Source organism: Chroicocephalus ridibundus, chromosome Z, assembly GCF_963924245.1.
Source record: "Chroicocephalus ridibundus chromosome Z, bChrRid1.1, whole genome shotgun sequence".
NCBI classification, from domain to species: domain Eukaryota; kingdom Metazoa; phylum Chordata; class Aves; order Charadriiformes; family Laridae; genus Chroicocephalus; species Chroicocephalus ridibundus.
The window spans coordinates 70006090-70150268 of record NC_086316.1 but is presented as its reverse complement, the minus strand read 5'-3'; the positions used below and the strand labels follow the sequence as shown (position 1 = coordinate 70150268).

The following is a 144179-nucleotide window of genomic DNA, read 5'->3' as shown; positions in this document are numbered from 1 at the left end:
TGGTTTGACTGCTTTAATTGAAACCGTCTGTGAAGCAACAGCCTTTGCGTGATAGGCCCAGGCACAAATTAATAAGATGACAGTGTGTTGACCTACTAAGCAAAACGCACAACAGCCCAATAACTACAAACAGACGCAGTTATTTTACTGCTTCATTAAAAACTCCCCTTCTCCTGCCTGAATTGTGCAGTGGCTTCTTTTGGCTGTATGTAAATTCCCCTGTGAAAACCTACACCTCTCCCGACAATCCCACCTGTGAATGATTGCATCCTTTAACCCTGAGGTTACATTTTCTCCTAGTAGTTCACCAAAAGGGGAGGTTTTTTTCTGTTTCGTTTTGTTTTTAAACAGCTCTGTGGTTACATTATATAAACCAAACTGGATGCAAGGGAGCTTGATCCCAAGAGCCAGAACTTTAGAGGGTATACACCAGTTCTCTTTCCTTGAAGGCTGCTGATTGCTATTATTTTCTGCATGAGAATTGTGTTATGTAACGAGTCGGCATTAACACATGGGTCCTGTAACTTGAATAAAATTACCAAGATATTGTAAGGACCTTGTACTCTCAAGCAGTTAAATGAAATACACTTTTTATGTGACTAACACAAAATCTTTTATAGCATCAGAGTAGCTGTTAATCTGTTTCTGGTGTGCCTATGACAGAGGAACCTAATATTGCCTTTGTCTCTGCATGAGATGTTACAAGCCTGCAGCCGGCGATATGGACACTCTGGCACTCTGGACGTCACGTGTTTGGCAATTTATTCCATTGAACTTGAACAATGTTTTTTTCATTATCCCTGTGTTTTACTAAAGTTTTGTATAACACGGCCTAATCTGTCTCCTAATGACATTTACAGCAGACAGGGTATATCTCAAATGCCTTTGTCAAAGATAGCTGAACACCTGGATAGTATCAATCTTTTAATACAAATTCAGTTTTTTAACCCTTTTGTTACTAGCTGTTATTTGAAAAACTAATTGTCAATATCAGAATCAGAATAAACACATAAAGAGCCATGAGAGCTTCCAAGATGTGTTTTCATTAGTTATATACTCACAGTACAGGAACTAAATCCAATTGTTTCAGGATTTCAAGTATTAATCTCATTGTCAAATAGTCTATTCAATTTTTGACTTTTTTTTTTTTTATTTCTAAATTCCAAATTTGATTGGACTAATAGTTTCCATATTGAAGATAGTTTCACAATATAAATAAAGTAGGCATTTTTCCATGAAAAGAACACAAAAAACTGAACACCACCCATCAGGCACAATGGAAATGGGAAGATGCAGTTGTTCTCCAAACGTGGAGGTCTTGAAACCATGTGCCTGTTCCACATGGGACAGTATGTGCCAAACTGGTTGGTTTTGGTCAACAACAAGACTCAAGGTGCCAGTAAATATTAGCCTAAAATTGTCCAGTTGTCTGAGTCCTGTGAGAGATATATGGGTGAGTAGAGTATCTTTTCTGTTCTATTTAAAAATCTTCACCATATTTTAAATACTATATGAGACTCTAGTAAGACACTATGATTTGAGATACCTGCCTCCTGCAAATACATTTGGGAAGACTGTGTTGAAGAGAGTAGGCTTTAATGTACTATTAGAGAATTATGCAGTCAGGGTTTCAATTATATTCTTATTTTGTATAGGAAAAAATGTAATGGAAAAATGAGAACTTTTAAATGTATTGTATAATTCAGTAATTTCTATGTCTTGATGAGATGTATTTGATCAATTCTAATTAAAAAATACCCCAACATTACAGGAGAGTAAAAAAAGCAAGAACAAAAATAATTCTTTTTCAATATTTTTAAGCTGTTTTTTCAGTTTGACACTTAGAGTAAATCCCAGAAGTGTTTTCATTCCAGCAAAAAGATTTCAGTTAATGATTAGCATGTACTATATGTTGGAAAATATGTTGCTACGCAAATTGAAGATAGTGTTCCTGCTGTCACTGCAGCAGTAGCCCATGAGATAGAGCTACACTAACTGATGTATCACACTCACCCATGATATCGTTGATATGCATTCAAATCTTTTCTCTGTCTTGGAAGACAGGTTTTGGTCCTGGACCTCCTGTATTTTAAGACACGGTCTGCATGTTTAAATTGAAACACAGCGTTTAGTCTCCCATGGTGAAAATGTTTTATTTCTCTGATATTACATAAGAATGAGTTGAGCCAGAAGGAGCATGGTGGTGACTGCGTTTATGGTGGTGGTGCAGAGACCCAACACTGAAATATCTTTCCAAGTGGAGCAGCGAGAGGGTTTGGAGAGCACTGTCCTGCATCTCAGATGCCCCTGGGTCTAAGTGGAGAATTAGCAACTTTTTAGGGTAATGCCTGATCTGATTTAAACTGCCTAACACCAGGAAGCAGTTAATTTCTGAGAACATGTAGGCAGGTTTTGAGGTTAAATGTGTAGCCTCTTGATGAAGATGAAGCCGAGAAATGCATTTCTTTGCATTTCTTAACTTAGCTCCTTCTTCAGTGCAGGCGTTTTGGTTCAACTCTCACCACTCCTGCTTTCACTGGCTGATGCTGTGATGCAAATCTGAAAGCCAACTTGGCAACTGGATCTCACTGACAGATTTTGAAATGTCTTTCATTTCACAGAAATTAAATTTTGACAAGCTCCAGTAATAGGCACAGCAGAGCTCTCAGCAGCATCTGCCCATTCATCCAGTCTTTCCTTTATGTCACTTGTGATTGAAAACTTTCACAGGCCACAAGTACTGTGAAATACCAATGGTTTTCATTTATAGCTGACAAGCCTTACCTCTGGCTTCAGTGGGATTTCAGCACTGGATCATAGGATCATAGGATCATAGGATCATAGGATCATTCAAGTTGGAAGGCTTAAAGTTAACTGGAAGCTTAAATTCTCTGTTGACTGTAAGCCTTTAGCATATATATGTTGGGGTCTAAACAGTCTTCTGCGGTACCAAGTGAGTCACAAACACATATTAAAAATCTCATCTTCCCACATGACCACCACATTACAGACAGAAAAGCAAGGTCTGGAGAATTTATGAGAGTGACTCGGATAACACAGGAAGCCATAACTAGAACGTAGCTCCTGACTTTTAATAATATTGACTCTTGACTCCGCTTTTGTCACAGTAATATCCATCACCGTGGGAATGAGAACATGGATTTACTGATCACCACACACACCAAACATCTTTGATCATGTAGCAATGTTAAGAATATTTGCTTCTAGTTTAGGTTAAAGAATCACAAATAAAGGGATGTTTTAAGGGTCATTTGCTTTCAATTTCTTGGAGGCACATATGCTTTTTAAATTGGTATACAGATAATTTTAATAAAAAAAAATCCAAATTAAATTCAAACAAATAAGAAGATTCGGGGAGATCTTTTAGCTAGGCAAAATGTGTTTATCTCTGCAGAGAGTCTGACCAACATAGCAGGACTAATATATGTTTTAAGTTAGAATGATGGTGTGACATTTTCATGACACAAATAAGTATTATGTACGCATTATATGACAATTGAAATATCGTGCTTCCTGCATTACGGTATTGCTACTTCCAGCAATAGGTTGACATTAGCCAAGAGAGGAAAATACATCTTCCTGTAACTCCCAGGCTCTCTTATCTAAACTTTAATTTGGCTTTAGTTCAGGACTTAGTTTATGACCTCTGATTAACTCACACTACGAAGTAGAAAACACACAAATTTCATACACAGTCTTACTCATTCCCCTTCTGTTATATTATTTCTCACTGTTTCTGTAACTTTCCATGCTTGTATGAACATTGCACAATTTATTGGCAATGTCATTTAATTACTTGTTTTTATTAACAATTAATTGATATTGGAAATGCATGCTCTGGGGACAGTTATACATGGAAATTTTAGTTTTAATAGCTAGGAAAAAATAACAGTGTGTAAGTTGAACTCTTTTTATGTGGCATATTTTGTAGGGAGTTTTCCTTTCACGTCTCATCAGCTGCTAGTCAAAAAGTATTTTATAACATTAATAAAACATAAGTTGAGAACATCTGATGACAGGAATATTATTTTCCTAAATGATAAGCTAAACTTAGTGTTTTAATATCATCACCTATGGTGGGTACATTAAGATACCTTACGCCTTTTTCTTTAGCCTGCCAAACTTTATTCTTTCTATTCCCTCTTATTATTAGAACAAGATTCTTATTTAGTTTAATCCAAAGCAGAATGTTTTTTAAATTACCTGAGAGACCTATTAATCCACAGTAGTAGAGTTTATCTGAGTTAGCTGAGAGACATACTCTAAATCAGCATTTTTCAACAGTGAGGTGGTAACTTCTCTGGGGCGAATTAAGTCTTGCAAGAGAGACCTAGGAAAATTAAAAAAAATATATTTTTTTTTCTTTTTTATTAGGTTTTTTTTCTTCTGGGACCTACTAAAGGCTGAACTATTTCTTGAATATCCTGTAAGCATTTTGCTTTCTGTGTCCCAAGTGCAAGAGAACAGATGGCTAGCTGCTGTGCACTTCCTGAGGTGAGTGAAGAGCAGTCTTGGTCAGTGGTGGAACTGCTCTTTCAGGTCTTACTGGGATGGCCATGTCCTCCACTGTGCATGGTGGAGGGAGACCTGGAGATGGGAGCAGAACTGTACAAAGGCCTAGGGACTGGCAGGGGCTTTGGGGTTTTGATAGTATGTTGAAGACATCAGCGCCGTGCTGTGATCAGCCAAGCAGGATCACCCAAGCACAGCCACCGTGGCACATGAATCTCATTCACTGCACTGGAGATGGGGATAATTTTCAGTCTATGCCCTATCCATCTGCTGGCATAAATAAGAACTGTAAAGATGCTTCAAAATATTGACAGATGCCACTTCAATACCTTCTCAGTTCCTGTCTGTCTCCTCTCTGTCATACAACCTAGCATTTGGTAGGGTCTTTTATCTTGCTGCTGTGAAAGTGGAAAATTTTTTGGACATGGCCAACCCATACCATTTCCCTGTCAGTTTACCAGTAACCTTAAGATCTATTTGTGTATAAATTCATGTCATTTCTTCCAGTGGTGTTGCTGGGCAAATATCTCTTTGAATTTGATATGTATATACTGTGCTACAAATATATTGGGGGTTGGTTGGTTCCTCACGGGCTTCCCTAAGCAAACAGAGCTTATTTTTTTGTTGGAAACTTGGATGTTGGGGTTGTTCAGTCGAGAAAAGAAGGCTCCAAGGAGACCTTATAGTGGCCTACCAGTATCTTAAGGGGGCCTACAAGAAAGCTGGTGAGGGACTTTTTAGGATGTTGGGTAATTGTAGGACTAGAGGGAATGGATTAAAACTAGAGATGGGATGATTCAGACTGGACATTAGGAAGAAGTTCTTCACCATGAGGGTGGTGAGGCACTGGAACAGGTTGCCCAGAGAGGTGGTGGAAGCCCATCCCTGGAAGTGTTCAAGGCCAGGCTGGATGGGGCCCTGAGCAACCTGATCTAGTGGGAGATGTCCCTGCCTATGGAAGAGGGGTTGGAACTAGGTCATCTTTAAGGTCCCTTCCAACCCTAACAATTCTATGATTCTACGATTCTATGATGACTTGCAAGAAACTTTTCTGACTCCTAAGGAATGGAATATCTCTGATATATACCAGGTTTGTATCTGTTCTGCAAGCCCCGCTGCATCTTCCATGACACTAATTATGAAACAAACAAACAATCTCTGGGTCCATATATTTTCCTGAATGTTTGCTTAGATAAATTACATTCCTAATTTATGCAGTATGAGGAATATTTATAAGCTCTTTATCAGTTGATACTACTGCCACAAATTTAAAAAGGAGTTATTTGCTCATGGTAGTGTTCAAGAAATGAATGTATTTTATGCTGAAAATCTTTCTTTTTTTAGTAACTTCTGGGTTATTCGCTGGGTAAGACAGTGAAGGTCAGAGGCTGTTTTACACTGTGGTCAAACAGTGAAAGTAAAGGGTCCTTGCCCTTGACATTCCCAAGCTAGAGGCAAGCAAGGGCAGAAGTACTTATTTAAGCACTGGTAGTGGCATGCTTAACAATGCAAGAGGAAAAATGGGTGCATCAATGTAATTAAAATAGATTAAACAGACATGGAATGTATTAGTCATGGAAAAATACCAGCTTCCAGCTCTCGAGGAGACAGTTTCTGGAAGGCTATTTTTGTGATATGATTGACTTTAAAATGGAATCCACAATGCTTTAAGAATTATCTGGAGGCAAGACCAGCAAATGCATTCAAACTACCATAGATCCGTGTTGGGAATAGGGACAATTTGTAAATAGCACTTCTGACATTTTCTGAAATGCCCCACTACTTGGGATCTGCTATGGTTGCCTTCCCTTCTGCAGGCTGAGAAAAAAGGCAGTGCCCAGCTATCTTTTGCCCCTGGCATGGGAGTAGAGGCGATGTGCGGAGAGACTGTGGTAAGGTGTAGAGGAAGAAAATGGAATAGGCCAGATGGGACTAGAAGAGTGGCAAGAAATCTAAAATTGCAAGTACAGCTGATCAAGACAAGCACAGATCTACCCTAATACCTATGAGGTGATTCAAGCTTGGTGACTGTGTGGGTTCCTCGCTCCCTGCCATATAGTCAGAGTTGCATCTATTCCTACCTGAGCTCTGAAGTCAGGTTGCTCCCTGCAAGTGAGCTCTTCCATCCACCATAGCACCTGTTTACTTGGGACTTTGGGGAGCAGTGGAAGATTTGATGTTAACGATTTTTTCCACTGGGAAATGGTTTCCTCTTTCATGGATACAAGTGCATTCAAGTAGTAATAATAATACACTAAAGCTTGGCTTTTCTCTGATTAGAGAGTCTTATGCTCATCAGAGCTTTGAGGAATTTTATAACCTGTTGTCTCTGTGGTGCTTCATAAATAGAGTTTATGTTCATTGATTGCACGATGCAAGGAAACAGATGTGTTTTATAAACAGTTTTAACACTTCTGAAGGGAGCAAAATACTTTGAACAACACAATGAGAATATCAGGCATTACAAGTCCAAGCCAATGCACTAAATTAATATCATATTGTTCTCTGTGTGAAAAATAAGAAGTCTGATTCTGAAGCGACTCACTTAAATATTTCACTACTGCTACTCTCTTGACCTTAAGAGAATTGCATGAAATTCATACATGAGCAAAATAGGCTCAAAGTTGAATGATATTTTTGCTTGTGTGATGAGAAAGACTAGGGGAGACGTAACCCTTTATGAATCTGATACATTTTTCAGGCATCTTAGAACAAGCTGAAAAATTTAAAAGCAGAAATGTTTATTATAATGTTTCCAATCTTAAGTTGCAGGGTCCTACCAAAAGGCTTTGAAACTGTCAACATGGCCCCTTGTAAGTTTATTACTTGCCTATGAACTGGCATGTGTTTTAGATTTGTTAGAGGAAGTTTTCTAATGTACACTTTCAGTGTTTCTCTACTGTAAACAACTCTTAAATACAGAAAGTTGTACTGTGAGCCAACCTGGACTTTTACTGGTCACCAGGGTCAACTGCAGAACCAAGTCTGACCTCCAATCTCTGACTCCAATTAGTCACAGAACTAATTTATTTTTCATTTTCCAGGCCATTTGTCTTCTTGGAAACCACAGTGACTTATATGATTCCAAGAATTGCACTTGGAAAAAATTGTAGTGTGTTTGTCTGTATTTAGCCCTAATGTGTTCATACCAGTGATTTACACATTACAAAAGGTGTTAGTTTATTTGAATTAGAAGACTTGGTGGCTCTGTTAGTGTTTGTGTCTGGAATACGTTCTTTTCAGGATGAATGTGGTTTGATTTTGATCTTTTTATGGTTTTCTAAGCATAGGTACATAGATATACTGAAGCACATGCCAGGTTGTCAGGTTTTAGCTATTTGGCCAAATTTTCTACTGCTCTATATTGTGAACAGCACTGCAGGAATTTTTTAAGAATGCAGTTTCTATGAGTTTGTGCTAAATTTAAATGCGTCTAACTGTTCAGTTAAAAGTTTTGTTTGTGCCTATTGAAGTTACAATAGTCATATGATTTCCAGAATTCAGCAAATCATAGGCAGTGGTATACCAGCACTATTTTTTCACCACTGAAGAAGAATTACATTTCCTTTGTGGTGCAGTACTGTGTACACACAATTACCATGAACAATAACTAGAATTATGCACATTGCTCATCATAAAGTAGGGTAAATAATCTCTAAATCTCTTTCTCAATCCATATATTCTAGATAATATAGCTAATATAAATATACATACATGAAAGGCAAAAGTCAAAGTTAGTGGTGCAAGTTTATACGAGAACAAAGAAGGAAAAAATCTTCAGAAAGAGATAGCTTCTAGAACATGCTCAGTAGCACTTCAAATTTCAGGATGTCTCGGGGACTGGAATCTTGTCTCCATACTGTTTCTTCTACATAACTTGTACTTAGCTGGAGGCCCCGGCAGGTGTATTTCTCTTCTGTTCTGGATTTCACAGGACAAAAACCCAGACAGACAGGTCAGGGGGAACCACAGCATTTCCCTTTAATCTAGACATAGCCTCACTTTTCTTCAGCCTGAAACAGCTGTGCCACTACAGCCTGGCCTTAGGTTAAGCTACTGGCCATATTTTTGCAAGAAAAGGCTAGTTTGGGAATCATGCATCTCCATGAAAACATTCTGTCCTTGGGTCCTTCCTACAGCTATGATGTCCTGGCCTTTTTGAAGGTCAAATTTGCAAGTGCACAATTTCACCGTTCCTAGTTACAAATCCATTGCTCTAGTATGAAAGCATACGCAATACGACCTTGTGATTTTCATAAATCTATGAAAAAATATGATTTGAAAAAAATATCTTCTTGAAAGGTTACGATTTATATATTAATTCTATTTGTGTCAAGCTATTTAAGGTTTGGGTTTTTTGTTTTCTGGTGCTAATCTTGGAACACAATGTCCAGGGAGACAGACAACGGAAGAATTTTGAGGTTGATTTCCAAAAGCCTCACAATTTCCCTGTTGGTAGTGGCTGTGGGATTTTTTGGAAGCCATGTGGAATGCACTTTTTACAGTTTTCCAGTGAAAAGTCCAGTATGGGCATTCTCAGAGCCCTTACATTCCGTCTAGATTAGCAGCCAAACCTTCTCCCACTTTCATATTTTAAGCTCACTAGAGGTTCAGCTGGTAGATGCAGATGACATACTGCATCATATCACTTTAAGTGACTAGAAGTCATTGTATGATAAACACAGTACTGCTTATGTTTTCTTGAGAAAAACGAAAGTAAAAAAAAAAGGTTATTTGTACACAGTAGCAAGTCAGTGGGAAGATGAGACCTTGGAGATTTTCACATGAGTGGTAGAAACAGGCTAATTATAAGCTGCCGGTGGAAAAATAAATTATATGACTTAATGCTTTAGATATTTTGCAGAAAGCAGTGGCTCAAAATATGACTAGTGATCTAGCTGCTTTATAGGCACCTTTGAGAATCTTATTTCCCATCACGCAGTGTTAGTGGGATGGGAAAGTGGGTGGTGGTAGTCTGCTGTAAATATGTTTTTGAGGATCCCTTTGCAAGTCCTGTTGCAAGAGGCATGCTGGGATGGAGCTGAGACCCAGGAGCCTGCTGTGGTATGACTGCACCTTGCAGCACTGGAGAGTCTGGGAGACTCTGAGGCCAATAGGGAAATCCAGGTGCCTGATACACTTGTCTTGAAGTGTAGTAAAAAGTAATGTCTCAGAGTAGGTCTCTTGAGACATCAGAGTAGGTCTGGAGGAGCTTGGTCATCTCACTTATATCCTGACAAACTTTGCTATAGGTCTACCCGTGCAATGTATATGCATATGACTCATAACCATCTACATCCATTGAGAATACATCTTAGTATACGGGATTTAGAAAATAAACTAACAACCCTAAGGCTAATATATAAACTCTACTGGAAGTGTAAATAGGCAGGGAACGTGTGAGTGGATGCTATATAAAACAAAACATCATAGAGCACTTTGACAGATAACGAGAAGAAAAAATAATGAGATGTTGTTATTATCATTGACCCCAAGAGGCAATTTGGGAAGAAAAAGCTCACGGATGGCTCATGATGTTTAAAATTCCATATTCATTGTACTAGAAAATTGGTAATTTATGCAAATATCAACGTGAGAAAATGAAATCTCACACGGGTTTCCTTTTCAAAGTAGAGCCACACCTGAGCATTCCATTAAGGAGTAAAGACTTCATATGAAAGGTCTGGAAAATTCTCTTTTTCTGTAATACAGCACTGAAATTTCTGTAAAACAGCTTCTGGATAATAAGATAATGGTCAATGTCTTTTCCTAGAATATACTCCTGAAAATGTAATGAAAAGGTTTTGCTGTTTCCACCTTTAGATCTGTATCTGTGGAAGAGATAAAGAATCCCATTTCTTATTTCTAATCCCTTTGACATATGGCCCTGCACTCCATAAATGCCTGTGTCCATAAGCTGAGCTTCAGTGTTCAAGGTGTGGAGCCTTCTTTCTTTGCCTTGAGTTTCACCCAGAATTGTTTGTGTGCCTTTTCCATTCTTGCTGTCATTATTAGCGCACTTTGTGAGGTCAGTGGAGTCCAGGATATAGAGGGGAGAAATCTCTGGATGATTTTTAAAGATGCTGACCACCTGTTTTGCCATGAATATAAAAGGAAAGGAAGGGATTCTTCATGTTTCCAATAATAAGGACTCACTCATTTTATGCCATTTTCTAGATTGCTGAATATTTCCAGTCATTTCCCACACAGTCATAGTCAGTCAATCAATGTAAAGGAAAATTAAATTAGTAAAAAGGAAAAAAAAGAATGAGCAATAAAGAGATTGTAAAGAAAAGTACAAATTAAAGTGCAGAGCAGGGAAAAGAAAAACCACAACAAAAAAATAGGAGAAAAATAAAAAACAATTCCAGGACAAAGAAGAAGAAGAAGAAAAGAATTAGAAGCTGGGGGTGGTGGGGCAGAGGGAGGTTTTCAGAACAAACAATATCTGGAGGAGAGAGGACCATTATGTACAGAATTTGGAAATGCATACTAGGCAGACGTACAGCTTTGGCTAATAGCAAGAGAGCCTGAGGCCTGACTCAGTGTTGGATTCATATACCTCCCATATTGCTCAAAACTCAGACCCTGAACTTACTAGCTCAATCTGCATTTAATATTTAAGTTATCGAGACTGCAACAATGAATCCTCTTATTCTCAAACCAGACACAGGGCTGTGGCACAGCTCTGTTCCCACTTAGCAAGGCAGTGCAGTCATGGACCTAGTTTCAGTCCACATTGGGATGAGATCAAGTCACTAAGTTTGGAATGATATTTTAGCTCATCTGTTCCTCAGTTCTGGATCATTTATATCCAGGGTTTTAGCTTGTGTTCTGTCGTCTTTTTTTCTGTTCATTGCCCCTCTGATTATTGCTATTAAGTCTGGAGACTGGGCTGGGTTGGATTTGGGTTGGGTTGTATCCATACTAACTTCCATTGTTGGCAAATCTTTAATCATTTCTCTCCCCAAACAGATGGAAATATTTGTTTACTACGATCTTATGACAGGAATCTTACAGAAAATAAGTTAATTTTACTTTAGAGTGAAAGCATCACAAAAGCTTGTGCCAGTAGGAAGGAGAGTAGACATAAATGAAAAACCTTCACGTTACTTCCAAATAATGGTGTCATATTAAAACTCCACAGGGGAATGGACTGCTTGTAATAGTGTGTTTTTTCCACCTTGAAAAAAAATGTACCTTTTTCCACAGTTTCCAGTCATAACTTCATTTTTTCCATCTCCTATGGCTGATTTTCCCATTCCTGTGCACCAAATTGAGGGTCTCGGATTGAAGGAGGGTTCAAATCTTACTTTAAAACCTGTTTTGCAACAGTTTCATTGACTGATCATCAGCCACAAAAAAAGTACATCAGCAGCTAAGCCTTACTGCTTATTCTACCGTGCAGGAAAGGCTGTGATTAAAGACGTTCTTGTTATAAAATGGTGCTGTTTTCATGAAATAAACTATTTTGCTCAAATTCAGTAGAACTGCTAACTTAGTCCTTCTATGTAATGTACATTTTTTTCTCTAGGCTGCTGAAGCAGTTCTGAATAGCAGACCTAAGGTAGTATCCCTGAAGATAGTAACTGAGCTAGGGAGAAATATGTAGCAGAAAGATCCTTCTGAGACATGTATGTGGGTTGCTGTTTAACCGGAAACCGTATTTGTTACTTAGAGGGCAAGCTACCAGTTATTCTGTTTTCTGTTAACTCCCAGGGTTGTTGTTTTCTGAGCAAAGAAGTCTTTATTTGCATTTGCCATTAGTCTCTGAAATAAAACAATTCCAGTTACTTACTACTGTTGTAGCTGCTGGCAAGAAAACTACTTTTACAAGCCATACAAGTAAGTATAATAGTAATGTCTTCCTGAGGCTTGCTGTTCAACACACCTTTACCTTATTTAACACTGGGGCAAAGCCAATTGGGACCACCCATTCCTGGAAATACAAAGGACCAGCACAAATTGGAAAAATGTTGACTGTTGAATCATCATGTGGTGCCAGTTCCTCAAGGCAACACTTACAGCAACCCACACGAGAAGCCGGATCGCAGGGAGAAGGTCTGAGCCTGTCTACGGTCCTGATTAAGAAAACATTTTTATTCAGAAATGGTTCTTAAGTGTATTCTGGTAGTTAGCACGTGTTTTAAAGCCCTTTGACTACAGTGGCTTTTGGACACTTTCACAAGGCCTTGTGGGCTAAGGTCTAAGCCAGTAGACACCATCTTTCTGTGAAGAATTTTATGAAGCCTATATGACCCTTTGACAGCCTTTCCAAGATGCTTATTTTAAGTTACTTTTTCTTACTGACACTTCTGCAGTGACATAAAAGTTACTACTGTGGCTTCAATTATGCAGATGTAAAAGCGTTACAACTGATTTATACCCTGTAGGAAGGCAAATCAGCTTATTGAAATAAAAGGATCCCTATTAGCAGGATATCAATACGGCTTTTGCTTTAAATAATCCCATTCATCTGAAAAGCTATCTCAGGACAAAATGTGTGTGTAGACCAATAAGGCCTTGGTTTCAAGCAGAAATTATGAGGTCACTTAATTGGATTCATAGACTTTTCACTCCTGCTGGGAATTTAATAGAAAGCACCCCTCTCTGGTTTAGCTTTCTGTTATTTTTAATAGGTTCCAGCTCCAGAATAATTATCAACTCTCATATTACTTAATATGTTATCAGGATATGAAGCTACTGACAATTCTGACAATGTACATTAGTGAATCTAACATTTGGGTATTTTAATTGGTCTGTTAGATGTAATATATGGATAAAACAAAATATTGGGCAGGAAGAAATCAGTGGATTAATGTCCTGGTGCCACATTTAATAAACTAAGGTAATTTGAAGGGAATTTATTGTTTACATAGAGTAATCCGTGACTATGTTTGTGCTGGCTGTAAGATTTGTGAAATGAAAAATCTGGGACTTCTGTAAATATTTCTTGGTATAGCTCAATAAGGGCTGTAAACAAAAAAACCCAACACAGTAATATACTCTAGTAAGCCCTTCCAGACATCAGCAATAACCAGGAAGTCTACCGAAACATCCATGCAGCACTTTTCCAGAGAAAGTCAACGAGATGAAGCACTCAGCAAAGTCTGGAAAAGTCATGGACATTTACACAAGGTTTAAGAACTTCAGACTTACACCTGCTAAAGCTAACACATTTTGAAAGGACACAGTGTCATGTTTGATACATAAACCATTGTCAAAGATTAGGATTCAAGATGAAAGCTAACATGACAGACGATTATCCCACACCTGCCTATGCTGAAATTCTCACACCTTTCTTTGATATTTACATCTGGTATTTACAACAATTACAAATAAGGCATTGACCTCTAAGTCTGAATGGCAGAACAACTGAATGGCAGATGTTGAGATTGCTTTGAGATAGTTTACAATCATTATGCTTTGAAAAGTATTTCTCGTGCTAGGAGGTGTGAATATATGTGAATGTACAGGAAGGGAAAAGAGTGTGTTGGCTATTCTTTTTATTTTTGAGATTGTTCTAAAACTCTTTATTATAGGTATTTATTGTGGGTATTGGGTTTTTGTATTTGACTGAGATAATGCCATAAAGAATAACATTTGGCATGGAATCATGCCACATAGCTTGGTTTTGATTTTGAGGGAAAAATATCTGTTCTGCAAGTTAGTGTGGTTTCCTTTTGCATTCTCTTCTTGGTGCAAGTGTAGAATTTTATGTATCTGTCTGACTGATATGTATGTATTCTTGACTTATTTATGAAAAGTGGTGAAAAGACAGTAAAACAAATATAGAAAAAACACCCAGCCAAACAAGCCATTAATTCGTACTGAATTCCAAGTTGTGACTTCTAAAAATGGAGTCATTTAAACATAGTCTTCTTCCTGAATGGGTGATGATCTTCATGCATGTGATAACACTGCTGGAATCACTCCAAGAGGAAAGGAACTCTATGTTCTTGGTGATATTTTTAATATTTCTCTGACTAAAGAGACCATAGTGTTGGGTAGAAATACCATGTAGCTAGAGAGCTCCAGGTAATGGTGAAGGGGTGTTAATGCTGTGGCTGGGTGGAAAACTCAGGAAATGGACTGCAATTCATATCATTTTCTAAGTCATTTTACGTTGGTGGCAAAGACTCAAGCACATATATGCTTTCCACATCACATCTAAAGGAAACATTGCAGGTTTTGCTTATCTCTCTTTGCATTGGTTCTGCAAATCTTATTTTGACCATGAATAAAAGGCTCTTTTGTTGAAGAATAAAAGGCAGCAGGAGACAATGAGGTATTTTATTATTCTCTCAGCACCTTATTTCTCTCCCTGTATTTCCAAGGGAACAATTCATGTGGAACAAACATGTGCAAAGAACACAAGATCCACATAAAAGGGCACCAAGCATCCTGTTTGTGAATAGTTGTCATGTAGTTGCAGCCAGCTGCCAGCATGTAATGATGATTTATGCTTTGGCTACCATTTGCTTGGCTTACTTGTGATTGGCTTTTAATCCTGCCTAGATGGAACGATTGGGCTGCTTTCAAAAGACATGGCACTTGAAATGGAGCAGTTGTTAATGCTTTTCCTAATCCGTCTGTCAGCTGAAGAGCTCTAATCAATCCAGTTTGAACACTGATGAACACAACGCACAGATAACACAGGCAGGCAGGAGGAGGCAGCTCCAAGGTGCATATTTGGTCTGAGGGAGCAGCAGCCATGCCAGGTAGTCACGCTGTTTTCACTGTGATGCTTACAGCAGCTTTGATTAAGAAAGAATTTGAGAGAGACACTTTACCTTGCCAAAGAGTATAATAGAAAGTACCGAGAAGAAGGAAAATTCTGGTGAAGAGGATGTGTCATTGGTAATCATCTAGGCTGAGTAACAATGAAATTCTGTTTGTGTGAGGCCTCTGCTTAAATGGCCAAAAATAGTTACATGTAATTACCAAGTTTTCAGCTGAATGATTTGGCAGGGTTTTGAAACATGTGCAGAGGCTTTCCATCGCCTCATGTGGTCTTTGTGCTTGTGAAGGGTGAGAAACACTTAAACTGAAACAGTCCTGATGTATGGGGTTCTCTGCTGGACCAGCATTTTTAACTTAAGTTTCCAAAGGTCAATTACTTTTGAGTTGGGAAGTTTTGCTAATTAATTCCTAGCCAACATGGCTTCTCAGCTTACAAAAGCAAGCAAACATAACAGGAACAACAAAAACCTTCCTAAGGGGAGTGTTACAAATTAAAAAAAAAACCACACCAAAACAAAATACAAAAACCCAACAACCCTTTCAAATGTCTTACAAAATTCAAGTGCTGTTTCTGTGAGTGAAGGGCATTGGGAAAGGCACATTCTATCCATGCAGCAGAGAAACAGTGTGTGTCTACGACTGAACTGTCTGTGACCTATACATAAAGTACCTAGAATACAGTACCAGGCAATCTGACCTAAAAGTATCACCTACAGTATGTATAATACATTTTAATTATGGTCTGAAAATGTATGGAGAAAAAGGACCTATGCTTCTTTTTACTTTATTTTATTAATTTTTATTTTTCTTTTAGCATGGATAATATAAGAATTCCTGAGTTGAAAATTACAATTTTAAAGGCTTCAAGATGTTTAGCTAGATTTTTTCTCCTGGACTTAAGCCAAACAACATGAGTGGTTCTGTTTTTTAAGTGTATATAACCTCCACTTCCTTAGGCTTTTTAATTCCCTCCTTTCCCATCATTTTTAAATAAAAAGTGCAAAATCACCCTCTCCCTTCTCCCAAAAATAATTATAAAAAAACCACAGTTCCAAATCTTCCAGCTCAGCTTCCTTTTACATTTAAATGGAAAGTTATATATATATATATATATAAATCAACATAGCATCATTATTTGGAGACAAGATTCTAGGTTGAATACAGCAAATTTGTAGAATTTCATTTACACATATATGCCTTCGGTGAATAATTTTAGTGGGTAGAAGTGTCTGCTGTATAAGTAATTAATATGACCTTTCAATTCTCTTTCCATAAACCATTGTCTGACCACATAATAGGGAACGTCTAAGTCACCATTTCTTGGGCTAGGATTTCAGTTCTCATTCTGTTTTAAGCAAAGCATGGAAAGAGCCAGTTCAGTTTGCCGTTCAGGAAGAAATTCCATGAAAAATTAACTTATATAAAATTATATGAATAGGAATTACTGAGAGACTGAAGAACTAGTGAAAGACTATATTAAGTTTCCTTTTTTTCTGTATGGGAAAACCCCAAGCGTGAGGTGTAATTAAGCCCCCACAGGAAAAACATGTACAATTTTCTCAATTGGGAATATGCAAGAATTTTAATGATTTGGGGAGGATTTTTTTTTCCAGTTGCAAGTGAAATTATTTCTTCAAGGAACTGAGAAAACTTGTGTCGTTTGCAGTAATTTTGAAGTCAGCTGCCTTCACCAGCATCTACTTAACTATGGGAAATTATTAAGAAAAAAGTAGAATAAAATATGCAAGCACTGCTGTACTTTGGAAATGGTTTATATGAAGCATCTTAGACTTGCCAATCAAGATTCTCTCCCGGGTGCTGCCTTGCAATGTGTAAGAAAAAGTGAACCATTTTAAGAAGTCAAGGTAGAAACCACATATAATATTTACTTACTAGACTAATTTAGTATAGTCATAATCCTTTTATATTGCAACAATAAACTAGAGAAAGAATAAGATATCCATGTTAATAAGCTTACAGTTGAATACCTAAAGAAATACTGCTCACAGGAAGGGTGAAATAAAAACAGCAAGCAACAACAGAGTGAAAAATCAGTATTAAAGCTAAGCAAAACTATCACATATACAAGAGTGGCATGATAGAATAAGACATAGATATGTCTGATTTGCTTTTATCTTTTTTTAAATTTATTAAGAATTGGCTAAAAATAGTTTTTGGTACTGTGCTCAATTGTTGCAATTCCAAAGACCACTATGAAAAGCTTAAAAAGCTCTCATCCCCTTTTCCAGATGAAAACCAGAACAATATTTTTTCCACTTTTTCCTTACTTTAAAAAAAATTCTATTCTGAAAAGAATTCTTTAAAAAACATGAGGAAATATCCTGTCTCAGTTTTTTATAAGCATAATTAGAAAGTCAGAGAATGATTTTAATATAGTATCATTGTTTTCTGATCAACTTCTAGAACGTCTGTATCAGATAAGACATAATTTGAAAATTTAAAACAGAATCTTTTGTTGGAAATAATAGGAAAAAATTCAGATAAAATAAATATTTTATTTGTATTTCGAAAACATTTAAGTGTTGAAGTGTTTAACAACACTCTATATAACCTCTATAATCTTCAGCTTTGCTAGGATTTGGATTTAAAGACAGGAGGAATAGAAGGTAATAGTTGGAGAAGAATATGTTTTATTGAAGTAAGTGGCAGAAATCATGACTTCACTTGTACTGGAAAATAATTGTTTGATTTCTCGACAGCTGAAGAGAAAAAAATAATTTCAGATCATACAAAATAAATTACTCTTTCCAGTAAGCCAAAGTTATATAAGGGTATTTTCAATTAAAATAAAAATCAAATGTCAATGCATCATAATTCAGATAATACAATAAATTCATAAATAGAAATATGTCACCTATTTCAGATTTTTTTTTGTTTTTGATGGAGGATGGAGATTAACCAAAATACGCAAGAAACTTAGCATACAGTTCATGGAAGTTTGTTTTTTTCTTCCTTTTTATTTAATAGCAGATATTTCAAGACTTTTTTTTCCTCGAACTTCATGTTCAAAAGATTTTTTTTTTCCTTCTGTTTTTAGTTTGATTTCTGGACAAAGAGCTGTTTGAATTTCCTGATGGCTTGGTGATAGGATGTTCCAGGGTTTTATAAGGCTGGTTTGTTTTCTTGAGACATAACAAGTCTTTTCAGGCTTGCAACCATGAGCAGCTTGGATGGCCAAAAGGCAATTAATTACCTCAAAATGAGACTGTCTTTTTCACTAGCATTTAAAATTTTAGCAAATAGAGCTAACTAACTTTCATCTTGCTGTCATCCACTTGAACCTAGGAACTAATTTAGGCTCTTAAACTAAATAATTGTTTCTGTTGATTGCTTCTGACTAGACGTACAAGAGGAGTAAATTTGTCCTGGGAGTAATTACTCTTACAATCAGTAAATTAAGAGTAATTCACTTGCATTCAGTAGGTACTTACTCTTGGTGTAGTCCTGGGGAAATTAGAATCTACTAATGGCCAACACTGCTCAAAGTGAGCAAGTGTGATACAATATGTGGCAGGATGTTGTGAAGCTGTGGAGCTCATATGACTTTGTGTAAGTTCCCCAAGCGCACCTCCCTTGCTTTGGGTAAAACACCTATAACAGACTGGCACAGAGGATTAGTAGCCAATGTCTGCATGGGAGATACTTAACAGCAGATCTAAAAATAAGAGAAAGAATATAAACGACTGAGTTTTTCAAAAAGGCATCTTTAATTTTAACGATGGTTATGTCCTACCAATCCTTATTGACCTGAATTAGAGGGTAAAACTAATGAAAGATAAATACATTTTAATGTGAAAAAATTGATGCCAAAATTATCTAAGTTGAGAAATGAGACTGCTCTAAGCTGATAAATTTTTAGACTAAAACAAATATTTATCATTACATTGCTGAGATCAGTGAGGTTCTTCTTCACCTCATTTCCATGTGTTACACTTGCTGTAATACACCAAAAATAAGGGCCTGATTCTGCAAGCTGGAGAAAATCCTACTGTGAAGGCAGACATTGCCATCGAGTACGTGACATTGTGTGGGGAACGAAGAGCCCTACTTTTCCTACTGAGCTTTTCCTTTGATCGTTAGATATCCTTGGGTAAAGTCCTTTAGTCCTTCAAACCATTATTTCTCTTTCCACACTTTGGTAATATGTTCAGTTCCTTCTTAGGTGTTTAAACTGTTAATAGGGCAATGAGGTGTATGAGGCACGAGGATTCCCCATGCCTTACATGATTTAAGCACAAACATATAGAGCCTTGCAACAGCAGCAACATTGACAGATGTGATGAGCGCTATTCATTACCCTTGGTGGTATACATAACAAACTGGACAATCCAGTCCTTTGAATAGTTCTGTTCAGTCTATCAGGAATACTCACACATGTGAGTTTGCAGTATTGTAGTTCAAGTCTGGAGAGCCAGTAAGTCTGATTGCAAAATATAAAACAAACATGTGGTCAGAATCCCCTATCCACTTTGCCTATGCAGTAAGTTACTTAAAGGTTTTCAACAATTATTTGTGTTAGAGATGGCTTTTAAAATACATTGTTCTCCTTTTAATGTTCAAGTGCTTCAGATATCCCGTGGACAAGTGCAGATAATTAATTAAAGCAAAGATTTCCCAGAGTCTCATGAAAACACACTTGTCAGGCCATCTTTACTATTATTTTAATCTCCATTGTTTCACAGATTGTTTATGTTAATCTTCCCTTGCCCTTTTTACTGTTCCAGGCAATTTTGTGGCAGAATTGAAAGTGGAGGAGTCTGTGACAGACAGCATGAGGCATGACAGCCACTTGAGCTCTCCTAGCCTGTGTATGGTTTTATGTGCTTCTAATTATCAATGTGTGGGAGTTTTGTCAAAAAAGCTGGGCGTGTGGTTCCTTTTGTTCTTTTGTGTCTGTTGTGGTTTATATTTTAAATGGGACACAAATGTGATTTATAGTGTGTGGCATGATGCAGTTAGGGCAAATTGGTCTTTTCCAGGCAACACAAACACGAGCAGGAGAGAGTGCACGTGAACAGCATATTCCTCTCAGTGGAGAAGAAACATTCCGCTAAAGCTCACAGAGATGGAGAAGAGAAAACCTGTGAGAATTCCTCTTCAAAAAAAGGAGAAAAATATCAATGGCTTACTTCCACCGCATGCAAAAATACATACTATGGAAAGGCAGCGCTGAGAGAGATCAAAGATAACAGTCTTTCAGCAGAATCACACTGAAGTGTGAAAAGCACCATGACGGCGTGGCAAGTGCTGTATACTCACCAGCAGGGCATGCACCATAACACCAGGTCTTGCCTTCTGACGAGCCCAGCATCAGGCAGCACAGCTCAAAGAAATCCTGCAAGAAGATTCACATGGGGTCCTGTCCTGCCTGCCAGTAATGTCAAAAAATTTTTTCCAGGCTTGCAGTCACTTGTCAGTCCATAAGACAGGAGGGGACAGTACTGTGGGCAGTATGAAAAAGTCATGGATAAATGGTGTGACCTGGGAAAACATACCTGTTCCGTTTAAAAAAAATCACCTCATAATCTGACAGAGATTCTTATGATTTATTCCTCCTCATGATGGGCTACTAATGAAGTACGCTTCACATTTGATTTAATGAAATTAAAGTATTCAGAAATATATTATGGGACATGTTCTTTATATAACTGCTGTTTACTGATGCACACTTTCAGAACAACTGAAAGAAATTACAAGGAAAGCTAATGGAATGCAGTGATTTTTTCTTCTCTAATTAAATAGGAGATTATTTTGCACTAAGGCACAGCATCTGAAGTGCAAGATTTTGGTGCAAAGGTGATCAACCCAAGCAAGCCTTCTCGTACTTCGAAGGATGGTATAATGTGTAGTAACTTTAACCTCCCTCAAAAAGACATAACTCAAGCTGCTTATTTTACTACTGGTAATTAGAGTAATAGACAATGTATGAACCTGAAATGAAACACAGAGATGATTTGTGAAAAGAACGAACACATAGATATGTAATCCAAAAGACAAAGATAGAAAGTAAAGACTTAATTAAAAGCAGCTCTTCTGAAGATAACATTTTGTAGCAAATGCCTGAACTCTGCAAAGCTCAGTCAGTGGGTGGCAGGTTGTTTACAGAAGCATTTTAGTCTGATGTTGCAATGGGTTAAAAAAATCTCCAGGGTGTTTAGATTCTCACTGAACTATGTGTTTGGGAAGGACAAGACAAGACCTATGGATAACTCCCAGACCTAGAACACTACAGCCTCCAGTTGCTAAATTCTTTAGCTCATACGTAAGGAAAAAGAGAATAAAGAAAAGTGTAAAAAAGTAAAAAATAAACAAGCAATGCTAGAAGTACACATTATCTGCAATCTGCATTATATTTGCATACAGGAAAAGGCAGGGGAATATTTTTGTGGTTATAACAGAGAGGAAAGTGAAAACCCATGTGAGGGAAGGTGGAACTTTGAATTTAAGGGCACTTTGGCGTATGGTTTGTGACCCCAAACAGAGATCTGCACTTTAGCACCAGAAATATCTGCAAAGACCTTCTAGAATTTTGCTCAGCTCCTTGTTTCGAGCGTCCCCTACTTCATTCCACAAACACACAACAAAATGCTGTGCTATGACAAGAAAAGTAAAAACACTTCTGCCTCAGGGTATGCATGCTTTACTTTACTGGATTATATTGCTTCATTCCTGACGTTTCATTCACTTACTTAAATCGTTCACAAAACATTTGATTTGTGTACATTAATGCAAAACACACTCTACTGGAAGTTTCATGCATTCTTACTCTCCCCATTTCAGGTATTTACTGTTTACAGCTGTGGAAATTCCATATTTTGGCACCTTTCAGTTCTCAGGTATAACAATACTTAGATTTTAAGCTGACTGATTTAAATGAACAGGCCTGTTATACATATAAATTTTTAGGGTAGCTTTGTCTTGAAAACTTACAGTCTCTTTTGTTTAATATGGTAGCCAATGTACGTGGAAAATACAGCTTCTAGACTGAAAATTTTAAAAAAGCCTGTAATGGCAGAAGGAATACTGTACTAATTTGCTTATCCTTTTAAAAATCCACTAATGCTACTAAAATCCTTTAATCTGAATGGAAGTAGAAAGATACTCTGTGTAATATGCAGTGACCTTGTCTTGGTCTTCTATTCACTTGCATAATTTGATTTTCAAATCAGCACAGGGATCTGCAGTTGTATATCTTAATTCAGAGTATTTAAGTGTGCTCAAGTCAGTTATTTTGTGGGATAATAAATTCCCCCAACTCTGCAGATGTCCTACTTACGTTATCGAACATTTAAAGTGGGAAAGGAGATAATTTGCCTTTGCAGAGATGACACAGAACACAGTAAATTTACCTGTAGTTGCACTGGGAGTGAGCTTAGCCCATGCTCTTTATGCCTTTTCTGAATGATATAGGCATAGTATTTATGAGTAAATTTAAGGGTAATACATTCCCAGTTTATTGCAATAGTGGTATTGCCATGCAATTCCTCCTCTCTTCCCTGGTGAAATCCCAGGCGAGCAGAGCTCTGAGGTAGCTCATGTCATTTCCCTGAAAGCGAGCAAACACCAATGGAGCCTTTGAAACTCCAAAGCTGCATTTTAAACAAAACCCACGCAATTTAAAAAATGCGGAACAACAAACTTTAAAAAAGCACAGCTGCGCTGGGGGAGAACAAGATAACGCTTCCCCACAGGCACTGTGGCTGCACAGTGGGGAGAAGAGGGAAGGATGGACGGCTTGCCGCCATCTTGTTCCCTGTTCAGGCATCTGCAGTGGCTCCCTGGGTGACAGCAGCTGCCACCTTGCCTCTCCTGTGCCCCTGGGAAAGGCTTTTCTCTGCTAAGGGCTGGTTTTGTGCTGGCTCCTGGCTCCTGAGGGCCTCCCCATGGCGCGGCCCTCCCTGTTGTCCCAGGGTGTTGCCCGATGGGGCCGCCTGGCAGCTCTGACATGGCTCCTCCTTCTGGAAGGTTCCAGGGGGCCTGAAGCTGCTGCCACAAGGACAAGGCCATCAGGCCATGGCTACCAAGGCGTTTTCTGCTCCTTTTCTCAGATGTGTGCTGGTCTGCACACTGCCACTGAAACCTGACCCTGTCACCACAGTGTGGCTCCAGAGCTCCTGCATCCTCCTGTCCTTCACCTCCATTTCTGGCTTGTTCCGTCTGCCAAGCAGCACCCTCACCTTGCATTTTGCTGCATTCCTGTGAGAAATGTGACTCTCTGACCCCTCTGTCTCTGGCTAAGCATCTATCCATCCTTGTACCATTTGGAGACTGCAGTCCAGGGAAAGCCTCACAGCGGGGCTGGCTGAGGCGGAGGCTGCCCAGCGGACTCTGAATTCAGGTGTGCAGTGGCAGCCCCACAGGTCCCTGGGAAGGCTGGTTTCAGGGAGCTCTGAGAAAGAGCCATCAGTATGATTTTGGGCTTTCCCTTCACCCTTGCTGCTCCTCTGACCTCCCATATGCTCTGATTCCCTTGGGGCCTGCATCCTGTTCGGGAAGGGAAGCCAGCTCCCTGGCACAGCATGGAGGACAAGGAGGAGCTGTGCGGAGAGTCTGCCCTACCTTAATCTGATATAGGAGTCCAATCCTCAAAGTGTCTGGTGAAGGAAGGTTAATGCTGTATGCCCCTGGAGGCAAAAGAGACTTTCCGCCTTTATGGGAGCCTGTGCAGTCTGGAAACACAGCCTCACTGTCTCCATCGGTCTTGGAGCTGCTCATTTTGATGTTCAAGGTACCTTGCCAACAGGAGAGCAGAAGGTCCTTGGAGTCTGCAAAGGTAATAAAAGTTTATTTTATTGAGTCACGATGACATTGCATGAAACTTCGAACGTTAACTCTGTATTATGAGGCTGAATAATAATTTCTCAAACAGTTGAAATGGATGGACGATCCAGATGAGGGTCTTCAGGAACGTGCTTATTAGAGCTGAATCTGAGAAGTGCGTTGGGACTCACAGGCTCTGGGGTTTCAGGCTGCAAAGGAATGGCCTGTCTGCCTGACCTCTTGCACTCCACAAGCCTTTCAGATTTCCTACATATGCCTGTAGGGTGCCCAGCAATTTGTGGCTGAGCTAAAGCATAACTTGTGCTTCATTTGCTTCACTGGTGTGTATTAATAAGCATGGCGCAAAAGTTTTAACTGAATACAATGTGTGAAACTGCTGTCTAGTGTATTGTGATAATTCAGATTGCAGACACACTAGCTACTGCTGCTTTTACTATTTTCCTTTGATGCCAATCTTTTTCTCTCTCTTTTTTTTTTCCCATTTTTTTTCTTCTTTTTTTTTTTTGGCACACACTGGGAGCGTTTATTTTGTTCTCGGTCAGCCATCTGGTGCCTATCCATTATCACCTTTTGGGAAAGTGCCTGATTTCCACCGGGCCAGAGTCTGTTTAGTTTGAGCTCTCTGTAGGCTGAATTCCTGGAGCTTGAACTATCTCAGAAGTTCTGATTGCAGGGAACTGAGCAGTTATTTTGAGACCAGTACTGCAACATGGAAGGCAATGTAATTACACAGAAATGGGAGAGATCATGCACTTAAATCCATCCTTGAGACATTTAACTTCTGCTGGAGTAAATATATGGTGTTTTTTAAAGGATATATAAAATACAGCTGAAAACTAATATGCAAGGAAGAGAAAATCAGCGAGGCAAGAAGCTGAGGATGATTGCATAACAAATACGAAGCTAACATGCTGCTTTTTGGAAACACTCATCATGCTTTGATCCACCATTATGTTTATCTTGAAAACATATTGTTTACGCAGCAGATTATGCTGTTGGCTTCTGAGGTCACTGTCATATGGTGAAAAGTCCAGTTTGCTGTGAGTAGAAACATTAGGGAAAACCTTGTAGGTCAGCCAGTATAAAGTGGAGAGTCAAACTATTGCACACTTTCCTTGGAATAAATAACTAGTTACAGGTCAACATGTGTGTGAGGATTCCTGGCAGTTAGAGAAGGTCACCATCTGTTAAATGAAAAAAAAAAGAAGTCCAAAATTAAGTAAATGAGGTTAATCACCTTTTCTCAGAGGAGCCCAGTTTCCCTCAGAGCATTAGATTTAAAATTGCAGAAGATTGCACAGTAGGGAGGATCTTGCACTTGCATGAAGTAAGCAAGTAGCATGAAACCCAGGTTTTAAGAGCCCTAGTTTAAATAAAATTGTGCATAAACCATATAAATATTTAACAGGCTTTTAAGTATTAGTGGGATTTAGGCAATAGAGGGATGGATTAATTTGTCCAGTTTGGGTATCTAACAGATAGACATCCCAAGGCTTCTTTCAGAGTCAGTGAAGTAGCATGGCTTTTTCCAGGGAAGGTGATTTTTGGGCACCCTCTCTCAGGAGGATATGAATTGCACTGAAGTAGTCGAGTGCAACTCAACCTCACATCTCTATTAATGCACATTACTCTTCATTGAACAGAGAAGGAGCCTAACTGTTGATTCTCTATGATTTTCGAAGTTAATAATTATACATCTAAATAGAGATGAGATGAGTCTGACCCCTGGTAGAAGCCTGGAGATGTACTTGTCTACATACTATACGTCTAGAGACCCTAGAAAAAAGATGAGTAATTTTCAATGGGTATTGTTGTTTGTAATGCTATACAATTCCTTACAGAGCTGAATTTTCCTTTTCTAAACTTTTACTGATTTTGCTTGTCTTTTATTTGCAGCTGATGATTTCAGATAAAGTGACCCTCTTTGGTTCCTTTCCCCAGAAATTAGAATTAATGTATGCTTTACAGAGACTGTTTTCATTTGTGATGTGTATAATGAGTAACCGTAATCATAACATTACTGCATATTACCTTCGTGGTTGCATCTCAGAAGGCAAAAATTATGAGCACGCTACTTTGTCTGGGTAGTTCAGCTGCACTTTTGAATAGAGATTTCTGCTTTGTTAAGAGATTTATCTGCACATAGGTAGATTTTTCATGGAAATTGATTGAATGGAAGTTCTTCATAGCCTTTGAGGGTATAGACAGTGTTGAGTGTCCAAACACAATCATCTGATTTGAAGAGGATTGCTCTTATATATATAGATCACTAAATTAATCTTTTTTGGAAAAATTAAGCAAAATTGAAAGAGGGTACCTGATGAGAACTCCACAATGCATCTGTCTTACACTGGCATAACAAAAGCTCCAAATCAGAACTTTATGTTTGCCTCTTGGAAAAATAAACACCTATTTAGGATAGAAACCACAACGTATAATTAATTAATATCCTCAGAATTCCCATAGTGATTTATTAATTCTGTTCAGAATTTTTGATTCTTAGTTCAGTACCTTCCCAACCAAGCCATTTGTCTCGGTTGCTAATGTTGATATCTTTTTCATAAGTGATGAAGGATGGCTTAATCTGTGACCAGCCTCCAGAGCACTCCTCTGGCTCTGTCTGAAAGATACTCTGTCTGTTAGCGTATTGCCTGAGGGAGGGCAGAAAAGGGAGAGAAGAGTAAGATCACCACCAGGCTAGCATATGGCAGAAAAAAACAAGTTACCGCTAACAAAACAGTCTATAAAAGTCAGTGATCATTGACCAGTGACCTGGATGTCTATGTGTAATATCCATGTTCTCAGCAAAAGAAAGAAGTTTAAAGTGGATACTGCCAGTGTTCCTGTTCAGTTCATTGCTCAATACTAATAATGAGTTGTTCATCACTTAGTGGTACCAAAGCGATTTTTCATAGTTCTCCTGGCTTTTGGTTTGAATCTTCCCTTGAACACACAAAGTTCTTTCACTTTTTTTTTTTTCCAATTTCTGAATAGAGCTGTTGTGTCATCTGGTGAGTGCTACTGACTGTACTGTTTGCACTGTATTAGGCTTCATTTTCAGTAGGAGGACTGAAAGACTTATTTGAGGGATAATTAACTAGTGTCCCCTTTTGGTGATTCACAATCACAAAGTGTGTTTGCAGTATTAGTTGTAGATCCATTAATATGGTCTTCTTTAGTGATTCCCTATTGACGCAACATCTGACTGTGGATTCTTTGGGCCAGCTCTTATTGGTACTAGAGTGACATACCTCATTTGACTACTTGGATATCATGCTGTAGTCCAGGAGCTTCTTGTGAACAGTTTTATTTTTCTCCTAGAACTCTTTTTGCCTTCTTCCTTCTACCAGTGCCTCCCAGTGTTCATATCTTTTATTTTTTTGTCACAAGTCTGGAAAAATAGAAAAAACCTCTATGGGAATTAGCATTTGTTCAGGTTCAGCCTTTCATTCCACAGTTCTCTTGTAGTGCAAAATCTGGAGTAAAGGTCATGTCCACTTTAATTTGCCTTGTTTACTGTATGATTTTCTCAGCTAGCCTTCTGGACTGCAAGCAATAAGGACTTTAGTTACGGGTATGAAATAGCATTAATTTACAAATCTAAAAAATCCCTCAGAGGCCAGTTGTACTCTATTATCTCAAATTATTTCTTTCCAACTAATAGTCTGTGTGAAAAGAAACCCTGAAGCTGCAGTAGTTCCAGCAGCTATTTTCCTGCCCTGATTTTGATGATGGGTATTATACATAACCCTGTGACTTGATGCCTGGCCCTCCACAAACTCTGTCCATAAGTCCTAATTTCTGTGTCCTGATGTCAGTATCCTGGTGCCCATAACCCCCTGCTCCCATGAAATGAATTTACATCACTTCCAGTGCTGTCAGGGAGATTTCACAGTGTCAGAAGCAAGATTTGTTCCAGTAAAAGTATTATGAGTTTCTGAAACTAATTTTTTCTTTTCCCTATGTATATACAGAAAACGTATATAAAGAAAATGTTTCCCTATGTATATAAAGAAAAACTTTAAGTACATCAGGGGTAAAGGCAAGACTAGGGAAGATCTGGGCCCTCTCAGGAAGGAGACAGGCGACCTGGTCACCCAGGATATTGAGAAGGCTGAGGTACTGAATGACTTTTTCGCCTGTGTCTTCACCGACAAGGGCTCAAACCACACCACCCAAGTTGCAGAATGCAAAGGCAGGGTCTATCAGACTGAAGAACTGCCCACTGTAGGAGAAGATCAGGTTTGGGACCATCTGAGGAACCTGAAGGTGCATAAGTCCATGGGACCAGATGAAGTCCATCCACGGGTCCTGAGGGAGCTGGCAGACGAAGTTGCCAAACCGCTTTCCATTATATTTGAAAAGTCATGGCAGTCTGGTGAAATTCCTGCTGACTGGAAAAGGAGAAACATAACCCCCATTTTCAAAAGGAAAAAAGTAAGACCCAGGGAACTACAGACCGGTCAGTCCCACCTCTGTGCCTGGCAGGATCATGGAGCAGATCCTCCTGGAATCTCTGCTAGGGCACATGGAAAATAAGGAGGTGATTGGTGACAGCCAGCATGGCTTCACCAAAGGCAAATCATGCCTGACAAATTTGGTGGCCTTCTGTGATGTTGCCACAGCATTGGTAGATAAGGGGAGAGCAACTGATGTCATCTACCTGGACTTACGCAAACTGTTTGACACTGTGACACACGACATCCTGGTCTCTAAATTGGAAAGGCATGGATCTGATGGATGGATGACTTGGTGGATAAGGAACTGGCTAGATGGCCACACTCAAAGGGTTGCAGCCAATGGCTCAATGTCCACATGGAAACCGGTGATGAGTGGCGTTCCTCAGGGGTCAGTACTGGGCCCAGTGCTGTTTAACATCTTTGTCGGTGACATGCACAGTGGGATTGAGTGCACTCTCAACAAGTTTGCCAATGACACCAAGCTGTGTGGAACGGTCGACACACTGAAGGGAAGGAATGCCATCCAGAGGGACTTTGACAGGCTTGAGAGGTGGGCTTGTGTGAACCTCATGAAGTTCAACCAGGCTAAGTGCAAGGTCCTGCACCTGGGTCATGGCAATCCCAGGCACAAATACAGGTTGGGTGGAGAATGGCTTGAGAGCAGCCCTGAGGAGAAGGACTTGGGAGTGCTGGTGGACGAGAAGCTCAACATGAGCCAGCAATGCACACTTGCAGGCCAGAAAGCCAACCGCATCCTGGGCTGCATCAAAAGAAGCGTGGCCAGCAGGTCGAGGGAGGTGATTCTGCCCCTCTACTCTGCTCTGGTGAGACCCCACCTAGAGTAGTGTGTGCAGCTCTGGAGTCCTCACCATAAGAAGGACATGGAGACCTGTTGGAACGGGTCCAGCAGAGGGCCATGAAGATGATCAGAGGGCTGGAGCACCTCTGCTATGAAGACAGGCTGAGAGAGTTGGGGTTGTTCAGCCTGGAGAAGAGAAGGCTCCAAGGAGACCTTATAGCCTTATAGCGGCCTTTCAGTACCTAAAGGGGGCCTACAGGAAGGATGGGGAGGGACTCTTTATCACGGAGCGTAACGATAGTACATAACGGCCTCAAACTGAAAGAGGGTAGATTTAGATTGGATATTAGGAAGAAATTCCTTACTGTAAGAGTGGTGAGGCACTGGAACAGGTTGCCCAGGGAAGCTGTGGATGCCCTGTCCCTGGAAGTGTTCAAGGCCAGGCTGGATGGGGCTTTGAGCAGCCTGGTCTAGTGGGAGGTGTCCCTGCCCACGGCAGGGACGTTGGAACTAGATGATCTTTAAGGTCCCTTCCAACCTGAACCATTCTGTGATTCTGTGTGATTCTGTGATAAACTAAGACCTATTTTGAGGAACTGTAACTGCTGCTACCACTAGGAACATAATCAATATCCAAAGTAATAGAAACAACTTGGGAATTCAGCTCCTTTGTGTTGTCTTTGGTATTTGAGTCACAATGTCTGAATTCCTGCAGTGGAATAGATACGTGTTTTCAGCTGCGTGTAGAGAGAAGCCTAAGAATTAATAGAAAATGATACATCCTCATAAATTGTATCAATTACAAATTCTTAGTTGTGACGCATGTTGCTGGAACATTTTGTTTAGGAGTCAGTTGCTATAATCCCAAGAAGCTGAACTGTGGAAATAGCACTCCCCACCCTTGAATACCTTGTTCATATTAATGAAATCCATTGTTTGGTTACTACAAGAACCATGCAATGGTTTTGAGGCACACCCTGTTCTTTAGGAACCAACAGATCCTTTGCAAGCTTTGGCAGGATTTCAGGTAATTTTGTGTCTCCCATCACTTCCTGCACCGCAAGATTGAAATGTGGTCAAATGTTTGTTTTTTTAATTTCCAACCTCCAGTTTTTTCTCAGTATTGGAGTCATTTTTATTAGCGTGAAGTTAGGCTCCACTCCAGCAAATGATAGCTATTTTGCCCACAATAAACTTTCAGATGACATGCTTATTTAAAGCAGTTTTGTCTATATTCCAGAATGCTTGATTCTCTTCAACAACTGAACTTAGTAAATGGGAACATAATTTTTCCCCCCTTTTTATGTCTGTTTATTCAAGTTCTTGAAGTTCATAGGAGGTAACTTCTTGTCACAGGTACTCAGTGAATTAATTAGGAAAAATGCCCTCCTAGACTTGCTATTTGTTAATAGAGAATGACTTGCAGGGGATGTGATGGTAAATGGTTGTTTTGGCCATAGTGATCATGAAATGGTTGAGTTTAAAATTTTCAGTGTCATGAGAAAAAAGGAGAGCAGAGTTGCTACCTTGGACTTCAGGAGAGCAAACTTTAAGCTATTCAGGGAGCTATTTATCAGAGAACCTTGGGAATCTGCTTTTGAGGACTTAGGAGTCCATGAGTGCTGGCCAGTCATTAAGAACCTCCTTTTAAAAGCACAGGAGCAGGCAATTCCACTGTGTCATAAATCAAGCAAGCGGAGCAGAAGACCACCTTGGCTGAACAGGGAACTTCTTGTGGAGCTCAAGAGGAAAAGGAAATTGTATGATCTCTGGAAACAATCTCAGGCTTTGCAGGAAGCTTACAGAGCTGTGGTCTGTATATACATGGAGCAGACACGAAAGGCCTAAAGCTCAATTAGAGCTGAAACTGGCCAGTGTTGTGACAGATAACAAGGACTTTTTAAAGTACGTTAATAGCAAGAGGAGGTCTAAAGAAAACATTGGACCAATACTTATTGAAGATGGTCATCTGACTAAAAGGGATGAAGAAACAGTTGAGGTGGTCTAAAGAAAACATTGGACCAATACTTATTGAAGATGGTCATCTGACTAAAAGGGATGAAGAAACAGTTGAGGTTTTTTTGCCTCAGTCTTTAATAATACTCACAGACCTTAGCCCTGATGGGATTCATTTTGATGTACTGAAGGAGCTAGCAGGTGTTATGGCAGAACCCTTGCCCATCATCTACCAAAGGTCTTGGGAGCCTTGCAGACAAGAGGCCTTGCAGAGGGATCTAAATAATTTGGAGCATTGGGCTTTGATTAATGGGATGAAATTTAACAAGTTCAGATGCCAGATTCTGCACCTGGGATGGAGTAATGCTGGGCACAAGTATAAATTGTGAGAGGAGTGACTGGAGAACAGCCCTGCAGAAAGGGATCTGGGGGTGCTGGTCAGCAGCAGGCTCAATATGAGTCAGCAGTGAGCCCTGATGTCCTGGTTTTGTCTGGGAAAGAGTTAATTTTCTTTCTAGTGGTTCCTGTGAAAGGAATACTAATAATGCATATTGTTTTAGTTCTTGATAGGTGATGGTACTTTTCAAGGACTCTTTTCCACTTCCCATAGAAACTGAGTAGGAGCACAGACAGAACAATGGAATAGCCAAGGGAATATTCCTTAACATAGACATCATGCTCAGTATATAAATGGGGGCTGGCTGAGGTGTGGGGAATCTGCAATTACTCCTCAGGAAAGTGTAAATTCACGGTGGTGAGTGTGACTTGTGTTGTTATTACTTCTATTACCATTACTAGTACTAGTATTTTCATTTTCATTTTCATTTTCTGCTATTGTTCTATTAAACTGTCTTTATCTCAACTGACAAGTTTTTTTCCTTTCCCTTTCCCCTCTTTTTCTCCTTCTGCTGGGGGAAAGGAGGAGAACTGCACAAGTGACTCTGTGGTCCTAGTTGCTGGCCGGGGTTAAATCACGACACCTGGCAGCCAAGAGGACAAACCACATCCTGGGGTGGATAAAACACAGTATACCCAGCCGGTCAAAAGAGGTGATTATCCCACTGTACACAGCATTGGTGCAACCTCATGTTAAATACTGTGTGAAGTTCTGGGCCCTCAGTTTAAGGATGTGAAGGTCCTTGAACACATCCAGAGGAGGTCAACAAAGCTGGTGAAAGGGCTGGAAGGAATGCCCTATAAGAAGCAGCTAAAGGCTTTGAGCTTGTCTTGCATGGAGAAAAGGAGACTGAGGGCCGATCTCACTGACTACAGCTTCTTGAGGAGGAGATGTGGTGAGGGAGGCACTGAGTTCTCCCTGGAATCTGGTGACAGAACATGTAGAAATGGTTCAAAGCTGCACCAGGGGAGGGTTAGACTGGACATTAGGAAGCACTTCTTTACCAAGAGGGTGGTCAAACACTATAACAGGCTTCCCAGCGAGGTGGTCAATGCCTTAAGTCTGTCAGTGTTTCAGAGGCATTTGAACAATGCCCTTAATAACATGCTTTAACCTTTTGTCAGCTCTGACTTGGTCAGGCAGTGCGACTAGATGATCGTTGCAGGTCCCTTCCAACTGAAATAGTCTATTCTATTCTAGCCAATTCTAAATTACTTTGAGATTTTGCTCGTAAGTATATGGAAGTTGCAGTATTTCAGATCCTTTCAGTCATTAGGCTGGTTTTCGTGAGGAAGTTGTGGGGAAGAGCAGTCAGCTTTGTGAATCAGGAGTAATTCCACCGAAGCCAATGACTTTACCTTGGTTCTATTCATTTCTAGAGAAGGAGAAATAGATCAGTCTTAAATATTTACTAGAGAAGGCATTTTAACAAATATGTAAGACATTCTCACAAATAGATTTAAGTTAGACATAACACCTGCTGTGAACACTGAAAATGGAAATGCAGAATCCAGGTGCAGTTTCTGTATTATAACTACTGGTTCTGCAATACTGATAGTCTGATCCTGTTTTATATCCTTTAGCAAGACACAAATTATCCAGGAGAAGTCACAGGAAGACTCAGAAAAGATAACAGGAGTTAGAGATGGACCCCTGGTACAGGTGGCATGCTACTATCACTTCCGAATATAAAAGTTGTCCCATGTCTTCAGTAATTCCCATCATCATAAGAGAAATTGGCTATTATTCGGATCATACCAAGCCTTTTTACACAGAAGAATCTATGACATCTGTTGCCAGAGGCTGGTTTTTGGCAACCTTGTGGATTCACACATAGTTACAGATTTAGCGCAATGTTTAGGAATAACTCATTTAGCGGTTGTACCTATTATGATTAATTGTCTACTGGAAATTTTGCACATTAGTCAAGAATGTCTAATTGTTAGAAAAGAGACTAGAGCTGCAGATTAAGGTGATTTTATTTCCTTGACCACAGGCTGTTCCAATGTCATAAACTCAAGCCACAGAAAAAAATCTAGCAGATCCAGTCCCTGGTTCTGATTCAGCTCGTATTTGCAGTCAGTGTTACATATGCATGTGACAATGTAGTGCTCTGCAGCAATATGTAAGACTGCTTGACCAGGGAGCACCTTCTTAATGTTGGAAATTAATATAAGCAGTAAACTTTGCCAGTATTGTAAATGTCACTACAATTATACAGGTAGCAGTTTGCTGACTTTAATAGAAGACATGGACATAATGCATCTCCAGGCAAATTAAAGTTGGGTCTTCAGACCTTTAATGTGGAATACATCTTGCAGATAGAGACATCTACATTTAGATGTCTGCGTGTAAATCATGTACTTACACTTGTATCAGAGGCAATGGGACTCTAGATAACCTAGAGCATACCCTAGCTGACCCTCAGAAATTCAAGAAAAAGTATAACTCTTACTCTTCAAATATCTTCTTAACAGATTCCTCAGTTCCATTGCAATTTCAGTTCACATTCCAAACATTTTCCTAAGGCTTTTCTCAGGCCATGAACCTGGATAGAATCTATATGCTATGGAAATAAAGGAATATATATATAGGTTTTGATTTCTTAATGATTAGCAGTTCTCTTTCAGGCTTGCTTTCTCATTTCTTGCTCCTTCAAACAAATTTTTGATGGAATCCTAGTTTAAATCATGTAAATTTTAAACGACTAGATAAATAACTAGAACCACAACCATTTGGGAGTGCATCTTATTTTTCATATATATTATCCGTATTATTTTTTCAGAGGTTGAATTTGCTTTTAAGTAATGGAAAAAGCTTTGCAGTACCATTGAGAATGATTAGGAGCAGCAGGTTAGTAAGCAGCTAGAGCTTTCACAGAAACTGCTATAGTATCCCCTCTTACTTGATTAAATACAAAGTGAAATGTGCTTGACTGGAGCATATATGCTTTGACTATAGTGCTTGAACCACATCGCAAAGGCAGAATTGAAACCATACGTTAATGGAATGCGGATATTGATGACAGGAAGGATGTTCTCATAAACAAAGCATTGGAAGCCATATCTCCCTCCTTCTTCTTGTTTCCATATGCTGGCCAAGTACATCCCATGACTCAGTTTGTATTAGTTACCGGAAATAAGCCTAAGAGTACAGTGGACCACAAGGAAGGTAACTGCTTAAACACAGCAGCAGCAGTGGCAGCAGTGGTTGTGAAATTATTAGCACAAATGTGAATCTGAACAAAATGGGTCTCCTGTGTATGAGTGTAACCCTCTGTTGTCAAGGTAAGAAATGTAGTGCAAATAGACACATTTTTCTGCTGTGACATTTAGTCACTGGCAAAAAGCACACAAGAAAACATTCAGTGTTGAGCAGTTAACCTGTCTTCATATAAATGGAGGAATATCTATATAATGTATATTTGATTGGTTCAAGACAAGTCTCATCTGGAACTAAGAAAATGGCTGCTGTGAGATGAACTCTGAGAAAAAAGTTGTACTCCTGACAGTGCAAACAGATGCTGTTGCAAAATGTACTTACCTCCTCATAATATACACAAATGAAACTAGTATCTATTTTGCTGAAGCTCTGACATTACAAGTAATGTAATTATTTTGCATCAGATCTCTTATTTGTTAGAAAAGACAAAAGAGGCCTGGTAGTGAATACATTAAATGTTATATAAGACTCTCCACCATTTTAGAAAACTTCCATGAAAGATTTTTCAGCTCCGTGGCCCATAACTGCCGGTTGGCTCTCACTGTGAAATTGGCAGTGCTTTAGATTCTTGGGGAAGAAACCTTGGGAGGAGCTTTAGCATAAAGGAATAACATTCATGTTAAAGCAGAGTCAATCAATGAAATTTCCCCATGATAGTGAGAGAAGCTTTATCTTCAATTTGTTCATGTGGGGGTCCTGACCTTGGAGATATGTAATGGTTGGGCAGTGATGTGAGTTAGTGTGCATCTCTTAGGTTGCATATAGAATCTGTTAATAATAAGTCTATTATCATAGAATGATGGGACTGGGAGGACTGTAGGGAAAAAGGGCTGTTGTACAGCTTAAGCACTGGGATGTTGCCCTGGAGAACTGGTCCTGCTTCTACCTCAGTTTGTTTTTGTACAAACAAGTGCTGTAAAATGTGAGCGTTTGTTAGACTTTCCATTCATGGATGATATGCTTGGATTCCTCAGTCTCTGGGTACCCAATTGACTACCAGTCAGTCTTGGCATTTCCATCTGCAGGTAAAGTCAAAGAGCAATATACGGCTAACTATTCTAAAAAATAGGTGAGAGTCAGATTCAGTTTTTCCAACTCAGTAGATGTGTTTAACATTCACAGTTGGTGTATTCTATTTATTAATCTCTTGGGAATGGGATGTCATAAAAAATAAAAGTCCAATACAAACACTCATCCAAAATATGATGATTAGGTAGTAGTTATTTCTAAAGAATGACTTTAAATATTTAATATAAGAATGTTCTGACTAATGCCTAAGCTGTGTGTCTTTCTGAATAGATTAACAAAATTTATCTGTGGGACATTATTATTTGATTCTACTTTTGCTTTAATGCAAGTGTATTCTACTTTTCTCCAGGCAATTCTACATTCTCTCCAGGCAATTCTTAACAGAATTAAATTTTTTTTATGTAAAAAAACCAGATGGTTCCAGTAAGAACACTTGATGAAAAAAAAAGGTTTGATAGATGAAGTCTTCTACGTTTAATGAGCAAAGTTCTTTGTGGAAAAGGTGGACATGCTAGTCAGATATGGCAGGATAGGGGCACTTTTTAGGTAACTCTTTAGAGAGAAGAGAAAGAGTAATTTTGCTAAGAAATGCAATTGACAATGAGCTGGATTTGGCTAGAACTTTCCTCCTTTATATCGTGCCCATTTTACCTACTTTCATATGCTGCCTGTTCTGCATTCAGTAAGCTGAAGAAATTCCTACAGGTAGAATTTTTATTCACTTCTCTGAAAGTAAGCAAAAGCAAGCAGTTATATTGACTGACAGTCTCAACAGTTGCCCGGATAGCTGGAAGTTCTGCCCAGAAATAGCTGTTGCATTAAGACAAAAAAAAGTCATTATACTTGCATCTTTCTTTCTATGAACAAACATAACCGCTCAGTGCTACCACGTCAGGCAAAAACTACATCAAATAACTCAAGCATTTCCTTCACTGAAAATAGCTGAGATTCCTGCCTGGGTACTTTACATATAATGGATCGAGGATGTGTCATGCGTGTCCACCCCTCAACCTGCCCCTCCACCCTCTCGCTGCTGCCTCGGCTCCCCCCCAGAAATAAAGATACTGAAAACCCCATGAAAACTTAGCAGTAGCAAAACAGCAGGCAAACAGTAAATCGGTGAAGTTTGCTTGCATGGGGGAACCAAAACCTACGTTTGCAGAGTTGAACAGTAGATACTCCTCTAATATCTTCAGTTCCTCCTCAAACTACAAACAAGATTTTAGCTGATTCGTAAACACGAATGCAGAAGATGCAGCTGTGGGAGGAAATGACTAATAAGGAATGCATGACAACTTGACTTACTGTTGTCTTCTGGAGTGACCAGTTCAAATAGCCAGAGGATGTGTTAACTTAACCAACAACCAGATTCCAGTGGGTGGAGGTTATGACAACATTTGTCTTTCCAATCTCATGCCGGCCGACAGAGACACAGGGCAGATTTCTGCTGTTTCTGAAGAGTCTCTGATACATGGAGCAGCCTCAAAGTTTGCATAGCTCATTTTGATTGTAAGAAGATAGAGAATACGAGCAAAGCAGAGGAGGTGACCTAAACAAGTCAATAGCAAATAACTCTAAACCCATGCTGCTTTTACCTATTTAATTTTGATTCTGAATAGGTTGTACTTTTTGGCACTTGCCTAGCAGGTTAGAAAGACAAGGCTTTATTTGTACTAAGTCATTAAGTCAAGCTATTCTGGACAAGTTGGTGCAAAGCACTAAAAGGAAGATTTATGATCCTTCTCTGAGCTTTTGAATAAGACCAGCGCTTTCTTACTGGAGTACTGTTAAGGCTCCTAATTTGCAGGTTTAGGGGATTCTGGCTCTAAGGACTTGTGCTGTGCTCAAACAAGATCATACTTCTTACGGATATTTTTTTATGGTAGAAGGCATAAGAATCACTTCAGAGACTCCTGTTTTAGTAATTTATCTCTTTTTTTAGAAGACTAATTAAAAAAATGGCCTGTCATCATGACATGCCAGTGTGCAATTGATACAAAGCCACCGTTTCAGCCTCTCGCAAATAAAGGACCTTTGCATCCTTTCACTGTAACGGCAAACAAGGTACATATCCTTCAGTTATGTAGTGTCAGAACATTTCATGTGAATGACTTTTGTCCTCAGAAAGCTTCTGTGAAATTTGGAGGTATTGCCTCATATTTTTGGCGAAAACTGGGGCAGAGAGTGTTGTGTGATAATTGCCTTTGGTTACATAGAAACTCTAAATTGTAAATTACGTTCAGTGCAACCAAGTGCCAGGATGCAAGGAAATCATCATTCCTGTTGTGTTATCCTTTGTCAGTTTTGTCATTTGCTGAATGCACAGATTGTATGTGATCATGACATTAAGGAAAAGTGCTTTTAAATATCTTCTGAAGCAGATTAATTTCTTTCTGTCTTCAGTCACATATCATCAAAACCTATCATTTCACTTTTAAAAGTATAAGGAAATGGCTTTTGGCTGGGACTTAGTTCTCCATTTTCTCGCGTATTCTTGTTATTGCTTTTCCTTTAAACAAGCACTTGGAATACAGAACAGTTACATGGATGCCTGGAATTCTAGCACTGACTCTGAAGTTTCATTTCAACATGGCACCTTCAGTTGCATTAGCAAGAGTTTGAGTCACTTCAGAAAGAAAAAATATAGCTGCTGTTACACTTGGACTTCTGTTTCATTACCCCAGACACAATTCATGCAGCAAGTGGATATACACTGTTCTTTCAGAAACTCAAAACTCCTAAATTCTGTCTCACTAAAATATATGATTGTTTTGAAAATCATACAACGTAATAAAATGCCTTCTGGGGTTTTACATCTTCTGCTGCTTGAGTCTTCTGAGTTCAGGTGTTCAAGGTTTTTTTGTGAAGGTACAAATACTAAAATAAATTTGATTCTAATATCAACTAAATATCAACTTAATATAATAATAATAATAATAACTTAATAATATCAACTAAAAAGTGCCAGCAAATTTAATGTCATGATATTTGTACTTTTAAAAAGGGATATTATCTTAGTGTTTTCCAACACAAAGATTCACATTAGTATTTACTGGCCTGTTATCCATTGATGAAATTTATGTTTTTCTCTTTTGGTAGGTTTCATGTAAATTTACACATTGCTCATAAAATTTGTGCATCTTTTCCATAAAACCTGACAATGCATCAGAGCTGCCCTTGTCTGCAAAGTTCATTGTTGTTAGTTGACTGGTGAGTTAATGATATTTTTTATAGAACTAGAATCAAGACCACGTAAACCTAACTTTAATCCCTCCCTTTTCAATGCTTTTTCTCGTTAGTGCCATATCTTGCTTCTGAACTAAAGTAGGCAGACAAACCCTGGGAACGTGTTCGACAATTATTTCTTTTTTTCTACTTCATTGTGTAGTTTAAAAATTGCCATTTTTTAAAGCTTTTGCAAATAGCTATGTGTGTTTCTCTTAGCTTGCTGCATGCCCAGCAGTGGATATCATGACAGAAGTGTTTTCACCTGTCTCAGCAAAAAAGACCTTTCTGTACAAACTCTAATATAGTATAATTTCCTTAAAAAATGTCAAAAACTTACATAGTTATAGTCCATAATCACTTCAGTGGTTTTCTGCTATTGGAAGTCCAGACAACGGACGTATACCCGATCTGTTCTGGGGCAGCCCAGAAGCAATTGGCTTCGTCTTCCACTATCTTTATGCACAACCACAGGGAGAAAATTATAAGTAATACTCCGAGGTGACTACTAATTGCCTCATTTACTGAAGGGAAAAAAGACAAAGGCTTGGGCCTATCCCATAAGTTGTCACTGTCCATTACAACTCCTTTCATCTTTTCTTTTTGTTATGTTGGCTTTTCTTAAGTGGATTAATACTGATTCCTGCTTGGGCCTCACAGGAAAACTCCCTTTTCAAATTCCTAGCTAAGTAAGAAAACTATCCATCAATAGAGAGAACACAGGAAAGAAGAAATTAAAGCTAGAATCTGACCTCCTACATAAGTTACACAAGGCATGAATCTCTTAGACAATGTAAGGAGCAGTTTGCAAATAGGGCAAAGCATCTAACTATAGAACTCTACTGTATTTATTAAGAATCCACATAAGTCATGGTGGTTTTATTAAGGACTGTAATTGTGTTTAGGAGAATAGAAATTACTGTTAAGTTCATTGATGGAATATAGCACTGATATAAAATAAGCTGCTTTGAATATAGAGTGCCTTTTACAAGCATTTAGAGTAGACTCTGGACAGTGTAAATCAATGAAATTCTGATTTAGAGATATGCTGATTTACCCTAGTTGAGGACTATGGTCGTTAAAATGTAAATCCCGTAACATTTTTCCCAAACCATTACTTTTTAGTATCTGATAAGTGAGCTACAATTGGCATATCAATGGCTTTTGAGATGGATTTGTATGTTATAACCATCACATATATACATATATGTACATATTCTCTGAGAGTAAGCTGTTACAAGCATGATTATAGCACTGGGCTAAGAGTCGGGACATCTCAGAATATTGGCCACATTTATGACAAAATGAGACCAAAAGCTAGAATATTGCAGGTATTGCAGGACTCTCTTGACAAAGAACAAAACCACTATGTTCACTTGCATTTTGCCTTACCTCTTATGAAGTGTATCCACTTCTGTCTGTTTTTTTCCTGGTAAAGGGCGAAAGACAGAGAATCTTATGTTTAGAATACCCAACGGATATATTTAGTGTTAAAAGCACCTGGGGTACCATATTGATTAGCAGGGAATGGATACATAAAATAACAAAAGGGCTTGTGTGTTCTAAAATCTTTGTATTTTCTGATTTAAGCTAAAACCGAACTCGAAAAATATTAAAATCAGATGTGCTAATAGATCACAAGGAAAGAAGTTATTTTTGTCTGTCTGTCCAGAATCAAAGACATGCAAAACCTTTGGAGAATGTCTGTCTTCATGTGATTTTTAGAATGAGACCTAAGAAGGAAATGAATTTTAGAAATATACAACAATAAAAAACAGATTAACAAGCCTGTCATCTGAACCTCTTAAGGTTTGAAAAAGTTCATATTTTAGGTGGCAGTTTGGATTCACTGCTGCTTTATCTGATCTGAGCTGCTATTTTCAGAGGAGTGAGTGCATCTATATATATATTTATACTTTTTCTGTTTCTGTAATATTTTGCAGAACTATGCAACAAAAATCGGCAAGGAACAAAATTGTGTAAATGGGGTCAAAAAATACCCTCTGTTTGTTTTTTTGGTTGGCAGTCCCAAGTCACATATCACCTAGAGCAATGAGTTTGTGTTCCTTTTCTTTCTTTTTTATCTCTGCTCTCTATTTTTTGTATTTGATGACTTTTGCTTTAGTTTGCCTTATGGGCATCAAATAAAATTGGTCAGTTATCATCAATTCATATCTCATCCTGATGATGTGCTTATACTCAATTTATGTATAAGATGTGTGAAAGTCAATAAAAATCACTAAGGATTTTCTAATGTGTAAATCAGGCATTGTAAAATATTACTGTTTCTACAGTCATTCTCATGAGCTGGTTTTGCAGAGGTGTGGTGCCAAAGGCAGCTGCTGTACATGGCAAATTAATTACATCTCTGTTTTTCAGTAGTGGAACTTCTTTTTCTTCATTTACAGTTGAAAATAAAATGCTTTTTAAGGGGAAAAAAAAAGTTGGTTTTTTTTTCAGATGATGAGTGCATCAGTTGTAAGTGCTGTATTTCTTGAGCTTGAAATACTAATTTCTCTCAGATACCTTTTTTCCAGTGACGGGTGAACTTACAGCAAGGGTATTTTGCAGAATGGCATGACAGCCCAATGCCTGTGATTCCACTTTACGATTTCCAGATCCCTGTACATCTCCCTTCATCCCCTGCCATTTAGTAGTATGTTTCCAGGCACTGAGAGTGTCCCCAACCTGCATGGTGTGACCCCTGCCTATACTAGCCAATTCTCTTAACCCTAAAAAGAGAGCAGTGACCTGTGAGGTGCCTTTGGGGAGTGGTCTCTGTGCTTCTTTACCTATCACATTATACTTGTCTGGGCTAGGGTAGTTGATGACCTCCAAAATCTCCAGGACGAAGAAAGTCATTATAAGAAATTCCTTTGTGCCAGTTCTCTTTTGTGCAGGAAACTTGTCTGTAAGATCAAAAATGTGGTGTGATCTAACAACCATCAAAAAACTCACTGCCATGTAATTAAATGTAAGACATCTTTTTTTGACCTTGACTTTTCCAGCACTGACCAATATGCATATGCCTATGTAATATATGGTAACACACAAACAATTCCAAACTTAAATGATCCGTAGCTCAGCTAGGAGAAGCAGGAGAATAGACATGTTTCTTAATGCATGGCTAAAAGATGCTCACATACAGCAGTGACACATTTGAGCAGACAAGCTTCTTGTATCCATCAGGTGTACTATGGCCTGTTTTCTAGTCAGTGTAGATTTTTGGCAACTCATTCCTTTAAGACCCTGTCAGTAAGACAGATCATTTAAAACTGAGCAATTTGCTTTTGGAAAATTTCTGTGTATTAACTTATCATCTGTACTAGCACACACAGTTTTGAATCATAATTTATGACATATTTTGGAACTTGGTGTAGTTCTGCACTGTGACTCTGAAATCACACTTTCCCTTTTTAGAAAACTCCAAACAGTGGGAAGCAGGTGGCTCAGGCACAGCCTTACCTCAGTCTCTGTAACTTCAGCTTCTTGATCTTATACCAAAACCAAGAAAAGATTTCCAAATTAAGCTACAAAGTGACTTCAGTTGCATGGACCCACTGTTCAAATGTATAAAGCTTTGGCAAAGAAAGAGGTACACTTGTTCCACTTGTATCTTAGAGCAGTTGAGATGGTAAGCACTGAAAACTTAGGCTCTTTAGAAAGTGCATAATAAACTAATTGCTAAAAATATGTGATCATTTTTTAGCTAAAATAAAAATAACCCTGGGCTTTTTATAGGGTGTGTGACACCCCAGGGATAGCAAAAGCAGGTGCTTCCTCGTGTCATTTTTCTTCCACCTATTTGCTTTCCATTTGAATTTTCTTTGTTCTTTCTTTGCTCTCTGTCTTTTTATATTTGTTTTCTTGTTCTGCCTATTTTCTGTGAGTCATATTTAATTCACTTTTATAGCAGAATTGCCTCCCTCTGTCATTCTCCTAGAAAGAAAACAAACATGATAACCACAATGTTTGAGTAGGCTCACAATTAAATAAAGAGTCCTTCTATCCTTTCACAAAACACAAAGTACTGGACTCACTGATCTTGTTTCTGTCTGTAACATCAAGACTTGCCAGTGAGTACTGAACACTGCCTGACTGCAGATGCAATAATGGTTACCAACTTAATTTTTTTGTGTCTTAACCTTTTGCATTCCCACCCAGGCTCTGTTATTTTGGGTTGCAAGTTGGTTCTTTTTTTCCATTCTCAGTCTGTGTTTTTCTCCTTCTACAGTGGGAGGTAGGATACACAGTGATAGAAGTAAGTACTTCATTAGAAATTCATGGAAATGATGGGTTTGTCCTTTCATATATTATTAAGCTAGTAGATTTTATTAGCTAAAATGTTGGATAATAAGGTGTGTTGAAACTGAAATAAATTTCTTGCTTTAATGTTAAATTTCTATGCAACTGGAAGACCCCTTAAAGCCACTTCATGATATTTAGCTTTTAATTTAGCCAAACCTAAGCAATTAAATTATTACATGTGATACTACATGTGATACATTATTACATGTGATAGAAATGTGAAAGACTGAGGAGCATTCGGGAGTGTGAAAGGGAGATTGATTGGTGGAGCCACACCCTGCCATCCTTAGGGAAAAGGCACCAGGAGGAGGCTCCACGAGAGATAGAGGATCCCCTGCCCTCTTGTCACCAGGCAGAAGGAGGGGAACTAGGAGAGGATGGGGGGGAATGGAAGCAGGTACCTGCTTGCGGCAGCAGGATAGCCCCCTCCAGACCCCCCATGCCCCCCCAGGTGCCCGTACAGAACAGATATGGGCCTCTGGAGGTAGATGATAAGGGAACTAAGGATGCTGATAAAGCCCCATCCAGGGATTCACCAAAGCAGCCAGCTCCACGCATTAAGACTGCTTCTGTGAAGAGCAGGAGGAGGGCAATAGTCATAGGGGGATCCATTCTGAGGGAAACTGAGGGTCCCAAATGCAGGCTGGACCCTTCCCACAGGGAGGTCTGCTGCCTCCCTGGGGCCCGTGTTAAGGATATAGCCAGGAAGCTTCCTGGCCTGATACAGCCCTCAGATTATTACCCTCTTTTGATCTTACAGGCAGACAGCGAGGAGCTGGAGAGTAGAAGTCTGAGGATGATGAAGAAAGGTTTCAGGGCCTTGGTACAGCTTGTCAAGGGTTTGGGAGCACAAATTGTGTTCTCCTCTGCCCTTCCAGCTTTGGGGACTGACTAATGGATAAACAAGAAAATTGGACAGATCAACACCTGGCTCCAAAACTGGTGCTACGAGCAGGGCTTTGGGTTCAGTGATCATAGTTTGATCTACAGGACACCGGGCCTGCTTGCAAAGAATGGGAAAACCCTATCCCAAATGGGGAAAAGGGTACTAAGCCAAGAGTTAGCAAGGCTCATGGAATTTTAACTGTATGAGGTTTAATAAGGCCAAGTGCCGGGTCCTGCATTTCGGTCACAACAACCCCAAGCAACACTACGGGCTTGGGGAAGGGTGGCTGGAAAGCTGCCCGGCAGAAAAGGACCTGGGGGTGCTGGTGGACGGCCAGGTTAACATGAGCCAGCAGTGTGCCCAGGTGGCCAAGAAGGCCAACAGCATTCTGGCTTGTATCAGGAATAGCGTGGCCAGCAGGAGTAGGGAAGTGATTGTGCTTCTGTACTCGGCACTGGTGAGGCCTCACCTCGAGTATTGTGTTCAGTTCTGGGCCCCTCTGTACAAGAGGGACATTGAAGTGCTGGAGCGTGTCCAGAGGAGAGCTGCCAGGCTAGTGAGGGGTCTGGAGACCAGGTCATATGAGGAGAGGCTGAGGGAGCTGGGCATGTTTAGTTTGGAGAAGAGGAGGCTGAGGGGAGACCTCATTGCCCTCTACAACTACCTGAAAGGAGGTTGGAGAGAGGTGGGTGTTGGCCTCTTCTCCCAAGTGAATAATGACAGGACCAGAGGAAATGGTGTGAAGTTGTGGCAGGGGAGGTCTAGATTAGATATTAGGAAGAATTACTTTACTGAAAGAGTGGTCAGGCAGTGGAACAGCCTGCCCAGGGAGGTGGTTGAGTCACCATCCCTAGAGGTGTTTAAGAAATGTCTAGATGTGGCGCTTCAGGGCATGCTCTAGTGGCAGAGATTGTAGGGTGTTTGGTTGGACTCGATGATCTTAAGGGTCCTTTCCAACCATGAAGATTCTGTGATTCTGTGATAAGCCCAGCAGTGAATCATCCAGCAATTTAATTTAGGCAAAAAACTGCCTTGTCATTCCAAAAGCAGTATAATACCCTTTGCTTCAATAGCTTCAGTCTTAGGTAGACATTTCGCAGACCGTCTGCTGTGCAGTTTTGGTGGACCCGCATCATCCCAGCCTGCAAGGTTTTTCTCTTTGCAATGTAGTATATACCCCCCCACCATATTTTTTTATATTTTTTTTTCAATAAAGGCAATAATTTTTATCATTATGTTTGAGATTGTCATCAAATCATTTTCAGGGACTTGTATGGAGTGTCTCTGTCATATTCTATCCGGAAAGTATGAGTTTTGCCAATATATTTTGCTGTTTAACAATGATACAAGCAACTGAATTTACCAAAGCAATTTTAAGAGACAAGAGAAGGCAGAAATACATGATTACGTTCTTTAAAAATGTGAAAGGTTACTAAAAGCAAGAAAATAAAATTATTTTCTTAAGTTGATATGTTTGTGCAACAGTATGCAAAAAGAAATCCTGCAGTTTCTAAAGATAGATAAATTCTAAAGCAGATTTTTTGGAGATAATTCTGGGATCTACATTACTGAAAGCTTTAAAAATTGTGTCCAAAAGGCATCATTCAGGAATATGAAAGGGAAGAATGGATTCTGATTTAGTCAGGGGCATAGACTACAAATCCTTACCAGGCCTTTCGGACTGTACCTGTAGGTTTCTGTAACAATGGTGACAATTTTGCCCCAAGGTGTGTATCTTGAATCATAAACACTGTATGTAAATATATTTGCATGTACAGACCTGAACACTGTTCATGTCTTTTCATTTTCTGAATATTTTTCTTCTTGAAGATGGTCAGTTTCAGGAAATTACTTGGGATGTTCTCCTGGTATGTGGAGATCTGATTTTGGGTTACATTGTTAATTGCTTGACCAATGTTCGTAGAATGATGCCTGCCTTTTAGTATTGACCCATTTTTTAAGACAACAGGCAGATTTTGTAGTTCTAATAGGTCAGAATAGAATGAAAGTACTATAGTGCTTTGTTTAAAACATTTAGCCATGACTAAGCTATTAATTCTACAAGTAAAAGCCTTTTCTATTCCTATGTCTCTTTGTTTATATTTTCAGGCAAATTAAGTGCAACTTTAAATAATTTTTTTAGAAATTTAATGTTGCACTGCTTTTTTATTGCACAAAAATCACTTACTTTTTCCAGTCCTATGTGGACTGGAGAAATCCTGCAGAAGTGTGAATCATCCAACATACACTGAACTGAGTGGTGCTCTTTTAAGTTTTTATGGACTGAGAAATGGCCATAGATATACTGATTATAATCTTCTTTCATATATGTCTCTTGTGGGTCAGCTGTCACTTCTACAGGGAGAAGATATGAAGACCATACCTAGGTAAGCAGAAGGAAAAAGGATACTCCATTTTTAAAGCAAAGGATAGCCTGGTTATGGGTTGTGTTTTGGTGCATGCATTTTTTAGCGGTAAACAATTGCTATGGTCTGGATCCACAATAGTTCAGCAATGTTCTCAACTGATAATACTGCAACTTCATTGGGATGACTATGAGGCATGTCCATCTGACAGCGTAACTACTGCTTTGCAAGCAACTCCATCAAGTGGGGTGGGTGAGGAAGTAAGCAGTCCAAATGTAATTTGGTTGCAGCAAGGACTGAAAGTAAGTTTAAAGGGGAGGAAACTGGAGCCTTTGCACGTAAGTAAAGAAATGTTGAAAAATGAGAGTAAGAATTGGCTGGAATTAAACAACCTCAAGTGAAATGGCAGTAAGGAAGAAGGTTAAGGATAGAAGGGAGAAATAGATCCAGAGACATTTTATAGGGATTATTGTTGACTGTCAGTTCTTCTTCATTTCTAATAGAAAGAGAGTCTTTGAATAGGAATGACCTAAATGGGTGAAAAAATTGGAAAAGGTGAGAAAATAAGATGAAAAACATGAAGACAAACAAACAAATCAAATGTTCCCTTGTCAAAGTGCTGAACAAAGCTGCCTTAGAACATGATAGGACTATAAAAGAAAGTTGCCCAAAAGTCAAAGGTTCTTTTCCATTCAGATCACCAGGGCTCCACAAGCTATGTGGAACTAATATATTTGCCCTTGTGTGCACTGAAAGAGTGCTGAAGCTCTAGGCATGGATGCAACAATGCAAAGCAGAATAGAATTGCTTTAAAACCTGAGTTATTCCCCACTCAATAATAAGACATTTGATATCTTTCAGGGAATTATAATGTGGTTGTAAAAATGTTTTCCCAGTCTGACACTTAGATATTCAATCCTGCAGCACATTTGTTTTCATAATATTTGAGAAACCCCTTTAGTGCTCTTTCAAATTACGGTAGTGCAAGTGAAAAAACACAAATAAAACTTAAAAAAAATAAAAAGGAACTTACTGCTTTCAGGTGTTCTTCCACACTTTTCTAACTTAAACATTTCATTGGTTTTTGAAATGCAATTTTGTAAGCCCTCTGAATCCACCGTGTAGTGGTTGTGGACCAGTACTTTTGGCTACTCAGGGAAATAAACACTTTAAAATAACTAAATGCATCATTTTGGAAAAACTGCTCCTGCACATGTTTAGCCACAACGCACTCAACCAAAAATGTCAGACAGTTTTAAAATGGGAACATGTGGAAGCAGCATATAATAATAAGCCACAGACATATAATAATAAGCCACAACAAGGGTGTGCATTAGCAGATTGCTGGTATACTTCTTGGATGTGATGGGAGCCTGGAGACCAAAGGCTGAGACACTTCAGTATCTTCAGAAGTGGGTTAATAGCACACTGCTGTACATCTTGACATGATTAATTTGTCTTAAATGCAGCTTGCTGCTAACATATTTCTTTCAACTCTTTAGAGTTTCATATACCGTATCTTTTCACTATGAACAATAAAGACAAGTGGAAGAACAAGAGGAAAACATAGCTATGATTTTCAACATACTCTCTCATTTTTAACAATTTTTCTTTTCAGAATTCTTGTCTTATTCAGCCCCTTTTTCTGCTCCATGAAGCTGTCCTGTCGTCTCAGTAGTGCTTTAAGATGCAATAGCTATTATAAAAAAAATCAACAGACAATTTGGAATATTGAAGAGATTGACTTCAGCTTTTTCTTGCGTAAAAGTAACTATTAATGCTCACTCTTATTATAGGCTCACTGTTATATTTCACTGTAATTTCCACATGGTAGAGATTGAAAACTGCCTTACACTTAAGGTTCTGCAAAAGCTTCAGGTAGATTTAACTTGCTGAAGATGCAGAGTCTATTCAAATGACATGTGTCTCGTCATGTGCCAAGAACTTCTCTTGGCTCTCCAGTTCTTGAGAGTGTATGTAAGTCTCATGTACATAGTAGGAGGAAGATTTTCATTTTCAGAGTAGATATATGCTTAAAAGTGGCTTCCACAGAGGTATCCAAAGTGTAGACATATCAGAAGTATTTTGTAATCTCCCTTACTCATTCTGTTAACTCATTAACACTCAGTTAAAGAACTGCAAATTTTGTGAGAAAGTTGTCTATATTGTCTCTACAAAATACTTCCTACAGAAACTGTAGAGTGGTGAAATTATGCACACTTGATTTTAATGATTTTTTTGTTCATGGTCACAGAAGTGGCCCATGTCCAAAGAATATCTGACAGTAAGCCCGAAAGTACATGTTTCATTTTTCTGGAAGACTAAGGGTGAGGTTTTTCTCACCTGTTCTCTTAGTCTGAATGACTCCCTGTTGTGGTTTAACCTCAGCTGGCACCTAGAACCATGCAGCCACTCGCTCACTCCCCCAGTTTGGATGGGGAGTAAATGGGAGAATCAGGAGAGTAGAAGCGAGAAAAAAACTTATGGGCTGAGATAAAGACAGCGTAGTATGTAAAGCAAAAGCTGTGCACACAAGCAAAACAAAACAAGGAATTCATTCACCACTTCCCATTGGCAGGCAGGTGTTTAGCCATCTCCAGGAAAGCAGGGCTCCGTCACATGTACCGGTTACTTGGGTAGACAAATGCCATAGCTTTGAACATCCCCCTCTTCCTTCTTCTTCCCCCGTATTTATATATTAAGCATGACGTCATATGGCATGGAATAGCCCTTTGGTCAGTTGGGGTCAGCTGTCCCAGCTGTGTCTCCTCCCAACTTCTTGTGCCCTACCAGCCTGCTCACTGGCAGGGCAGTGTGAGGGGCCAAGCTTAGCAAAAACTGAAAACACCAGTGCACTATCAAAAGTATTTCTCATCCCAAATCAAAAACACAGCACTATACCAGCTGCTAATGAAAAAGTTAACTCTATCCCAACTGAGACCATGACACTCCCTCTGATGATCAATGGAAGGAGGTGGTCACCTCTGGAGAGTGACTCATACCATCCTAAAATATAACTTTGTACATTGAATAAAGAGAGGTCCTAGTTGCCATTTAGATGTCTAAAGATAAATCAGATGAACCTGTATCTATAAATCTATTCATATCATCTGAAGTAGCAGGTTTAAAAATGTACTTCAGGAAAGAGTTTCCTATGTAGCCTATTTCAAATTTAATTAAAATGTAGGAAAACCAAAGATATATCATCTATGAAAAGGAAGTGGAAACTGCAAATGTATCTGCTTAATGAGATAGAACCATGTCAAAGGATCAAAGTGAAGTTTAAGTATTTACATCTTTGAGGTTTGACAGACTGTCCATTATAATTAAAGCAAGAAAAAACCACAGGATTACAGTATCAATCCTACAAAGGAGGATACCATTCTTCCAGATGTCATAAGCAAATGCTAGACTGGCTAATATCAGTTCATATAGTAAGGATCAATATTTGCATCCTGCTTTTCCAGTAGTGTGAAATTACACTAACTGGTTATATCGCAATGGTTCTCCTAAAAGGCTGAAGAAAAGCATGTATGTGTTCTCAAATTGCAATTAATTTTTAGCTGAGTATAAACAAAATAAAGAATCAATTTTAATGTCCCATGATCTGCTAAATTAATGTCTGGAAAATAAGGATTGATCTTCTGGGCTGCCTTCATAACTGCAAAGTCTTTGTAAAATACGTGGCTCAGCATATACTGTTTACTTTATGAGGGCAGGAAATGCCCAGTGGTATTTTTTTTCCCCTTTTAATGTGAAGGAGACTGAGAATGTAAGAAGTTGATTTTTCCTTGAGCCATATACTTCTGTGAGTGCAGGTATACACCAGGAGGTTCCTAGCAGACTGATAAACGGCTGAATTCCTTTTTTTTCCTCCAACTTTTTAGTGCAAGCTTATTACAAAAACTTTTCATTACTTTTTCTGGATGAAGAATCAAAATATTTTAAAAGTTCTTTGGTTTATGTAATTTAAATCTGTACTGTCTTCATATTCTGTGAATTGCATTTTGACCTTTGAAAGCACCTTCTTGTGTGCAAAGACAACAGCCATTTTAATTTGAGTGAGGCTAGAAGACAAAACACATACCAGTTTCTCACATGGCGATGTCTTTTTCATTACGCTCATTTTGCAGCTTTTATTGTCCAGGAGAACTCAACACAGACTCAGATTCTGACTTGGAGTTAACACAGACACCCTGAAACAGATCCTAAGTAGGTATAAATCAACGTAGATGCCACTAAAGCGAGTGGAACAGTATCTCATGTCTGAGAAGGGTCTTGTCAAAGGCTTCTCTGTTGTTTCTTTTAGAACTGAAACCAAATGTAAGTTTACTAAAAAACATTCAAACACAAAAAAAATCCCAACACTTTTTATTCTGCCAGTCAGGATGGATTCAGCAGGAGGGGCTAACAGAACTGTAGACCCATGAACACGGCCTTGTCTCATGCACACCCCACGTCTCCAGATGGCAGGAGAAGATGTGCTTCTAAATTGCGAGCAGCAATTTTGTGTCTATGCGCAGTCCTGGTAGTAACAAGAAAATAAGAAAGTGAATGGCAGGAATGGCTGTTTTTCTAAAGTTTTCACAATGAGACAAATGTCAGTATTTTTTAATCAATCTGGCAAAACTAAAACGTTGTCAATAAAGTCAAACTGTGGGGCTGGTAAGAAAAAATCTTGGCCTCTTCCTCCACATGCGACTCAAAAGTTAGCAGTATTGAGTCTAATAATAACTTTTTCCAGAGTAGTAACAAAAATGGTTGTTCATTAAACACAGTGTTTGAGCTGTAATGCTGTGTGTAGCACTCAGTGAAAGTAAAGGCGGTATTTGTTAAAATATGTTCATACTATTGAAATTACATCATTATGAAGTTTTGAAGAATCCATGTGGGATTATCATATTACGTATTTACTTTCCTAATAAAATTCAATCATAAAACTAAGAAAATTGTCAGCCTACAATATACAAAAAAGTAAGTCTAGTCCTCTAGATGATTTTTTGTAGATGGCAAATATTTTAAAAAATGAGAATAAACTATTTTACAGCTATCCATTTTTACCTTTTTTACTTTTAGTTGAAAATGTCAGATCAAATATTTTCCAGAATTTCCTTTAGTACCTCCAGGGACCTTTGAATCAGACCCTGAACTAGTCTTTTTCAGACAGTGAGGGAGTACACTGTACACTGGCATGCTACAGTGTAGGTAGTAGTTACAATTTTTAGAAGGCGTTTACTGTCCCAAATATTTTTCTTTATGTTGATATATAAAGTTATTCTTGCACAAACTACTGAAGCAGCAGATTACTGTCAGCTGGTAACTTTTTCCTCTCATGTCATTTAGTTAGAGGTTGGACTATGCTAAGCTAATTTCATTTCTTGGTAGAACATTTTATCAGGATGTGAAATAAATTGGATACGGTTTCTGCATACGTTTGGTCAACATTAGCTAGATGGGGCTAAATCATTGGAATCTGAGTGCATCCTTAAGTAGAAAAGGGGAAGGTTTGACTATCAGATCATTTCTTAATTTCTTTTTCTGAAGAACTTTCATCCCAGCATTTCCAGCAGTTTCATGTTAGGATGTAGTCTTAACGGACCACAAAATTAAATGTCCTACTGATGTTTTTTCTGTACCCTGCCTTTCTTTTTAGAAGGGTCTTTACATCACTGATCCTATTTCCAGATCTAGGCATTGTGCAGTGGAACAGAAAATCCTCTAACTTTGGTGTTGTTTGAAACTTACAGACTTAGAGTCAACATGGTAAAAAAATTGGAATTAGATCTGTCTGGATTTATTTCTCAGATGTCTCAAATGAAACCACTTTTGATACAATTATTAACTAGTAATCATTTTAAAGGAAAGAAAGAATGCAAACAAGACAGAAGAATTGTACTAGCAAAATTAGAACATCTTGAAATTTTATTCTAAGATTCAAAGCCTGTGCATCTTAAAAGCCATTCCTAAAAGTACCTACAGTAAATAAGAGCTTTGTGTTCTTATGCTATGTTGTAAGAATCCAGGGGTACCATAATTAAGTGTCACTTGCCAATATTTTCCAGCACTGTGTAAAGTTAACTGCACATATAAAACATATTGTCTCCTGCTGCTGACTTTTTATTGTCCTGTGTCTGTATTAAATGCTGGACTGGTATGCTTAAGGATATAATTTTCTGCAGGAAACCACAATAAGGTCTGGGAATAATTGCAACACATGATCAAGATTACAGGATAGAATTTTGCAAAAACAATTTCAAATTTTTATCAAAAGTGTTTCCCTAAATACAGTAATTCTAATGATCATTTTGCATATGAAGATAAATGTTAGTAAGAGTAGCTGACATTTAATGTTGCTACTTGCCACAACAGTTATATAAGGCTTGATCAAGCCATGACATTACCTTGTTCTCTGGTTCAACACTCATCTTGAAAACCATTTTGTTATAACATTTTGCAATCCTTCTTGCCACAAACAGTTTGGCTTTAAAGAGTATGTGTTAGATATATAGTTTAGCTCAGTATTCCACTGATGCTGGTAAAGCTGCTCTTGAGGACAATTGCAGCCCTGGAGATCTATACAAGACATGGTTGAATACAGTCTGCCTTCCATTATAGTTTGTTTCAATGGAGATTTTCTTTCTGATGTATGAGGTCAGGAGAAAAAAGTTGCTTTATTCACGGGGCTTCCTCTTCTTCGTTTTATTCAGAAGGCCTCCTCTCCTTGATACGAAGTGGAAGGTGACCCTAGCCTCCCTGACCCTTGCCATTTTGCACAAAATTCTCTTTGAAATATTTTTTCTTTTCTTTGAGAGGGAGAAGAATTGATTTATGGTTCCAATGTTTCACAGACAATTCAAACCAAGTCCACAGCAACAGAACAAGCAACACTGTAATCTATACAGCATGTGCCATCTGTAGAGGATGTAATTGCAATAGTGTTATAACCTCTTCTCTGTGGGCCAAACATGTGGAACATTCTCTAGACGTTATGTTCGGCTGAAAATGTTTAATGTCGTGGTATTTTGAATTGGGACGAACATCCAGTAACAATGTACTGTTCCTAAGCATTGAACAACTGTATCAAACACAGCGTTGGAAGAAGGGCTTGTAAAACACCAGAGCTTATAAACCCCATACAGACCTCCTTGGGGTCAGGATGGAGAAGCTGCACTTTAGAGCTTTGCTATGAGATTCGTGAGTTACACTTAACTGTGTTTAGTCAAACTAATTCATCTTGATCTGAGGACTTAATGCTTACCAGTGGATCCAGTTGGACTAAAGAAATAAAAAATGAGCCGTTACTTTCTGTAATGCGCCGAGAGCAGAAAATACTGTTTGCTATTAAAATGCATTACTTAAAATAATGGACAAACTTAGAGAAGTAATAATTTTTAATAACAACACCTTAATTTCTATTTGATGCCACAGAAGCTCCTATCATGATTATGGACGTTTTCTGGAAGGAAGTGGCACATGATTAAAACAGTACTTCTCCTGAAGAGATTGAAGTCTTAAAATGGCCCGGTCCACCTTTAGCCTTGTGAAAGCTAGGATCTTGTCCAGGCTGGATACTTAGGCTTCTCTTGTAGCTAATGGGGCGACAGCTGAATTCTCAGGGCACACATTTCAGGCTGAGAGAATGTGCTGCAGAGCTTGTGTTAACCTGTATAGAGGTAACCTCCTGGAATTTTATTCTTGGGGGCCCTGAAAACATCCCTGCCACACATGTTTCTGTCTGTGGCAGGAGGAAAAGGCTGCAATATGGGAAGAACAAATTAATGGGAAGACTTCTTAGACAGAACTGTGCCCAAGTCTGCAGTTTCAAGAGAAATATTCACAATTCAGCATTTGATTCTGTAAGAAATGTCAGAACTTTTGATGGGCAGGACAATAAAACAGAACAGACTTGAACATAGATTTTTTACTGTCTTGGTAGATGATCTAACCTGTAGTTTAGTCTAAGCAGTAAGTTAATCACCAGATGGGCCATAGTTGGGTCAAGGGCATTGTAGAATTTTCATACTAGCCAGGGGCAACTAACTACTGTGAACTACCAGAAACAAAAATATACAACTAATTGTTACTCTTTTAATTTAACCAGTTAAATTAAAAGTATTTAGTTGTTTCCTTAGTAATTGCAACAGTGATGTGATGGACAGAGAAAGGGGGAATGTTCCACAAGGGTGGATGAATCCCTGAAAAGGTCATACTTACCAAGGTTCTGAAAACAGTGTTCTGAGGGATAGATAAACAAACAACACAGCCAGTCACTGTGTTGTGGAAGACAGCAGCCATTCTTTTTGTTGATTTGGTTTTGCTGATGTAAGATCAGCTGCCCGAATCCTCAGCTCATGTGAGTACCTCACACAGAAGAAAAACATGTTTAGGAGGGAGCTTGAAACCAAGATGGTGGATCACAACAAGAGTCTCACAGTGTAGGGAATCTTGACCAAAAAGAGAAAAGCACCTATGAAATTTAAGCAGCAACTAAATGAAGTTTGTCAGATTACAAATTTTGATGCATGCAACTATCATCTGCCACAGATGTATTTTTGAATCTTTATTTTAGGCATTTTTATTTATATCTGGCTCCGCACATCTTGCAAAGGTCATATATAGCCACTCTGGCAGCTGAGATTTGAGGTCAGAATTCCAGTCCGGTGCCTTACCCACAAGATTATCTTTATGCTTAGATGCTAGAGACATCTTTTGAAAAGTTTGGTCTGTGGTTAAGATTGCAAACAGATTTCCTGTCTTCTACAGTAAACATTTCAAAGAGGGATAGCTTTTGGTTTGAGGTGACATGAGGATCTAGCACTCAACAGTTGCCCTTCAGAAGTGCAGCATAAGGCTGTAATAATACATTTAATATGGGTTTTCTCCTGTGCTCTTCAGCTTAGGCTGGAAAGAGAATTTCATTCTGTCAAAGCCAAATAAAATAGAAGTTTCATATTATTTAATCTGCTTTCCTCATCTGAGGTTCCTTAATGCTCCGGTGCTCATATGACTCTAAGAACATGCTGAAAACTGCTTGAAAAACATGCATGTTTGAGCCCCTAAATTCAGCTTTAAATAATTGCAAAACTAACTAGTCATTTTGTAATTAAAGACATGCTTTTAAATCACATCAGGACACCAGCCTCAGCATCTTCATTTCAGCATCAAGCAGGTTTCAGTAAGGCACTGTTTATATTCAGCAACCTGCTCTTAGCATGCACTCTAATATCAGAACCTCTGTAGATTTCTAGTCTGAAAGATAAGCTAATCTTCATAATGCTTGTTTATCACCCAAACAAAATCCAATGTGTTTTAAAGATCTGTCTCACTTCCAACCCCTGCTGAACCCCTGTGTCAAGAGTATCTTAACGTTTTATTTTATTGGAACAGTGGCACAGAAAACACCCCAGACAGTGTGTAGTGGAAATTTTAGCAGATATATTTACAATGATTTCTAAAACACATCTTACAAAATTGGTGGCTGCTTTCTTTTTATCTATAAATTTTACAAAAAGTTACAGAGCTTGCAGCTGATGACTTGCTGATTTTATTCAATAGGTTAACTGGATGTCCCAAGTATCTTTTTAGAGTAAAAAAGTATAGCCTATCTCTAAACAACAGAAAATGATTTTATTTTTTTTGATCAGAAATAGTATTTCTTTTGTTTGTTTCTGTGAATAATGTGAACAGACAATGATGCTCTGCTATGCATATGGGGGATTGACATTGCAGGGTGCAGATGTAGAAGTGTATGGGAACTGACCTTAAAGAAAAGAAAGCTGAGTAATACATTACTTATAAAACTTACCTAATAACCACATATTGACCAGTTCTGAAGAACAGGTAAACAAGACAGTTTCTTAGTAGTTGGCCTTGCAAGTAGAATTCAAAACATGAATGAAGGCTATGAGTTTCCTAGAAGTTAATGGGAAGAATTTGGGGTGCACTGTGATTCTTGATGGCCTGCATATCAGTGTAGTGGAGCCCAAGCTGACTCAAGGAAGAAGTATCATGGATCTTCTGGCCGTACATACATCTCCTCTGCTTTCAATGTGTGTGTGAGAGTAGGGTTCACGGAGCAGAACAAGTCTCTTACAGAAAGAGGCTTTATACCTCAAATGCCATTGACTTTGTGTCTACTTTTTCTTTTAAAACATGTCTGGGGAAGAAAATAGTCTCACCAGTCACCTTTCAAATAATAATTTGTGGGTACTTACCCTCTGGCTCCTAAAAAAAGTGATATAACCATCAGTTTAATAGGTGGCCATTGTTCCACCCCTCACTATGAGGATTTCTACTGTAGAGCCAAGGGACCAAATTGGTGTGGCTAGAGAGGAAAGAAGAAAGGAGAACCTACACCCATCTCATGGAGGAGGATGTGATCAGGGACAGAAAGAATCCTAGATTCTGCTCCTTGGTTCCAGGACATTCTTTACATCAAAAAGCAGCTTGATATAGGCATAATAGCCACTATAAATTGGCTAGAATTGGACATATCATCACAAGGAGAACGACAGAATGAAATTCAAACTTCTTGCTAACCTTCAAATCCCTTCTTCAAAGCATAGCAGTGCTAGAGTAGCTCAGACTAAGCTGATGTAATGTCTTTTTTAAGATAGCTTGATTTTAATGAGGAATGTTGTTTCAACAATGTTCTTTTTCACTTCTGACTTTTGGGTGGCATGCAATGATGAAAACTCTTTGCATTTGTCTCCTCTGTCAAGTTCAAGATTAGTATCCTGAAATGCGACACTAATTTTCTATAAAAAGCTTCCAGAATCATAGAATCATAGAAACTTTAGGTTGGAAAAGACCTTTGAGATCATCAAGTCCAACCATAAACCAGATATTTAAAATGCGATACCTGGGGTCTCTCGGAATCCTTAAGACTATTATATGTGGAGTTACCGGTCTGTTAGACACTTAGGCTTGGCAAGTGTTAAAGAAAGTAAACACATTACACATGCTACATATTAGGGTAAACTAACTAAAGTAAACACTTACCTATAGGAAGTTTATATGAAAAACCAGCCAAGTTAGCTTGACTCTTACTTTATGGATCTCAAGAATCAAAACTGTTAACTAAATTTTTAGAGCAGCACTATGTAGTACGTAGATAGGATTCTGTAGAGCATATGTTTGGAGGGCAGAGAGATAGAATTCTGAGTGTACAGGAATTTTGGTTCTGGATAGAAATTATCAGCGTCTCGGTTAATATTTATCTGCACTGATTCGATGCTTTCCTTGCGGTCGTCTGTTCCACAATCAAGCAAACTAGGGACAAACGGTGAAACTAACTCAGTTAAACTAATATAAAATGAGGTCACAGATGGTTGAAAACCATCTTACCTATTGTTCACTGACTAAATGAATGCATACAGGAAATGGGCAAGGACTAGCTTGGCAAACACAAGAAACAAGTTGGACACACCGATGCAAGTGAATGTTTATTCATAAAAGAGGCAAATGTCATTCCAGAAAGTTATTAAAAGCATGTCACTTGTTAGATTTAGGATGTGTTTATTTCATGCTACCTGGTATTGGTGAGCACTTTTTGGGGAAAGACATAGAAATTGGAGATAGTTTATCATAAATAGTATGGATGATAAGCAGTTTAGAAAACATGACCTCCAAAGCAAGTATGTAAGAATTTCATTTGTTTAGTCTGGAAAAGAGAAGAATGAAGAAGCAATATGTAACAGGCTTCAAATGCATAAAAGGTTATTGCAAAGAAGATGGTGATCAACTGTCCTGCCAAAGACAGAACATGAATTAACTTATAAAATAATTTGTAACAAAGACCATTTATATTAGATATTAAGAAAAACTTTAACATCTAAAGGTCCATTCAACAGCCATGCAGGATACTTAAAGAAGCAGCAGAATATCCATAAATAGATATGTTGAAACTGTTAGATGAACTTCTGTCAGGGATGGTCTGGGTAATGGATTATAGCTTAGAAAAAAGGTCTGGAATAGAAAATTATCAGTTTTATATCTCCAGCTCACTGGTAAAAGTAATAAGTACTGAGCAAATAGAAAATTAACTGTAAATTTTCAGAGAGATTCGGTAATTCATTGCATGGTTTTTTTACTGGATAAGCTGCCAAATTTAGTATGTGACTCATTATTAATGATTTGTAAGCAACAAAACCAGCATGGATTTTTCTTATTTGTTAAGTTCCTACAGCAAGCCATTGTCTTAATGACTACATGAATAATTTTCAGCCCATTTGCAGACTCAATGGAAATGGAGATGTGAACTTCTGTTCAGCAAATTAGGCATATAGATTATAGGTTTGTTTTTCTTAATCCTTTGGACTCTTTGGGAACTATCTACACAGAGTACATTCAAAATTATTAAATTAAATCAGATTCCTTATATGCGTAGCATACAAAATTGTAATTATGAAAGGCATGTGGTATAACTCAGGGGTATATAAGCCAGCCAGCATTATATAATTCCTGCTAGAGGATTTATGAACCAGAGAATGAAAGCATAGTAATAGCTAATAGGCCTCAAAGGAAATTTGGACCTTATGAAGTAAATTAAATTTTCTTTAATAAGATAACAAATTCAATAGATAAAAGTAACTGTGTAGATATACTACATTTTATAAACTTCCCATTTAGCATCATATTGTATTGCAGTTACAAAAATCAGCATTATGAAATAGCAGTAAAACACATGTTAAATGATATACCAATTGGCAAAAAGTAGCAATCAGAGAAAAAACAACCAAATAGAGGGTTTAGACAGGAGTTACAGAAGTGAGCATATTTGGCCTGAAGATATTCAGGATTTTAATCAATGACCTGAACGTATGCATAAACTTCTTACATATCTGTACAAACTAATTTCATAAAAAAACATTCTGTGGCAAAAGGGGAACTAGCCTCATCCTCAGACTTACAAGTAGGGGTGATAAAACTGGAAAGTTTTGCTTCTATATGGTAGGATACTGTAGACACTATAGGTGTTGCCACATAATGTCTTAAGCAGTATCAGAGGAGGAGCGATGTGCCTGATGATGAGCAACTGAAAGATTTCCGTCTATTTAGAAACATTGAGAGTGGCTTGATTCTTTTCCTTCACAGAGAGTAAAACACTGGGTATCACTGCCTTTTAGCTCCAGTGGAAAAAGTTAGAATTGAAACTAAGGTTCACATCTCTGGACTCACTCCAACAGGTCCATGTCCTTATTATGTTGGGGGTCCTATAGCTGGAAGCAGTACTCCAGGTGGGGTCTCACCAGAGTGTAGTAGAGGGGCAGAATCACCTCCCTCGACCTGCTGACCACACTTCTTTTGATGTAGACCTGGATACAGTCGGCCTTCTGGGTTGCAAGCACATATTGTTTGCTCACGTCCAGCTTTTCATCCACCAGTACCCTCAACTCCTTCTCCTCAAGGCTGCTCTCAATCCTTTCATCCCTCAGCCTGTCTTGATATTGGGGGTTGCCGAGACCCAGGTGCAGGACCTTGCACTTGGCCTTGTTGAACGTCATGACGTTCACATGGGTCCACTTCTGGAGCTTGTCCAGGTCCCTCTGGATGGCATCCCGACCCTCAGGCATGTAATCGCATCACTCAGTGTTGCCTGCACACTTGCTGAGGGGGTACTTGATCCCACTGTCTATGGCATTGATGAAGATACTGAACAGTACTGGTCCCAACATGGGCCCCTGAGGGAAACCACTTGTCACCGACTGCTGTCTGCACATTGAGCCATTGACCATTACCCTCTGCATGTGACCATCCATCCAATTCCTTGTCCACTCAACAGTCCACCCATCAAATCCCTATCTCTCCAGTTTAGGGAGAAGGATGCTGCGAGGGACCATGTCAAAGGCCTTCCAGAAGTCCAGTAGACAACACGTGTAGCTCTTCCCTTACCCACTGATGTAAGCACTCCATCATAGAAGTCCATGACATTGGTCAGGCAGGACGTGCCCGTGGTGAAGCCATGCCAGCTGTCTTGAATCACTTCTGTGTCCTCCATGTGCCTTAGCATAGCTTCTAGGAGGATCTGTTCCATGATCTTCCCAGGCACAGAGGTGAGGCTGACAGGTCAGCAGTTCCCAGGGTCCTCCTTTCTACCCTTTTTAAAAAAATATGGGTGCAATGTTTCCCTTTTTCCAGTCCCTGGGGACTTGACCTGACTGCCACGACTTCTCAACTGTCATGGAGAATGGCTTTGGCAGCTACATCAGCCAATTCACTCAGGACTGTGGGACGCATCTCATCAGGTCCCCTAGACTTCTGTATGTTCAGGTTCCTCAAGGGGTCTCAAACCTGATCTTCTCTTACAGTGGGAGGGACTTTACTTCCCCAGTCCCTGCTTTGCGGTCCATCCACTGGAGAGGTGTCGGGAGAGAGGTTACCAGTGGAGACTGAGGCAAAAAAGCTTTGAGTACCTCAGCCTTCTCCTTGTCCACTGTTATCAGTTTGACACCAGTCTTGCACATCAGGGGCCGTATCCTTTCTTTGACCTTCCTTTTCTGGCTGACATACCTGTAGAAGCCCCTATTATTATTTGTGTCCCTTGCCAAGTTCAGCTCCAGTTGTGCCTTGGCCTTCCTGACCCCCTCCCTAGACAACCGGGCAATGTCCTGATAGTCTTCCCAGGATACCTGTCCCTGCTTCCACTGCCTGGGCATTTCCTTCTTTTCCTTTAGTTTGAATACCAGATCTCGACTCAGCCATGCCAATCTCTTGCCTTCCTTTCCTGATTTCTTACTCCTGGGGAATGAGAGCTCTTGTGCTTTATGGAAAATGTCCTTAAAGATCTGTCAGGTCTGTTCTGTTCCCTTGTTGCTTAGGGCAGTTTCCCAGGGGGTCCTATTGACTGAGTCCTTCAACAGCTGGAATTTTGCTTTCCTAAAATTCAGGGTCCTGACTTTACTCTTTGGCTGACCCATATCCCTCAGGACTGTGAACTCCAACAGTGCATGATCGCTGAAGCCCAAGCTGCCTCCAATCTTGACATCACTGATGAAGTCACTTGCATTGGTGACCAAAGGGTCCAGTATTGCATCCCCTCTGGGAAATGCTCCCTGCATTTTCTACTTCAGCCTTTTTCCTCGTGTGTCTTGACTTCATTATTTTTTTCTGATCTTTTCTCTTGTTTATATTGGTCTTTGTAGGAAGCAATACATAGAGCACAGGGGTGTCCTTAGCTGAACATGTAATATAGAACACTGACTATCAATCAACCCTATTTGCCCTTTTTGCGCTGTGTAAATTACTTTCATTCTTGCTTTATGCTGCCATTCTTCCAAAGAGTGAAGTCTGATGTTGTGTGGCAACTGAGAACAGCTGCTAAAGTGAAGAACTTCTTCCCTAATGGATTTTCTAAAGCATGTTCAATGATAGAGATGATGCATGCTAAACTGTCTCAGTGTCCTCTGTAGAAGTGCCTAGGTTGGCAAGGGCTCCATATCATGTGCCTGGGTGAACATAGACTACTGGATAGTGCCACAGTCAATGCTGTGGGTTTGTACAGTACTGGCTATATGCATTTCCAGGAAAGAGTAAGAGTGAGAGTGTGTCTTATTCAGATCTACCTAGGTGGCAAGAAATCTGTTGTGGATTTCATGCTCAATAAAAAAAGACAGGAAACAGCACAAGATTTCTATGTATTGCAATAGTACTGCCAGCTGTCCTCTGTTTAATTAGGGCTGTTCTTTTTACATGGTGCTTGTTTTAAATGTGATCTGGCTCAAGTTAAGAAAATTCTCCATATTTACATAAAACACAATAATGTTACCAGTAAAATGTTTACAACACGGACAATCTGGGAGGGACTGAAACAAACAAAAATCACATTTAATTTAATAATTAGAACCAAATAGCAACTTGCTTCTAGGACTGGATTTGAAGAAAATTTGGACTTCTCCCTCAGGCTTAGGCACTGTCCAAAACTTAAATTGAACCTTTTCTGTGAGGTTCTGCAAAGTTAATTTAACTCATTCTTCCCAAGACTCCTTATTTACACTGCTGTGTTTCCTGGTCTAGCCACTTTTAAATTCTTCTGTTGCTTTTGTGATATGACACCTGTCCTTGCCCAGCAGCTTCTTGCAGTGATCCCCTATGCATAAAACTCCTTATATCACCTTGCTGCACCTAGGACATAACTTCTAAGTAAAGATTAAGGCTCTAATTTTCTCTAGATTGCAGATATGATCCCTTTTATTCTCGGGTAATATAGCTCTGAGCTAACTACTTTTTTAAAGAAGAAGTAACTTGGGATAAAACATTTTCAATAAAAGTTTCCTGTATGGCTCTAGATCTAGCCACTCTCCCCTTCTTGCAGCTGTTGGGTGGCACAGTTAATCATGTCACTTCTGAACAGCACTGAGCATTTACGTTGGTCATTCCAGTGCATTGGCAAGGTTCATCTTATGTTCTTCTGAAATAACATGTAGCAACAGCAGATAACATTGGTGCTCATATGGGTGAAAAAAAGAAAACAACATAATGAGTTTGGCAGGAAACCACCAGTGGTATAAGTCTGTGTGTATGTGTGTGGTATTTATGACTACTGGGTCTAAATACTGTTACATGTTAAATACATTAACATAGAATTAATTTAAGAAAAAAGAGTTTAGGACTTGTATCATACTATATATTTTATGACATATCTGTATCTTGTTCATGCTACAATTAACTGGAACAATAATTTTACCCTCTTCCCCATGTATTTTAGTTATGCTGAGTCCTTGTCATGCTTGCAGAGCCTAAGTAGTAACAGAACAGTCATGAACACTGTATAGTTTCCCTCTTCCCTAGAACAGCCCTTCTTTTCAGGGCTTGTATCAAAAGATGATACAGAGTGTGAGAAGAAGGTACTGTGAGTGTCTGAGCTGTCCCCATTAGAAATAGAGGGCTCTATGTAATGCAGGGTCAGTCTGCCATTTGATTAACTACCACATTTTAAAAAACAACAAAAGAAAATAAACATAAATTGAACACTACAAGTTATTAAGCTGCCACCAGGTCAAAAACTTGCATTAAATAGAACAAATTGATTTCCTGGTTAAATTATAGTGCTGTTAGTGAAAGCTGAAATAAGTAAAGATTCTTGATTGGTACCCGTAAGTCAACTAATACTAGGACAGCATGTTTCAAGGACCAGTGGATTAATGGAGAGGTTTATTCACTGTGACGTTATTCTTGCAAGGACCACTGAAAAATATAGCAATTATCTATGAAAATTATCTGTTGCTTTTTGTTCAAGTTACTAAATGTCAAATGGAGGTGGATATTGACCTTTGCATATTGTAACTGCCCAGGTCAGTCTCATTTCCTGTAATCAGTGTGCAATGGAAGCTTGAGTCAGACCCAGATTTCATCTCTCTGTAACGGTTAGTAAAAACGGATGAAATACCATCATGCTGACATTTCCTGGAAGAGTTTGTGCTCTGCTGAAAAAACTCACAGTTGGGCTGCTTTTGGTCACTCTGATTTCTTTTAGTTAGAAAGATTTTTGCTACTTATGTTCTTTCCTGTTCAGCACACACTTGTGTAAAGTAGTTGGGTCAGGGAGAAGGGGGAAACTGGATGGCTCTGGGTGTTTTTTTACATGATATCTACATGTTATGGGCTTGAATTTGAGCCTGTTGGTAATAATTAAAAGTTTTGACTGCAGCTGACTGCCTAGGTTTTTTAATAGGTTTAGTTGATGGTTCATAGAAGCATAGAAAATATTGCTATAAGGGATCCTGGAAGAGAGCTAGTCCATCCTCCTGTCTGTAGCAGAATCAACAAAGTAAGCCATTCCTGTTAGGTCTTACATGCTTAAAACTCATAAAGGAAGTTATACAACCATCCTAATCAATTTACTTCAGAGCCCTCAGTATTAAGAAGGTATTTCCAAATATTTAAACTTAAATTTCCTTTACTTCAGTTCGATAATTTTATTCTTAAGCTATCTGTGGTGAAAATAGGGATACTTTATTTGTTGACATAATAGTATAGCCCAACTGGACATGTATCAAAAATCAACACAACCAGTTTTGACTGGTCCCAACATATTTGACGAATTTATCTAATCTAATCTAATCTGATCTATCTGCAGAGGGACTCTTTACAGGGGCATGTAGTGATAGGACAAGGGGTAATGGCTTCAAACTGGAAGAAGGTAGATTTAGATTAGATATCAGGAAGAAATTCTTCACTATGAGGATGTGAGGCCCTGGAAGAGGTTGCCCAGAGAAGTTATGGATTGGAAGTGTTCAAGACCAAGTCGGATGGGGCTTTGACCAGCCTGGTCTAGTGGAAGGTGTCCCTGCCCATGGCAGCGGAGTTGGAACTAGATGATCTTTAAGGTCCCTTCCAACCCGAAACATTCTGTGATTCTAATGGTTCTAGTAATAGAGCAGCTTCCCCAGTAGAAGCAGTTCTACCTCAAAGTCACATGAGGCTAAACGTGCAGGGTGGTACAGAAATGCTGTCCTATGATGGTCACAAGCATTACGGCTTTTGAGAAGAGCTCAGTCTCTAGGATTATCAATCCAGGATTATTTTGCAGAATTCGTTACTGGATACCTCTTTCATTGCAATTTCATTTAGTAATCTAATATAAATATTTTGGCCCGAAGGGTTTAAGTATTTCTTATGTAGTGCCATAGTACCTTCACTTTCTTGGACACAGATATTACATGTAGAGTAGAAGCTGAGGGTCTGGCTTTCTCAAATATGTTGTATGTTGTGTCTATGTCTCACAAATGACTTCAGTACATGCACTCAGTCTGAGTGGAGTTGGGAGTGCCCAGCTACTGCAGCACTACTTATGTGTTGATCTGCATAAAAGCAGTGGCTAGATGGGCGTTTTTTGGAAGTCTAGAAGCCAAAATGGAGTTCTTAACATGCAAATAAAGGATGAGAACAGCCATATTGTGCCAGTTAAAAACTATCTTCTAAAGTGTTCTGCTTTCAACAGTGATCATAAAAGTGTGGCAAGAGGGATGAGCAGAAGAATGAAGTGGTTTTATAGTATTTCCTTAAAAGCACACTTCCAAAGTCTGGCACTACGAAGGTCAAGTACTTCCTGGGACAAAGCCTAGTGTCTTGTATTAACAGCCCTCAGTAGACAAGTGTAGACAACCGTCCAAAGCTCACTGAAGTCCCTTATGGCAAAATAAATGGGATGGGGCTTTGAGCAACCTGGTCTAGTGGAACGTGTCCTTCGCCATGGCAGGGGGGTTGGAAGTAGATGATCTTTGAGGTCCCTTCCAACTCTAACCATTCTATGATTCTATGAAAATAAGTTACAAATTTGGGGAAAATCTAATATATGTAAGCCTTAAGTCCAAGCAGAATACCTGTCACAAAAGTGCTGAGAAATAGTCTGCTCTTATATTTGGTCCTGTGTCTCACAGGCAATTTTCAGTAATGGTTGTGTTTGCAAGGTGCCACCTGACAGTTTTCACCTGATTTTTTTCACAAGTCGATTTTCATCCTTAGTGTTTGATAGACATCGGACATGGTGCTAGAAACCTCATGCTATATTGCATTTAAAGTGCAATGATGAAAAACTGTCTTTGTGTCAGGAGTCAGACAAGAAGTCCAGGGAAAGTCTTACAAGAGTGAAGGGGAAGGAACACATGATCGCCACAGGTGACTTAAACTTGCTTGCTATCACTTTCTGACTCTGAACAGAATTTGCCTCACATTCTACATCTGTACATGTAATCAGAGTCAAATTTGTTGTTGCTTTAGTGTGGAGAATGGTTAAGGCACTAGAGCAGTCAGGGGAGCAAAGGGCCTACCATTGCTTCTGGATAACTGACTTCCTCAATCTAGAGGCCCAGACATTCATTTACAACTCGATGGTGGCTTTCAGTATGAATATAGGCTGAACCTTGCTGCAGGATTTTTTACCGAGGTACTTTAATTGCCCTGACACTGCACCTTCCCACTGCTCCTCCCAATTACCACAAAAATGTAATAATTATGGCTATCAGCTAGACTTTTCTCTCACACTATATTGTTCACCACAGAACATTTAAGAAGCAATCAGTTAAATAAATTAATGAATTAAATTTTATCCGTCTCTGTCAGGCAAAGGATACAGTACTCATTTAATAGGATAAGCAGAGACATATCTCTTGTTCCAAAGCTGGAATCTTTTAGCTTAATCTATATTTAAGCGAGCGTAAACTGTATGCTATATCAGTAGCACTCAGTAAGTCAAATTGGCTGACCATGAGGAAGAGAAAGAGGCTGACCCTTCTTTTACAAGACTGCTGATATCTGTATTCTGTTTCATCGCTGAAATAAGATCCAGTCAAAGACCAACATAGGTCATGTATTGGCTACCAATTAAGAAAAGCAACAAAGACTGTAAATAATGATAATAATATAATATTCTTTCCTCCTGTTTCCCTTTCCTTGAGTGAACAATGGAAAGGGAAAGAAGGAGAAAAATATATTTTCATTTGCAACATATTTTGTGCATGGTCGTTATTATAATAGTCAATTATTATACCCTCACAATGCATATTTAACTTTTGAACCTAATTTGCATGTTTCCTAGTAAGTATATGGGTAGTTTCAGGGGAGCCAAGGGTTATCAAAACACTACTATCAAAAAACTGCTATCAAAACACTACAAAACACTATCAAAAAAATCAAAATGAATCTCTGTGTCATATCCTACATGGAACCAGAAATGAGTCTTACGTTTGTGGTATTAATGACACAGTACAGAAGACATCATTTGTGCAAGCTCCCTCAGTGAACCCTTTATGAATCTTGTTGTTTGGGGGGATCACAATATGTAAAAGAAGGAAGAAATCATAGGAAGTTACATAACTGGATAAGAATTATAAAGCACATACTTAGCAGTATAAAAGTAAAGAGAAAACTATAATTTTCAAAAAGATTAAATGTGAATGTGTTTTTGGAGCTCACATTTTTAGTGCAAATTTTAAAATTTAAAAAACCTCACATGAATACTTATGCTGTGATTTCTATTTACACCCAATACCCTCATTTTATATTGTGATTTGTTAGAAATATTGCCTGAAAGGTCCCAGCCTATTGACCCTAGCACCTAGAAGGTGTTTATTGAGTTTTTTTCCAGATCTGCTGTTCATGGTCTTTCTACAGTTGAATATAAATAAATATAAATAAAATAGTTTTTACAAGTAGTTAATTGTATCTGAAGCCTACTGATATGGATACTAGAAGAGCAGGCTCAAAACATTTTGATTGTCCTAAAGGGATTATTTCAGTAAAATTTGGAAAGAATGTTAAACTGTGTAAGTAGGGTCCTGATAAGGCAGTTCCTTTTCTGAGTGCTGGCTGTCTCAACTTGTTAAGAAAAAAAAAAAAGAGAGAAAAGAGAAAGCTAAAGTGCTCATACAATTTTGTGATGTACATTTTAGAAACATGGGGAAACGAGACTTCAGGAGTATTTCTAATGCAAGAAAGCATACAGATTAGATGGCCATCATTCAAATAATGGATCGGAGAGATTAATTTTTCATTGCACTCAGACACACCTCATTGAATAAGGCAAGATCCTGCATGTAGAACACTGAATATAACCTGTTTTTTCAGCTTTCATAACTAAAAAAAGGTGTAGATTTAGTTGTAGACCAGTGTTCAGCCTTTTCCCAGAATTTTGTGAAGGCTGTTAGCAAATTAAAGGGTTAAAAGTTCATTGAGCAATTAGTGAAATAGCTTCGTAATCAAAAAATCATATAGCATAATTTAAACCAAGCCACAGAATAGATCGGATGGTAAAATATTAGATCTGACACTTGCATGAATGGCTACACCAAAGGTACACACACTTTACATTTCAGTAGTAACAAAGAAACTGTAATATCTTGATTCTTCATTTACTACTTTATAGCAAGATAAATATAGCATCTGAGCTTTGATGTAAGAGTCTGGGTTTTCTACTGTGGTACATTATCTATATACTATCAGATTGCTAAATATTTTGCACAGAACTATACAGTGGGGTACTTCCTGCGTTTTTTTTTTCAGACATTGCGATTCTCATAGCCTCATATTTGGACAATGTTATGATAGCACATGTATTTTTGATGTCACCACCAGCTTATCTGCTTATTCAATCGCATGAGTTAGTATTTTGCATTAACGAAATAGTATACAGTAGCAACACTAAAGGTCCTGGTGAGGAATTTCAGGAGTGCAAATTCTCCTCATTTATACTTCAGTGCTCCCCTATCAGTTACTTGAGGCTTAGTCATGGTTCCTTTATTTCGCCTTTCACAGGACCATATTTTCTTTACATTGTTGAGGCAGACAAAGGACATACTACTTTTTCTTTTTTTTTGGTGGCATTAGTGATTGAAAATACATCAATCAAGTATCTGAGATTCATCGTGCTTCTTTAGAAAATCCCAAAACTTATTCTGAGAAAGCTCCCATATAGTTAAACATGAGGTTCAAATATTTGAGCAGGTAAGCATAACTATAAACCATTATCTGATAGGTCCAAAGCCAATTAATTTTTCATATTCTATTTCTTGCTTATAATGTGATGGGAAATAAATTTTTGGCATATGTTTATTATTTGCAGTTGCACTGAAATTGTTTCCGTCAATGAGCTTTTTCTGAAAAATACCATCAATAATCACACGTTAACTAGCTGCAGCAGAAAATGTCTTTGTATATATATTGTACTTTTCATTCTCCAATTTAATAGGAAATTAGGAGGATGAATTCTGCCCCACAATCTAACTTAACAGAGTAAATAATGATACTTGATACTTCAAAAGAGGGCTGTCTGTGTGCATTAGTTTCAAGATCAATCTTTGAAGCAGTTGCAACTGATTGTGTTAATAGAGACAATCAGTCTCAGCATGAATTACACAGTTGTGCTCATATGCTGGTATTCTTGTATTACTAAAGCTTACTAACCTTTAGTGAACTTCATAACCTGAAATGTCTTGAATGAAGTCTTATATAAAATGTAACTCTTTTTCCGTATCTAAAGTTTACTCTAAAAATGTGAGTACATGTTCTTTTTCCTAAATCTCTTCATTCTTTCATCAAACATGCTTGCTTTAAATTCATTGCATTTTCCACTGTATAAACTAGTTGGTTTTGAATACTTACAGGAAGAATCTAAAGCATTTGGTTGTTATTAGTATGGCGATAGCCGAGTCCCCCCCACAAAATTTAAGAAACTACAAACGTTCAAGTGATTTTTGCGTTGTTTTGGACCCATACAGCACCAAAGCACACCCTGGAGTACAATGGATCTTTTCGCTTTTAATTTTTATTGTGCAGTATCATTTAAGGTTAATAAGACACACAAGGACAATACTCTTATTCTCTACTCCTCACATTTTATTATTTTTATTTAAATATACTATACATTTTTGCTCAGCAATTTGTGTTTCTCTTTTCTTTTTTAAATTCATCCCCATATTTTTCTTTTGTTCAGGAGTCTGTTACGCTACGGGTGACAGAAAACGAGCTTCTGGTTGAGGATTTGAGATCCTCTAGATAGAACGTCTGCAGTTTACTCCCCACTACAGTGGGTATTACAGTATACCGAACATACAGGAATCATTGATTCCTTTAAGGTTGGGGTTTTTTTAAATGTTTTTCAATTTTCAGAAACCATTATTCATGTCACAAAGCACTCATGACTCACTTTGGAAAAGTGCTATTTCCCAAGTTTGGCCTCTGAGTAATCTGGTGTTTTCAGTACTATGATAATATTTATGGATAATCACTCCCCTGATCAAGTCATCTAGGTAATTTTGTCAAAAGAGAATTTCATTTGTACCCTCAATGTTCTTTAGTAGTCATCCAATACTGCATTTGCCCAAGCTCACTCAGAATGTTCACTGTGGGTGGTTCATTATGTCTTGTCAGTTTTAATTACTGATTACAAATTTTAAACAGAAACTCACTTTTATCATTGTAGTTAAGTTTTGCTGCGACCTGCAGTTACATTTAAAACCTCAAATACTTATTTTCCTTTCTAGAAAAATGTCATTTGTGAAGAAGAAAGCTGGAGATAAAATAGCATGAAATACAATGCCAGTTATCAGCTAAAATGTTGTCTCTCAATGAATTCCTGGTTTTAAAACAGTTGACTTTATTTAAGGACAGGAAATACAATCTGACCATTTTGTATTTTATGGGAAAGCTATTATTTTTAGCTTTTTTTTTAAAAAAAACAGCTAAAATTTAAATAACAGATTACGATTGAAGTGCTGGTTAAACATTGACTTAAATAAGTTATAGAAGATTCCAACAACACCAGCCTTTATAGAGGTTAAACATTCTCAAAAAGACACGTTAAGCAAGGCTCTCGTTTGTACCAAAATACAGTTTCCAAACAATAAAAATAAAACCAACATTTTCACAACAAGAAATATTGAAGATAAAACTGCAGCATCAATATAATCTCATAGTTATCACTTAAAGTATTTAGAACAAAATAATATTATACTACTTTTGTTTCTTACTAAAGACACTGCAAAGGCTTATTTATTTATTTAGTGGAATACAATGTGAAGACAGTGGTACAAATTGTTTGATGTACTGTTTTCTATTTATCTGCTCTAACAAAATGAATCTCAATATGGTTATATTGGTGAGCTATCCAGAGCTCTCTAAAATTACAGAGTAAAACAAAACATAAAACAAACCTTATGTACCTTTAATTCAACAGACTTCATATTATGCTAAACTTTGTTATACTGCAGTTGCTCAAGTTAAGCCATGGGACTAGTAACACTTCATAAAAATGTGCTGGATATTATGTATTTTGAGTCTTCAGTTACTATGATGGATATGAAAGGCATGCTAAAGCTGGATACCAGCACAGCTTTTTGGTTGGCTCTCATATATAATATACATGTGAGTAATAATCTCTGATAAATGCACGAGCATGATTTTGGATCCCCCGTTCCTCAGTCCTTGGGTATCACTCTCACTATGTGCCCGTGATTCTAAAAGCTGGTAACAAGGACAAATGTGCTGAATGGGCATGTTAACTGAATAGGGAGTGCAGGAAGGACTGTGTTGCCTTCTTACTTACCTTTCAGAGGCCAAATTTTACACTTGGGAATTACACACTGTTCAATTTTAAGATTTGCAATCTCCGTGACATTAACAGAGCTGTCCCCATCTAGGTTTAAGACCAATGCTTGCTGCAGAATATTGCACTGATTGCAATGCATTAGATCTTAGTTCCAAATTGAAATCAGTCAGATCAACATACACACAGCTGCATTGACACCCAAGTACAGATGTGGCCCCTTCTCTCAATTTCAAAACAGCAGAAAGACCCTTTGAAAAAAGTATTTCTTGAAGCTTGTTCTTGAGTGCTGATAAGTAAAAAAAAATCAACCAGCTAAAAGACACACAATACCATAAATCCAAGCACTGCTTGTTTGGTCTTTTTGCTTAAGTGCAAGACAGTTTAGGAAAAAAATGGATTATACACATTAAATTCTGCCTTTAAAGCCTTGTCTAATACCTATTCTCAGAGTACTTCTGAGGTTTTGACATTTTAACCTATCAACCTCTGCATGAAGTATTGAGAAAAAGGGAAAATAACAAAGAAGCAAATGAGGAAAACATTTCAAATCAAAAAGATATTTAACATCCTATTAAATAAATAACTTAGAGAGAAATAAAAAGAAATGAAATAAGAACATACAAGCAAATCGTACTATTCGTTTTGTTAGAACAGTTTTACACTACTTTGCTTATATTCCTTAATTCTATCCCATTCTTCCACAAGGCTTCGCCAGAAATGTCATTATTTGTGCATATGATCCAAGTGCTTCCAGTAAATACTTATGTGTCTAACTGTTCATTGGATCATCAGGCTTGAACAAGCAATTAAGGTCTTTGATATGAGTTAGTATTCCATAAATAGCTTTCCCCATGAAGATCATGCAACAGACTGCCTCATGGCATGTACTGTTGCAGAAAAAAAAAAAAAAAAAAGTGTTCACACTGGCAATAACTTCCATCCCATTTGATGCAGCTGGTATCTTGATTATAAGATATGACACCGAACTAATTAAAGGTATTTCATGTGTCAGCAATGAGTACAAAACCTTCAAAGGCTTCCCCTGCTCTCTTTTCAAACAAGCAAATGTCTGCACTATTTCTTTGCATTTACTCTTCAAGAGGATTACCAAATATTCTTGACATAAGAGCCTTTGGTTCAACTGCATCAATAAAATAGTTCCTTCATCTATGACATTACTACCATTGGAAGAAAGTGAGCTGAAGTGTTTTTCCTTCTTGTTTTCTGTCCTCTCTTTGTGGCTCCCCTTCCATTCAGGGCCACAAACATTTGCCTTCCATTGTGCTTCCAATTTAAGGACGCATATGTGTTATATCCATTTTCTTCTATTCTTTCCTTCAGCTTGCAATCACTGTTGAACTCCTTCTGTTAAAAGAGGAAAACAAATACACAATTAATAACAAACATAATCTTTCAGAGTTGCAGCGTACTGAAGGCAAATAATTTCTAATAATGTTTTGGAAGATTTCAGTGTTTTGTATGTGGCGCCCTTTTAGGGCTCCACAGTGTATTTAAAGAAAGGTTTCACTGTGTCCACAGCCTTTAAAGCAACATCAGTTAGACTGCAAGAAATGAAGCAACAAAAGTCATAAACTATTATTCAATACATAATTACAGCAGTGAAATGGTATAATTCACTCACAGCTGAAATTATGCTCCTCTGTGTTGGAATATAGCAATATTAAATCAAATTCTCAGTCATAAACTCAAAGTATGAGGTAACAATCTTGGAATCATTCATCATATTTCAGTTCTAACAAATACAACCCCTAAATATCTTGAAACAGATTATTGATACCATGTGTTACACAAATATGCATGACATAGGCCTACTTCTTATTGAAAGTAAGACCCTTTACGCCACACTTGCCATGAAGAAGGGCTTTTTTTGGATGGGTGGAAATCACTGTTATGCTGCTGTTACAATGGATGTGAAGCTTGTTTACTTTGCTGACCTGAAGGGGGGCTTAGCATAAAAAAGAATCATGTATGATCCTGTATCTTATTCACTAAATAAACTCGAAAGCAATTTTGTGCATGGTACCAGGGATTAAAGTTTTCTATTTTTAAAGGAGAACCAGTTGCCAGTTTTTTTAGAGAGAATAAAAAATACAAGCATGTGGAAGCATGTAGGGGAAGACTGTTTTTTTCTATAACGTTAAACGCACTTTTATGCAGATCCACTCTTTCTGGAGACAAAAAAGCTTTGTTTTCACAAAGAGGTAATTCCTACATATAAAACCCCCCAGTTTTATGAAGTTACTTATATTCCATTTAGAAGGCTTTTGAAAGTGGAACATTTACAACATACTTAAATTACAACCAAAAATTAGCATTTTGTTGTTTCTGCATTTTAGAAAATAAGATATTATTTCACAGCTCAGGCAGAAGCGTGTCAGAATCTCAGAGTATGATATACTAATTACATGTTTTATTTTCAACGTGTCTATGAACAAGACAAGAAATATGTCTGAATAATAAAACAATTTTCATGGTACAGATCAGATGTTTTCAGGGATGTTTTATTACGACCAAAATCCATAGATATTCAATTAGTAAAAATATAGAAAGGATCCACATTAAATACAAAAGGACATAAGAATATTAAAAAAATATATTTTCCACTCCTATTAATTTAAATTAGAATTTTTAAACTAGTTGATGTTCAGTACTTTGATACAGTAAGAGTTTTTGAGTCTATAATTAATGTTTTATTTAGTTACTGCTGAGACCACAGAACCCACATTTATGTTTTCCTAACTGAATTGCCCATATTCAAACTCAGTTTATCTCCCAAAATGCTCTTTGACTTTGGGACTAGTAGTTGAACAACGACTGTTGGGGAAGACACTATCAAAAGAAGACTCTACAGAAAGACCCTTGATACAGCCTGTATTCACTAAGCTGCATATAGATAATTTAACATTCATTTGCTGTAATATGCCACCTCTGGCGTCAAGGTATTAAGAAGGCAGGTGGCCGTCAATCACAATTCTAAACTGCAGTAACTTCTCTCTGCCAGCAGATTATTTTGTTAAAGAAACCAAATAGTGAGTCTTCCTTTGCTCCCTAATTCTAATCAAAGTCAGTCAAGTGGAAATGTATTTGATAAACATAGAAACAGTGTTACTTGAATTGTTTTCCCAGATGCAGAATTGTACTCGAATCCAAACTTTTATCTCTGTTCTTAGATAATACAGAGAGCACAGATGATGTTGTGATGTGGTTAAGAAGTCTTATTGGCAGGGGTCTGAGTGTTAGCCCAAGACTGCTTTGCTCATTTTAAACAAATTTCAGCATAACCCCGCACCAATGTCTATTGTGCACATGCTTAAGAGTGTTTTTAGAATTTCTATTGGTTCTGTTTTTCATATCCATCTGCAAGCTGCCACACTGTAGTAATACAAGTCTAACTGCAAGTCTTGGGAGGATGGGAAAAATAATAACAGAAGCATTCTTTAAATCTCTGAAGTATTATGGAATAGGTTTTGATAAGTCATTATGTTGTGATTTTATGATGTGAATACTGAAAAATTATCTCAGCTGGAATTTAAAAAAAGGCTTTCCACATTCGTATCCTCCTGTCAACACTATTTCTAATACACTATGAATTACGGAATCCTATGGCAGCAGTTTCCACCTATGATACATGAAAGCTGCTTTGACTTCTTTTGTGTGTATATAGGGTTGGGATGGACCCTCAGAAAACCAGCCATGGTTAACAACTTGGGTAGGAAAATTTACCTCAGGCTTTGGGACAGACCATCAAAAACGACTAAATTAAACGCTGTAAACTGAGATGTGTGAATTGAAGATGGTGATGTATGCTAATGCCTTCACATACGTACAGAAGTATACCCATGATCAATGAGTGAGGCTTAACTGACAAATAGTAACTTTGTCAGCAACTCAGTGTATCTTTACTCATGCTGCAGGACTGAGCGCTGCTTATCCTGTACTTCTGACCAATATAATTCTAGAAATTAAAATCCACATTTACAGGAGTTTAAGAAACATTTATCTGTTCTGGTCTTTCCTCAATGTGATTCCTTGACACTGCCCATCAGTTTAGAAAGTCAGAAGTTACCTTTTGAATGAGGAGTGACTAGCCACAGTGCAGATGAGGGAGGACAGTTTGAATTAAACCCACTCCATAGAAATGCTTCCTTAAAAAAGAGGGCTAAATGACTTCAAGTCCCTTGAGTCTCAGTTGAGACTGGCATTACTTCATTACTTTCAGCAGAGGTAGTAGTCTTAGCTACATTGCCCAAGGAAAAACCCAGCCTCAAACCTGCTCTCTGTAAAGTCTATGGGTGTTCTGAATACTGAGCAGACTGAAGATCAGCTTATAACCTTTGCAGATGACTTGAATAAGTTTACATGTATGTAGGCTCAAACTCACCAGAACTGGGAAAAATTTGCAAAATTACAAACTAAACGGGACATAATACCAGAAGAATCTGGTGTTTGTGTAACCATGTGGATGTATGAGGGTACACTTGAGTTTAGTAGTCAGATTTATAGATCATATTGCTTCCTATTAAAAGTATTCGGACAGTTACTGGGTTTTGTTGGGTTGTTTGTTTGGGTTTTTTGATTGTTTTACTGTTTGTTTGCTTGTTTGTTTCTTTTCCCCCTGAAAGTACCAGTAACCCCAAACTCACAGACACAAATTTTCAAATGATACCCAAATTCTGCTCAGTCAAAGCTTATTTATCTGCTAATATATTAGTCTATATTTCTCTGCACTGCCCATAATCTTGTGTATTAATTAATACAGCCAATTTAAATCTGGCTACTCTAGAAATCTTTTTGGAAGTCATAGTTTGATAATTTGGTGTGTCTGCTTCATGAGCTGGACTTTCCAAGACTTCAGGCACACTTAATCTTCCTCAGATTAACTGCTTAATGTAACTGTACTGCAGAAAACCAGGAAAAAACAGCGTTAAGGATTACATTTTGTAAGACCCTTTCCATTGGCCACTACTTAATATGAAACCTGACTGAAGCAGTAAACATGATGAAATCCAGCAGCTGCTTTCGTATGACAAAAGTTTAACAAAAAACAGGGAGCTGTGGAGAAGGGGGCTGCTGGTTTACCAAAGGATGAAATTTTGATGAACAGCTCATTTCAGCTCTAATTAGTAGTAATACACAAACAAGTGGGGTTTTCAGTAGGCAAGAGAGGGAACTACACTGACTACTGCAATCTATTTGGAAGGTAAAAAATACTTACAGAGCCGTAGACTTTTCCTTTCTTGTTCATGGCTAAATAATAGTTGCTTTTAATGGATTTAACTGCCACAACTCCAATTTCTACAGATGTTATCTCCAATATGCCTAAAAAAAAAAAAAAATTGAGTTATTTAGTCACTTCATTAGAGGATTTTCTCACTATAGAAAAGACAATAAACCTGAAAAATACTAAAAAACTGAACAAACAGACACACTTTAGCAAAATTCTCTAAATCTTTGCAAGAACATACCTAAACATTGTTTCGATTAATGTTTCCTTTGCTAACCTTGCGTTTAAACCCCATAAATACTGAAACGGCTCTATTCTTCTTAGCATAGATTTTACTAAAATTTATCAGAAGAGACATCTGAACCACAACATTAAATTAAATCTATAGCATATGTCAATAGAATGTTAGATATACCCCAATCTTCCAAACCAGTGGTAAACTATTTATTCCGTGTAGGACATTTAGATAAACTAAATCTCTTGGCTGCACTGAGCTGATAAATTCACTTTTGGCAAGTGTGTTGACATTTTGGGATATAGTAAGACTAACCCTAACGGCCACATTATCTTTGTCTTTCAGATATCAGAAACATTTTGCTTTGTTTGTAATAAATATGATTCATTCTTTTTCTTTAAAACAAACTCCATCTGCAATACTGGATGGCTCAAGGGGCCAATAATAGGAGACAGAGCTTTTCATCTCTACATTTTCTGCCCAAGAGCATACTGATTGTAGAAGTTACTACAACTTACATAGTGACTTTAGAGATTCCTTTTCAGCTATTACTACAGTAACTGGATGGCTATGTTGTTTGGGCATTTTGTCTTAATACAGGATAAATATGGCTCCAAACGAATAACTTCTAAATGTTTTATCCAGGTAGTATGCCTAGCTCCAACATTTCTCCTGATATTAAAATAGATATTAAAGTAGTGAGAACAATAGCCCATCTAATTCAGTGGTCAGTAATGGGGCAATTACAGGAGGGGCAGAAGTGTCGAGAAACTGTAAAGAACATCCTAGATCCAGCCAACAAATAATGTGATGAATAGATCATCTAGAAAAACACTGATGAGTTGCCAACTGCTTTAAAAAAAAGAATCTGCAATAATTTCTTCCTAAATACATTCTATGCTTTTTGTCTGAGCTGGGCAGTACTGGAAAATCTGTATGCTTTTTCATTTACTTAAAAATTCCTTTTGATAACCACACACCAACAGAAGGCAACAGTGTAACTCGGTATTCAGTGCTTTTTCTGGAAATGCTGGTTTTCTGTCCCTGAAAACTGAATGCAGTCTGTTCAGTCTGTGGAACTGTGTGGACTTTAGTGTGCAGAGGAGGTGAGGAGGAAGTTCTTTCACTGCAAATTTTTTTTTTATTTTTTTTTTTCCATAAGATGCAAAAGCCATTCTGTATGGCCATTGAACCGGTCTATGCAACTCAGGAGTGAGGGTGTTACCTGTTCTGTGACTAGAAGTAGAGGCTTTGATGTTATCTGGGCAGTGGCTGTGAATCAAGCATGAAAAAGTAAAGCTGATTTTTATTGGGAAGTAAACTGATGACATAGTTTATGCAGTGAAGAAGAGAGAGAACAACAAACCAGGCAATTCAACATAAAAGGCCGCCTTTTATTGACAAGAAAGGAGACGTGGCCTTTCCTGGATGCATTTTTAAATATATATAAAATTCTATGCTTATATAAAGTACATAAATTTTGATATAAGCATGTATAAATTCTAGTGAAATTACCAAAGGTTTTGTGTTTACTTAGCAAGAAGAAGCATTAAGTTGGCCACAGCTACAAGACCCTTGCATATGAGAAAGACTTCAGTGAGAACTGCAAGACAAACAACAGTAGGTCTAGGATCTAGTAAAACCCTTCAGAAAATCATAGAATCATAGAATGGTTTGGTTTGAGTTGGAAGGGACCTTAAAGATCATGTAGTTCCAAGCCCCCCTGCCATGGGCAGGGACACCTCCCACTAGACCAGGCTGCTCAAAGTCCCATCCAACTTGGCCTTCAACACTTCCAGGGATGGGGCATCCACAACTTCTCTGGGCAACAATGGACCACATTAAACCAGAAATAACAATATTAAAAAAAAGTTTCTTATCCGAACCTATAAAGAGATGAAGAAATATTTTCAATAAATATTGATATCAAAATGTAAATATAAATGTTGATAGACACAAATGATCATGTATTATTAAAATAAACCCAATTGATAAAGCCTTCTGCAGTAAGATTTTTATGGTAAGATTCTTAACTGCAGCGTGAAAAATCAGTAGTGCTAAGGATGGAGTTGCACATATAAACTAAGAAAACTTCACCTATGCTGTGGAAGATCTGAATATCCACTGAGCTCCTTGCAGCCATGTGAGAAGAATTCTGCACTAATCACATCCCAGGCTTGAAACCCAGAATTGAACAAACAGAGTGAATGTGCAGTTACATACAGCATTGCAAGTCTGCTACCTGTGAGGGGATAAAACCAAAGGTTCCCAAAATCTGCTCACTCCATAATCAGTGGTATCCAATTTAGTAGCAGCAAAGGCCTCTCTAATATCTGGAGCTGCCTAACTACTGCCAAGCAACAAAGATATGGCCAGTTATTTATATGAAAACTCTTAAACACAACTTCCATTAGTTACTAATATGAGATGTTAGTTTGAGAATTAGCACAAGGTGCTTAGGTGGAAATAAGAGGAGCTATAACTTAGGGGAACTCTGTAATCTAGGAAAACAGAAAAATGTGAGGGAAGACTCAGTTAAGACCCATGGCCTACTTTTAAGGCTAACTTGTTTACTGTTACAAAGAAGCCATATATCATTTTCCATATGTAAGATAAAGAGAATTATACTCTCTAATCTCAAGAAAAGTTGTGAGGACTCCTTTATTAAGTCTTGACAGTCAGCTCATATATACCAATGTCATGCCATTGATACAAGCAGATCACTGAGTCCATACCAGCCAAGGCTTATTCTGCTTCTGTTACTCCTAAAGTGTTCCTCATTTTCACAGAAAAAAAAGCCAAAGTTGTTTTCTTGATCTTCTGAATTAATACAGAGCAGTGTTCTTTAATATTTCTCTCCTGTGAGACATCTCCTATAAGTATTTGTGCTCAAAATCAAACAGACTTGAGTGGAGTGCCTTAAGTTATGTGGATGACAAGCTATTAGAGGGTAAGAATGTGGTGCAAACACTGCTACAATGACCGCTTCTTTTTACATGAGTGACATGGGGTTTTTTGCATTTTCCACACCAAAAAGTGATGAGAAGAATTTAGTTAATTCTTTCTACAGAAATTAAATGCTGTAAGCCAAACTGTGGCACCAGTAATACTAGGCTGGGTCCATTTCTAACAGCAGCGGTAACAACAACAACAACAAAAAGATACTGGCATAATACATGCCATTATTAATTTTTATGTTGAAATGGATTAAACTGAGTTATGTTTTGTCATATTATCCTTGTAACAATAACACCATATTAGACCATTTCAATTGATTATTACACTTGTAGCTGAAGGAGAACAGTGCTTAAATAAGAAACTTGCACTGAATTAACCCATTTGAAGTGCTTTGCACTTGAATGCTGGAGATACACTGCTTTTCTGTACAATACCTAAGTTAAAGTAACAGAAATTTTCATATAATTAATGAAAATATAGTATTTTTTCTGGTAAAGTTTGTTTGCAATCTCACACTCCATTATATTCCTCAGTGAGGCAGCTGAAAGGAGGTCATGAGGAGAATTATTACTACATTGACATTATATCCACAGCAACTAGCTTGATTATACCTAGTTATGCTATTTTACTGGAGCCGAATGCAGCTGAATTATTCGGAACTATTAGCAGTTTGATCTCATCACCACCAATCCTCGATTTATTCTGAGTGTGTTTTGTGTATTTGGAAGTTGAAAAGTGTCTAATTTGCAGTGACAATTTTTCATGTTCTAACCTCTGCAGTATTTTGCTGGGAGAAGGAGACAGTATTTCACCACCCTTATTTTCAGAAGAGTCAGTGATGTAGACACAAATTTCGTGGGTCAGCATGAGCACATCAACTCATCTGACATAGATCTACAAGCAGAAGTCATAAGGACTTTTCAGAACTTTCAAAAAGACTGAATTTAAATCAAATGCCTTTGATGTAAGGGTGAAAATATGTATTTTATTATTCTTGAGTCATTATTAAATTCAGCAGGAATGTATAAAAAAGAGGAAATCTGAGACATACAGTATGAAGCTTAAAACTGTAGCATTTTTACCATCTAATGAAACTGCCTTCTTCGGGGACACAAAAAATTTTCCTCAAGGTCTATGCAGTGGAGTCATGGGTTGTGATTGGACTTCTATACTACTGCAACAAAAAATATAATTTCCATGGGCTCTCAAGATTAAATCTGTAAAATTTCATATTCTTCAAGGGCTGCAGGCTTGGAGGTAAGAGCCTATGTGTAGTTATAGACAATATGGCTGAAAGGATGCAAGACCACTGTGGGTACTCCACTGGCCTTAGGAAAGTTATTCTTGACAGATGATTGTGCTCTGATATCTTCAAAAAATTATATTCTATGACCTCCTGGGTAATTTATTCCACTATCAACACTAGAAAATTCTAGTATCCAGTTTAAATGGCCTTGCTGTAATTTGAGCCCATTAATTATTGTTTAACCTGTAAACTAACATGAAAAAGAGATTATTTTTTTTCTTTGCAGAAACCTTTTACATATTCAGGAATTATTACCACACCTACCTACCTACCAACTTTTTGAATCTCTAAACAAGCCCAGTTTTTCAATGTTTTCCTTAAAGCTTTCAATATTTTGAGATCAGTGAACATTCCTGTTGCTTGTGCCCACAGCATGGCCACAACACTCTTACTGAAATCTTACCAATGTTGATACATGAAGGAACATTTAATATTTCCTGCAAAGGATATATGCATACTCATACATTTATTCATACTTCCTTTTTTTTTTTTTTACAGTAATATGGTAGTACTGATTCGCGTTTGATTTGTCATCCACCACCCCTGGATACATGGAAGAAATGTAAGCAATCATTCCTCATTCTATAGTTGTGAATTTGATTACTCCTAATTAAATATCATACCTCACACATGCCCCAGTTAAGTGGTCTCCTGTTTATTTTATAATTTCTCTAATTTGTCAATGGTGTTTTGAGCTCTTATTCAGTTCTCCAAAATACTTGCAACTAGTCCAAATTTCATATTGCCTGCAACTTTTACAACCATATTTTCAATTCCTCCATTCAAGTTATTAGAATTTTTGCTTAGGAGATACCTTGAAGAGACTTTGGTGGAACTTGACACCACTGTTCAGATTGGCAGTGAAAAACTGCTAATTCCTGAGTACGGCTTTCCATACTGTAAGACTTTCACTTAGATTTTGCTTACTGATCTTGGTTAAGAGAATATCATTAGAGATATTAGTTTCAAAAATCTTTCCCGAATTTATGGCATCTACTGCTTCTCTCCTAAATATGAAGATTTTTATCTCATCACAATTGAATGTTTGTTTGGTTTGGTTTTACTTCTCTTTGATTAATTCTTTGATTAATTCTTTTTGCTTGATAATTCCTTTGGTGTTTACAAACATATATTTAAAAATTACTTTTCAGATTTTTTTTCTCAGGATATGCTGACTTGCCTCTAGGTCTTTGTTTTGTCCCTTTTTGAAGACAGTATATTTATTACTTCCTCAGTTATGTGGGAAGTCGTTATTCTCCTCAAGTTTTCAGAAGGAATCTCTAGAGGCTTGGCCAGCCTACTCAGTAGGACGAGTAAATTTTATCAAGCAAAAAACAGATAAATCATCCGAGTCATTTTAATTTTGTTCTTTTTCTATTCCAACCAATGTTAGCTTCTCTTTGGAGCTCATGTTTCTTTTCTGTGAAGACTGAAACAAAAAAGGCATTTCACTACACTTCCTTGTACCTGATTTATACCATTGCTTGGCCTCAGTCATTTCCATGCCTTAAAAATTTTCACTTTAAGAAATGTGTAAAGCAAATAATTTCCATGATATAATGTGACTTATAATTAGGGTTGATAATAAGCACTACAAGAAATTAATATTCTTGGGGAGAAAATTCTTATTAGTAGTTACTCATTTCTGGTCCCATGCTTTTTAGGAACTTGGCAAGGAAAATAAAATAATTAAAAAAAAAAATGCTGTGGCTTCCATTATGGTTTTAAAATGATAGCACGCTATTATTTTACAGTCATAACTCTGTAAACTTCAGCAATTACAACTAATCCCCTTTGACCACATCCACTGTAAAAGCCTAAAAGTTTTCAATACCCAAACAATTTCCAACTCATTATAGTTAGAAGCATTTTAAATATCAGCTTGAGATGTGCCCTGTAGCTATGCATGTGCTCTCTTTACAGGTCCCAAAGGCTAGAAACATATTCCCAATAGAAACCAAATATATTTAACTTAAATAAACTGTATTTGTATAGTTTATAAAAGTGATCATTATATAAATGAGAAGGCAAGAGAAAGCTGACTGGCTGTCTTGCTCTGCACAAAGGAGCTGTAAAAAATACGAGTGAAAAATTGCACTTACATAATTCTGTACGCAAATTCCAAATGTCCTATGCTTTTATAAAAATTCTGGTAATATGAAGCAAAAAATTTACAGTTGAGTGAAATTATTAGTAACAGGTCTATTATCAAGGCAGTACTGCAATGGATCCAAATATATGCTGCAATGAGAACCACTTGAATCTGGGACCAAAGTCAACTTCTTTGCAGTGTGAGGCAGTGACTATTTTTCCGTAGCTGCATCATTTGTGTAATAAGTTCTTAAAACACACTTTAAATGTCTGCAGCCCTAGTTGCAGTCCTCTTACTGCAGAGGAACTGGACTACCTTGCATCTTCCTTCCACTTTCAGATATTATCCCATATATGTGGCAACCCACAGGCAGTCCTTCCCTCCCTTGTCTTTTCTACTGTCTGCAGAAATATCACGGAGTGGTTCAGCTGGATGGAATGTGATGATGACTGAGAGGTTCCGAAAGGCCACAGGAGAGGGCAGAACTTAGTAACATTGCTCAAAACTGACTTTCTGAACTTTGGTTTGTGCACCCTCCAGGAAGATTCTCTGAAGGGGCACATTTGACTGGCATTGGCTTAGGTCAAACAAAGTTGGTGATAAAGTATAACGTTAAAAATTTGATAGTTCAAAAACCTGCTCTTAGTAAGTGGCTTGAAAAAGGGTGGTTTGAAGAAATTAGAAGGCTTGTTGGATGTGGTCATAAAAGAGTGAAGTGCTAAGGGATATGAAGCCACTGACTTGGTTTCCACTCTGTTTCACCATTTACACCTGTGCAAAGCAAGTTGAAAACATCCCCAATTGAGAAGTTATGGTGTTATTCCTATATTTTATTTGTTTTGCATAAGAATTACTGATAACGGAAAGAGGAAGATGATGTAGTAGAAGATAAGACGAACCTAGGAAACTGAAGATCAGCTAAGCAAGACTTGGTTTTGGAAGCTTTTTCAATGAAGCAAAGTAGTTCCACTGAAATGTAATCTTACAGACATTGCAGTTGTCTTTGGAAGGCAGCTCGCAACACATGATGCCACAGTTATGGACAAAAATCTCAAATAATCAATGTGAACCATAACAAGCTTTCGCTTAAAACTAAAAGTTAAAATCAGTTTGGTGCTTTTTATTATTATTTAACATTTTCTGAGACCTCCACCTTTCCTGCTCTAAATCAGAAGTGAAAGTACTGAAAGACCACAAAGCAAGCTGCTAATGTGTCATATTTAGAGCAACTATAATCAAAATGTGAATGTGCCATGAGCCTTCCAGTCCAATTCCCACATCTGATGCATTTGGATAAGCCTAAGATATGTATCCAAACTTCTTGAAGGCTGTAGGAACAGCCTTCCTGCACAATATCAGCATAAGATGTGAAATCTCCATGGTGCATAAAGACCATGTAAAACTAATTTCTCAGACCCACAAAGGGATTAAAGGAAAATAAACTGCTTCTTCTTTCCTTATCTACTGCTTTTATGGCTGTAATTTCAGAGCAGAGCAAGGATTACTCAAATAATGATCGTCTGTAGACCAGGTAAATGGAAGGATGGCAGCAGTAGGGTACATGGGAGGAGAGAACCTCATTAGTGATGCAATACTGGGAGTTGTTGGTTAGCAAAGGAGGAGCTTAAGTTTAGCTACAAGAATGTCAGGAATCAATTTAGCCCATATACATCCTGACATGTAACGGAAACAATTCAGGAGCAGAGTTAGCCTACATTTTTCCCTCTTGTCAGTGAATAGGGGCAACTCCAAAGAACAGATCTAAACATTATCACTCCTTGTGTTAAATGTCCAAAGTTAGATGGGTTAAACTTAAGCAAAGGAAATGCAGGAAGTGACTTTGAGGACACATCTGTGCTTTCAGTTAAAATGAGTTCACATCTGCTCTCAAGGACACCTTGTCTGTCACTTTTATCACTAACGTGCAAGTAGGTCATCAGATTAAACTAAGTGTGGGAACGGTCTCGCAGGAGGGTGGATAAACGCATTTGCTTTCTTCACATGGATTTAATTCATGCTGTGGAGATTGGGTGGCTGCAGGTAGAGCCAACTGTACCTCGCTCTGTTAATCAGAGCCCAGATTTCTTGAGATCCATGCTTTGAGCCAAGACAAGAAGACATATAGCCAACTACATGAATGTTCAGGGAAAATATAAGGGTCTGAATAACTCAGTTTGCTTGATCCCAAATTGCAAGATTTGATAACTTGTAGATTAGACACAGACAGTGTCATAATTCATTATCTGATCTCTTTCTGGGATGGAGTTATAACTCGCAACTCATATTGATCATGGAATAGTAGCAATTTGTATGCCAAGGGAAAAAAAGGAAACAAATCACCCTGACCCAGTATATATGGTTAGATGCAGGGTTGTAGTTGTCCAGTTTGTTAGATCTCTTGACAAAGATGGCTTAAGGACCTTCATCCCACCCTTCCCCCAGATAGTTTTTCCTGCCTCTGTGCTGAAGTTCACCAACCCTTCAAATATAACTGTTTGTGGAGCAGCACTATAAACAAAATCGTTGGAATGACCTGGCTTGGAAATAACTCTCAATAGAAAACAAATCAACCTAAACCCCCAAGGACTAAACAATCCAAGTTTTTGCAGTCATTTCTGGTAGTATATTTTTTCTAGACCTCCTATTTCTCTCTTTCTGGTCTCCTTCCAATTGGCTAATTTTTTTGAAATGAGGTGCCCAAGTCTGCACTGATGTTCTAACTAAGGCCTGATGGGTACTGAACTGAGCAGAAAGATTACTTCATGTGTTTATAAGGAAACTTGGATCCCATTCCAAATCCTAATCGAAACTTGGCAGTCCATATATGTTTCCATTTAGTAGACAGGACCAAGCACTTAGGATTTCTGCCAACTCTTAGATTTCTAGATCTCCACAGAAATACAGAGGAGAATGGAAAGCTTATAAGAGACTAGTAAATCTCAGTACATTTTCTCAGGGGGGTGCGGAGCTGCATATTTCAACCTGGTTGGAATCCCGAGTTATCTTTCACATTCACATTACCTTCACCTCGTGCATTTTACCATTTGTATAAGTTTCAATGTGAATAATTGCAAATTGAAAGAAACTGGATGGAGTTAAGTCTTTTCCATTCATTACCCGTCCTAACACACAAGAAAGGGATAATACATAGGCAGTGGCACTGCAGAAGAAACAGTCAGAATGCGTGGTGACTGCCTGGAGAAGTAGCTGTCCATCACCTGCAATCTCAGGAAAGGCAGGTCTTCACTGCTCAGGCAGCCAGCTGTTGCTCAGTCATGAGCTTCTAGCAAATACAGTACATATATACACAAATGGAGCACAAATTATAATTAAATCGAGCCAATCACTACTTAGGCTGTGATAGGTATGAGCAGATGGAAGTGAGCTTGGGTGCTAAAGTGGTCAGAGTATGTACAAACAGATGAAAAGAGGTATCCCTATGAGACATTGTATGGAAGTTGTGATACTTATGAATCTCAGTGTGCTGCAGATGGTCTCTGCTACTTGTCTGTCAACAATCTTTATGCAAATGCCAGGTTTGTTGCCTCCTACTGAGACTGACACATACTGTAGCTGTTGTTCCAGCTAAGTCTCCTCAGCTGCACATCAAAATGAGACAACAGTTTCTTTCAACAGTCATGTTTAACTTTGGGCCTCATTTGTTCTTATGATGGATCCCCACTGTGCAAGACAACGGGACTGGAAAAATATGGTCTCTCATTTGATAGTCTTAAATCCCTATGTTCTTGTGGAAGGTAGGAGACAGAAGGAAACGCAGTGCACAGCTGTACCACAAAGCCTGGCAATGTGCATTGCGCTGCCTGTAGTAGGTAGGATCCTCTCCTAAATCTGTATGGGCATAGTGTCCTAGTAATGGGGTAAAACAGAAAAATCACAAAGTTCTACAGGTTATGCTTTAAGGGACCATGACTAGGCACAGTTCCTAGCAGTATTCTGCTACTGCTACATTTCTCTGAAATATAAGGGATCTTTTAGTGTTTTCTCTGCAAATCAGAAAGTAGCCAAACACACTAATCCACCACATCAATTAGTTGTTGGTTCTAATGGTTTATGTCTGTCTTTGCCTCACACAGGAAAAAGGAATCCATGGTATTTTAAAATGCGGGATACACATGTTTATAATGAAAGACTACCCCTGGACAGCTATAATGATCACTCTTTTTCACATAATTATCTTTCGTGGCAGTTACTTATCAACACTTCCAGCATTTTTCTTCTACAATGCCACAAATATTCCTAGTGTTGCTTGGTCACAATAACCACTTTTTAAAAGAAATCTTTACAATGACTGTGGCAACAGAATGAACATCTGAGAAGTGTAGATTATGGTATGGGTGATCAGTATTAATAAAATGACTGCAAACAGTATTTCAATATATCTTAAAATTCCTAACTGCTCTTTGTCCCTTGTAGCTCTTCTTCTTCAAAAATTCTTTTCCTAACTGACCTAGATGTGGTCAAATAGAAGGTAGGTCTCTCACCCTAATATTCATATTTACATAGTTTGGGTCAATGTTGTATATGATTTAAGATGACCAGTGATAGATTGTGAGTATCTCATAACCCCAGTGGTTACTTTGCAAACAAACCACTGTCTAAACTTTTTCAGACAAAATATTTATTGAAAGACACAATAATTATAACAATTGTTATTGGGCAGTTTTGGAGTAAATAAAGAAACTAATTGCAAGTTGTTACCGTATGAGAAGATGTTAAGGCCAACAATTTAGCAGTTGAAAAGAACTGAATGACCTCTAATCACAATTCATTGCTTTGTCCATTTATTTTTTGTTTTCTGTGTGCTACATTCATCCTAAATTACAACAAATCAAAAAGACACCATTCAGTAACTATATTGTTCTTTTTATAATGTTATGTGATCAGCTTCTCATTTTTAATGCTAGATTTCTATTTTCTCTTACTTATTCTGTACACTTCTTTCATCATCAAAGGTATGCTGAAACACTAAAGCAAGTAACAAGGTCTGTACTCTTGCACGCAGATGTAAACTATTGCCTGCTACAGTGCAAGCACCTGATATATGTCTTTCACAGTGTTTTCATCTTTAATACTTGAATGTCTCCTAACCTGGCTGGACCTGGTATCTTCAGTCTTCTAGTACAAACAGGTTTTTTTAAACTCTGATGAGCAGTGATAAGTGCTGTCTTCTTAAACATTCATTCAACACCTCATCAAAAAGCAGGATGACAGAATCATCAATCTTGCACAGAAACATAAAAGGCTGATCTGCAGAGCACAATCACTTCACACTTTTCTGCTTTCATTATCTTCAAGTCTCCTTCTATCCTGTTCCCTTGCTGACATCCTCAGATAGCAGCTAACAAGCATGATTTGCACATCGGATTATGTGATCTAATTGCACATGCTTTTGCCTCAAGTCTTGTCCTTTTATACAAACTGTGATTTCCTAGCTTGGGTTGATGAAGTCTTTTTTGGTTTTTGCCTTCTTTGAACTATGTAAGTCTCTTGCACAAATACAAAACTATGCTTGAGACAGTTAACAGACAATATGATTCAGAAGGTTTGAAACATTCTTTCCAGCTTTTCTACTCAACCTTCTTTATTTAAATTGGAGTTTTTGCTCACTGGAGTCTAACAGAACAAAATCCCAATCAGCCGACCAACCCCAATCAACCACTCAGCTGACAGCGAGTGTGATTTCTGCTGTGATCCCAGCAGAATCCTTGTCAGGGGATGTCTAGAGGGCAGGCAAAGAACCTCCCATCTTCTCTATGTACTTTTATGTCAGGCTCAGAGAGACCTTTGCTTACACTACTGTCTAACATCGCAAAGAGCACCCGGCCCCTAGGCCATTTGGTGCAAACCAGCCGACAATCATATTTGCACCTTCTAGGGTGGTCTGCTGTGTCTCTGAGAGTGCTTGGTTCAATTTTCCTCAGACTAATACTTCTAGATACTTTACCCACAGCCCTCAGACACGTTTGTGGTCTTTCTGTTCTGAGCATCTGACATGTTGTGAAGACTGTAGCAGCCGACCAGTGTGCTGTTTGCATAATCCGATACCAAGGACATGCAGACATCCTCTTGCAGAACCTGGCATGAGAGTGTATTAAACAAAAGCAACAAAGCCTGGCTTGGTCTTGTCCATATTCCCTCTTAGGAGCCATCCCTGCAGTGAACTATCCTGAGAATTTTGTGGAGGTTCATCTCGGGAGGAAACAGTTGATGCCAAAAAAAGCTAAGTGTGAACTAACACGTGCAATGTGAAGGCTCAGGAGTGCTGGATCCAAAAGCCACCCGGGGAGATAAGTTAGTTGACAGTGTAGACCTAGTCTTAGACAGCTATGGTGACGAGCATCAGAAGAACAGAGCTGTCATATTTCTGTCTGGGATTTTGCATGTGGAGACAGACACTTCTGAGCAATGTCAGAGCTATGGTGCATGTGGTGCTTGTACAGACTGGGCCTAGACAATAAAAATAAAATTGTCTATGTAAAATGTTGTATTGCTTGTGCATGAACCAACTCCGCAGTTATATTCCAGGATACACATGTTGTGTAGCTGATGTACAGATAACAATAAATACATAAGCAATGGGTTAAAAATAGGGAACAAAAGTAATTAGTTTTGTCAGGAAAGTAATTAGGAAAGTCCTGGTGTTGTCTGTACTCAACATATTCATTAATGATCCACAGTAACACCATGACAAATCCTGCTGATTATACTAAACTATTCAGGCTAGTAAACATGGAGGAACTGGGAGTAACCACAGACGAATCTCAGGATCCAAGCTGACAAGGCAATAAAATACCAGATAAAATGCAATGCAGGTGAATACTGTAAAAAGTAGTGCACACAGGGAAAGTAATGTTAAGTTTATAAACATGGAATGTGTTACAGAATGGCTTATGGCCCAGCTATCACTTTTTAGTCTTATGATAGATAGCAAAACAAAATTAGGAATGTATAGGACAGGTGTAGGGAATGTTTAGGAAATGGAAAATATAGCAACAAAGTTTAAATCCATCTGTGCTTGCATTTGAGCACAGGCTACCCTAGTGTCCCATCTCATAAAATATGGAGTAGAACGGTAAAAACTACAGGAAAGGGCAACATGCATGATCAGAAATAAGGATTAACTATTGTTTGAGGAATAACTAAAACCTAGAGCTTTGCAGGGTGGAACAGAAATGGCTTGGGGAGGGGGAATCTATAGTATTGCAGGAAACCTTGAGAAAGTGAAGAAGGAACAACTGTGCATTAAATCAAATGAAATTATTGGCCAGATGTTTAAAACAAAAGAAGGTATATTTTCACACTTGTTAGACTATAGCAGTCATTCGAGGGATTTCAGTTTACATGAACTGAAAATCAATCAGAACAATTAATTCTGAAAATGCGTTCCTAAGACAAGTAAATAGTCATCATTAGTCTCTGAATTGCATACTGATGGACACTAGGAAAGTATAATAGCCAGTTATCACTATGTGCTTGTTCTTCTCTTCAGGCTTCTGTTACTGCTACTGTCAAGAGACAGTAAATCAGACTGACCTTTAGTCTGAAGCAGTGAAATTGCCCTTTTTAATTCTTACATACACATCACTTCATATAGAGAAAGGGAAGAAAGCAGATAAACAGCCAACAAGAATTTGTCAAGAGCAAATTCTGTTAAATCTAATTCCATTTTATGACAACAAGGTCATATAATGAAAAAAGCTACATAGTTAGGCTTTTGACACTATCAAATTACATTATCATAAACACACTAGTTTCATATAAAATTGTATTTTAAGTAGGATGAAAAACAGGCTAGAAAACCATACTTAGAGAATCATTCTCAATGATTCACTGCCAAAATGGAATGAAGTATTGAGGAAACACCAATACGGGATGAAAAAGAATGAGATAACCATTTTGCAGAAAAGTGTCTGGGTGGCCAGTGGTCCACAACCTCAGCTTGAGTGAAAAACATGAAAAGCAAACATCTTCCTAACATGTCTAAACATGAATATAGTGTGTGAAATGCAAAAGAAAATCTTTCCACATCATCCAGCACTTGAAAGGCTTCATCTGGGCTCTATGCTCATTTCAAGATATGTCAAGGGAGGGCAACCAGCATGGCCACAGGTCTAGAAAACATGATTTGCAATGAAAAATTAAATAAATTCATTCTGTTTATCTTAAGAAGAGGAGAATTGGGAAGTGAAAGCATAACCGTAACTTTCAAATATTTTAAAAATATCTGGAAAGAGGAGGGGAACATTCCATGCAAGAGGCAACAGAAATAATTAGCTCAACAGCACAGAAGAGTAAGAGAGGATATTAAGAATGATAAGATTTTAATAAGGGTGGTAAAAACCTCTCTGTATTCATTAAAGATGCTTTGGAGTGTGTGCAGTCCATAAGAGCAGGTTATAAAAGTGTCCAGCAGAACTGATAATTGCTATCATCCACATATGTACATTGTGGTACAAGGAGATCCACCACATGACCTCTTGAGATTTCTTCCAAGCCTATAAAGCTGGACTCCCAGCTCTAGGTCCTACAAGACGTACAGATTTGTGGGACTCCTTTTACAAATCAGACTTGTAGACAGCAAGTATTCTACAGAGCAAAACATGAAGATAACAGAACCACTTCTGAAAATCTGATTCTTGATGTCCATGTCCATGTTCCTCTGTACACCTCTAGTGAATTATTTTGTTCCTATTCGTCATTTTCCTGGTGCCTCTTTTTCCCCTCAAGCCCACACTGTGATATCCTCCTCTATCCTTGGGGTCAACTATAACAGAACAACTTGATAGAAAAAGTGTAAGTTGAAACATATGACTAAGAATCACAGTGGCTGCCTTTTAACTGTCAGTCTATTTATTTACTTTATTTATTTTGCTGTTTTGAAATCCATGTGTGCCAAGACCACGCTCTGGGAGCTCCTTGCTGTGTATAAACTAACACAATAATCAACAGTTACAAGACACTGCTAAATCTATTGTCATGCATCTGCACAATCATAATTCACTTCCATGCCACTACAGAGCAATTGGACTGCCTGACCCCACTCAGTCCAACCAGTTGCATTGTCATCTGCCTATGAAAAAATGAAAGCCCTCAGAGAAAGCAGAACATAATAAACCAGTCTTTAGTATGAAAGACTGAAGAAATTTTTGTATCGGGATATAAACTGTATGGCAAATATTTCCTTTGTTATGACAACAGAGCAACATCAATATATTATTGACACTATTTGGCGGTGATATTTAATTTCCACGTCCCATATGTTTCATGCACATACTGAGCAACAGCTAGGACTCTGTAAAATCTTTAATAAGACAGAGATGATGAAATCCCAGTTGGCAAACTACCTTCTCAATTCTCTAGTATCAAAGTGGAACAGTTCTGGCGCAAGGAGTTCTAGCATGTTGCCTGAAGGATCTCAAAGCTGTCATTGCCACTGCTGCAAATGTCAGCTGACAAGACCCAGTGCTCACTGACCTCAGCAATCACACAGACCTTTCTAATTGATCTTAACTCTTTGAATATCAATCTCTAATTTCCAGTGTAACAATTCCAGTGCTTTTTTTGCACATAAAAGGGAGATCTCTGGCCACATTCCCAAATCGAGGCAGACTACGTACAGTAAGGAAGACTGGAAGTTTCCACAGGCTGACCTAAGTTTATGACAGGTCTATCCTTCCTCCTTAAATCTCATTTCAACAGGAGATGTCAGATGAATCGATAAGTGATGAGACTGGCAGAATTCTCACGTGGTTCATCATTATTTGCTCAAAAACATAAGTCCAGTGCTCAGAAATAGAAAGATTTTAATGAGCAGTATGCTCTAATTTATGAAGCCTTATCTCCTTTTCTTAGTTAAGGTGTAACACGTAGAGTCAGTGATCAGTACTGTCCCAAAATATAGTGTAATAATCAGCCGATACTTCAGCAATTACTTATTTCTATGTTGCTTCTGACAAAATACATAACTATGAAAACTAGCAAAAAACGTTCTTGCAGATCTCTGGCCTGTGGTTGATTAAATCTACCATTTTTCTTAGCATAGAACTAATAATTTTTTACTTCTCTGATTGCTTGCCTGTTATCTCATAAGAGCTGTATCTTTGTTTACATGAAAACTCCAAGCTTTTCATTAACCTGAATGAAAATTTCCAGCAGATGCAAAAGTTATTAGAAGACTGACTTCTTCAAGAAACCTGGCTTACCTCTTAGTAACAAGTGGGCTAAGGTAAATCATTGATGGATTTGTTACAGAACCACTCTATAATGTCTTCCCACTCTGCCTTCATAAAATATTTTTCATCATGTACATTAAAAATAGGCTATTATCTGTCGACTGTTAATAGATATGGCCCTGAATGCCATTTCTCCTTTATGTACGTATTAGTATACATATTACCCGTAATCAGTGTGACCCTCACTGCAGGATCATTAGGTATCAGAGCCAGTGAGATCAGTTTGAGAAGCCAGTAAACACTGTTGATTCAGGAAACACTGCTTTTACTGCAATGACCTGGCAAAATAATAGCAAAGCTTGAAACAGGACTCCGCTATCTAAGTTCTATTTCAGTGTTTTATCCAGTGAGGCTACAATATTTAATAAGAACAAACTTTCCTAATTATCATAAATGATTTGAATATCAATCTCTGACTTCCAGCTTAACAATTCCAGTGTTGTGGGATACAGAAAAGATTTCTAAAATGCCTTTTCAATTGATAAAATAATTTAGGTTGGAAAAGGCCTTTGGAGGTAATCTGGTCCAAACCTCAGGGGCCAAATTCAAAGTTTTGTTAAGTTGTTCTACGTCTTCTTTTTGGTATCTATGTTATCTCTGATGTGGCTGTCCTGGAAAAGAGTTAAGTGACTTCCATGACTGAGGAGCCTTAGAATCCATCTCTACGAACCATCTTTTCTAAAACTGGATCTGCCATATGCAACCCAAAACCCCAGTGGAAGTCACTGGGGTAGAACTGGCAACAGATTCAGAATCTGGTCCTGATTCCACTGGAAATGAATTAGAAACATTAAGTTTGGAGAAGATCACCAACTTTTGAGAAGAAGGTGGCTAGTGGGGCACTGTAAAACATATGCAAGAAGACAGTTACAGCTGATTCTGATTTCTCTTCCAACATGTGGATTATGTTACATCCACCCAAGCACTAAGCTTTCATCTCAAACAGTTGTGAAGGTGAACGCTTCTGAGGGTCTCATTCTCTAATTATGCCTGACTTAGAATTCACTTAACTTAGAGTAACACGGATAGGAAGTCAAGTTCTGTTAGCTGTTCCACCTTTCACCTTACCACACATCTGGGAAATATTCAGATCAAGATCATAACCTTGCATTTTGGCATTAGCTACCTAAAAAAACATTAAGATATCACCAACAATTTGCCTTTGACTGGGAAAATTAGAAGCATATTTGAGATGTAAACACTGTTGTGGCACTAATATTGCTGGTAATGATTAAAGGCTGCTACTTTAACTATAATGGAATAAACCAAAACTGACAGTCTTAGTCCATGCCCATTTTCAGTTTAAACAAGATAAGGAAATCCCAGTGGTATATCATATTCTGAATGAGGCAGAAAGCTGGGAATATTTAGAGATGACTATTTTCTATGAGGTCTACAAATGGAAAGCAGTATGTGTAAAGTACTGTAACAAATTTGTGGTTACAAAGCAGAAGCAGGGATAGGACCCAGCTCTTCCTGCTGTAACAGGCCTCTCAGACACTTGAATTTAGGAAGAATTGTCTTTAATTGTTAACAGGCTAGACCTATGCATACCCAGAGTCAATGCAGTAGAGGGCAGCATTCATTAGCCAATTTATTTAATATTCATTAGCCAATTTATTAGATTATAAACACCATCATTACTGTTTTACTTCAAGAAAAAATATCAGAAATCAGAAGCTGGGAATGTAAGAGTTCGAGGGGAATAGCATCTGGGCCTATCCCCATGCAGGAACAAGGAGTTCCAAACTCCCTTTCCCCTGCTGTTTCCAATTCAAACTTCAGAACTCAGGTCTAAAGTTGGGCCCAAATTAGGAAGGATTTGCTGTTACAATCATACTGGCAAACCTTTCTCACCTGTGGCATTATTTTTGTGTTGAGGTTTCTGCTCATTTGAAAAAAATCCAAAAAACAATGACTGCCTAATGTAGGATACTCAAGAGACTTAGCAGAGATCAAATTGTAGAAGCTGAAGCCAGGAAAATTCATTAAGAATAAATGCACAACATTTTAAGAAAAAATTTAGATTAGGCTTTGGTACCAGCTATCAAATAAAAAATGAATGTTCTATACATATTGATGTGCCTAAACCAAGACAAATGCCTGTCTGGGATATATGATTATCCAAATATTAGTTATGCTCAAAGTGGAAGTTACCATTTTCTTTGCAGTGTTAACTGTAGGAAATGCAATAGGCTGTGATATATAAGCAGTCAGACTAGATGCTATGGATCTTTCCATACAATTAAGAACTCTAAGAATTGCTGTATATTAGCAATTTTCTATCTACTTTTTTTCTTTTTGTTTAAGGTTGTATTTTTAGGTTAGAATCGTTGTAAAAAATGTGATTTCCCTCCAGAAACAAGTGTTTCCTACTGTATCAAATTTTCACATCAATAAGCAGCAAAATAGTAATTCTGTCAAATCACGAAGCTGTATATGCTGCTAAAGATGGTGAAATGAGATACAGCACACGTTTACAAAAGCATCTGTCTCACATGTTTAGTTTCTTAAGCCTTTGATGTGTTTCATATATCAGTAGAGCCTTGTCCTCATCTTCCCCATTGCAGTGCAACTTCAAAGAAAACATATTATAAAAAAGGTTGAATTGTAACAAAAGCTTCCTAGCATCTTTGAACTGCCACATACAGTTTTAGTGTTTATAAGAAATACTGTAATATCTGAGCTAACAATTTTTGTTAATTGGTAACCATTTATCTACCATGAGAAAAATAAATGAGGGTGGTGGAAATAAACTATAGATGTCTGGGGACATACAAAGTATGCAAGCTCTATACTGGCTATAAGGTTTATTTTGAAAAATTCCATTCCATAAATTAAATATAACAAACAAGTTTAGACAGAAGGAAGTAGAAAACCCTACGCATGCAAAAACATGGTTCAAGATAAACAATTATTTTACCTACAACCAGATTTGAATATCATTGCTCCTCACAAAAGCAATATACGTAACTCATGTATGAAAGAACTACTAAATGTAGGTAACACTCTAGGAAAGATAGAAATAGACACAAAAATTTGAAGCATCTGTTGAATATCACCCTACAAAAGGAGGTGGAGGCACATAGAGAGAACATAATTTGCAAAATCCAAGAGGAAAGCTGTTTTCACAGTCTCCTTCCCCAAGTGTACATATTTTTAAGTTAAGTAAGTTAATCAGTAACTTGTTAGATTTGTCTATCTAATATTATTTATCTAGTCACTATATGCTTTAATTTTAATTTAATATGTTTGCTCCTTTGAAATAAATAGAAAGTGCGCCTAATTCTGCCATTTTTACACTTTAAGATTCTCCTCCATTTTCCCTCTGTTGCTTTGCCTGAAACCACAGGATAGGTCAGTATTGTAAACAAAGCAGCACATATACAATTACTTCCAGGTACACAAGGCTAAAATAGTGAACACTTTGGCATTCATTTCCTTCAAACAAGCATTATTTTCAAATATAGTTTTTTGAATGCCTGTGACAACAAAATTCTTAGTAATACACATGTATGATGTGCAGAAACAACATGTATATAATTGCACATATAATTGTTGGAGGGAGGAGTTTGCCTGCTAGAGACAAATAGAAATACTACAGTGTAAACTGAAAACAGCTCTTCTGAAAACCTTGGAATTCATTAGTGTTTGTGACTGGAGAAAGTTGGGTAATGTCACTTAACAGAACAATTAAAACAAAACTACAGAGTTGCAACAGTTGAGGCAGTACAGAGAATTTTTTAAAAGGAAACGTGATTTGTCTGCTTGCTAAGACATCTCAACATCTGAGAGAACAGCCCTGCCTGTGTGACAGACTCCTATGCAGGCTAGGAGCCTGCACTGATTTATCGAAATCATTTGATTTGAATGTAATGCCTCTAGAGGTGTTACACTATATCTGACAAAAAATAAAACCCAAGCAAATAATATGTTTAATGCCATCACATTTTCAGAGGAACTGTCTCCTGTTTTGTACTTGTACTGTGTTCAGCATAAGAGGATTAGTGCCATGGATTTCTAGATGCTTAGCATGCATTGTGGTAGCTCTGCAGAGTGATTCAACCCAGTGGCTTGACTGCTGCTGATACGCAGGATAGCTAGTTAAAAGCTCATTTGAACAGCTCTGTATTACAGAAGAAATACATTGTCTCATCTCCTGAATTAACCTCACCCTTTCTCTTTGACTTGTTCTGATTGTTTGTGCTTAGCCATTCTCCTGCATTAGATGCTATCTTTTTGTGATCATTGGTCCAGTTGACCAGTGATGTTTTCACTTTTGTTCCTATCTTACCATATCTTCAGATAGTATTTATAAACTGGCATCTGGTTGTAAAGGCTAAATTGCCGTGAACAGTTTTACACAACCCTTTGCATAAAAGACACCAGAAAAACAAATGACTTTCAAGTTCAGCAACAAAACTGAACTGACAGAGATCATATCTTTATTGATGCACCGGAAAGTATCTACATTAATCTTGTTTGTGACATTAAACTGCATGTAGGAAAAGGTTTTTTTCACACGTAAATTTTTGCATATGTACTAAACATATATTGTGTATACATGTACCTCATTATATGTCTGATGTAAAAATATAGATCCAACTATATGAATGTTAACTACTGAAATACTGTTTATGCAGACTTATATATAATTGGCCATTCCACACACAATTTAGAAATGTACTGCTAAACTCTGCAGTACACCATTAGGTGAAATCCCTGGTATATTTCACATCAGAAGCCAAGTTGCTACATAGCTATCAAATTGTTTATACTTTCAAATTATACTTAACATGTGTAAAGCACACTAGGTAGTAATGAATATTTCTGATACGGAAAATTATGTAGAAAAAGAAAAGTTACAGGATTCCACGTGCAGGCAAAATGACAGCAACCTCTTGTAAAGGCTTCATGTAATCCAAGGCCACAGGGTGAATTTGCCTCTCTTAAAATTTGATATATATCTGCACAGGCAATAGACACCATTCATCTTCCCTTCTCATATTTCTACCCATAAGACAGATGCCAATGTTGTCTAATGGGTAGATCTCATCTAAGCTATTTCCCATCTGGAGGCAGGCAAAACAAAAGAAATGGCAGCTAGAACTAGAGAAGGATGTCTTTCAGAAAGTATTCCAAGCTTTTCAGTAATTATGGGTACCTTTTCAGCTCAGCTGTGTTTCAACAACTTTTAGCAAGCATATATAAAAATTATTATTTGTTTTTGGTGACATCAGATTAACACGTATGTTTACATTAATATATCCCTAAAGATAATAATATCTACTAATAATAATCTAGTTGATGAATATTAATCTTATTAATGGAGGTGTTTGCGTCTCTCTCCAGACCACAGAAATTATCTGTCAGATGCCCTAATCTGGCATGATTTTTCAGTATATTATAAGTAAGCAGAAAAATAGTCAAGTGACGTAAAAGAGAATAAATAATGAAAACTAAAATTGATGGACTACATTGCAACGTGTGCTTCAACACAGGGCTGAAGTGTATTCACACAGCGTGCTCATACACTCACCACAAATACATCATGAGTGCATCATCAAAAAATTCGTCTGTACAGGGACACTTCATTAATAAAGAAGAGATTGCAATGAAACATTTGGCTGGCCTTGCTGAAAAGGGATTGTGAAATGTAATTATGAAATGCAGTGTCTGAAAATGGGCGCACAGAATGGCTGGAGTTCATAGTTTTTCTTCCTGTGAGCCGTGAGCAGGGCTGGCAAATACAGTGGTGACAGCAGTTTTAGTAGAGATGTGTCAGCTATAGTTAAATCTCAAGTTTGCTCTCTGACTTCTCCACATAAAATACTTTCACTGTACAGCCTGTAAGCCTTGCCAACACTGGAAACAATCTACTGCTTGAAAAAAGGCTCAGGTCCCTGAAGACATCATGAATAATAAAAATCAGAGTTTACTGAATATTGCAGAATTAGATATTATAGTACATAAGAAAATTTACAGTTCATCACACAATGTCCATGGCAACATTATTTTGCCTCGTTTATTGCAGTAATATTTTATTTGTGCCAGTAGAGTGGGCAAACAAGACAAGCACACAGTGACATTTAAGACTGGCCTAAACCTGAACAGTTAATTCTTGCGCTAAATCTGCTTCCACTAAAATTAATGCTGAATTTCTTTCAACCGTGCATCCCCCTATCCCTTTATAATATTGTGCCTCCTCAGTATCTACTGATTGAGCATTTGACTCTTAGATACATAAACAGATATTACTTTGACTGTAGTGAGGTGTACAAAATCTGAATGCAATACTGGGGGGTTGTACTGGTGTTGTCTGGCATAGAGTTAAATTTCTTTACAGTAGTTTGCATGGTGCTGTGTTTTGGATACGTGATGGAAAGCAGTGTTGATAACACAGGATGCTTTAGTTACTGCAGTGCAATGCTTACACAGCATGAAGGCCTTTTCTGCTTCTCACACCGCCCCACCAGCGAGTGGGCTGGGGGGTGCACAACAAGTTTGGAGGTCACACAGCTGAGACAGCTGACCACAACTGACCAGAGGGATATTCCATACCAATAAATCTGGGCTGGGGAGGGTGTTTGGCAAGGGCTGCCATTGCTCGGGGACTGTCTGTGCATCAGTTGGTTAGTGGTGATCAACTAGTTTTCTGTTGTTTGTGTTTTTTCATCACTTGTTTTTCCAGGTTTTGTTTCTTTTACACTGTATGGTTTTTCTTTTATTTTTTCTTTTTAAAAAAATTATTAAATAGTCTTTATGTCAACCCATGAGTTTTGTCACTTTTACCCTTCCCATTCTCTTGCCCATCCCACTAGGTACAGGAGTGAGCAAGTGGCCATGTGGATCTTAGGTGCCTACTGGGGTTAAACCATGATAGTTTTGAATTATGGAAGTTGCTCAAGTAATTATTATAGGCAATGTTAAAGCACTTGCCATTATTAAACTACCCACCACGTCTCTCTTTTGCAGTATTGGAAAATACAAAGACGTAGTATTAGATTTGTTTATTTTTAACATGATATTTACTTATCTGGTTTATTTTTCATTTAATAAATATTATTTAATGAGAAAGTTCACCTGTATGACAACATATTAAGACTGAAACTAAAATCATGATAGTAAACTTGCTAATGAAGTTAGGTGTCAAACACTTGAGCAGTAAAGGACATGGATGAAACACTTTACATCCAAGTTTTAGCAGAGGAAATAACTTCTTCATTATGATTTATTCAATTTATTCATGTCAGTAAAGTGTCCATTCAAAGTTAATAAGTGATTGTGATTTTGAAAGACAGTGAAATTTGTAACAGGAAAGAAATCAATGATTAAAATTAAGGTGTCAGAAGATGAGTTCTACTACTTTTAAAAACCCAAAGGAAACAATAACCAGAAACAGCCAGTTTAGTACTCTAACTGCATACACTTCTTTTGCTTAATAAATTAGTTCATACTAAATGCAAAGCATGTTTTGACAAATGACTCTTTATGTTCCCAACATAATGTCATTTAATGTAATTTAACTAACTAAACAATGTTAAATTGTTGTTTTTTAATTTTTTTAGTTACACGCTAATTTCTTTACAAATGTGGCTTGACAAAAGACATATGTAAATAATTATCTTGTAAATAACTAACTTATCGTCCACCATTTTCAAGCAAAACCAAAACCGAAAAATTATAAATCTGAGTAACTGTTCATTAAGCCATGTAATGATGTACATACAAATCTGCAGATACTTTGTGGTTACCAAAGAGGAGTGTTAAACAGTACCAAGCAGCAAGAATTAACAAAATGACTAAAACCAACAAATGCAAAATGATTATTGTTAAATTAAATATTGCTGTTGGATGCTTTAAATCATGGTATTATAAAGCGGAGTAGTAAAGCTGGGTTAAGTTGCTTGTTATGTGAAGTAACTGCACCATATAATAATTTCATAAACTGGTAAACCTTAATTTCTGCTTAGGTTTTTGTTGAAAACACATTTAAAAAATATCCTCTCTATATATATCAAAAATATAAATTCCTGCAAAATTTTTAAAGGGTCAGTTTTTACCCATTTTCTTCTGTATCATTAGTCCCTCTTACTGTAAGCAGTCATCTTATCTCTTTCCATATATGTAGGGTTACTCCTTTTTATCTTATTGCTTAGATACATTAACAGAATTCTTACATCTTATTTTAGCCTTTCTTTTGCTTGGTTAAACAAGTTAGTTTTTTTTCAGACTCCCTGGTAAAACTGTGCTTCTCTATTGCAGAGCTATCTCCAGATTTGTGTCTGCCTCAGCTTCCATTTCCATTTTTTTCTTAACAAGAATCATGCATTTTATTTATTATTTATTGCATTTCTCATTTTATTTCAGATGAGTTCTTAACAGTGCCAGAATGGAACCAAAACTACTCCGCCTGTACAGAAACTCTCTAATACTGAACACTACAGGCTTGTGTTTATATTTTTCATGGCTGCATCACATTAGAAATTCTTATTCCTTCTGTGATGAAGCTGTATGTGGAAATCCTACTTTCAGATTAATCAACAGTTGCCTATAATATATATTCTGGTTACTAGCTGATAATGGTATGTCTTGCTCTTTAAGCTATCAAATTTTCTTCCACCTCTTTACTCACCAATTTAATCAAATTCTTCCTATATGCTACTACTGCTTTATATTTTTGAAATTTCTCATTGTCACACCACCAAATTTAATCTGCTTTTTTGTCCAAGTTACTAGTGAAAGCACTGAAAAAGTATCTACTCTACCAAAGTCCAGCCAGATAAATAAGATCTCATTTATTTTCCTTGTCCAGAAAAGAGCAATCATCAAAGAAAAATATGAGATTACCCTGACATTATGCCCTTTTGGAAAATCTATGTTAAATTTTATCCCATTTTCTATTTATTTTCATGCACTTACAGTGAATGTTGAAGAAGAGAATAATTTTATCCCATGAGTTTTAGACTACCTTATTTTTTGTTGTTTGTGAGTCAAAATGGAAAAAAATTGGATAAAATGAGCAGAAGAATCTGAGCAGTCAGAATTACTAAGAGCAGCCTTCCTTCACCTGAATCAGCAGTAGATACTAGTACTGCAGAATGTTTTTTCACTGAATCACAAAATGGAAGGGTTTGGAAGGGACCTTTGGAGATCATCTAGTCCATCCCCCCAGGCAAGGCAGATTCACCTAGAGCAGGTTGCACAGGATTGCATCATCCAGGTGGGTTTTGAATATCTCCAGAGAGAGAGACTCCACAACCTCTCTGGGCAGCCTTTTTGCCTGATAATAGCCAGTGGCAAAGCATCCCATATCTTTTTTGATGCCACTCAGTAAAGAATATATAATGGACTGGTGTGGCCATCTATCATAGGACAGAAGTCTCAATATACCAGTTTTTTGCTAAGACTTGCCTTTAAGACCCTATGTCCTTTGAAAAACAGCTCACCAAATGGCATTTTTCTGAAAAAACTTGTGGGAAAAAAAGGTTATGTTCTACATAAGCAGAAAGGCACTGTAAAGAATCACAGTCTGTCCTTGTTTATCAACAGATGGAAGTGAAATTACAACCTTGCTGCCTTCATGCAATTGAAAGGGTGAATGCACATGCAAATAGGGGATGAAGATACTAATGGAAAAAAAACACAAAGTGATTCCTCTTGTCTTGTAAATGTGCTTAAGCTGAACTTCATGTACACAAGGCTTGGTGCATAGGAGTGAATTACACCAGATCTTTGTCCATAACCATATCTCTACATGGTCCTGCACAAAGCATCTAAAGTATATGCCTTGGTTCTTTACAATGACAGGAAGAGTTTTCCTAACATGGAAAGTTTGGGCTACGTATGTGTGTGCATGCATAAAAGGTATTGCTGTTTAACTGCGATGGTGTTTGGACATCTCATGCAGGATCTAACACCATATTTTACAGAGTTCTGTATTCACACTCATTCTTGAAATGACCCTGGTCCCAAGAGTTTTCACCCTAAATAAATATTGACAAGATGCAACAAATAGGATAAGTGAGTACAAGTTAACATTGTGACAATGTGGTGAGGTCAATTAGCAGCAGTGTTCTGGGTATGTTGTGATACTTATGAACTGGAAGCAGAAACTGGAAAGGACAGGATAATGTTTTTTACAGATTTTTTGAAAGTGTGAGAAAGGTGAGAAGGAACAGACAAGAAACAGCAACATTATTTTCAAAAGCTGGAGTAAATGGTCAATAAAGACTAACATGGCTAGCAGAAGCCAAACAAAGCTATCTGAACGTAACAGTTTTCAGAATTCATGCTGACAGACTTTTTTCAATGAGTCATAGCTTTGTACTATTACCATTTCTTTGTGCAGATAAAAATACTCCAAAGATGAATTCTGGGCATAATAATGCCTGCATGAGAAAAATAAGTTGGAAGTTGTTTAAGGGAAGATTGGTGGGAGATGAGAGAGAGTGATCACAGTGAGATCATCTCCAGATGTCAGAGACCTGAATCTTTGAGGGCAGCCATGTGTCCAGTAGGGCCCTTTGAGACTAAACTGTATTCAGAAGAAGATGCAATGAGTTCAAAGTCATGTTGAAATTGCTATCCAGATCATTTTTCAGGAGGATGCATGCTTGTCTCTAAGGCAAAGCAAGAAATTTGATACTTTGTCATCCATCGCAAGCATACAATAATTGTTATGGATCATTAAAGCTTGGAAACATAGAATGGGAATATTCTGGGGTATTCTGAGAAACAATGATATAACAATCTCTGGGCTTTTCAACCTTTTTATCTAAGCTAAAACACATTTTAATTCTTAGCTCTACTTAAAACAAATATTCTGCCAAGACAGCCATGTTAGAAGTTGATTTATCTGGAACTGCATTTAAAGTTGATTTAAAAACTCTTATTTAAAAGTTAAGGTAAAGAGTAGCTCTTGAAGATAAGAGGCTTAAGAATAAAACAAAATAAAAGGCAACTGTATGTTGGAAAGATTTTCTTTCTCCTCACCTCAAAGAAGCACCTGCTTTTTTCTTCCCTGCACCTCAAAGAAGTACCTGCTTTTGAAAACTACATTTTAACAATGTAGGGACCAACCTCTCTTATATAAAATAATGATTTACACAAGAGAACTGAAATTCTTGTATTGAAACTGGTTGCTGTTATCATCCAGTTGTGAACCAAAAGTGCAGGGCAGTATGTTTGAGCAATCTAAGAAAATAAGGCATCTTTAATTTGACATTCATTAGGGACCAGATTTAAAGTTCACTGGAGTTAGTGGAAACACTTCCATGAACTTCAGTCTGGACCCTTTAATGGCACATATCTCAGTGAAGTCCATTTCCTCGCAACTCAAACTCAACTCTCAATCAGAATAAATATTACTTTATCACAATCTAAAAATATACACACAACATCGAAGATGTCTGCAAAATAAACCATACCAAAATTATGTATTAATGTATGTTGATGATCAGCTATGTCTATGCCAGATACAGTCAACAGTTGTTTTTTATCAATCTACAATGAAGGACATATTTTTCTTCAAAAAACAATAATTATAATCACTTTATCAACAACTCTCAGCAAACATATACAAGGGAGCATTTCCTATGTGACCTCTTAAAGGAAATAGTTGAATAACAAAACCAAGATAACAAAAATACTATCAAGCCTTTCCCACTCACAAAGACAAACAAAAACTTGTGTAACTCAATAAAATAAAAGAATCAAACCCTAATCTACCTGATATCAAAGCTAATCCCCTGGAATCAATAGAGTATCCTCTTTTACACCCAGTGAGGTCTTACTCTGTTTATTAATATTATTTGGGTAGAATAAAAAAATCTTTAAATTCTTTTCTTGGATATAAGGTTGTTTGGACTTTGTGAGTGGGATGATATGTAAAGCCACTGGTGGTACATAACAGCCTAATGAAGTTTTTGGTTTCTGGAATTTCAGTGATTTAGTAACTTTCAAATGGGGATGCCCAGAGCTTTTGTCACCCGCTGAACATTGCTAGTATTCCACAAAGAACTAATGCCCAGAAAATGTTTTTCTTCTTTATTTCTATCTGTGACACCAAATTAAGGGGATACTTAAAAACACAAAAAAGACCTCAGCAATTTCAACAGAGATAAATAAGCCTGGAGCTAAAGCACCCAAGAATCTGTCTCAAATTGTCAGTTTGCACACTGTTATGGTATTGCTATAACTGCATAAAATAAAATGCCACAGAAAGACAAAAATGTGATGTTTTTTCTTGCTGCTAATGAAGTAGTTTCTCTACTAAGATCTGCTATGCACCAAGAAGACCCTTGGGGATGCCTCTGTCAGTGACTTCTATCTAGGACAGTATGCTTTCAATGGATTATTTTGTATGAGATAAAATCTGTATGATACACTTAAGACTTGAAGATTGTGAAAAGTAGTTCAAGGGTTGCTTTAGAAGTACTATTCTTCTTCAGAAACAGTAGTTTACACTTTAGTGAAATGTAAACTGGCCCTACTCCCACTGAATTCAATGGCAAAACTACTGTTGGTTTGAAGAACACCACCAGGTCCTGCAATTCCAGCTGCTGCTTTCCTAGTATGGTGAACTACAACGAACAGATGATCTAGCTGAGGATATCCCTGCTCATTGCAGGGAGTTGGACTAGGTCCCTTCCAACCCAAACTACTAGGATTCCATGATTCTGTAAAATCCACTGAGAATATGATACTGACTTTTTCAGAAAACTAAATTTAGGGAAGAAAATGAAAGCAGTACATTTTGGTACTCTATCACAGATAAGAGATGGCACCACAGTGTCATGGGATGATAACTTTGATTTACATTATGAAGAAAACATTTGCCTTGGACTTAAGAAAGAGTTCTTTAGTGCTTTCCACCAAAGAAACAAAAGGGTAAATTAGACCTATGGAAATTACTTGCAGTAAAAAAAAAAAAAAAAAGTTCTCTTTTAAGGTTTATTCTAAGAGTTTTTCTTCTAAAGAAGAGGCACGAACACACATTAACTACTGAACTTTCTGCTTCCCTTTTAGTCAGTTGTGGTTTGTAATATACGGCCACTAAGTTACTTAAGTAAACAGAGGGGCAAGGGTCCTTTCTAGTGCCTTTCAGTGCTCAGTTCCCTTAGTGCAGTCTTATCCTCCGAGTTTGTACCAAGTTTCTTCTTATCCCTTTCACCAAACTCGGCAAATGTGCCTGGGGCACAGCTTACTCCAGAGCACTTGCTGTTCCACTCAATCTTCTCTTACACTAAGTTTATACGTATAGAAGGAAACCTTTTGTTGTTTCTAAACCAGGAGCAAATGGCTCATTTTGTAAGGTTAAGGTCCTACAATTACTACAACAAATCCTGAAATCCCTAGTCTGATGACAATTCCTGACATGTCCTCTTCCTGCTCCTCTTTTCCTTGCCACTTCCAAAGACACAAGAGGAAGGCTTCACTTATGATGAGACTATGCTTTCTTAAGTGTTCATACAACACCTCACAGGCGTGATCCCAGAATCCTACTTCTTCATACAAAGAAAAATCTTCCCAAACCACCAAACAACTAGAAACAATGAAAGAATGGCCTGGCATCTTTTAAGCATACTTTCAAAAATATTCAGTACTTCTCTTTATGAGAAGATTAAAGCAGTATACTCTTTCTAAAGAGGAGAACCTCACAAGTCTTTAGCTTGCAAACACCATACACAATTTAGGGCAATCTTTTTTTCAATTGTAGCAGCAGAAAATCAAATTCTTTTATTGGCTGTTCTATTAGGAAAAAGGAAGTTGCATTCACTAGGTGCTTACTTACATGTACGCTTGCACTTAGTTTTAATTCACAACTTCGGTTTTCTGATGGTTGTAAATACAGCGATAACTCATTGATGTGAATGAAAATGAAATGAGTTATGAATTGTAACTGACTGATTTGCTTTGATGTACGTTATTAGCTGATCCTATTTACTTCCTTTTTTTTGCTTAAACAGTATCAATTAGAGACAGCTGTATGGCAACATCTGAATGGCAGTGTTTAGCACTTCCATACAGAGTTTAGACTCAACCAATCCTTTTTTTTTTCCTACTTTTTGTTTGTACTTTTATTATGCTAGGCATTTATGAAATAACAAGACATAGTGAGATGATGATGATCATGTAATTTTAAGCAGGAGAAGAATACTTTGAAAGAAATCTTAAAATTCAAAACAAAAATTCAGACTTGAGCCAAATGATACACATAGGCATGCCATTGTGAGGCTGCTGCACAGACACCCACAACTCTAACAGCTTTTACATTTTATATGAGATCATCATATAATATTGTTAAAAACCACAGTTTTTAAAAAAAATTTGGCCTGTGAGTATGAAACCTCCAATGAGCTACATGAAAGGAAGAAACACAGTGATGCCTACAGTCCTTAAGCTCCATGAGCATGATGGGACTGGGATAGTCTCATGGTTTCAGTTGCAATGGAGTTAACTTTTTTACTAGCAGCTGGTATAGTGCTGGTTTGGATTTGGGATGAAAATAGTATTGGTAAAACACTGATGTTTTGGGTTGTTGCTAAGCAATGAAGGCCTTTTCTGCTCCTCACACTACCCTGACAGTGAGTAGGCTGAGGATGGGGTGTGGGGTGTTGGCCACAAGAAGTTGGAAGGGAACACAGCCAGGAAGCTCACCCAACTGGCCAAAGAAATATTCCATGCCATATGACATCATGCTCAGTGTATAAAGCTGGGGGAAGAAGGAGGAAAAGGGAGATGTTCTGAGTCACGGTGTTGTCTTTCAAAATAACCGTTATAAGTGATGGAGTCTTGCTTTCCTGGAGATGGCTGAACACCTGCTTGCAGATGGGAAGTGGTGAATGAATTCCTTGTGTTGCTTTACTTGTGCATGCGGCTTTTGCTTTACCTATTAAACTGTCTGTATCTCAACCCATGAGTTTTCTCCCTTTTACTCTCCTGATTCTCTCCCCCATCTGAACTGGGGGAGTGGGCTGCTGGCTGGGGTTAAAACCATGACAGACAGTGGCAGTCCATGCACCTTGCAAGAGGAGAGGTGGTTTGCCTGCGGTCTCCAGCTGCAACGTTTGCCTTTGGATCAGGCTGCAATGGAAGCCGATAAATGCTTCTTGTACCCTAGTTCTCGAATGAGGACAGGATGTATGAACCCTGCCTTATTCTTTCCCTTTTCTTCCACAATATAATAACAGAATTTCCTCAAAGTAAGAGAACAAGCGGTATTTCCCAGAAAGGCATGTTCTAACTGAGCTAAGATCTGTATCTACTGGAGTGGAATAAAAAAATTTCTCAGCCCCTTGGGTCATATTAATAACAAAATGCAGGTACACATCTCAAATTCCTGTATTCAGCTCACAAGTTAACAGGGCAAGATATGTGACACTCAGTCTGGTTCCAGCCAATCTTTATATAACGGAAGACATTTTCAAACTGGTATTTATCAATTTCAGGGTGACCCTGTTGCTCTCATACTTTTGTGCCATGAATTTCTGAGGAGTGTTGGCTTCAGAGCTGGCAAAGATGCCAAAAGTTGCCCCCTGCTATGTACAGAGAGCACTGCAGCGCTCTCATCTACAGGAGTCAGCCAGAGGACTTTGCTTTTGTTGGTTCTTTGCTTTCTGCGTGGCTGAAGTTTTCAACCCTCAGAGAGTCACCAATTTGCCTCCAGGCCAGAGTTTGTAATGAAAGTCTTGGTGCCAGGATTTTGTACATTCTATTCCGCCTCTAGTCAGGATGAGGAAACTTTCAAAATAATTATCCAATTTTAAAGACAAAAAGTAACAAATGGGTATCCAAGGAGCTGTAAGGTTCAATATAGGCTATTTCCTCATACACTTAATGTTGCCTATGAACACCAGGCCTAAGTTTAGCAGTGATTAAGATTGAAAACTCTGCAAGCAAAAGAGAAATAAATCTGTATTGAGGAAAACTGCTGTGGTGGGAAAGCTGCCCTCTACACATTACCACCCACAAAGCCATATGGGGATTCCATGGATAAATATGTGACTGCTAGTGAGAGCTGGGTGGGAAACAATCTCTCTAGCCTAGAAAACATTTCAAGATTTCAAAAGCGTTCCCACTCTGCATCAAGGAGGCTGACCAAGCCACTGCTACCACTGGAATCAGATAGGTCGGTATTTGTGTCCAAAGTAAGATATGTTATAAAGCAAAACAGATAATGACAAGATAGGTTTCAAAATCTACAGAGTTGTAAAAAAAAATAAAAAATCAGACTTTCTCATCATTAGAGTCTGAGACCAAAATTAGAATAAGAAAAATGTAACTGTAGTCCTGGTAGCCTGTCAAATTTAATGTACAGGAGAATGGACAAAACCCAGAAGAGCTACAGCACACTTGCTCTTTGTCTTTTCAAATGTTAATTCTTTAGTGGGGTAGCATCTTGTCATTGGGCAGTTTAAGACTGAGGTGAGAAATGCGTGACTGTCATAGGGCATATCCAGAGCACCATAATTAAGCTGGTGGCCTGTGCCCCGCTGCCTGCTTTCTTGATGGCCCTGTGACAGAGGCCACAACAAAATGTGAGTGTTCCTGACGTATGCTCTTGACCAAAGCATAAGTGCAATTTCACTCCCAGGTCAAAGTGATGGTGATGTGAGGTCCTTCAGTCCTTCTCTACTTTTCACTAACCAAAAGTTTTCATTGTGGATTGACAACTACATTAACAGACTGTCCATAAAGAATTTGATACCACATGTTAAAAATGCCCTTGATAGAAAAATTCCATTTCCTTACTTACAAACAAAATATTTCCCTAACATGAAGACAACATTCAAACTGACATGAGAAATAAAAATTTTCCATAAGAGCTTCACAAAGCTACCAGGTGCGAGAGGCAAGTTACCTTGACATCTGTCACAGTTCTCTGATTTTTCATTGATATCAGACAGCCCAAGGAAGTCTGGGAGCAGAAATGGACATAAACTGAGAATGATGTAAACAGCAGTGTTGATAACAGGTGAATTTTGTGCACTTTAAACAGATATTGATGTCAAAAGCCTGAAATTTGGCATACTTCATAGAGAAAAATGATGGCTTCACTTACCACACTATTACTCCAGCTAATATTCAAGACTATTTCTCATGCAGACATATAAGCTGATTATGTTATCCTGCAACATCGCATTCAAAGCACTACAGGACATTTATTGCTTCCTGTGCTTCTAGAACATTCATTAGCTTATGTCACTATAGCTTTGAAAATTTGAAGTACAAATGCTAAATATTATTCTGTTCAACTGGTTGCTTAGCATTACATTTAATTTCACAGCTTTGATACTTCAAATAGTAAACATGTAAAATTCAGGATGAAGAGGTTTTTTTGGCTGTGGAAGTGTGCTTGCTCTGTATTTCTTTGGCACACCTTGTACAGAAAAGAAAACAACACTTTCTCCGAAGCCCCCTGATCTATAAAAAGGAAGAACAGACCGAAGAACAGTCTTCTCTAAGGATAAAAGACACCTCGGAATGCTGTGTTTGAAGGCAATGCTGCAATATCATATCTAAATGTTCCTGCTGTATATATAGGAAAGAAGCCATCAAAGCACATTGATGAACTTGAGTGTCTGATGTATACAATGCAAATATTTTAGTAGCAGTGAAACATTGTCCAGCTGTCTCTTCTAAGCTTTCAATCCAGTTCAGCAGGAAGCCAAATGGTCCTAGGCTGTTACATAAATTTGGTGACATCTGAAAGAAGTGGTGTGCTCAGTTGGACAGACAGGTTTTGCATGGGAATATGTCGTATTAGGAAAGTTATAAAGCAGCTGGAGATTTAATACAGAATCTGTGATGGATAAAATCCAGGGCTACTGGCTGTGCTACTGCCTGCCCTTAGTCACACCATCTCTACTCAACAAACACATGCAACATATTAACAATGCAATAATTAGTACACATTCCTGTCTGCTACTTAAAACTTCACTCCCAGATGCTGCTTTGGTCTGATCTCAATTTTATTACCTTTGATGATTCCCTGCACTTCATAATACCAGGCTCCATTGCTATTCATTAAATTCAACAGTGGTTAGGCAGACACTAGCTGAAGCCAGGTTTCTAACAGGAATGCCATTGCTTTTATTCCATGTGGCTAACTTCTGTAAATTACAGTAAATCCTTCCTCCTGCAATCTATGTTCATGCATGTGTGTATCTAGGCAAAACAACTGCAGCCATGAGAAACCAGGCAGCTAGATAACAAGCCAAATGATTAATTAAAAAAAAAAAAACAACAACAACAAAAAGAAGTTATTTTGCAGCAAACCACTGTGGGTAAGATAACATCTGTTATTTAATCTATTCTTTGTACATACACACAGTCACACACACACACCCCCTGCTCTTTACAATTATTATGGTTTTTCTGTGCCCATAACACTACAAGACACCTAATACTCTCCCACAGCTTGGCAGTCAGACCTGGTCATCTTATATAAATATTTCTACGAAGCAAATGCTCATGAGAGGTATGTCAGTGATGACATTTTTCTTGATAATTTTAAATAACCATATCTCTCATCTTTTATCTTATTGTTCTGGACCTTGTCCTGCCTTTCTTATTGATTTCTAGCTGTTTTGTTGCAATGTATGTGAGCAGGGTGAAACTATTTGGTGTATCCTACTGGACCACAGCTATAAATACTTGAATGTGCAAAAAAGTATGAACACTTGGACACTACCAGTGGATACTCAAAGGCTTAGGTTCCAGCATCAAGATTTTAAAGTTCTTTTAATTTAAAATAAATACAAAGGGAAAGATTTCATACAAATACAAGCTGTCAAGGTTTGACTTGAATTGATCCAAACAAAACAATACTTTGAAACATCTTTACCTGCCTATTTGCTTATTGCTACAGCAAAATTTGCTAAGTAAAAGGGAAAAAAATGCAATTACCTAGTTTGCAACAACTGGAAATATTCACAATAAAGCCAGAAATTATGAAGTTTAACAGACATCGACTTTAATGAACACTTTGGGATTGAGTTGTCGCATTTTGAAAACATTCAAAAAGGAAAAAGGCTGTTATTTTTGTCTATGTGGAAATCTTTCTAGGACTTGAATTTGCTTTTAACATTTTTATTCAGTGAAACACAAATTAGAGAGCTAATGCAAGGAAGAAAGAGTAAAAGAGGTCTAGACTGACAGCACAGGCCCTTTACAACTACCGTTGTTGATTTCGAGACAGCTTTACTTCAAAGTGGCTTAAATGCTTACTTTTTTACTAGAAAAGTAAATTCACCTTCGAAAGTAATTTCACCTTCAAACTTCAGAGATATTCCTAGCCACAATTTAACCCATCCCTCTCTTTTTCTGATAAGTAATTTAGAAGACTGTCATCTCTCATTGCACAATCAACATGAATTCAAGAATGGTGCAATAGTTTAACTTCTGTTAACCATAATGAGCAATTTTTCAACATGGACATTTCACATCATGTTCTGTTTCAAGATGTGTCTTACACTACGCTACTTACTGATGGGATGGAATAAACAAACAAAAACAAGCAACTGAAATTCCTCAGACTGGACAATGACTAATTAAGTGTTAGCGTCCAGGAAGGGTGTCAAACCAAGCAAGGGACAAATGAGCTTTTTTGCTACACTCTTAATCAAAAAACTACTTAATGAAACATGTATCTGGTCATCTTGATAATGGAAAAATAAATAACAAACATAACTCATAAAAGCTGGGGTGTGCAGATTTTGTCCAACTGAAAATGCCTGGGCAACATGCAAGGAAACCAAAGCTGATCCTGCAAACTCCTCCATCCAAGTGATATTTAACCCCAAGAAAATTATCCAAGTGACTACAATAGGGTTTTGATATGAAGAATGAGTTCCTTTAAATTGTACATATACTCTAATTTACAAAAAATGGAAAAGGCCGCATTCATTTTGAGAACCAAGATCTCATTTGACAGAAGATATTAAAGTATCCTAATTCCCATGGACCAGCTTCTACCAATGAATATTTAACTCTCATTTTTTGATTTGCACTCTGAGTTAAAAGACCTTTTCCCCAGTACATGGTTCTCCTGGGACCAGCAACATCTCACCTAACTAAAAGGGAAGTTTGCTACACAGGCTCCACTTTAGACTATTCTGTTTTAAAGCAAACTCTTTCCAAGTTGTCTTCTTAGAAAAATCTACCATCACACAGCAGTTAATTGCTATTTACAGACGTTATTATATCAGCACCTTAGTCTGTTTCAATTAATATGAAGTAGAATTCAACTCTCCTTCCACCCACTCTCCCCAAAAACAATACTAAACACAAACTTAATTTAATATAACTCTGCCAAAATTTAATAGTTTCATTAATGAGACTACCTAACAGTCTTCTGTTACACAACATACTAAACTATATAAACATAATTTTTGGCATACGTGTATTTTAATTCAAAACCCGAGTTGGACAGCACAATGCAACATTTGGCAAATCACAATCTTATCTTGGCTTTTGTAGTAATAATGTCTAAACAAAAGTAGACATTTACTGGCAACAGCAAACAGCAGAACTTGTGTCTTTTCCTTTTCACAATTCACAGTATCATGCTGGCATTTGTTATACATTTCTAAGCACATTTTGACAGCTAAAAATGTCCCACATCATATCTCAAAGTAATGGCTGTTTTACATTATATTTTTGTATCTAATCCACTTAAAAAAATGATGATCCAATTATTTTTGGTACAAAAGAATTCCTTAGAAATTCTGGTAATTAAGTCTAGCAACCTGGAGAATTCCTTGAGTGTCCTATGATTTTTTTTGCTGTGATCTCATATAGGCAAATTCAAGACAGCTCCTACGCAAGCAGTGTCCAAGTTGCTTCAAGCGTACAAGCCATATCAAACAGATTTAAAAGATTATTGTGCTGTTGCTCTGAAGAAGCAGGAATGAGGTGAGACAGAAGTGAATTGCCACACTTTGAGCTCACTGGCTGACCTTCCAACCCTTCCTCAACTTGTTCCTGCACACTCCAAAGCATAAAGCTGCCTCTTCTCTTCAAAAAGAGTTAAGAAAATGGTGTTGGAATGTAAAAAAAAAATCATAACAAGAGATAGAGGGAAGCAGGTACTTGCACTTTTATTTCGTTGTTTTTCATACAAGATAACCAATTTCACTGGAGTTTGGTATGAAATAACCTTAAATAAGACAAGATTGTCCTGAGGACTGCTTTTGCCTGAAACCCTTATGCCTTCTGTTTTTAGCCTAACACCTACAAGGATTCTATTAAAAAGAGGGCAATAATTTATCAGTATGCTTACACTGCACTCTTGGCAACTTGGTAACATCAGTTTTACTCTGTTCCCAATGAAAGTTAGCTTCTGGCTCAATACGGAATTTTCATGGGACAAGAGAGAAAAAAATATTTTTTAAACTAGGAAAATGTAATCACAGAACCTCAAAAGTTCTGGACAAGGTCAATAAATGCAGGTGTTCTACCAAAATTACATCAAGCTCTTATTAAAAAAATAAAGATTTGGTATTTTAAATAAAAAGAAAGCTTTTAGAAAGGACTACTTAAGTGTTAATGTTTGGAGGATAGGTAGGAATCTTTTTGCTCATATATATGAAAGAAATACCACACACAGAATATACAGCTGACCAACAAACTTATTCGAATGCATAAATGACTCATGGAAAACGTACAACCATGTGTGAAGGCTTCGAAACGGAATCAGATAGTGCAGGGGCTGGGCAAGTGCAGCTCTCCTGCTTTGCTAATGATAGCTTCTCCCAGATTGTTTATGTAGTGTGCCAAGAGTGTCAACTGATGTGGATAGTACTGGGAACTTTCAGGCATAATTAACCTCTGTAGCCTCTTAATGCAGTTTCACCTATAATCCACAGGTCCATATCAGAGAAGAGCAGAGAGTTTGTTCAGACCCAGTCGTAACATTTCACAGAGAAGTCACTGATTAAAGCCAGACATACAGACAGTAAAAGAAAAGAAAAACAGAAAAAAAAATATTGTCATGTGGTGCCCATTACCTCCATATATCAGCTGCAACAGTCCACACTCTTCTATGACATCTTGATGCATCAGGGAAGTGCTAAGACTAGCTTTGGTTGATGTATCTATCTTAGAATGGCAGAAACAAGTGAAATTATACCTAACGGCTTCAGGAACTACTATATTGAAAAGATCTGTCACAATATAAAAAAAAAAAAAAAGTCAACACATTCTTTTCATCGCTCCTCAACACAGAAGCTAAGAGACCTGTATGGATTATATCAAATGCAAATATACAGCCACATAAAGCATACTGTTTCCTAAAGTGCTTTTCTAAATACAAATGTGTGTTTAGCATAAAAAAGATACAACTTCATGAAAAAAAGTCATGGTTGTTCAGTTTGCTCTGTATACAGAACAAATGGCAGTTGTCTTCCTACTCATGAAAAAAAAGTCAGAGGAAGCAATGTTTTGTCTGGGGAGCAGAAAACAGGCCTATTTCCCAAGGTTTATCCTAAACACATTGATAACACTGGGCAATGAACCCAAGGAAGTAAAGGTAGAGCCCTGCCTGTTCTCTTCTACTTGTGGGACAGAAAGATAACGACCCATGGGCAGGTTTCTGAATGGAAAGCAACAGTTTTGTGCAAAGTATTAAGCCATTATGGGTATGCACACTAATTCTCTAGTATTTCTAATCAATAATTCAATAAATCTTAGGGACTGAAGCTACCTAAGGACTAGCTGGAACTGTCTATTCCTTCTACTCCTATACGGACATCAGTGCCTTGAGTCTCAAGTATTAACTTAGACATTTTACAGATGGTCAAACTGCTTGCTGGGACCAAGAACTTGGACACAGGCCTGTGCAAAATGCAACATAGTCATTCTCTGTGTTTAGCATCATGTCAGTGAAGAGCTTGATTATTTTGGCAAAGAATACTACAACTCTCTTCTGAGCATTTATTTGCTCACTCTCCAATTCTTTTACTATTTTGAAATTAGTAAGCTATATATGGAACCCTTATGACCAAATAGTATTTAATTTTAAAATAAAACTAAATTAATTTCATTTTCCCATAGTAGTAATGGGCTTCAACCAAACTTTCAATTAAACTTTCTAAAAATTATGATAAAATTCATTTTTTAGACTTTTAAAAGAAAAGGAAAAACATCTTGTCACGCTTACTATAGTAAAAGAAAAATCAATTTGGACAGTTTTCATGATATATTTCTAACTAATTCCCACAAAATGTCATGCTTCATCTAAACCAACATTATTTTGGACTTTGATTTCGTAGGAAAGTCTGTTTCAACATTTCATATTCACTCTAATTGGAAAATGCTTTAGCATTTCAACATCTTTAAGAAAGTGGGGAAATTTAGTTCCTTCCCCAAAACACCCCTAAAGCAATATTCTCCTTTCAAATTTCAAGAGAAGTCTTACTTGCAAATCCATGAAAATAAAACATTACATGATAAATTGTATCAATTCACCTTTGCCTGCATCAGCTGTATTCTGAACACCACTCTTAACAGAGTACTTCAACCTTTCCAACACGCTGCCCTGTCAAACACACCCTAAACCAGGCCCATTTCTATAGTCCACATTTCTTTTACTAATTGGCCAGAGGGAGGCCTTTGCCAAGTGGCAGATGTGAGGTCTGTTTTGGGGTTTTGTTAGTTTTGGCAATCTTGGCATTCTTCTTTTAGGTCTGGGACATGGTGCGCAATTCTGGTTTAAGACATCCAGTCATCCATCAAGTTCCTGGACTGTGTGGAGGACTGCTTCCTCATACAAATGCCAACCAGGAATGAGGCACTGCTGGAATCGCAACTCACAAACCAAGAAAACCTGCTGTGTAGTATCTTGGTTAAGTGGTAGCCTTGGCTGCAGTGATCTCAATATTGTGGAGTTTGGGATCCTGCTGAGCACAGTGAAGGTTAGTACTAAGACAAAGGTTTTAGATTTCAGAAGAGCAAACTTCAGCTTGCTCAGAGCTCAGTTGTCAGGGATTCCATGGGAAGCTCCCATGGAGGATAAAGGAGTTAGTGAGTGATGGAAGTTTTCAAAGAACATTCTCCTGGAAGCACAAGAACAGTTCATCCTCATTAAAGATGAGGGAAGTAGGTGGAGCAAGAGATCCCCTTTGGCTTAACTGCGAGCTTCTGAGTCTGATCAAAACCAAAAGAAGTGTGTACCAGAGGTGGAAAAGCAGATGAACACCCATTGAGAAGTACAAGGGCGCTGCTGGGTGTGCAGAGATGCAGTTAGAAAAGCTAAAGCTCAGCTCAAATTGAAATTGGCCAGAGATGTCAAAAACTACAAGAAAGCATTCTTCAGGTACGTAAACAACAAGCAGAAACAGAAGGAAAATACTGACCCACTGTTAAGCAGGAGAGGTGAATTAGTCACCAACAACGCTGAAAAGGCAGAGGTTCTCGGCACCTTCTTCACCTCTGTCTTAACCAGCACTGTTGGGCCCCAGGCCTTGGGAGCAACAATCCAGGTTGATGCAAACACAGATCCACCGTCACTGAAGGAAGAGTTGGTATGTCAACTATTACAGGAGATGGACCCCTACAAATCGATAGGCCCTGACAATATTCACCCAAGGGTGTTAAGAAAGCTGGCTGATGTCATTGCAAGGCTGCTCTCCATAGTCTTTGAGTAGTCATGGAGGTTGGGGGATGTCCCAGAAGACTGGAAGAAGGCTAGTATCACCCCCATCTACAAGAAGGGCTTGAAGGAGGATCCAGGAGACTACAGGCTCATCTGCCTTACATCAGTCCTTGGGAAAAATATGGAACAACTCCTCCTGGAGCTATCACAAGTCAAATGAAGCATGTGATTGGGGAAAAGCCAGCACGGATTTACCAAGGGCAAATCATGCTTGACAAATCTGACCACCTTCTACAACAAAGTAACAACCTGCTTGGTTGATGTGGGGCAAGCAGTGGACATGGTTCACCTGAATTTCTCCTAGCCTTTCGGTACGCTTCCCCACAGCCTCCTCCTAGAGAAACTGATGCGTTAGGGTCTAGACAAGTGGTCTGTGCAGCGGGTGGGGAACTGGCTGACAGGCCGCACCCAGAGGGGGGTGGTAAACAGCTCCTTTCCAAGCTGGTGACCTGTCACAAGTGGGCTCCCCCGGGGATCGATACTGAGCCCAACGCTGTTTAATATCTTCATAAGTGATCTGGATGATGGGATCAAGTGTACCCTGGTGCAGTCTGTTGATGATACCAAAACGAGTGGGGAAGTGGACACTTTGGAAGGGAGACTCACCCTGCAGGAAGGCCTGGATAGGCTGGATGGGTGGGCTAAGAAGAACCTCATGAGGTTCATCAAGGACAAGCATGTAAGGTCTTGCACCTGGGAATCCAGGAGTGCAGCACAGGCTGCGATCTACCTGGCTGGGGAGCAGCTCTGTGGAAAGGGACCTGGGGATGCTGGTGGACGAGAAGCTCAGTACAAGTGAACAATGTGCTACAGCGGCAAAGAAAGCCAACAGGATGCTGAGTTGCATCAACACAAGGGCATCACCAGTAGAGATAAAGTCATTATCCCACTCTACTCAGTGCCATACCTGGAACACTGTGTTCATTTTGGTCCCCACTATGCAAAAAAGACGTGGACAGGCTGGAGAGGGTCCAGAGAAGGGCCACAAAGATGATGACAGGACAGGGAAGCCTGCTGTATGAGGAAAGGCTGAGAAAGCTGGGTTCATTCAGCCTTGAGAAAAGAAGGCTTAGGGGAGACCTTATCACCATGTTCCAGTCTTTAAAGGGTGGCTACAAAGAAGATGGAGACTCCCTTTTTACAAGGAGTCACATCGAGAAGATGAGAGGTAATGGGTACAAGTCACTCCTGGGGATATTCTGATTGGGCACAAGAGGAAAACTTTTCACAATGAGAACAATCGGCCATTGGAATAATCTCCCCAGGGGAAGCGGTGGAATCCCCAACATTGAACACCTTTAAGACTCAGCTGGACAGGCTGCTGGGCAATCTCGTCTAGACCGTGCTTTTGCCAAGAAAGGTTGGACCAGATGATCCTTGAGGTTCCTTCCAACCTGGTATGCTGTGATTCTATGAAAACCTGGCACCAGTGAAAGTATTATCTTACAACAAAAGGGCATGTCTACACAGAACCAACCAGGAGACCCACAAGAAATACTTTAAATTAAACTACCCCAGAAAACCTATTAAACTTGGCTTTGGAAAGCAAGACAGCTACATTTTCACGGTGCCACACAGGAATTAATATGCTCCACCAAGATGCATAGCTTATTAGCCTATGTGATATAACTACGTTGCCTCATGTCCAGACCCGTCAGGACGATGGCAGGCTGTGTCTCAGTATGCTGTTTTCTGTTTAGCAATGAACTTGGCATATGAACCTCAGCAGAAGCAAAAAAAAAAAACCAAAACAGGAGAGAATATAGCTGCCTCTGGCTTGCATGTTGTAGTGGTGGACTCTAAAGAAGAAAAGCTGTGGGAGCAGTGAAGGACGCTACTGGGGCAAAAGAGCAGGAAGAGCAGCACTGATTATGAAGGTTTTTTGTTTGAAAATAAGAATTATTTATATCCCTTACAGGAGTGAGATTGTGGAACAGCCTTCAGCTAAGGAGTATGGTAAGCAAACCTACTTGGTGTTAAATGAACTTGATAAACTTCTGAACAAATTTATATGACAAGCACTGGTGACAACAGGGGCTATCAGCCTTCCCAGGAGGTTTTCCTTCATTCTGCTTTCCTGTGACTTGACACAGGTTTAATTAATGGACGCAGACAGACCAAGAGTAAAAAATGGCCATGGTGAGGCTGTACATGCAGCAGAACTCCCCAGTCACTGTAAACCACACAGGAATGCTGGCTGCTTCCTGACCCTGGGACACAAGGCCTGCCTGATCACTTTGAAGTGACCCACCAAAAGTTGATGTTAAAAGAAGCAGCCAGAGAAAGATGCATAGAGATTTTTTTTTTGGTACCATAAGTTCACTGGTTACATATCACATGGCTTTGTAGAACTTCCCTGTTCCAGGCCAAGAGCCACAAACCGCTCCTCACCTACCTACAGCTCTCAAACGGTCAAAGACAGGATGTTTGTAGGTGGAAGAGGCCACCTGGAAGTGCCCATCTCATGCATGGCAGAGTGTTCTGGAAGTGTAGTAAAGATGCCATTGATACAGCACACAGACTGCTGTTCCACAGAAATTGTCTGCTGAAGCTATCCAGCAAGAATTGTTTCAATATTAGCGTTTTACTTTTGAAATTTATGCAGATAAGGAGAAGACAGAGTTTCTAAGGTAGATGCAGGGCACAAAAGATGAGGAGCTTATTGTGTGAATTCAAGTGCTCCTGCCTCCCCACTGCAGCTTGCAGCACAAAGAATTCTTTTTTAATTTCCTTTTCCTTTTTATCCCACAGCTGAGCTTTTCCTTTGGCTATTTCAGTCTTCTGTAAAGCTGACATCTGCAACTTTTTCCAGGCTTGGTACAACCCACAAAATCAACTGGTATTTTCTCCTGGACTAGGTTCTGAGGTGGTATTATTACTTTTATAAAGTGCTGAAATGATACTCTTCATAGAATTTGAAATCATGGTGTGAATAAATTGGCTAATTTACATTGACAATTTCAGAGAAATACGAGGAATGCATAACTGAGATCCTGGACTGCTACACTTAGGTACAGGGTCAAAACTCCATCATCTCTGTTCAAAGTCTAAATGATTTTGATGATTTTATATCAAATGTCTCTCCTTTTAACACTCCCTCTAATTTTTTTCCTTCTAAAACTTTCCTCTTATGAATCATTATTAAAGGAAAAAAAGGGTCTATACCAGCCAGTCTTTATGTGATTTCCCCAGATGGACCTTAGCTGCTCTCCAAACACTCCAGTGTACTCTTGCTTTAGATAATATCAGCTAGCATGGCAGAAATCTTGTATTTAAGCCAATAAAGCTAAGAGGTGTGATTTTGCATGAGGCAAAGTATGGAATGCTAACATCAGTTGGTGAGATTTAGCAACCTCCAGCAGAGAAGGTAAAACAAGTTGATGGAGTGCTTCTCCTCTACTCAATTCTGGTAATGATTCCCTGATTGTAATAGTATTTTCATTTTTTCATTGCCAGACCTCTTTCTCCTGCCTTTCTGTAGGAAATTTTCTTTTCTTCCTGGAAGAATACCTTTTCTTCACTTAAATGTCTCCTAACACTAATTTATCCGTAAAAGCTTAATGATATGAGAAGGAAGCAATTAAAATTATGAATTTAGAATCCATGAACAAAATCTGCTGATTTACAGACTGTGCACTTCCAAAAGGACAGACTCCCTCCATCTGGTATCTGTAGCGAATACATTTATCTTATACTTAAAACATTTATCTTTCATGATAAACCAAACTTATTTCCCAGACTCTTCCAAATGATAGCTTATGAGTTACCAGCAGCTCCTAGCTTTGCTCATTAAGAACAAATCATTCTCGAACATTGCCAATTTTCTTGACTACACTGGCTGGTGTGCATTTTTACCAAGACAAGACACTTTCCCATACCTCTGTCTTTAGACAGAATTGCCAGTTGTGTCTTTTCAATCATTTCTGTAGACTTTTCTTCTACTTTATGTATCTTTAACTAGCATTAAAGTTGTCATTTAATCTGTCATACATGTACGTCTATGTTGGAGACATACTCTGCTATACAATATAAACACTATCACACTTTATGCTTCAATTACCATTTTTATTAGGAACAGGGATATCACCCTTTCTATTGTGAACACAAAATAAGGAACAGAGTAGAATCATCAATCCAGAGATTTATGGTGGAATAAGCTTCAATAAAGATAAAAGACAGAAAATCCTGGTCTTTAAACTCTCTGCCTTAGTCCCCATCTCTGGAGAAGGGAAAAATAACACAACCGTATTTCAAGATTTGGTTAGGTATTGTCTGTAGAGATGAAAAAGTCTAACATTGAATAGCAAACATAAGATCTGTAGAGTGGTATTTCTACATTTTCTTTAACATGAGAATTTTTGCTGCAACTCAACACACTTTCTGCCACTACTTATCAAAAGTAAACATGGAGTTATTGTTCCTAGTATAGATGTATCACTACAAAAAAAACAGTCTCTTGGCCTAACACAGGACTCTGTAATACTGTCTTTTTCTAAAGAGTTCTTATCCCGTTGAAAAGTTCACTTCAACATGTCAGTTATTTTTGTTTAGAGATATTTTAACTTTTTGTTCCTGATGGAAGCTAATTAGAAATATGAGAACAAGAGGTTAAACATACATCTGGTCTCCCTATCTAACATAGAGGTTTATCTTTTGCGTATTGTTGATGAGAATTTAGAAGGGGGGCACAAAAGAAAAGAAAAACTTCCCTGCCCTAACACTTGTATATTTTTCTGTTAGGAAAACAGCAGCCTCCATTTCTCATTTGACATATGAAATAGCTGTTGCCATAAAACCCTGTATTTTTCAGCTTTGTGTTTAATTGTTGGAGCCAAGAAAAGGAGGTGAAGAAATAAGACAGATCTTACTTGAGCTGACACTGTTTAAAAAGTAGGCTATGGCAAGCATGGCTCTCATTATATTTAAGTGAATTAGTCTGTTTCCTTTAAAAAAGGAGTGGGGGGGGGAGAAGGAGAGATTAACAAGCCACCAAGGGCCTGCTGTAAGATTTTGACACTTTTAGTGTCTTGTGACATATGACTTGCGAGTGTCAGCTCTCCTTCAAAATCAGAAAACAAATCTACCATTTGTATAGGAAATGCAAAAAAAAAAAAAAGTTAAAAAGTCAGTAGCAAAAAACTCTGCTACAAGGTCATGTTAACTAGGACTCATTAGCAGGGTCTTTATTGGAACAGAGGAATGAGATGAGTACTTTAACTGAGTAAACTCTGAAATTATTATTAGATATCTAGAAGTCCCTTCACATTTGTCATCCTTTGCTAGGCAAAGCATACGCTATGGTCCTCCTGAAGACATTATTGCAATGTATCCAAATACCACAATAATGACACAGATTTCTACTTATTCTCAAATTGTTTCACATGATGAGAGCTTTTACGTTGTAAGCTCAGTAGAGTGATCTCTCAGAGGTGTTCAGAAGAATAGCTGCACAAGGTTTATACCTGAGAATGTAAGTACGCTTTTCAGTTGTGGCCCTTACAGATTCTTTGGAACCTTCATCTTATGCAGTATATTAGTTGTTTCATCATGCAATCTACTCTAGCATTGTGTGTAGATGTGTAACAGGAGTTCTGCATGTAGAACTTCCATAGCTTGGCACACAAAACACATCTATGAATGAAGAGATATATATATGCATATTTTTATGACTGGCTACTGTGAAAAGCAGAAAGATTCTGGAACTACCATGAAAAAAATGTTTAGTTGAAAAACCAACAATACGAATATTAGAAAATGCCAAACTGAAGTTTATTCAAACATCAAAATTATGTTCCCAACCCCATTATGGACTCAATGAGAAGTGTCTGGTAACCTCAGTTATAACTTCTTATATTAAGCACAAGGTAACAGAAAGCAGTTAGCAGTTAGACGTTTTTACATATTGGTTTTGCTGCTCATCATTACAGATACTTCTTGAGTCTGCATTGGTGTGCGAGCATGTGTACTGGTACTCCTCACATCTTCAAGGATTTTAAACTGTGGTTAAGGTTTGGACGTCTCTGGATAACTAACACTTCCTCCATCTGCACAGCCGCATTTGTTTGTAGCATTGTTGAATTTAATAGTTCAGACAGACAGCACTAAAGATCTTCCTAAATATAGTCACTGTGATTTGCTTTTTTTTTTTTTTCAATTGCACTTTGGACACCGGAGTTACTATCATGCAGTGTGTACTGAAAAGCTACTTCAGTCTTTGTTATGCCCTGGGTTGAAAATGAAAAGGTTACATCTTGCTGACCTTTATGGTCTACTGTGTACATTTATAAAATCAGCAAAACCAAAAAGGGAAGAGTTCCACAGAAAAATTATAGGTATTTTACAATAGTGTTTGTCTCCCAATCCTCATCTTTGCAAAATGTTTCCTGTTTCATAAGCAGAATCAGCTGCAAGCAGAGTCCACAAATGCATGTGTGGCAGAACTGAAGGAATAAAGCAAGCATGGTGAATTTTGAGCAAATCTGGATAATGCTTTGAGGAATTATTTGGTGTGTGGTCTGAGGCAAGAAGCCACAGAGAGGCGGAAGTTAATCTTATGTACTCCCCAGCTGCAGATACATCTTTTTGAGAGCAGACTGCAGCAGGAGACAGAAGAAATGACCAAGAGACCAGATTAATACCACATGAGCCAAGTGTCAGCCTCATTATATGTGTTTTCACTAAAGTTGAAAAGACTTTAACTTGGATGGCTGTCATTTCAAACAGAAGTTGTGACATGTAAAAGTAACTGTAATAAATTAAACTGAAAGAATAATGTCTGTGGCACTAAAGGGGAAGTATCAATAATAAAAAAAAAATGGTAGGAAAAGAAATAAAAACCAAACAAATAATTCCAGTAGCTTAACTCCAACACATAGACAGCATTTCAGGGAAATTAAGTCAGTCCCAAAAATATATAATAGAGCCAAATACAGTAAATTTTAGGTGGAGATCATGCTCAGATTTCTTTGACTGATAGGCTTGACAGTAAAGAGAAGAGAGTGAAATTGCAATTATATTTTAATCCTTTAGTCATGGAAATTCTATAGATCCTTGAGCTGAAACATCCTAATGTTCATATCTGTAATGCAAAATAAATTTTGACATCACTCATGACTATAATGTTCATGCAGCACAACCAGACCTAGAGCTTAGCTTGACAGGATAGATCCAATTTGCACCCATGCTACTTGGTTAGGAGCTATTTTGCCGTTAAATTTACCATTATGCTATGCAATAAATTTGTTGAGTAATCTTGACAGAGAGCTTGCAAGAGAGGCGATAGAATTTTTTTTTTTTCTGGGGAATCTTAAGTTTTTTCTAGTCAAAAGGCAAACACCAAAGTCTGCTAGAGTTATGAAGCAGCCTACTCTTTCTTGTTCCATAAGAGGACAAAACTGCCCTTGCTATTCCTTATATCCAAACCTTTCTGCAAAAAGAGAATGATTACCCTCTGGGTGTTTTTTTTTTTCCTGGCACTCATCACAATGTTACTGGTGTGTTTCACAAATAATTTGTTTTCATAACACCCTTGCTTATGTAGGAAGTATTACTATCCTCATTTTATAAGCAGCAAAGAACTGAAGAGAGATTAGAGTCAAATACATTTATAAATGTTGGGATACGGTGGATAACAAACATATATAGGACCTGATATTTCATAATAGCTTACACTTTATGGCAGTCCCTATACTCAAAGTTTAGTTCCTGACAAATTCTGACAAATTGTTCAGTCTTCTTCCCTCTCTCTAAGCAGATTCCTCCTCTGCGTTGCTTGATCATCAGTAGGAAAAGAACAGGGAACTCAGAAGACGCCCCCCAGTCCCCTTCATGCCCAGGGTATCTTCACAGCACATGGTTAAGGACATGAGCCTTTAGTTTCCCACAATCCCACAACATTATACCATGCATTTAAGTCTTGTTTTGATAAAAAAGATAATAAATCCATTGTGGACATCAACAATCTTTCTGAAATTCAAAAAACCCACAAACTGTTCTACAAAGAAAGCTGTTGTTGGACCTTTTATTTCCCAACCAATTTAGTTGCAACCTTGACGGAGTAGCAGTCCTCTGAGGTATAACATCCAACTGAAACACATTTCCTCACCCAAAGCCCTACAGTAAGGTATTTTGTACACTGCATTTACTAATAGTAATCTTTCTATGTCTTCCATACAGTGATCTTAAAACGTTTTTAGTGATGTCAGTGGGTTCAATTTTGTAGCTCCTCAATACAGAATTATAATCAGCTTTTAAGCAATTGGTAGTCACTGCTCTTGACTGGTTTATGCCATATGAGAAAACGAAGTACCAAGGAATAACTAAGTAATATATAGGTGTTACATAGTCTAAATGCCATGGGTTCCAGTTACCACTGGAACCAGGTTCCAGACTGGGTTCCAGTTACCACTCCTCAGGTTATTCAGGCACATGAGGTTGTGAGAGAAACGGTCCATTTCTCTAAATAGTACTTCAAGCAGAGATTCTTGTTAGTACTGTCCCCCTCTCCCTGTCCTGCAGTATCTCCCGCTGTATGTTGGCAATGGGAAACATCATCATTGACAGGATGGATAGAATTGCAAGTCTGCATGGTTTCAGCATCTCCCTCTGTCCCCCTTGGCCTGGGACTAGGGCTGACCACAAAGCAAAACCCAAGGGAAGCAGCAAAACTGCTTGAATTGAAACCACTTGTGGGCCCCAGAAAGGGCATAATTTGCACCTCCCAGTGCTAACCTTAGTAATTTTTTTTTTTTTAGCTGCTTAGGATGTTGAAATTATGCATTGCCTTAAGAAGTGAGTCATTGCTGTTGTGTGTGCTCATTGGTGCTTGGAAGCAGAGATGATGCTGGTCTGTGAATAAAAGCTGACAGACATGACAGTAGATGTTACTCTTCATAATAATCAGCGTACTTGCACAACATGTGCCTTCATCCAGCATCTTCACCTGTAAGATGCTGAAACAATAATAATTTCCTTCTATTTCTTACATGCTATTCACTTTCCAAGCTATTTCTGTCAGAACCAGGTAAAGCGATAATTTAAAGAGTTTGCAGTAGTTTGGATGTCCAGTTGTACATCAGAACACCTGGGTGAAACTCACCTTGTACTGACTTTCTGCTCCAGTTTACACACAGTGATGCCTTAGCCCGGCCCTTCAGCCAAATTACCTACTGTTGAGCCAGCTACCCAGTAAGGGTAGCACCAAAACCACACATGTATCTTTTATGGGAGGAGGTTATCTTTTCAGCATCTGAAAAACCAGCTGAGCAACCAGGCCTAGACCTTGAAGCAGAGTAACAAAAAGCGGCCACAACTCAGCTCACATGGTTAGCTCTAGACTCGTTCTGCTGCTTCTTTTCATATTAACATTAGGTTTGCAGTTATGGACCTCAGTGAGCACACAGTTTATGTATTGCAGTTATTAGCACGAATGTTTTGACAAAGGAAAAGTGTCCTGTCATCAGAACGTGGTCCAGAGCACTGCTCTGCTTCCCCTGAGACAGGGGAGAAGGACACAGCGAAGTCAGCTAAGGTTACAGTTCAGGAGAAGGTTTTCATTAGCCTCCTTGCCTGCATGGGACAGGTGCCACAGGTACAAGATGCTTCATGTGGATAAGAGAGGTACTTCCAGATTGACATGGTTTACGCTTTTAATGTTTACCTCCAGGAAAACCTGGCAGGAAGAAATAACTATCTAGGAAATACACAGAGATCAATCTTTGTTCTGTTGAAGTCAAAAGGCTGTCTCAGTGAATATCAGGAGCTTTAGCATCTCCTAAAATATCTGTAAATGTATGAAAAGAAGGCACTAAAACGTCAGTCTTATCAAATCCACTTCATATTAAACACAATCATCCTATCCCTATTCTAAAGCATATGTTCCCTTGTCACTGTAGTAACAGTTACTGAACATATGGACTTGTAGCTATATAACTACTTCCCATCTTAAAAATAAGCTTACAATGTATGACATATTTGATAACACTAAACAACAGTCATAAAAATACCCTATTCCACCCTCAAAAGATTAAAACACTTAGAAATTTAAGATATCTTGATGTCCTTCGAGTGTATGCTTCTCATAAAAAATGTTGTGGATGATACTAGCATAGTGAAAAATCGAAAAAAACCCAACCAACCAAAACCCCAACTTTTTTCTTCTGTAACACAGGTTTGCTTGTGGCTGCTTTAAATAGCTCGTTACTTCCAAAGGTAAGTTCACCCACCTTTCTACTTGACATTAGGAACAAAGCAGGTTATCAATCCTCTCGAAGAGGGTAACATGAAGAAGAGAATCCCAGAGCATGTACCAGTTAGTATCCATAGAATAGGGTCAAAGAACACACAATGAAATTGGGAGTGGGAAGAGTTTATATTCCCATGCTGATTACACGGTTTTAGACAAATTCAACAGGCACCTTAACGGCTTCACATGTTCAGGCTCTGAGCAAACCGATGATGCAGTGAGATGAGACAGGACAATTCAACATCACTGATGGTCCACAGCTGCCCAAAGGGTAAGTCATGCTCCCCCTCATGACACATGCTGCCCCTATTTCTTTCTTGTCATCCTTTCCAGGGTTGCTCTGGCACTCGTCACACTTCCCAGCCCCTTCCTCTAATGCGGGCACAATATCATTGATTTATGCTCAGCCTCCACTTAGCACCATGCCTTAATTCCAATTAAACAACATCCTGAATGCTTCCAAAATGCTTCAATGTTCCCTCCCCAACTCCCACACACACTGACTACAGCTGCACAGATGTGCATCGGAAACCAAAAAGAAAACTTATATTGCCTTTATTCTATGCAATGTTTCAACCTTTAATACCAGTGGCAGAAAAAGGAAGAGCAATTAGACTCCTCAGGGCTCCTATTTTCACTTCTGCTCCCCATGTAGAAAGAGGAGTCAGGAACTGCAAAAAACAACTAAGTTTATCGTCCTTCACATACGTTTTCCACCATGAAAGGCATAAGCATCATATTGCTTTACTAGATCAAGGTTTATGAAAGATCTGATCTTTATTTTTTTATATAAAATTCATGAGCATTTATGTTTCTAGTATCCATAGCTTTTTCCTGTCTTGCACAACACCAGAAATTATGGAAGGGGGTAGGGAGAAAAGGAATGAAACTTTTTGGTGCAGTTTCAACATTTCTTTTTTCCTGAAAGTCAGCTTCAATGTGTGTGAAAATTCCTCTTTAACTGTAGAAGATATACACTACTGACAGATTATTTAGAGGTAAATGTGAAAGGGGACAGGCTAATAATTCTTTAGTCTAACTATAAAATAGGGGAATGCTTTACAGCTGACACTGTGAGTATATCAACTCAGTAATTGGATGCACGTGTTAGTAGCAGTAAAAAGGCACTGTCCAGTTGTCCACCTTACATGGGAATCTACTTTGAGTGTATTCTTTGATTTACTGTTGCAATTAGAACTGAATGTTCAAAGAAAGAGCACAAGTGACCTAATTTAAAAACAAAGAGTGCCTTTAAAGCCATTATTTAGCGTGTGACCTGGCTCACTTAGAACCATTTCTTTCCCCTGCAACTTCCATTTGTTGCACTGTATTCATGAAGTAGCATAATCAGTTTTAATAATCCACTCAGCTAATGAATTCAGTTTTAATATCCATTCAGTGATTAAAGATTAACCCGCTTCCTCCTCACGCCTACCCTTGAAGATTTTAATTTCTCCATAAACACAAAGAGTTTGCCCAGGCTGACTTTTCAAAACGTCACATAACAGTGTTTCCTGTCTCCTTTGTACTATGTTGTAACTAACAGTGATATTTTACAACAAATTGGCACTAGAAACAGAAGCAATAAATACAGATAGGAAACGATCTTTCTAGTTAACAGAACTAATGGTTGCAAGTACCCCTGACTATTTTTCTGTGTTCAAAGCATATGAGCAATGAAAGGCTGCAACTTAATAAAATATTGCATCAAAATAAATTGTCAAAGCAAAAGAAGGAGAATTTGTTTGATAAGTACATACAGTAAGACTATCAGTACTAGTATACCTACCGATTGAGAAATATACATGTGCTGATGTTAACTAAATGCGTCCTCCATTTCTCAACTGATAATTTGGTTTTCATAGCCCAAAACAAGCAAAGGTTACTTTACCATGCAGTCTCATCAAGTTGACATTGGTTGCTGTACTGATAAATATTCAAACTATTTGTGCTGTTCAAATTGGCAAAGACGTCATTAGATGATAAATCCCAGAATACTAGGATAAGGTAGTTCAGTGTTTTATGGAGACTGCAAGCAACAGTACAAGTGTTCAAAATGTGCAAACTGAAACTTCAACTTGGTGCTATTATGGGGAAGAAGGGACTGTAAGAGTTTGGTTCAGAAAGCTCTTCAGAAAACTGAGAAAACAAACGAGAACAGGTCATGAAGGGAGCAATATAACAAATCCTGACTTGACCGAATAATTTCTCTGCTTTGCTGACACTATTTCTATCATCCCAAATAATAAACTTAAGACCAAAAATACAAAACTGTTTACAAAGATTTTTTTTTCCCTATTTAGAACCTTCCTTGTGCAATGATATTACTTGGACAGAGAAAAACTCAGGAATCTCACCATGACAGAAGATGTTGCCTTATGTTCATACAGGTACCTGCTATTTTTAACTTACAACAGCAGATTAGCAAGATTTGCGCATAGAAGGGTTTTTCCTTTCCCAAAATGAAAGGCTCTGTGGAATAAATGAAAACTCCCCTATTGCAGGATCTGATCTGACTCCCATTTGAAGTGAAAAGGCCCCTATTCACACACACAGCTCAAAGACATCTGAAAGTCATCTTAAAATGCCTTATTTCAAAACAGAGGATCTTATCCTACAAGTGAATGCATCCAAGATGTTTCAGAAGTGTAAGCACATTCTATAGTGCTCACTCAGCTAACGCGCTCTTCAAGGGAAGCTTTGACCGAGCCACTACCTGAGAACCCTTCCACTAATAGAGCAGCACGGCATCTACGAGCCTGCATGCCCTTTGGTTTCTTTCTTCTGAGGTTTTAAGAAGAACAAACTTCCAATTGCCCCTAACTCTTTCTTTCTTTGCAAGTGGCTATAAGTTAGATTTATGAAGACAAAAAGTCTTCTTACAACTGTATATTTTGAACAGATTTATGACAGGGCTACAGCATCAGCACGGAGGGTCCACAAGGCAGGAATGCAGTAAGGGTAACAGGAGAGTGTCATGTAGATGTTAAATAGTACAATTCTTTCCACATTCATAAATCCTAAGTGCCTAAGGTTGTATACAGATGGTTATAAATTATGTAACTGAGTTCTGCAGAGAAGAAGGAAAAAAAAAAAAAAAAGACTTAAAGTGAGAAATGATCTCCATAAGAACTTATACATTTCATATTAAAGAACCTAAGTTTCAAATTACCTCACTAAAACAGTATTATTTCCTATTTTAAGTCTTTTTGATAGGTGAAAAAATAAACCAGATCTCTATGGAGAGTAAACCAACAAAACTCATATGCCTGATAATCAGTCTTCAGAGAAACAGAGAAAAGTTCTCACATTAATTTACAAACATCAACTCATGAGGAGTTGATAACCCCAACCAGCTAGCTTAAAAAATGTTCAGTGGCAAAAGAATATATTTTACCAAGTATTCTGTTCTGGTTTGAGCTTTAGAGATGATGTTAAGGTACCTATCAAGTTTTATGACTTTATTACAATTGAGGTATAATCAGGAAACTGAGTATCAAACCGAGTATACTTAATCAACCCACGTTTAATGCTATTTTTATGTATATAACCCAATATATAGTACAAATCTGTATTTATATGTCATGTTCTAAGTGCACACCCTTAAAACCCTAATGTTCAGAATTCCTAGTAATTAGACTGTTTGTTTACAATCTTTTGGCCTACAGAATGAGGCTGAAAACTTTCTGCTATTAGTCACTATGTTGCTAATCTGATCCCACTAACTAAAGCAAACCAAAGGGACTTCTGCAGATCCTGAAGTTATTTATAAAAGATAATTCCATACCCAGGGGAAAAGCCTAGAATAGGTTAGCTCATGAGAAGTAGCTAATTATTTCATGCTAGGTTCCCCAACGAACACTCTTTCCCTGCAATTGTAGTGCTGTTGCACAGTTTGGATTAACCCACTTTGGATGCTAAGAAGGCCAATTGACAGCCTTCCAGCTGGTGTGAGCCTTTTAACTTTGCTTGAGCTGAATTAAATTAGCTCGTACAGCTGAGGATCCAGCCCCTTCTTGTCCACCTATGTCGAGCAGAAGTGACACCAGACAGTGGCTGTGCCGCCACCTACCGTAGGTTTTGAATAGCACTGCTTGGTCCAAAGCCTGCAGGATTCGCTCCAGCAATTCTTCCCACTAATATCCAGGCTTGGTGACAGAAACTCCACTCCCTAAACACGTACCTAAATAACGGCGTGACTCAGGCAGAACTCTCTCCGCAGACTGCAGGTTAGTTGCTGCTAATTAAGCATCACATATTGTGTTACCATTCTTCTGCTACTAAGATCTGTCCTGTAAATTTAAACTCTGTGTGCTTTACAGCACTATTAACCGTTGCCTCAAAAGTCAACTGAATACAGTATAGCACTCGAAAATACGTTCAAGTTTTCCTGAACCAGTTTATCATATATCATGTAGCCCAATGCATGTCACCCATTAAACCCAAAGAGTTTCACCATCTTCAGTAAAACTTTCTGTGTGCAAGTAAAGTCAGAAACTGCATACGTGCAGTTACCTCTCCATTTTAATATATGAAACAAGCTCCTCTTGGTCATCCCAAATCTCAGGTTATATTGAAAGCTTTTGTAATTGCTCTTTGGAGGCTTTTTGATTATCCTCCCTCCCACTCCCCCAGCAAGTACTTCAGTCACCAGAAAGCAGTTTAGCTCTCCTTATTCATGCATGTGAATGGCGCCATCAAGAACAGGGGGCAAGGGACTTCACAGCTGTGGTGCTGTGGGACTGCGTAGTAGTTGCACTTTGAGGACCAACTTCCAGATGTAAGGAACAAACAAACAAAACCTAAAAGTGTCCTTACTAGTGACAGACACCCTCCAGCTATACCAAATGATGCAAGTTCCCCCAGCCTCCTGTCAGCGCAGTCAGAAGTCACCTCTGTTCCCATTACCCTACAGGTAGAGAAAGGCTGATGGAATAGTTCCAAGCGATCAAGTTGGAAAACATCTCCCAGAGTGAGTTTTAATTTAGCACACTCTACACAATATTTACAGAGCAAATCTATGCTGCTTGAGCCATTTAAAGGCTGGACACTAAATTCTGTTTTCTGAATGTTTATTCTGACTTTCTCCAACTGTTCTTCTTACTTGACAGTGCTTAGTTGGCAACCAGCCACGAAAGCTGTTGTCTAATTACACAACATATCACAATCTTACAGCCCTATAGATAAGGCTTTACTGCAGCATAAATGAATTTTAAACATTAGCATATGAGAAAAAGACAATTAGCCTTCAAATTAGAATATTTCAAAGCCTTGTGTGTCAATAGTCATTATTATTTGTTTTAGAATGCATGGTTTTGAAAGAGGAACTTAAATATCCTTTAATGTTAAACAGGCTACAATTTAGTGGGCTGGCTGGCTAAGTCTTTACGCATGGCAAAAATCTATTCACATGTGAGTACGTATTTCAGACTGTTCTAAAGATACCGTATACTTGCATGCAATCAGTCCACTGGGGGATTGCGGCAGCATTATGATGGCACAGCTACACATGAGGTTATGAGAAGCATAGATTTTGTGAATCTCTTGCAACATGTTGCTACACAGACAGCCTTGAAATAAAGGCACAGTAAATATAGTCTCAAATCATCTCAGGCTATGTACTTTTACAGAAAACACAATTTCACGCTGCAAATTATAATGACTATTCAAGAAGAATATACAACTGTTTGACTTGATCTTCTGCTAACAAGATCCTAATTGTTTTGTATTTAAAGATGCTGTACAGTACGTCTGACTGATGTAAGTGCTGTTAGCAAGCTGCAAGTTCTAAAACGATGGGAGAACTTTCTTCACTGCACATAAAACTTGAAGGACAGGATACAGCTATGTATAATAAAGGCATTGTTTTGCTTTTATATGAAAAAAATTACATTCTCCTCTTTTTCAGTAGATACTCTGCAGATGTGACAATAACCATGACATTACCAAGAATGCCAATTCCCTTTCTGATGCACTCACTGGAAAACTCGGAAAAAAGAATCACACCCTATAGTTGCAGGGGGGTGTTCTTGCATGTCGACTGAAAGAGTAGAAAGATGTATGTGTGCATTTCAGTGTATTCTACGTCTTCTTGGCAAAATCTAGGAGAAGCTCATGCAGGCATGCAACTTTACTCACGGAACAGCTCTGCTGGCTAAGTGGGACTGCTCAGATGAGTACTTACTTCTCTGAGTACACTGTTGTCAGACTGGGCCCTTACAGCCTTCTCGGCACCAATGTCCTACACAGAATGGCTGGTGTGCTCAGAGATGCACACAAAGCTTTCAGAATCCCATTTTGGGGAAATTATGCTGTCCTCCTCCACAAATTAAAATAATCTAAGAAATACAGTGGTAGGACCTGATTCCACACAAATTCATCAAATGAAGCCTTCATCATAGCTCTGTTTTTCAAGAGTTTGGCTTTCTATGAAATACAGAAACAGAGGTGGTAAGATTCAGCTGCTTTGACATCTAAAGCTTTTACAAACATTAAGCTCAATGATAAAGTATGAAGTTGCAAGGTGGAGCAAGTGAAGTAGTGACATATGATGCAGCAGCCCTCTCCACCCTGTTTGTAAGCTAATGTTATGGGTGTTTAACAGAAATACAGCTGAATTGTTTGCTGAACCACTCCACATTTTACACATTAGCTATCAAGGGATCTACTTAAGTCGCTTTAAGTTGTTTTAATTTAACAGAGGATTTATCCCCAGGTTTATCTGGATTTACATAAAACAACCCAAGAACCAAAACGTGGTTCTCCACCAGCGAAGCAAGTCAGAGAATTTCCTCCAACGCTTGCATAACAGAGCTTACTTTCTCAGCATGCTCCTATAGCGGGATGCAGTCACTTAAGAGTTACAATGCAATATATTGTGATTTACTACAGTTACTTCAATTTGAGATTGCACAGGCAGGAAAACCGAATAAAGGTTACGTTTCCAGCACTGACAGCCAAAAATGCATTACCAGAAGCATGCTGTTAGTAACAGCCTAATTAGTACTACAGAAAAGCTCGAAACTACAGCCATGGAAACCGCCATATGACTTTTACTTTGAAATAATTTCTTTAAAAAAAATAAATAAATAAAAAACACGACAATGAAATGCGTGTGAGGTCCGTGCGAAGCCAGCCCCAGATGTTGACAATGGAGCGGGTAGCGGTGCAGCGGCGCTGCCGCCCGGCAGCGGCGGGGCGCACGCCCGGGACGCGGCGGGCATCGGCATCGCCTCACCGCCGGCTGCTGGGCACCCCCGCGGCAAGGAGCACACCCGGGAAAAGGGGATAAAAGGAGAGAAACACCCCCCCCCACCGCCTCTGCCCTTGTTCCGGGCTCGGGGAGGAGGGAGCGAGGAGCAGACAGCTCTTGTGTGTGTGTGTGTGTGTGTGTGTGTGTGCGTGTGTGCGCGGGGGAAATCGATGCATTGTTTCCATACAGCGTTCTCGTCAAGGCACTTTAATGACAGGGGATAATGATTTTCAGATTCGGGAGACAATGCCCCCCCACGCACACGCTCCGCGCCACATCCTTACAAATCTTTCTAATTTGCTTTTCTGCCAGGCAGAGAAACAAACTGTGCTCCGTTTGCAAAACAAATGTAGTAACCGGAGAGATGCGCGGACAGGGGCTGGCGGGGAGCGGCGTCCCGGAGGAGCCCACCCCACCTCTGCCCCGCGCCCCCTCCCCGCCGAGGCGCCACCTTCCCCTTCCCTCCCCGGCGAGGGGGCTCGGGCGCGGCGGGAGCGGGGCCGCCGCCGCCGCCGGGGCGCTCGGGGAGGGGAGGGGACCGGCAGCCGCTGCCCGGCATCGCGGCGGCAGAGCGGTACTTACTGAAGGGGCAGTTCTCCTTCTTGGTGCCGCTGACCTTGCCGTTCTTCTCGATCTTGAGAAAGTACTTGTTGTAAGAGTAGAGCTTCCTCTTGCGCACGTCTCCTTGGAGGTGATTGTAGCTCCGCACGTGTCTCCCCGCACTGGAAGGAGAGGAGAAGGACGAGGGGAAGGAGGAGGATGATGAAGAAGAAGAGTTGGTGGCCTCCGGGGACAGCATGTCCTGGCCGAGGTCATGGCAGGTGACAGGCACAGAAGACACCAAGAAGAGCAGCAGCAAGCAGCAACAAGGCAGGTGGGAAAAGGCTGAGGCACCATTTGTCAGTATCCATTTGCACATTGTACTGAAACTCTGGGCGCTGGAAAATGTCTTATCAAATGAAACATACTGGAAGGGTAAAACCCGGTAAAAGGCAAGTGGAGAGCCGGTGGTTGCTGCTTCTGGTTAGATCCCTCTGAGCTCTGATCTGGCCTGAAGTAAGTGCACCAACATCCATAACTCAGGGGACAAATCGCCTCAGAAGTTGCTGCCTTTTAATCCTTCGAGTCCTCCCTCAGAAAAAAGAGCTGTTGGGTTTTTTGGGGGGGTTGCTGTGGTTAATCCTCTTTCCTTTTTCTCTTCCCCACCCCACCCCCCACCACATACACACACACTCCCCAACCTGGTTTGAGACTTCCCAGTAGTTATTTTGTTCTCTTCCTCACTCCTTTCTTCACCATCTTAGATGCAGAAAGGTCTGAAAAATAGATGACAGCAAAGTGAACAACAACAACAACAACAACAAAAATAAATAATAACCAGCGGAAAGGGGTGCTGTAAGGGATTTTTCACACATACCCCTTTACACACACACACACGCACGCACTCACACTTTGTGGCTTTGCACCTTCTTCTGATCCCCACCCCCTTGCCTTTTTGCAAATCCCCAACCAGTTGCACAACTCGTCCTTTCTCACTGACAACCCCAGAGGAGGCAGTTTCTTTGTTTTGCTTTGAATTCTCCAGAACAGTATTTAAAAAAAAAAAAAAAATCCAAAGAGAGAGAGAGACCAAGAAAGAGAGAGAGGGAAAAATCCCAACTTGTCTCCCCCCACTTCCCTTCCTTTCCCTCCCCCTTTGGTTGTAAACAGGTTGGAAGCTGTAGCCTAAATGTCAGCGATTACAAGTCAGAGGTGGGATGTGCCTCTGGTGGTCAACCCTTATTTGCAGGGGGTCAAGCGGCGGTGGGACATCTGAAACCCTTCTGCAGCGGGAGCGAGCGGTGCCTGCTGCGGAGGGGGCCTCGGGAGCTGCCCTTGCTTCCTCCCGGGCTGCGGCGGCAGCAGCAGCCGCCGCCTTCGGCTGGCTGCTAATTGCTCCTAAAGCGTTCTTCTCCTGCGAGAGCCGGCCACCAGCATGGCTTGGAGACTCATGCTTTACTAATTTCCCTGTCTTCCAGGCTGAACCAATCCCCTGTAGGGAGGCTTCACTCCCCCTTCACCACCACCCCCCAACCAAAAAAAAAAAAAAAGAAACTTGTTTTCTAGCGGAGGATTTGATTTTATTTTTTTGGCAGTGAAGTGCTTGAGAAAGCCACCTGGAGCTTGTTGCCTGCTAGATCTCCCCCTCCCCCCCGCTGGAGGAGGGGTTGAGTGGAGAGGTTGGAAAAAAGTATATACTACAGGCAGACCCTGGAAAAGCAGATTATATGGTGGTCAGAGAGAGTAAGAAGGGAAGAGACATAATTAGCTCCTTTTCCTTCTTCTTTGCCAGCTTCCATGGAGGTCTTTCTCCCTCCTTTAATGAATCACTGATTTCTCGCTTCCGTTGCTGAAATAAAAAGTTCACACTTTAGCCTGCTCTTCCTTTTAAGCCTCTCAAGATTTATTGTGCCTCTTTCCCCACCCTCACCCTCCTTGTCTCAAAAGAAATCAGGGCCCTAAATGACCATTTTCTAATTGCTAACATGAGTCATTTACTGAATCACGCGTCTGACTTCAAAGCAAAAGGGGCTTTATTGGGATTGCAAAGGTTTCCCCATAAAATCTGTCTGAATATTTTGCTGGTGTTTTTTTTTTTTCTTTTTCTTAAACTAATGCAGTTTCCTTTGCCAGAAAGAAACAAATTTTCCATTTTCAAGGCTATTTTAAAGTGATTTTTCAAGCTATTATTTTCCGGGAGGGGTGTATGTAGTTGGTTTTTCCTTTGATTCCATCTCTCTGAATGGATTTGTCATTTCACATACTGAATGTTATGACAGATTCATATTTCTAGCTCATCACTGAACTGTCAACTTTCCCAGTAATTAACAGGCATCTTCCATATGATGTACTATCTTTTAACACCAGAATGAGGGATCAGGGACTGACAGGATATGGGCAGCATGCAAGAAATTAAATTTTGGTTCAGTATTTAGTATTGTAAAATAACTGTTTTGGAATGCAAGTAGGTGGAACATTCGCTAAGAGAATGGAGTAGCAGAGAAGTGAAGCAGTACAGAAAGACAGTGAGTAGCTCAATATGTAAACCTAGAACTTTTTTGAAATAGAGGCAGTTTAATAATGCAGATCAGTGGAATGCAATGGAAAACTGCCTATGCAATTACAGTTGGCATTTGGAGTAAATCTTAATTTAAACAACAAAAATGCAGAAAAGAACAAATGGTTCTAAAATTAGACTGATTCATTAGATTAGGATGTTAAATATATTGTTAACTTCACAACAGAAATTAGAAATGATTTTCTCCAATTATGGTGTTTATTCAGGAGAGAGTCGGCTCCTAAATTTATGTGTTCAGCTTCTGGGGGTGACATTTAAATAGCCTTAAAAATGAAACCATTTAATGTTAGAATCAATATGTTTTATGATGTTGTTTATGGTACTTCAGAGTATTTATTCTGCGTGTATTTTCACTGAGTGCAAAGCATTTCAGTTTTTTTTTTTTGTGACTCTGATTTAGGCTTTCCTTTTGTGGCAACTAATAAAAAAAAAAGAAATAAAACCAAAATGAAAGGCAAAAGCCTACTTTCTGGTAAATACCTGACAGCTTACATGTATGTCTGCAAAACTGATGTCAATGTTTGCTTGCTGTCTAGGTCCTGAAGGGTACAATACGGTATTTCTAAAATTGCAGTTCTTTTGAATCCGTCAGCTTAAATCATAAATAATTACTATAATGTCTTATACATTTGAAGAAACATTTCATTTTTTCTCTTTTTCCTGTCAAGTGCTGGAAAATACAATGAATCGTCCTTTTAGGATCTCTGGTGGCAGGACAACATAGTAGTGTGGGGGTCAAACACATACATTTAACCCCTGATCATTAAAAAAATAGGTACCATTTTTAGTTTACGCAAGAAGAGTTCTGCTTAGACATGTTTCTAGCTTCTGATTGGTTGTATGTTGGTTGTAAGATCTTGTGGTTAGGAGCAAACCCAACATATCTGGAATTTTGTATTGGATCTTCTTCTGCCAGGTGCAATATTCAGTGCAGTACTTAAAACTACTACAACGCATAGAGTCCTTTTCTATCCCGTGCGATGACAGGGAGGGCATTTACAAAACAGAGTCCAAATGAAAAGCTGACATAGCTTTTTAGATTATATCTCATTCTTTTTTCTACTTTCTGTATAGCCTTTCTTTTATAGCACAGTTGAATCCCTAAATACCCCACTACTTTGTATTGTCAGGTCACCTCTTAGGTTAGCCTGAGAAAGCCTGAGAAAAGTTCCACAGGAAAGATGCGCTATTTAACGGAATTCAATCTGTCCCAATAGATTTGAATCACTAACATAAATGTATGAATGTAGATTATATCTCTGTAATGAGGCCTGAATCATTCTCAGTTACTTCAAAGGACTGAAATTCAACCTTCCTTTTTAGCAGCAACAATCAGACCTTAATGGGTTCCTTTATTAATTGTTCCATTGCTAAGCTTGAAAAGCAGCTACCTTCAGTACGGGTCTTGGACTAGAAATGGTACCTGCTGCTTCTAAAACAGTGTTTCTGTTTTGCCTTTTACTCGCTCTAAGATTCTGTGAAAAGTTTCCTGCGCTGCAGTTCTATAAATGCTGAATTACACTGACCTATCCAGAATGAAATAAAGAAAACCCTTTCTAAAAAATTTCTAAAATACCTTTTAAGAATTTTCTTTTCAGGCTGTTTTCTTTCCAAAGAATGTTCAGGGAAATTAATTGCACACATGAATTTTAATGTAAAATAGTCTAAACAAAATACTTTTTTGTTACTTGTAGCAATAGCTTATGTCATCTTTCTGTCTTTTGATTAGCAAGGAGGGTTGTTTTGAGATTTTTTTTTTTTGTGTTTTTTTTTTTTTTTTATTTCCTTACTAAGTAGATGACTTGAATCAGAGAAGGAATATTTTAAGGTAGTTGGAATAGATTTTTGCCTTGTATGATTTTCCTTCAATGGGTTGTTGTCTTTTCTGATGTTGTAACCAAGTTCTGCCTCTGCCTTTGAGTGTTAAAATAGTCAGCTCACTCTCAGATGTCACCAGCCCCTCAGTTTGAATTGCTAGATAGCAATCATGAACATTTGCTGCTTCCAGTATGATGGATATGCATCTTCTGGTCATGGGACCCAATTCTGTTCTTATCCAAGGTGTTTGGAAATTTGACAGTGATTTCATTGAGAGAAATTTGGGCCAAGAATGTCACTGCCAGCGAGGCAGATCTGCCAGAAATGAGGTGAGGAATGCCAAGTGCCAGCGACAGCTCAGATGGCTCCTTCTATATGTCAGTTCTGAACTGCGTAACTTGGTAGTGTTATAAAACACAAGCCTTGGTTATAAAGAAAAGGCAGTGGCACATAGTGTCCACAGTCACCAACCAGTAATGAGACAAGCTGTTTGACTTGAGATGCAGTGCTACCTGCTGAAATTTTTCCGTTGTGGAGTTCACGCCCACCAACAGCAGGGACTGAAGGCCATTGCATTTCAGCTGGATAAAGTATGTCCTAAAGTTTGAGAAAAAGATCATCATTACAGCTGATTATTTTTTTTTTTTAGAAATCTGAAAAAACAGCATCATTGTATTTATCTCTATTTTTCACCATTTTGTGTACCTCCATGTCATTTAAAAAGTGTCAAAATACTCGTATTCTAATTTCAAAATACTCGTATTCTAATTTCATGTATAGAATGAGGTATAAAATAAGCCCTTAAGTTGTCAAAGATCAAGACTGAAGGCGGTGTAACTCACTTGTGTGTATGAAGCTGGAATAAGACATATAAAATCAGAATACTGTTTTAGCTGCCTGCAGTGGGATTTGGTAGTGTCTGGAGCATGCTCCTTGGCTCCTCTGTTCGTGCTCCTTTCCAACTAAGTATCCACAACTGTAGAAGAACTCGAGCAAGAGTTAATAGCAGAGGTTAACAAAATGCTTGTTTCAGCATTTCTTTTTTATTTCAAAATGACTTGGCTTTCTAGATCAGACATAACAACAGACACGTGCAAAATGAGCCTGAGATAACCAAAACGTAGTTCATCCAGAGCTGGTTCCACCCAGCCTATGGAGTCACTGGTGAGAATGGCCAAGTGCCCTGCCCAGGCTGAGGCGAGTCCTCGGGAGGAGTTAAATGATACTCACTCTGTGCGATTTGGTGGAAGAATGAAGAGCTGTCTCGGCTAGCACTGCCACTGGTGCTAAGTAATGATTATCTGGAATATACCGTGTTTTATGTTTTTTCTTTTAAGAAACAGAACCAAAATATGGCAGCTCTTGGGACCGCACAGGTCATCTTCTTGTGAAGAGACATATAGACTGTGGGACCGGGCAGGATTTACTCCATTTCTTAAATTAGTACTATGTGTTTCTCTCTTGTGGATGCATTGGCAAAACTGTCTGAAAGCTGCGCTTCAAGCAGACAATTAAGAAAATTGTTTATTCTTCTTAAAATGCTAATTATGGCTATTCTCTTAGAGCATGTTTATAGTTATGCTATGTCTGACAAAGAAATTACAGAGATGTATGACATTTGAAAATATGTGTGTTTTTTGTTTGATAAATACAGCTATTAAAAAAAGAAGAAGAAGAAGTAAAAAAAAATGCATTCTATGGAGGTCAGCTAGAGGAGACTACAGACCCCCAGATGTTGAGCTGCAGTGCCATAAATAGCAGCGTGCGTGGGTTGGACACTGACCGTGTTTAGTAATGGTCTGCTGGCAGCCAGTTTTGCATACTCTGCGGCACAAACATAATTAAAAAAGCAATATTTCCAAGGGGGTACTTTAATCTTAGAGGATTTGTTTTTCTTTCTCATTTCATACAGAACTGCCATGAATGCAGGCCACTTAAATACTCCTATAAATATGAGTGATTGAGAACAAAACTGTCAGAAACTGCCAGGAAGAGGTAAATATCAGGAAGAGGTAAATGTCAGTCAGGTTTTTGCAGATTCTTTCTTCCCCCCCCCTGCCTGCCCCCGCCCCCCCCCCCCCCCCCCCCCCCAATCTCGTCTACATATTCCTTGGGGAAACCTACCAGGACTTATACATACTTTCTGCATTCTGGTATACCCTCCCTCCACATAAACCTATACACCTGTGAGTTTTCCTTGTAATGGTAATGATTCCCCCCTCCCTCCCATACTGATTATTCTCAGATAAGATTATTCTTAAGATACACTATAACTTCTTCTTAAGATACACTATAAACATTTTCACTAATCATTCCCAGGATCCAAAACTTCAGCTGAAACAAGGTGTTGGCTTATTTGTGACATTGAAACTCCTGTTCCCTGGAGGAAACTTCCCAGAAATAGAGATAATTTGATACTTAAATGTCATCTTTGTATATTTCAATTGTATCTAAGGTCTTTGGCATGTAACTGAGACAAAACCAAAAAAGTTACACAAACTTTTTTATGAACAGGGGTGTGTACCCTGAAAGGTGGTAACTATCCTGTACTCTTCCTGGATCCAAACGGATCCCTTTTAGAAAGGCGACAAAGCCAAACCAAAACTCCACAGCTTTGCTAGGCTCCATCCTCCTTGAGCGCTACTGGAAGGCGGCGAAGAAGTCACTTCTAGGCATTGCTTGTGGAGCTATTTGAAACAGAGCTGACAGCTAGGAACATCAGCCCAACAGCTGAACATGCTTGCCTCACCACAGGCAACCAGGGTAGCCAGCTGGGCTCCTTCTGAGCTAGTTAATAGCTCACACATTGCAGGGGGAGCTCACACATTGCCTCTTCTTTGTCAGCTAATTTGTAGCAGTCACTGGAATTACTTCTGTGAGTAGGCACCTCTCAGCGTGAGGAAGGGTGATGGAAGCGAGCTCTGCACTAGCAGGGAAGTGTGGGGCAGGGCTGGGCAGCAAGAGATGGCTCCCCATACCCTTCTGCTGATCGGGCAGCGCCGGAGCTGCTGCAGGCCAGGCTGGGCACCTGTCAGCCTTCCCATGCATGGCATCGTCTGGGAGATACATGGCACAGAATCTCTTACAAGGTACATCCCACCTGTTTTTCCACCGAAGTGCTGTGCAGGGTTGCACATGACCTTTCCTAAGACCACACCTCGTCACACGTATGTGACAAATGTCTCATCAAAGGTACCATGAAGACAAAATGCAGATGTGGAGTCCGCTCAAAT

At 38.4% G+C, this 144179-nt stretch overlaps 1 protein-coding gene across 3 annotated transcripts; it reads right to left on the bottom strand.

The window, feature by feature from the left end:
• Positions 1-70062: 70062 nt before the first annotated feature.
• Positions 70063-137971, bottom strand: FGF10 (fibroblast growth factor 10). Of its 3 annotated transcripts, none has more exons than XM_063320964.1 (5): positions 137754-137971; positions 137252-137326; positions 136593-137156; positions 77005-77108; positions 70063-73133 (listed from the first exon to the last, which is right to left on the bottom strand). In XM_063320964.1, the coding sequence occupies exons 3-5, from the start codon at positions 136927-136929 to the stop codon at positions 72936-72938; spliced, it is 639 nt and encodes a 212-aa protein (XP_063177034.1). In that variant the 5' UTR covers positions 136930-137156; positions 137252-137326; positions 137754-137971; the 3' UTR covers positions 70063-72935. The 3 variants fall into 3 exon arrangements, with proteins under 3 accessions (XP_063177034.1, XP_063177035.1, XP_063177033.1); XM_063320965.1 differs by lacking the exon at positions 137754-137971 and adding an exon at positions 137460-137476; XM_063320963.1 differs by lacking the exons at positions 137252-137326; positions 137754-137971 and having other exon boundaries at positions 136593-137208.
• Positions 137972-144179: the final 6208 nt, after the last annotated feature.

Excerpts from the sequence above, each read along its gene's own strand:
- FGF10 (XM_063320964.1), bottom strand. The coding sequence starts at position 136,929 with ATGTGCAAATGGATACTGACAAATGGTGCCTCAGCCTTTTCCCACCTG. Across the intron at positions 77,109-136,592 it reads GAAGGAGAACTGCCCCTTCA|GCATATTGGAGATAACATCT; the intron begins GTAAGTACCGCT and ends TTTTTTTTTTAG. Across the intron at positions 73,134-77,004 it reads AAGGAAAAGTCTACGGCTCT|AAGGAGTTCAACAGTGATTG; the intron begins GTAAGTATTTTT and ends CTCTTTTAACAG.